This window comes from Seriola aureovittata, chromosome 12 (genome assembly GCF_021018895.1).
Source record: "Seriola aureovittata isolate HTS-2021-v1 ecotype China chromosome 12, ASM2101889v1, whole genome shotgun sequence".
Classification (NCBI taxonomy): Eukaryota; Metazoa; Chordata; class Actinopteri; order Carangiformes; family Carangidae; genus Seriola; species Seriola aureovittata.
In genome coordinates, this window is record NC_079375.1 from 113,920 (window position 1) to 234,695 (window position 120,776).

General features: G+C 41.0%; 1 protein-coding gene, 3 long non-coding RNA genes and 1 pseudogene across 5 annotated transcripts in view; 2 read left to right on the forward strand and 3 right to left on the reverse strand.

The window, feature by feature from the left end:
- Window positions 1-811, forward strand: part of LOC130179083 (uncharacterized) — a 1,686-nt gene extending 875 nt beyond the window's left edge. The window contains exons 2-3 of the long non-coding RNA XR_008829232.1: window positions 106-211; window positions 683-811. This is a non-coding gene — a long non-coding RNA (uncharacterized LOC130179083). The remainder of the gene's footprint in view (window positions 1-105; window positions 212-682) is intronic.
- A 559-nt stretch (window positions 812-1,370) lies between these two features.
- Window positions 1,371-2,681, reverse strand: LOC130179081 (uncharacterized). The gene is made up of 3 exons (XR_008829231.1): window positions 2,295-2,681; window positions 1,604-1,673; window positions 1,371-1,508 (listed from the first exon to the last, which is right to left on the reverse strand). It is a non-coding gene; the product is annotated as an uncharacterized LOC130179081 (long non-coding RNA).
- A 26,807-nt stretch (window positions 2,682-29,488) lies between these two features.
- On the reverse strand, window positions 29,489-32,431 carry LOC130178471 (uncharacterized; annotated as a pseudogene).
- Window positions 32,432-50,232: 17,801 nt separating this feature from the next.
- LOC130179349 (uncharacterized) lies at window positions 50,233-56,649 on the reverse strand. Its single transcript, XR_008829278.1, has 3 exons — window positions 56,505-56,649; window positions 51,027-51,275; window positions 50,233-50,938 (listed from the first exon to the last, which is right to left on the reverse strand). It is a non-coding gene; the product is annotated as an uncharacterized LOC130179349 (long non-coding RNA).
- On the forward strand, window positions 54,401-110,606 carry tox (thymocyte selection-associated high mobility group box). 2 transcript variants are annotated; one of them, XM_056392261.1, is made up of 10 exons: window positions 54,401-55,009; window positions 71,140-71,205; window positions 81,142-81,252; window positions 84,233-84,517; window positions 91,840-92,085; window positions 94,635-94,871; window positions 95,595-95,675; window positions 96,736-97,224; window positions 102,393-102,553; window positions 109,241-110,606. In XM_056392261.1, the coding sequence occupies exons 1-10, from the start codon at window positions 54,905-54,907 to the stop codon at window positions 109,275-109,277; spliced, it is 1,818 nt and encodes a 605-aa protein (XP_056248236.1). In that variant the 5' UTR covers window positions 54,401-54,904; the 3' UTR covers window positions 109,278-110,606. The 2 variants fall into 2 exon arrangements, with proteins under 2 accessions (XP_056248236.1, XP_056248237.1); XM_056392262.1 differs by lacking the exon at window positions 81,142-81,252.
- The last annotated feature ends 10,170 nt before the right edge of the window (window positions 110,607-120,776 follow it).

Sequence of the window (120,776 nt, forward strand, 5' to 3'; positions counted from 1 at the left end):
ACACATAATTGAGAGCATCTGTTATCATTCTTGCACTGTTTGCAGCTGTTGCCATAACTACACATTTGAGGAGATGTTGGTGTAACCTCTGTTTCCTCTGTTCAGGCCATCTATACAGCTTCCTGCAACAGGGGATGTTGCATGCCAGACTGACCCACTGCAGGCACACAGTTATCCTTGAAGAGTCTTCAGCCTCACATCAGAAGTACAGGTCTGTAGCCATCTGAAGTGCATCTACTTTTGATAAACCTAACAGTCATTTATCAGTCTTGGAATAATGTGCAGGTAAATGAAGCTGTGGTTACTTAGAACTTGTGAGAGTGTGTAGGCTAAGGTTTCTGTCATCATCTGTCACCTGGCTGCCATGTACTACAATGAAAATGCTGACCGACCACAAGCCCAAACAAAAGTTCAAGGTCCAATTTCCAAAGGCCATGAAGGGAGAATGCAGAGCTACACCAGTTAAGACTGAGGCGACATTCTATAAGTGTTATATTATTTTATTTTTCAACCAAAAAATGTTTTGTACACATTGTATTAAATATTGCACATATAATGTTATGACAGTTCCATCAACAACAAAATACAGTAAAGATGAATTTTTGAAACAGACTCAGTCATTGTTTTGTAAAAAAAAAAAAGTGAAAAATGTAAACAAAATCTTTTGTGTTTTATCAAACAGGGAATGTGGTGGACCTCATATTTGAAAAAGTCTTTGTGACCTGGGACCATACACAGAAGCTGCTTTGGCCATCCCCATCCCAGAGGACCTCACTGCACAGTTCGAGCGGCCTGAGAAGGAGGAGGTCATATCCAGCTCTGTGTCCCGGTTCTATCATGGGCCAGTCTAAAACCCACATACAGGCCTGTGGCGTCAGGAAACACGGCATGGATGCGTAGGACCACGCAGGCTGGAATGACGATCCAGATTCTGCAACCAAGGAAGCCCCAGCTCACAAAGCTCCTATAGGCTAGATACCTGTACTGACTAAAACAACTGGACAGGGCATTTAGTCTTGCAAACATATATCTATGTTGTGTCTCACAATTTTTTTTTATGGATCCAGTGAATCCTACAGTTTTTTTATCATCACTGATTATAAGTGCCTCATTTGATGTAAATAAATGCTTGATTGTTACTAAAGAAATGACTCCTCTGAATTCATATATTATATGCATACAATCTGCTGATAGAAGAACTTTACAAATCAAAGAGCAGCTAAACTAATTTATTTGAGGGTGTGTTACTCTATTTGTGGTGTGTTATTACCATTGTAAAATTATGTGCACTGAAGTAAAACAAGACTGTCTAACATCTTTTATTTAGATTGAAACTATGTTTTTTACAAAGAATCAAAACGTACTGGTGTATTCCTCTCAACCGTAAAGGACCATAGTCAGTGCGGTACATGTTGCAGGCAGAACACATTGAGGCAGAGCGGCTCCAACCCAGGACGGTCTACCATACATGGTAAATCTTCCACGATCTCCCTTAGCCATCTGGTAACCTACAGTTAATTGCAAATGGTAAATTCTATGGTTGATTATAAATGTAATGTAATCAAAACAAATTAGTGATTAGTTTGTCCAGTGAGAATGCTACCTGTGGTATCTCCTAGCAGCAGATGTTCTCAGCTTCTGTGGGCATGGTTGCACAGTTTCCACAGGAGCACCTGTCCAAAATATAGAGAAAAATGGTAACATTCACCAAAATATAAAGCTTATGAAATTCAAACACTGACAGACAGTGGAGCTAAGGTGGGTAAGAAGTAAGCTTGGCTACATATCAAGTGCATATAACAGAGGTAATTTATAACATGTCACTTATTGCATATAATGTGGAGCTTGACAACAGTGTAGTGTAGAAAACTGCACAGTTCAGTCTTTGACTAAAGTTTACTGTTGCTGTCAGACATGTTTATGCTGATTTACAGCTTTCATTGTAATACACAAAATAAATTTACTACATAAAGGAAGATGTCATGATGAGCATCACTGCAAGTAAAAAATTATTTACTTTGTCAGCACAAATATCTGACTAGTACTGACATTGAACACCTGTAGCAGTCTACATACAACAAACATTTTCAGACTGTAAAAGTATATCTAAGGAGTCATGACAGATAACTACATTACACTATTCACAATAGTGCTTATTTACCAAAAGAGCTCCCAGTAATGACGAGACAGTAACAGTTAGCATTAGCTACCTAGCTACATGTTAGTAACTGTGTGCCAGCTCTCATCAACAAACTCAAAATGTAATGTCAAAATACACAAAATTGGTTACCAACCATTCAGAAACGTCCTGCTGCAGTTGTAGAGTTTGAACTTCTTCAGCAGCCTCTCCCTCTGGCTCAGATTCTGGATAAAAGTCGTGTGGTTGAACCAAATCTCTACCGACGGCAGGTTGCCGGTCACGGTCACCGTAAACATTGGAGCACGGTGCTAGAAGCCCGAACGGCATCCCCTTCCGGAGAGGGGCGTGGTCAGGCACAGCTCATTGCATTTAAAGCTACAGACACAGAAACAGCCTGTTCTGAACAGGGCTGAAAAAGAGGGGTTTACAGGCATGCTGAAATATAGGATCGGAGTGGATTTTTTAGCAAAAAGCTTCAAATACATGCTTTGGGGACCTCTGAGACTTATTCAAACTTGTTGAAAAGGAGCATAATATGTCCCCTTTAATTCAGCTTTGTTGATATTATTCCTTTCCTTCCTCAGAGCATACACAGAGATTTTTTAAATCAATATTCAAGGGAATATAAATTAAAATTAAAAAATTTGATTTGATTTTACATGTGATTTTGCTACACATTGTAATGTCTGAAATGTAATGTTATGTGAGCAACAACTCACAAAATCAGTAAAAAATAGTAATTACAATATTGGGTTGAAACAATCTCATGATTCTGCTGAAATTGAGGCCTTGTTCGTCATCGATTACATGTTTCTCTGAATAATGATACAAGCTTGGATATGAAGCTTTAGTGGAAACTGTCTCATACATCATACATAACAGTCTATATCTCATCTCTGCCTCAAGCCTCCTGTTTTAATCCAGTGGCTACCGGTTGTTAATACGTGGTGTCAAAAAGCTGGGGCCTCCCCTGCAGGGAGTAGCTGATGATGATGAGAGGAAGAGAGGAAAAAGCATGCTGACCAGGGGTCCATGGCAGCTGGCAACTCAGGGGAGAAAATGGAAGAGCTCATCTGGTCTCGAGCAGCAGCTGGAACAAGACCTGTCCTGTGAAGAACACTGACAGATGAATATACAGCACCACTTGCAAGAGATACAGCTCCAGGTGAGTGACAACCATCTCAGAGAGAACCAGAACTCGTCTTTAAAGAAGCACTTAAAACTCAAAGGTTTCGGCTATGGACACCCAGAGCTTCAAGTGTGGATCAGTGATACAACCGTTAGATGGCAGAAAGCAGCTCAGGTGTGTCCAGTCATCATGGCAGATAGAAGACCACACATGACACCTTTGAGGCATCAAAGGCCTTAGGAGAGGATAAGCTGTTCGCCTGCAGCCGGAGGCTGAGGAGACCAGAGGAGATGATAGTCAGCAGATTGAGAGGGGGGAGACATGGTTGAAGAAATTAAGTTAATGTGAAGGGATTGTAAAATGAGTAACCACCACCAGTTATATGCATGACTTACCCTGTGGGTCATGAGACCTGAGAGATATTTGAACAGATTTCCTGCATTGGAACACTTAACCTGAAGGAGACATGAGTACAAACCTGAGTATAAGTGATTGCTTTGACCACATTTTTAAAAGCACTTGTTTTGGTTATCAGGACTTAGACGCGGGAAAACTTTAAAATTTTCTCAGAGAGGAGATGATGCGCTAGAGCTTCATCTTGCTTTAGAAAATTTTAATCTTGGAGTGAAGGACTGAGTGAAGACATGTTGTGGAGCTCCTCCACTGAACTTTAACATAATTTTCATATACATCGCAACTTAATTTTCAAAGTAATTCACATTGCTCCTGTCACTGATTACCAACTTAGTTTTAAAGTCTGGGAAGTACAAGCTCAATGGGGGAAAATGCAAGTCAACAAAAGCGACTGACAACTCCCCGCCAGCAAGCCAAACAACAGGTAAAATGGTGGAGCTAAACATAGAGGTGAAAGCTCTACTGGCGGAGTGTATGGCTGAATTCCACGCAACTGCTCTATGCGCAAAGAAGTAGTTAAAGAACTTTACTCCATGGTGACATTACAAACAACAGTGGCTGACCATGCAAATAAAATCGCTGCCCTGGATATCTCACAAAATTTAGTTACAGACAGGCTGGTGGACCTGGAGATTCATTGCGCTGCTCTAGCCACAAACAATGCCAAGCTCAAGGCCACAGTGGTTGACCTGGAAAATCGCTCCCATCGACAAAACATATATGTGATTGGCATACCTGAGGACGAAGAGGGCTCCAATCCAACTGCCTTTATAGGTCCCTTCTGTCACGACTGAGCAAGAACGTGAATCCAAACGCACGACTCAAGACAAAAAGTACAAAAAAATAAACAATCTTTATTGAAAAAAGTACCAACACAAAATCACTCACTAAGGAGGCATAAAACTACTTGATAAAGTATCAACACAAAATCACTCACTACGGAGGCATAAAACTACTAACAAAAAATCACTCTTGATAGAGGAAAACAAGTTCGTGAAATAAATAACAAGGATAGCACTAGAGTTCCTAGGAACCTGACGTGGCTTGGATATCGTGAGAAATGGCTTGGCTGTCTGAAATAAGCAAGACGAACTAGCACAGGACAAAGGAAGACACAGACTCTAAATAGACACAAGGTAAGGGGACACAGGTGGAGACAATCAGGGAGGGGCAGGCAATCAGACACACGGGGGAAGGAGCAAGTTATCTGACACGAGAGGGAAGTAAGATTTCAAAATAAAACAGGAAGTCACGTGACAGCATAAAGACAGGACAACACAAAAGTAACTTAACATAAATTCTTGGACATGACAGTACCCCCCCCTCTAGGGACGGCTCCTGACGGACCAGACAGATGAGGATGACGAGCATAAAAGTCAGTGACGAGATCAGGATCCACAATGAAACTAGCCGGAACCCAGGACCGCTCCTCCGGACCGTAACCCTCCCAATCCACCAAGACCTGCCGGCCCCGGCCCCTGTTGCGCACAGCCAGAAGCGCCTTAACGGTGTAGACTGGACCACCTTCAACCATCCGGGGGGGGGGGGGGGGAGCAGAGACAGGGACCATGGGACTGTCTTTGACCGGTTTCACTCGGCTGACATGGAAGGTAGGATGGACTCGCAGGGACCGGGGCAGGCGCAGACGGACGGAGGAGGGACCGATGATCTTGGACACTGGGTAGGGGCCCACGAACCGAGGAGCCAGTTTTCTGGAGGCGACATGGAGGGGTAAGTTCTTTGTAGAAAGCCATACCTTCTGGCCAGGCACGTACTCCGGAGCGGGTCGGCGCTTCCGGTCCGCAGCCGTCTTCATGCGGTTCGCACTGCGCAGGAGGACCTTGCAGGCAGCTGCCCAGATGCGCCGGCAACGCCGGACCATGGCGTGAGCAGATGGGACCGTGACCTCTCTCTCCGTCTCAGAAAAGACAGGGGGCTGGTAGCCGAAGACACACTGAAATGGAGACATGCCCGTGGCCGAGGTGGGGAGCGAGTTGTGGGCATATTCCACCCACACCAAATGCTTGCTCCAGGAAGCCTGGTTTTGAGACACCAGGCACCGAAGGCAGGTCTCCAGCTCCTGATTGAGGCGTTCCGTCTGGTCGTTCGACTCCGGATGATACCCCGAGGTGAGGTTGACGGAGGCTCCGATCAGCTTGCAGAACTCCTTCCAGAATCTGGAGACGAACTGGGGCCCCCGATCTGAAACAATGTCTTTGGGAAAACCATGGATGCGAAATATCTGCATCATCATGATGTCTGCAGTCTCTTTAGCCTGCCTCTTTAGCCACACGGTGCAGTGGTAGGATGGGCTCAGGCTCCTTGGCAACAGGCACGGGGTCGAACAGACGGGACAAGGCGTCGGGCTTAGTGTTCTGGGAGCCCGGTCTGTAAGACAAAACAAAGTTAAAACGACTAAAAAACAAAGTCCACCTGGCTTGACGTGAGCTCAGTCTTTTTGCTGTGCGAATGTACTCAAGGTTCTTATGGTCCGTCCATACAATGAAAGGGTGCTGTGCACCTTCCAACCAATGTCTCCATTCTTCCAGAGCTATTTTAACCGCCAACAATTCTCGGTTCCCAACGTCATAATTCCTCTCAGCTGATGAAAGCTTCCGTGACAGGAAGGCGCAAGGGTGGAGCTTGTTGTCCTTCTCGGAGTGCTGGGAGAGAACTGCACCCACCCCGTTATTGGAGGCGTCCACCTCCACCACGAATTGACGGCTGGGGTCAGGAACAGTGAGGATGGGGGCGGTGGTGAACCTGACTTTGAGCTGCTGGAAGGCCTCTTCAGCTTGAGAGGACAACTGGAACGGGGTCTGTGGAGTCGTGAGAGCATGGAGAGGTGCAGCTATGGCGCTGAAGTTTCTGATAAACCGTCTGTAAAAGTTAGCAAATCCTAAGAATTGCTGAACCTTTTTACGGCTATCAGGTGTAGGCCATTGTGCCACAGCGCAAACTTTAGCCGGGTCCATTTGCATCTTCCCAGGGGCTATGATGAAGCCAAGGAAAGACACAGTGTCGGCATGAAACATACTTTTCTCTGCTTTAACATACAGTTGGTTCTCCAGCAACCGCTGGAGAACTTGACGTACATGATGCACATGAGAGTCTGAGTCTGGAGAATAGATTAGAATGTCATCCAAATACACATAGACAAAGTGATTCAAAAAGTCTCTAAGCACATCATTAATCATATTTTGAAAGACAGCAGGAGCGTTAGTTAACCCAAAAGGCATCACCAAATATTCATAATGGCCACTGGGTGTGTTGAAGCCTGTTTTCCATTCATCCCCCTCTCGGATGCGAATCAGGTGATAGGCGTTTCTTAAGTCCAGTTTGGTGAATATGTGGGCCTGTTGAAGCTGATCGAACGCTGATGACATGAGTGGCAGAGGGTACCGATTCTTGATGGTAATGTCATTGAGTGGGCTATAGTCAATACATGGTCAAAGAGAGCCATCTTTCTTCCCCACAAAGAAGAACCTCGCCCCAGCCGGGGAAGAAGAGGGGCGAATGAGACCCGCTTTTAAGGAGGACTCAATATAGTCCGTCATGGCCTTCCTTTCAGGACCAGAAATGGAGTACAATCTCCCCTTAGGAATGGGGGCCCCTGGAATTAAATCAATAGGACAGTCATATGGTCTGTGGGGGGGAAGAGAAGTAGCCTTACTCTTGTTAAAGACCTCACTCAAATCATGATAACAGTGCGGCACCTGAACCAGGTCGGGAGTGTCAGAGTAAGTGTCACAATTAACAGAAACAGTATTAAACAAAGTCTTCACACTTGGGTCATGACATGACTTTAAACAATTGTCCATACAACTCTCGCCCCAGTTAACAACTCTCCCGGTTCCCCAGTCAATATGTGGGTTATGTTCATTTAACCATGGATAGCCCAAAATGAGAGAGCGCTGGGTGGAATGATACAAATGAAAACACATAAGTTCATGATGCTTATCAATTATAACAGTCAATGGCTCAGTCACATGAGTGACACGAAATAGCGGGCTCCCATCTAGGGCACTGGCCTCTATAGGTCGGGATAATGGCTCAGTCTTCAATTTCAGTTTAGTGGCCAGATTCCAATCCATGAGGCTCTCGTCTGCCCCTGAATCAATAAGTGCCCCTAGACAAACTGTATTTTCATGGTGCTTTACCTTGACTTCTGTCGGAACTCGTGGGGAAGGATCAGCGGAAGAAAAACGGCTCGCCAGAACCCTCCCCTCTACTGGCGAGCCTGCCCTTTTGCCGGACAAGCAGCTAGAAGGTGGCCCTGCTGCCCGCAATAGAAGCATCTGCCCTCCTGCAGCCGACGACAGCGCTCCTCGGGGGACAATTTGGCTCGCCCCAACTGCATGGGCTCCTCTCCTTCCTCGAAGGAAGCTTGTCTCCGTGGAGGCGGTGATGGGAGACGCGAGGAACTCCGTCCGCTGGATGTAGGAGGTGCAGCAGGTCCCTGACGACGTCCAGCCTGTGACGTCATTCGGTTACGGCTCCGTTGACGGTCCTGTAATCGATTGTCCGTTCTGATGGCCAGAAAGATTAGTGCATCCAAATCCTTTGGCAGGTCAATGGGCACTAACAAGTCCTGAATCTGGTCAGAGTCCCTTTAAAAAAATATCCACCCGCTGCCAATGGCGAGGGTGCGAAAGCGGATGGCATAGTCACTCACAGAGTCCATACCTTGCTTGATGCAGCTCAACTCCCGTGCCTTTTCTCGGTCAGACGACAGGGGATCAAAGGCCCTCCTGAGAGCCTGCTTGAATTCCTCGAGGGATCCACAGATTGAAGAGTCCCGAGACCACTCAGCCGTGGCCCACGCTCTCGCCCTTCCGGTGAGATGTGAAATCATGAATGCCACTTTGGATCGCTCTGTAGGGAAGGCTGATGGCGAGTATTCATAATGCATTTCACAGTCTACCAGAAATGGTTGGCATCCTCCAGATTCACCGGAAAACTGTTCAGGAGGGGCGAGGCGGGAAGCTGAGGCATGAGATATCGAGCCCGGCGGGACTCCAGCAGCCACCGGTGGTGATGAGGCAGTTGTATCAGGAGAGGAAGAGTCCTTCGTGAGGTGAGTGAGGACCTGATGAACCTGTGCTGCCAGGAGGTTTACCTGGGTAACAATAGCCGTCTTGAAGTCCTCTTGGCCGCTTGTCAACTCCTTCATCCTGCTATGCAGAAAGGACATCTGGTCCTCCTGCTGATTCAGGCGAACATTTTGGGAGCGAATGGCTGCCGTTAACTCGTCTGAGTCGGCTGGATTCATGCTGGCTAGTTCGTAATGTCACGACTGAGCAAGAACGTGAATCCAAACGCACGACTCAAGACAAAAAGTACAAAAAAATAAACAATCTTTATTGAAAAAAGTACCAACACAAAATCACTCACTAAGGAGGCATAAAACTACTTGATAAAGTATCAACACAAAATCACTCACTACGGAGGCATAAAACTACTAACAAAAAATCACTCTTGATAGAGGAAAACAAGTTCGTGAAATAAATAACAAGGATAGCACTAGAGTTCCTAGGAACCTGACGTGGCTTGGATATCGTGAGAAATGGCTTGGCTGTCTGAAATAAGCAAGACGAACTAGCACAGGACAAAGAAAGACACAGACTCTAAATAGACACAAGGTAAGGGGACACAGGTGGAGACAATCAGGGAGGGGCAGGCAATCAGACACACGGGGGAAGGAGCAAGTTATCTGACACGAGAGGGAAGTAAGATTTCAAAATAAAACAGGAAGTCACGACAGCATAAAGACAGGACAACACAAAAGTAACTTAACATAAATTCTTGGACATGACACCTTCCTGAAGAAAATCTTGGGTGGGAAAATACTTCAAGCAGAATGACCAGCAGACCATCTGTAAAGTTGCCCAAGTTGTACATCAACAAATATGGCGTAGATATATCGATGTGGCAAGAATTCTGGGACCAGTTTCAGACTGCGAGAATGGTGAGTTAAGCAAAACTGAAAAGCTCACTTACCTGAAGTCATATTTGGTGGGTCCAGCAGCCAGAGCCATCGCCGGGTTAAAGATAACGGAGAGCAACTACGACGCTGCAATAGACATGCTCAAAGAGAGATTTGGAAGAAAGGACCTGATCGTGAGTTCACATATGTCTAAACTGTTAAACTTAACACCAGTTAAAAGATCTTCAGACATTATTGCTCTCAGAAGACTTTATGATGAGTGTGAGGTCCAGATCAGAAGCTTGGAAGCAATGGGAGCAGTGTCAGACACATATGGAGGATTGCTGTGCCCCATATTACTGCAAATGATCCCAGACGACCTTGCTCTTGCTTACACATGTGAAGTAGGCTCAAACCATGAACTGCAGGTTCCAGAGCTCGTTGCCTTTCTACAGCAAGAAGTTGAAAGCAGAGAGCCTGCCATGCACCTGACCAAAGCAGGAAGCCACAACAAGGAATCGCAGTCCCCTAACCAGCACAGACACAAACCTGAATCAGCAAGTGGAAAGTTCAGGAAGCCAAGTCTGCCGTCAGCAGTTCACAGTCCCCTCCAGGTTGTATATTCTGTGACAGCACAAGTCATAAATCTGAACTGTGTACAGACAACACACTTAACCTGCGAAAAGAAAAGCTGAAGAAAATGGGACGGTGTTTCATATGTTTAGGACAGCTACACATGGTTAAATTCTGCAAAACAAAGGGAGTGACATGCAGTGTATGTGGACGGAGACACCACCCCACGATGTGTGAAAAAGCTGAAACGAGTGAAACCCAGAAGAGCGCTCCGGAAACAACTGAGGCTGTCATTTCATCCGTGGCCCCTCACACAGTCAAGACAAGCACAGCAAAGCAGAACACAGTTCTCCTGCACACAGTAACAGCATTGGCAGAGGGAATACGAGGAAAGAAGAAGGTGCATTGTCTGATGGACGGAGGAAGTCAACGGAGCTTTATCCTGGAGAAGCAGGCAAGGGCATTAGGATTACCTGTTATGAGAAAAGAGACTTTAAAGCTGCACACCTTTGGCAGTGACACAAAACCCTTGAGATTGAGGCTGTGGAGACGCCGCAAGTCAGCTCTGCCATCATGCAGGTTCCAGGAGAGCAAATCCAGCAGCAGCTGGAAAGAAGAGGACTGACATCAGCAGATGTCTCAGGCAACACTGACCAGGAGCTGGAACTGGCCGTCTTGATAGGTGCTGATGTCTACTGGAAGATGGTTTCTGGTAGAGTTGAAAGACTGTCAGACACCTTAGTTGCCATAGAGACTATGTTTGGCTGGACTGTGCAGGGCCCAGTGTCCATGTTGAGCATGAGTGAAACTTCATGCATGAAGATCTGCACTGAGGAGACCATGCAGGTTTCAAAACAGCTGCGAGCATTCTGGGAAATAGAGTCTCTGGGCATCTCCTGCAAAGGTGAAGAACGAGCAGCAGACGCTGAGGCTCAAGAGCACTTCAACAGGTCAGTCAGCTGCAAAGAAGGGCGATATGAAGTTAAGTTGCCATGGCATCAGGACACAACAGAGCTTCCAGACAACCTGAGAATTGCCCAGAAAAGATTTGAAGGTCTGAAAAGAAAACTGAAAGCTGATGTGACACTGTTCAAGAGATACAACGATGTGATAGATGACTATCTTCAACAAGGAATATGTGAGGACGTCCCAGAGACCAAAGACACAGCTGGAGCAGAAAATATCTACGTCCAGTACTACTTGCCTCACCATGCTGTGATAAAGAAGGACAAAGCAAGGACCAAGCTGAGGGTCGTCTTCGACGCTTCTGCACATGAGGAAGGCTGTCCATCTCTTAATGACTGTCTGCTTCCCGGACCAAACCTGAACCCAGACCTCCTCACCGTCCTTGTCAGGTTCAGGTTGCACCCTATTGCATTCATGTCAGACATCACAAAGGCTTTCCTACAGATATCTGTCGCAGAAGAGGAGAGAGATGTGTTGAGGTTCCTGTGGCTCACTGGACGCCCTGATGACAAGAACACAAACTTGTGCGTGCTAAGAATGGCTCGTGTGGTGATTGGTGTGACTTCAAGTCCGTTTTTGCTGGCAGCCACAATCAGGAAGCACCTAGAAAAATACCAGGACATGTGGCAAAGAGGCAACAGCTGGGACGAGGCGCTGCCAGACGATCTCTCACAAAGCTGGCAGCAGTGGTGTATGGAGCTCCTTCAGCTCCATCAGATCGTCATTCCCAGGTGGTATGGAACTGTCATGCTGCAAAACAGTCAAGCTCAAGTTCTTCATGTCTTCAGTGATGCAAGTGAGAAAGCGTATGTGGCAGCGGCTTATCTCCAAGGACAGACAGCTGAGGGCGAGTCCATGACAAGACTGGTCATGTCCAAGTCCAGAGTCGCACCTATTAAGAAACTCACACTGCCACACCTTGAATTAATGGGGGCTCTGATTGCTGCGAGAATGGGAAACAATCTGCTTCAAGCACTGAACATGCAGCCGAACCAAATCCGAATGTGGACGGACTCCATGATTGTGATTCACTGGATTTCCAGTTCACCGCACAGATGGAAACAGTTTGTTGCCAACAGAGTGATGGAGATTCAGACCCTGACCCCACCGGAAACCTGGTCCCATTGCAGTGGGCAACTCAACCCAGCCGATCTCACTACAAGGGGCCAGACAGTCACCAGGCTGAAGGAAGAGGAGCTTGGTGGTCAGGGCCACAGTTTCTGACCTCAGCAGCGCAGCATGAGTCTCCTGATGAAAGGCTCTGTGAAGAGGAAGTAAAGACTGAGCTCAGACCAAGTCATGTCACAGTCCAGCTCAACAACATGGAGCAAACATCTACAGATCCACTGTTACAACTGCAAAACTACAGTAAGTTGAGAACAGTTTTCAGAGTCACAGCATGGATTCAAAGATTCACGCACAACTTACGCTCACGTGAAAAGAGACAAGGAGAGCTGACAACTGAGGAGTTGGCTGAAGCTGAAAGATACTGGATTTTGCAGGCACAAAATCAAGGTTTCCAGAGAGAGAAAGGTGAATTAAAGGCAGGAAAAGACATTCACAGAGGCTCGAGAATTAGAGATCTGAAGCCATTTCTGAATGAGCACGGTTTGATCTGCCTCGGAGGAAGACTACAGCACTCAGACATGAGCTTCGGTGAGCAGCATCCATACATCCTGCCTTCAGACCATAGACTCTCTGAAATGCTGATCAGCTGCTGTCATGAACAAGTGATGCATTCAGGTATGAGAGACACTTTAATGCAACTAAGAGACAAATATTGGCTTCCACAAGCCCGACAAATGACAAAGACAATCATTGCAGCCTGCACTACATGCAAAAGATTCAGAGTAAAGGCAATGCAGCAGACGACAGCACCCTTGCCCAGAGATCCCATAACAGAAGCACCTCCGTTTGAGACTGTTGGAGTGGACTTTGCAGGCCCTCTGTTTGTCAGGGCTAAAAAGGACAAAGTGGAAAGGGCATATATAGCACTGTTCACCTGTGCTGTGACAAGAGCAGTCCACCTGGAGCTGGTCTCCGACATGTCAACAGAAACATTCCTCCTGGCATTCAAAAGGTTCATATCCAGACGAGGCCTGTGTAGGACAGTGTATTCAGATAATGCACGCACCTTCAAACGAGCAGATCAAGACATCAGAGAGCTCTGGAAGAGCATCAAGGAGCCTGAGCTCTTAAGGTATTTCACAGAAAAGGGCATCAAATGGAAGTACATCGCAGAGCAAGCCGCCTGGTGGGGGGGCTTTTGGGAAAGACTGGTGAGATCAGTTTAAACATGTTTAAAGAAAGTGATGGGAAGAGCTTCACTGAGCTTCGAGGAAATGACGTCTCTACTGGCAGAAGCAGAAGCAACAATAAACTCACGACCACTTACCTTTGTTTACAACGAACCTGAAGAGCCTCAGCCCCTCACTCCAGCTCACTTTCTCATTGGAAAGCGACTCAGCTCCCTGCCATCCAAACCCTTTCATGCTGCCAGTCACACCCCCAGCTCCAGCAAAGAGGAGCTGACACGGAGATGGAAATACCGCCAGCGTCTTCAAAATGACTTCTGGACTCGATGGAAAAGGGAGTAATTACTGGAGCTGGGATCTGCCCACACCACGAAGAATTCACATTCTACCCCTCTCAAGGAGGGAGATCTGGTGCTCATCGGGGAGGAGAGGACACTGCGCCAGATTTGGAAGACTGGGATCGTCCAACAGCTCTTTCCAGGAAGAGATGGGCTTGTGAGATCATGTGCTGTACGCACATCAGACAGGACAATATTAACAAGACCAGCTCAACTGCTGTACCCCCTGGAGCTTTAATTCCAAGAACTGTCTTCATGGGGGGGGGATGTTGTATCCTTAATTCAGTTCATTATTATTATTCAGAAATCCAAGTTTATTATTATTATTGAGAAAGTGTTCTTTATTTACTCATTAATTATATTTCATGATTAATGTTCAAATGGTATTAAAAATACAGTTAAAAGTAAGATTACATATATACAGGATTCAGTCATATTATATGTGGTATGTTACAGTATGAGACCACAAGGTGGCGCTTCATTCGTTTACATGTCAGTTTACAACAGGTCATAGTAAAAACCCGGGTGTGGTTCAGTAAAAACGTTAATAACAGACCTTCCCGAGCATTTAGTAGCCGATGTGATGTATTGTAAATGCATGTTTTCGTCAGTAAAACCATGGAACGACATCGAGGAGTCCTGCTTCATTGTTTAATAGAAGTTACAGTTAGATTAGATTAGATTAGATTAGATTAACTTTATTTATCCCACAACTGGGAAATTCATTTACCACAGCAGAAAATAAACATCTATAGAATAAACATCTATGGAAATATACAACAAAAATATACCAAATATACACTAATAAATACAATATACACAATACACACGATATGTACATGAAAAAGTGCAAGTTTGCACATAGTCAGGAAGAGCAGGAGTTGTGGAGTCTGACAGCTGCTGGAGTGAAGGACGTTGTGATCTGAGCGTCCCAGCGGGGGGAGGGGGGATGAGGTGTAGGCATTTCTGATATTAGCATACAACAAGTCCAAAGTTTTATTGTCCCTGGTGTGACAATCCACATACTGGGTGAAGGTAGGAAGAGCAGAGGACAGTTAACAGTTAAGTTCCCACATAGAGTGCATCGTACACTCTTAGCTGCTACTTCCAGATGAAGGAGCTGATTCTCTGTGCAACCCGCAAACATGGACAGCTGTCCTACATAGGCAAAAGGACCTCAATACACAGCTTTACCACGCCAGCATGAAGTTTGCCCTGGTCCACCCTGCCAAGTTCTGAAATACTTTCCAGGAATCTCTCCACACTTTTGATAAGCCCGCCGCAGCACTTCTTTGTTTCCAGACCTCATCTTACAACCGAATGACCATACAACAGTTAATACAGACCACCTTTGAAAGACATTTGAGCTGTTACTCCATATCCCTGATATCAGAGGTCAGTTTCCTCTACTAGTTCGGTCTTTGTTATCCCTAATTGGACATTTGATTGCAGTAGTTCAGCATTTGTCTGACTAGTTGAACAAAAACTCTAACTAGTCACTCTTTTTCAGTGGCACTTTTGTCAAACTATTTCCAACACAAACCTTGCTAGTGACACCAGGTGCACTAATAGCACCAAAATCCAAACTAATCAGCTTTTTGACGCAGCACTCCAGCAAGAATTCCACCCAGGTAAATTTAACCCTTTGAAGCCTGAGTAGCTTTAAATGATTATTAAACGCCAGATCCTTGCTTACTATCCATACAGAATAAAGCATGTAATTGCAAGTACTGTTTTTTTCTATGACGGACAAAAACAAAACAAAAGATATTAAATAGTTTTTCTGTTGTGAAAAGTGAGGGCTTTATTTTGCCTTTTGCCTTTTTAACAGTGAGACCCAAAGCTAATGCATGTATCATTATCTACTGTGAGTAAAACAGAAAAGCAGATTCCCTGCTTCTTTGCTTCTCTTTCCTTTCCACATGGTCACACGAATGTTTTATCAACAGAAATACCAGGAAAGGAATTTTCCACTCTCTAATTCAAAATAAAAGCCAAGTGGTGATGAACGTTTGTTGACAAGTATGAATAATATACTATATTAATCAGTGGCAATAACTCATCTAACATATAGACAATAGTGTTCATATATATGTGTATATATATAAATAATGTAGAGTATGTTACTCATTGTTTACAAACCACAAGTAACACCAATTAAGGTCTTTTGACTTTACTAGTTAACTAGTAGCGCTAGTTGCACAAAACCTTAATGAGGAGGTGGAAATAGATAGATAGATAAATAGATAAATAGATAGATAGATAGATAGATAGACAGATATTTTATTTATCCCCTAGGGGAAATTCATGTGTCCATTAGCTCATTGTTGATAATAATAATAATAATAATATTAAAAACAATTAATAACAAATGAACAATATTAATTAGATTTATCCACTTCCTTTGGCTGAGGTGTTGTATAGCCTGATGGCAGTTGGAACAAAGGATCTCCTGAACCTCTCTGTTCTGCAATGCAGTGTCACGAATTTGAGGTAAGTAGGGGTAAGGGGTGGACCCAAATGCGGAGAAGGTAGCAGTGTCAAAGAATTTATTCCAAAACAAACCAAAAGTCCAAACATGAGTCGCCGAAACACACATAAAACCTCACAACCAACAAACAATGATCCCACAAGGACAAGACAGTACAAAGGCTTCTTAAAGGAACAGAAACTGATTAGTGATGGAGAACAGGTGGGGAAGCAGACACATCAGGGAATAAACCAAAGGAAGCAAAACTAGAACTCGGACACTGGGGTGACACGACTATCAAAATAAAACAGGAACTGTCCAGGAAAACAGAACACAAGACAGGGGAGATTACATTAGACACTAGAAATACTCAAAACCTAGAACAGAAACACAAAACTAAATCAAGACAGTCCAAAAAACAAAACCCTGGAGCCTCCAGGCTGAGACCATGACAGTACCCCCCCTTTAAGGGACGGCTTCCAGACGTCCCCAGGGCGGGAGGAGGGGGTCCGGAGGAGGGACACAAGGGACATCCGAGGGCCGGCCACGAGGATTGACTGGGGCAACTCAGGTGGATGGCTCGGAGGCCTTATGGATAGGCTGGGCAGTTCAGTGGGACGACACGGAGGTCGGGCAAACGGACGGAGCCGTTCTGGAGGCCGACAGCAAGGACGGCGACGAAGTCATAGTCTCTCCGGAGGTCGAGCTGGAGGATGGCGTCACCCCTCTGGAGGGTGACCAGGAGCCGACTGGGTACCAGGGGCAGGAGTCAGCTGGACCGCCGTCAGGACACGAGGAACAGGGATCGGCCAGAACACTGGAGGCGGCACAGAGTCAGGGACCACCGGGGGCGGCACAGAGTCAGGGGCCACCGGGGGCGGCACAGAGTCAGGGGCCACCGGAGGCGGCACAGAGTCAGTGGCCACCGGAGGCAGCGCCCTGGCAGGAGTCAAGGACACTAAGAGCCATGTGGGCTGAGTCAGGGCAAGAATCAATGGGGGTTGCGCCCTGGCAGGAGCCACGAGCGGAGGTGACGTCACGGCTGGAGCCAGGGGAGAAGGTGATGCCACAGTCGGAACCATGGGAGAAGGTGGTGATGTCACACCAGGAACTGGGAGAGGCGGTGACGTCACACCAGGAACCAGGAGAGGCGGTGATGTCACACCAGGAGCCAGGAGAGGCGGTGACGTCACATCAGGAACCAGGAGAGGCGGTGACATCACTCCAGGAACCAGGAGAGGCCGGACGTCACACCAGGAGCAGTCGTCGACGCCGCTGGGGAACACGGAGCAGCGGCCGTTGACACCACAGGAGGGACAGGAACAGTTGTCAACGCCACTGGAGAACACGGAGCAGCGGCCGTTGACACTACAGGAAAGATGGGGACAGTCATCGAGGCCACCGGGGAACACGGAGCAGCGGCCGCTGACACCACAGGAGGGACAGGATTCGGCTGGACCGCCGACAGGAAACGAGGAGCAGGAGTTGGCCGGACCACTGACTGGGAATGTGCTGCAGGAGTGGGTGCAGCAGGGGCTGGACCACCAGCAGTGTCTAGTGTCTCTCCTACACTGCCGGGGCTTCCCACCCCACAGGGAAGGCGAAGCAGGCGAGGCAGGCAGATCTTCGCGGCTGGCCTGCTCATCGTGTTGAGCCGCCTGCCTACGAAAAAACTCGAAAAGAGTTATTACCTCCGCTGAGTCCTTTTGTCCTGGTGGGATCATTCTGTCACGAGTTTGAGGTAAGTAGGGGTAAGGGGTGGACCCAAATGCGGAGAAGGTAGCAGTATCAAAGAATTTATTCCAAAACAAACCAAAAGTCCAAACATGAGGTGCCGAAACACACATAAAACCTCACAACCAAAAAACAATGATCCCACAAGGACAAGACAGTACAAGGGCTTCTTAAAGGAACAGAAACTGATTAGTGATGGAGAACAGGTGGGGAAGCAGACACAGGTGGGACACATCAGGGAATAAACCAAAGGAAGCAAAACTAGAACTCGGACACTGGGGCGACACGACTATAAAAATAAAACAGGAAGTGTTCAGGAAAACAGAACACAAGACAGGGGAGATTACACTAGACACTAGAAATACTCAAAACCTAGAACAGAAACACAAAACTAAAACAAGACAGTCCAAAAAACAAAACCCTGGAGCCTCCAGGCTGAGACCATGACATGCAATGAGATGAGACGTTTTCTGCACCTGTAGCTTCATTTCTGTCCTGCCAGAATGTTGTGGAGAGGATGGTTGGTATTGTCCAAGATGGCCTCCATCTTACATTGCACGTCTCTCTCCACAACAGTCCTGAATGATTCCAGTATTCTGCCAAGCACAGACCCAGCCTCTTTTACCAGCTTATCCAGTCTCCTTGTGTTCATGTCAGACATGCTGTTGCCCCAGCAGACTGCAGCATAAAAGAGTACACTGGCCACCACTGACTGATAAAACGTGCAGCATTTCACTGCAAACGTCAAAGCATCTGAGCTTCCTGAGGAAAAAAAGCCGGCTCTGCCCCTTCCGGTAGATGGTATCTATTGGGTCTGAGCTCTACCTCATGAGCTGGATACCAAATATGTTGGATTTCGGTTGTTTATCAATTTATTGGCTATCATAAATTAAGAAAATATTAATATTAAAAATATTAATATTAAATAATAACTTCAAAATGAATTAAAGTTCACGGGGCACCAGCCTAAACTAATTGACAAAATAGCCAATATGGTTTTAGTCTCAATTTATTACCATTAATCTGGAACTCTGATTAACCATTAGCTTACTAACTATAACCAAATTACCATATCAACAGTAAGTTACGTTGGCAATATTCACGCTTGTGCAACATTAAACACACCAGTAGTTACTTAAAGACATTTATTTACAATGGAGCAGAGTAAAACACATGTCTAATCTAGTATATACAGGTGTGTGTGTATGTGTCTGTGGAGACACAGATAAAGGCAAGATGGCTGACTCAAAGTGGTCACTGTGACCACACTACCTGAACAAAGAAGACGACACAAGATGGCGGTAAACAAAGAATCTACTCAAAATGGCCGCTGAGACCACCTAGTGTGTGTGAGAGGGAAGGTGTGAGTTTCTTTGTTAGCCTAGCTCATGTAATCTAAAGGTACCAGATTAGAGGGAGGAGGTTAACTTCATCAAAAAAATGGAAAAATTAGTTAGCTTTTACATTAGGAAGTGGCTAGGTGTTCCTAGATGTTTAAGCACAGTGGCACTGTATGGGAAAGGCATACTTCAGCTCCCAGTAACCAGTCTAGTGGAGGAGTTTAAATGTACCAAGTTTAGGACAGAGCTCCTGTTATCTGGGAGCAAAGATGCGGTAGTTCGTAAGGTGGTTCCAAACCCAATCAAGGGGAGAAAGTGGAATCCAAGAATCGCAGTGCAGGAGGCAGAAGCAACGCTTAGGCATACAGAGATTGTGGGTAATGTCCAAATAGGCCGGGGAGGCTTGGGGCTTGGCCCAGGCAAACCGGTGTGGAGTAGAGCAGGTCCCAAGGAGAAGAGAAAGCTAGTCGTGGAGCAGGTTCGTAGACAGGAGGAATTATTAAGGGGTGCTAAGGCAGTGGCCCAGGCTAAGCAGGGACAGTGGGTGAATTGGGAAGGTGTAGATAAGTAAAAGCTTAGCTGGAAAGAACTCTGGAGCATGGAGGAAATTAGTATTAGATTCTGGATAGGGGCAACTTATAATGTACTGCCAACTCCCCAGAACCTAAAACTCTGGGTAAATGGAGACCCACTATGTTCATTGTGTTCAGGTACTGCAACTTTAAAGCACATTCTGTCAGGGTGTAAGGTTAGTCTGTCGCAAGGCAGGTATACGTGGCGACATAACCAGGTTCTAAAAAGCTTAGCTGCAGGAATTGAAGAGTTACGGAGGCAGGCAAATTTAGGAGGACCTAAAACAAAGAAAGGTGCAATCAAGTTTGTTCAAGAGGGAGAGAAAGTTGGTAAGACAACAATAAGGCAAGGCAGCTTAGAAGGTGCTTGTGATTGGGAAATGCAGGTAGATTTAGGTGGAAAGCTTCTTGTTCCCCAGGAAATAGCCATTACAAAGTTAAGGCCTGATATAGTCTTGTGGTCTAGGAGTAGAATGAAAGTATATTTCATAGAGCTGACTGTTCCGTGGGAGGCCTTAGTTGAGGAAGCATATGAAAGGAAAAAGCTCAGGTATGCAGAGTTAGGGGCAGAAGCAGAGCAGCGAGGATGGAAAGTTAGGATTTGTCCAGTGGAAGTAGGATGTAGAGGATTTGTAGCAAGGTCTGTTGTCTCTTTGGTAAGGGAGTTAGGAGCAAGTGGACAGAGTGTGAGGAAAATTGTAAAGGACACGTCAGATGAGGCAGCTAGATCCAGTCAGTGGATTTGGATGAGAAGGAGTAATGGTAGCTGGGGGCCCAGCAGGGGGAGCACTTAGGATAGACAGACTCTTAGGAGAAGCAAGGAAGAAATCCAGGAAGAGGAAGTGTTTTAAGTGGGGGTGTGGCCTGTGTGAGCCTCTTTGAGACCATGCGGTTAGTCCAGGTGAGGTGGCCTGTATTGTTTGCTTGTATCAAATTGGTTTGTAGTGTGTCTGCTGCTGTTTAGGTGAGTTTGTTTGTTTTAGGTGAGTTGCATGGTGTGGTGTTGGAGAGTATGGGGGGTGTAGAGCACAGCCTAATCCGGCGGGGGAGAGCCAGCCTAAAAAGGCCCCTCTCCCTGACTCTACATCCCTCATTGTCTTGGAGAGTGGGGGAGTGGGGGGGGGCAAGAGCACAGCCTAATCCGGCGGGGAGAGTTTAGCTCAAAAAGGCTTCTCTCCTTGACTCTGCCTCCTTCAAAATGGCCGCCACTTTCTCCAACTGTTTAGGGGAGTTTGTTTGCTGAATCTGCTAGTGTGTTTTGTCAGAGTTGATGATGGTGTTGTTTGTGGTAGCATAGGCAAGATAAAGAAAATGGTGGTGTGAGGAGCAGTGATGGCTGGCATTAGGGGAGTGACTCTGGGACGCCAGTGATCACTGTCTAGCCTCCTGGAGGTGTTGTGGGACCAACTAGACGAAACACTGGTGAAAGGAGGTTCCCACCTGATGACCCCAAAGACATGTTAGTTATCACTGCTCATTAGTCTGTACAGCTAAATTAATAGTTATCATAGGACATGTTAAGCTTAGGGAGCTATTCACTGAGTCTGGTCCATTTTCTGTAGCACAAGCTTTGTGTTTATCTTAAAATGCAGGTTCTAGAACTGAGACGTACTGCTATGTTTGTGAACATACGAGTACTCGATTAACTGTACGACTGACCACCACCTAAGCAAACATTACAACAACAAGGCATCAATCAACAAGTACATTAACAAAGTTAAGACTTCTGCTGCTTAGCTATGCTGTGCTATGCTGTGCTGGGAAAGGTTAGGCCCAGTCAGTTAACGTTACCCAGTCCTTGGAACAAGCAAAGAGGTCCTTTCCAGTGTTGTTGTAAAGTTCAGTGAGTTGGGAGGTTTCCTGGTGGAGTAAAGTCCTGTCTGGCTGTGTTGCTTGCTGTTATCTCCTTTGTTCTCCTCACAGAGTTAGCTGTTCCATGCTAACTCTGCTACGACTCCTGTTGCTTGGAAAATCAGCTAGCCTTGTGTCGTAGCTGCTGATTCTGAAGAGGATTTGATTCACTCACAGTTAATCATTAACTGACACTTATTAACTGACACCAGACAATGTTATAAAATTAAACAAATGTAGTTTACTTAAGGTTTTGCGGCAATACAAATATTTACCCTTTGAATTAAAATGTAACAAACAAACAAAATATATATCTAGTGTCTCCAAAACACACCTTATACCCCCCTTTAAAAGAAATAAATAATAACCTCTGGACTAACTCAAAAGTACTTTACTGAGCAATACTAAAAAATACCCCTCAATTGCTCATCACAAATGTATAACCAAATACCTTAATGGTTTAATACTCAATAACTGATACTCAATAACTGAAAATACTATACACTAACGTGGGCCCACACACGCACACTCACACACACACACACTCACGCTAACGCTAACAGAAACCCCTGTTGCAGGCCTGTTTGATGCTCGGGAGAGTTGCGGCCGATGAAAATTCTTTCTTCCCACGAGAGAAACCACACAGCAGGCTCACAGTTCAGACGAAGAATTCCTCTCTTCCCCGCGAAAACAGCGCAGGTAGTCCGACTCACAGCTCAGCTGACGAAATCCTCCACTCTTCCCGCAGAAGAACAGCCAGGCAAATTCACAGCTCAGCTGGAGAAATCCTATACTCCAGACCCCCAAAGTGCTGCCAGGCAAACTCACAGTTCAGCTTGAAAAATCTTCGGCGGGCACCAGACGACTGCAACGGCGAAGTCTTCCTCCTTACGTCCGACAAGTTGTCCTTTAACTTCATGTTGACCAAACACCCACACACACACACCAATACTAGCCTCAATAAACTCTCAGTTAATGAGGAACAGTGTGGTAGTGTTTATAATTTTTCTCAATACTTGAGATACATTACGCTGTGCTCTTCTCGGTGTTAGCTTAGCTGCTGCCTCCTGCTGTGTCCCCTTTTCCTCTTTTATTTTTTCTCCCTCCTTTTCCGCATTCTACTCCAATCATCACAGGTGAATCAAACAGACTACGTACCCAACCATTAAAACAATAGAACAAAGCCACATGAATTCTATAAAGGCAGAGCTCGCGATATTTAACTATTTATCTTCAAAATGAACTTAAAATGCACTCATTCTTTTTAACTGAAATCTCCATTAATTTATTAATATTCAGTGTCTCTATTAATTATTGTGAAAACAACCATATTACGTTTTCTGAAAACTACCTTATTAAGTGTTATGAAAATAATCTTAATTCCACTTAATTTCTTATATTATTAGGTCTTTCCTCTTTCATAAAGTACCTTTATATAACCCCCCATTTTCTCACAGGGGCTACATGAGTATTTCTGGATGTGACAGGACTCAGAGTTACATTTAAAGTTCGTCGTATACTAGGTGAACGGGAACAGAGCCAGAACAGTACCCTCTGGATCCCCAGTGCTGCTCATCACTGTCCCTGAGACACAGTTACCCAGCCTGACGCACTGTGGTCAGGTAATCCACAATCCAGGATGTGAAGCAGGGATCCACCCCCAAATAAGAATGGGCCTGGTGGAGCATGTAAAGGACAGCGTCATCCACTCCAATATGTTCTTTGTAGGCAAACTGCAGGGGGTCTAGTGCATGTTCAACTTGTGGCTTCAGAAGGTGGAGAAGCAGCCGCTCGAGGGTCTTCATGATGTGTGATGCGAGGGCCACCTGTCTGTAGTCATTTGTCTCAGCCAATCATTCTACTTTAGGTAACGGAACAAGACAGGACCGGAACCCTCCCGGTTTGAAGACTTAAGTTAAAGATCCTCTGGAGAGGCTCAGCCAGCTGGGCTGCACAGTCCTTTAACAGCCTCGGACACACACCATCCAGGCCTGTTGCCTTTCCAGGGCGTAGCCTCTTGAGCTCCGCCCTCACCTCCTCCGTTGTAAAGGACAGGAAACTTGACCCCAGTGTGGAGGGAGTTGCAGCTGCAGTGTCAGGTTGTGGAGGAGATGTCATAGGAGAGGCTGCAGCTGAAGTACTGGGAGAGAGAACAGGTGAGGCTGTGTCAAACCTGTTGTAGGTTGAACTCATTGGCCTTGTCCACATCACCTGATGTTGCCTGGCTGTTCTTCTCTTTATAGCCAGTGATGTTCCTTATCCCCTTCCACACCTCTCTGGTGTTGTTGTTGTTGTTGTTGTATAGGGGTGTACAAAGAAGGTGACTTTTAATATAATTTGTTGAAGTTTTGGCCAATGGAGTTCATCTGCTCAGTTGTTACAGAAGTATTTCACAGAGGATCAAATGCAAACATAGCAGACCCCGCCCTGAGACGTATTAGAAGACAATGTTCTGCAGTTGAACGAGCATATAATAAGGCTCTGCAGGTCAATGAGAAGTTCATGCTATTGATATTATTTCACTGTTTCAGTTTGTCAGACGAACTTCTCTGATTTAGTAGAAAGGGACAAATGGACACTGATTTTGTCTGTTGTGAATTCCCTTAAGCAGATCATCAACCTGTGAAAGTTGGTGCCTATCCACTTGAGTTGTTTGTTGTATCAACCAGATGTTAATGAAGTTTACATCTTTTTAATTCGGCATTTTATATATTTAAGACTTTCATTTTGTGACCCAGTTGTTCTCATTTTTAAAGTGTATTGGGTAAAGACTCTAATATACAAAGGTTTATTGCTCAAGAAAGTTTCCAGGATAATTCCTATTAATAAAACTATCACAAATGAGTTGCGGTCCATGTACTTGACATACTTAACAAAGAAGTAAAATAACCACATTAAAAAAACAAAAAAACAAACAAAAATAAAACAAAAAAAACAATTAGAAAAAAATACATATTGACATGCTCAGCAACAGAGCTATTTCAAAATAACTTTGCTCCTTGACGGCCAAGGAATTCCACTAAAAGTTTCCACACTGTTTCAAATTCTCTTACACAATGAAAAAGCGTGCCCCTTTCCTCTAAAAATTTGATGCAAGTGTCAGGGACGCTAGGGGACCATCGGTTAAGTTTGGCTAGCGTAATGTAAGTCCTCATCAACCACTTGTATTGTAATAGCTTCACTCTCGTATTGGCTAGTGGGAAAAGGCATGCTTAAAAGCCTCAAAGCACTCAGTCTCTTCTATGCTCATCCAATCAATCCAATCGCCATGCTTCTAACCTGTGACATTAAGGCTGTATAGAATAAAGAAATCTGTTTCCTCCCATTTTTATTGAGAACTGAGACATTTTTAATTTGAAATATTTGAAAAAGTGCTTTTTAGGAATACAGTACATCTGGCATAGCTGATTAATTGTAAGAAGATTACCATCCATATATAGGTCCTCTATTTTTTGCAAACCTTGGGAGTGGGATCGATTGGATGAGGTATAAAAATGTTGGTATATTGTCATCCATCAATCTAATGTCTCCCTCACTTCATCCACCAGTGGGTCTTAGTTTATTGGGATGATTGTTTTAACTGCGGGGGTAATTTTGACACCAAGGTAAGTAAATCTCTCCTTTGCATTAATAAATGGGGTATCTATAATTGGTGTCAATCTTTCTTCCTCGTTTAAAAATAGTATTGATGATTTTAAATTGTTAAGGTTGTAACCGAAGAATTGTCCAAAGAGTTCAATCTGTCGAGTTAAATTGGGGATACTGACAGCAATCACATCATGAGCATATAAAGATATCCATGCTCCTGTTCTCAGAGCTGGATGCCTGACAGGCCTGTTTGTGTTCTTATTGCCATAGCCAGGGGCTCTATATATAATATGAATAACATTGGCTATAAGGGACATCCCAGGCTACTGCTACACTGTTTGTTATAACACTGGCTGTTGGGTTTGTATATAAAATCTGAATCCATTTAAGGAAGTTTTTTCTAAATCCAAATCTAGGTAAGACATTAAATAAATACAGCCATTCTAATTTATCAAAGGCCTGCCGGGCATCCAGGGATAATACTGCTGTATTTTTGGCATCAGATTTTTCATGAATTACATTAAGAACTCTTCTAATATTATGCAGTCCTTGGCATTTCTGCACAAAACCATTCTGGTCGTTATGGACTGTGTTGGATATGCGTATCTAACCTTCTTGCTAGGGCTTTACAAAGTATTTTCGTGTCAGCTACAATCAGACTAACTGGTCTAAATGAAGAACACTGCGTAGAAGGTTTTCCTGGTTTCAAAATCAGTGTTATCATTGCTACCCTTAATGTGGGTGGAAGAGTTATATTTTGATTGGTAGGCCATCAGGCCCTGGCGCTTTACCACTATTTATATTTTGTATAGACTGTGATATCTCTTCAATTGTTAAATCATTATCTAACTCCTTTCTGGCCTCATCTGTCAAAGTCTGGAATCGAAATTGATCAAGAAATGCGTTCTGTTCTTCTGAGGATAGGTGGCTTTCCAATTTGTATAAATGTTCATATAATTCTCTGAAACTGTTATTAATTTGTAATGGGTCAACTGTCAGGTTTCCAGTGAAAGTCACTATATTAATTGTTCTTTCAGACTGTAATTTTTTAATTCTCCATGCCAGGATTTCCCCTGCTTTTCACCTTGAACGTAATAATGCTACTTCAGCCACATTAAACTTTTGGAGGCCTTATAGCAGATAATTTATTATATTTAGCTCTCAAACGAAGCAAATCTCTTCGTTTTGTTGGATCGTCACTTTCATTTATATGTATTTCCAATGATTTTATTTGTTTTACATATTTTCCATTTTCTATTTTTTCTTGTTTGCCTGTAGAGATTGTATAGCTGATAATTTCTCCTCTGATGTAGGCCCTAAAGGCCTCCCACCTCATGCTGGCACTGGTTTGATCTGTATTCAAATCCAAATAGTTATCAATTTTAGTATTTTTTAATAAAGTCTGGTTTCTGTAGTCCCCTGTAATCTCCAGTTAGGAGGACTCTGAATTAATTTCTCTATATGAATATTTAATGAAATAGCAGCAAGGTCACTTATTACTATGCTATCGTACCAGCAACTTTAAGTCTTTGATAAGAGTTCCTTCAAAACGAGAACACAAGAACAAGATTGAAATGCACTTGAATGACAGGAGTATTCTATTCTATCAGGTTTATGTTCCCTCCATACTTCTACAAAATTTATATCCACAATGTATTGTTTTAGCAATTTTCTACTTTGTGCTTAGTGGTATCACAGCCAGTAGAGCGATCCTTTGCTCGGTTCAAAGTGCAATTAAAGTCTCCTCTAATTATATAAAAGTCCTCAAAAAAAATTTAGGTTCGTCCACGTTTGGGCTGTATATATTGACCAGATTTAATGAGTGAGAAAGGAGGTTACCTTGGGTGATAACATATCTTCCAGCTGGGTCTTGGATTGGTTTAGCAGCTTGGAATGGTATCATTCTGTGAATGATTACACCTCTAGCATAGTTTGTATGTTGCATTCATAACTTGACCAGGTAATCTATTCCGAACTAGTTTAATATCTGAGATTGTCAGGTGACTTTCTTGAACAAAGCTTTTAAATGATTTTTCTGCTTCTCCTTATGGAGCAGCTGAACTATGCCAACCTAACTACAAAGGCAACTGGCAACCTTATTGTATGTTTGGACCTTATTTTTGGACCTTTGGACCCGTTCAAGATAAGAATGAAATCTAGCCAACAACTAAGTTGCCCCATCTCAGTATAGATAAGGTTTCAGAGCATGAGAGTTAATGAAAATAATATATATATATATATGTAAAATAAAATAATAAAATTCCTTTCTTTCTTTCTTTCTGCATCTCTTTAAATGGAATATCTTTTAGCACTGGCAGTCTGGTGACAGCAAATGGTAGTATCTAATAATTACACACCTTATGTTAACTTTTAACTTTGTCCAACAATACTGTCCATTCAGGTCCTGAGAGTTCCTTCTCCATGGAAGTAAAAATAATTCTAAATAAATAAACAAACCAAAAAAACAATGAAGGTATCATGGCAGTTGAAGCAACTCCTAAACAAAAAGCCTTTAAAGACTAAAGTGAGGTTAAGGCGGCAGTTCTGGTGTCCAGTAACCACACACCTTATAGTACTTTCAAATATTGATCATTATATATGTTAAGTCAAGTCCATGGAGTCCCATCTCAATACAAGTAGAGTTTAAGAAAAAAAAGGTTAGCAATGCCACATAAACAAAATGAAGCTATTGTGGCCCCATAAGAGGCCTCTGAAATGCAGTACTCTTTGAGGGATTACAAAGAGATTAAGGTGGCAATTTTTAATGAATGGTACTCAGTGTGAGCTGATTCTTCTTACCCAAGTCCACGATGGAAATCCTCTGCCTCTTTGATGATGAAAACAGGTGAATCTTCTCATTGTGGAGGACCCTCATCCTACATGAATTATGCTGAAATCTGAAGAAAGTTCTTTTTTCCACAAACAATCTTCTGACTGCATTGAACTCATTCCACTGTGCATGGTCTCAGCTGAGAGTCCTGGTTGAAGAAAAGTTTATTTTCCTTGAGCTATGTTAAGCTGTTTAGTGGAGCATTAGACAAATTCCCGGTCCTGAAATTTCAGAAACCAATCAAGGTGTTCTTCCGCAGACATTATCCAGTTTTCAGGTTCTCCCATTCGTGCGGCAATGGAAGTTTGTAAATTTCTGATATGTTGTTTTCCTAAACTGCAACTAAGCTGGTAATTGTCCTGAGGCAGTCATCTATACTGTCCAGTTTGGATCCAAATCCCCTGAACTCAGAGCAAAGTGACTTTAGATCAGTTAGCACGGTCGTTAGGTCCGCCATGCTGTTAGAATTAGCTTCCTTCTCTTGGTCTGTCAGTGCAATGTTGACTTACGGCTTTTAGGGACGTCTCCTGGTGAAAATATCAGTCTTAGGTTGTAGTCGTTTCTGTCATAGTCCCAATTTAGTTGGCATGGATAACTTTGGGTTTTGAAGGTATTTGCATACAGTGCTCTACGGAGCTTACACATTATCTTGGTTCCCCCAGAATCTTCATCTTAAAAGTAATTAGTAACTAACTAACCAACTGTTAAATAAATTTAGTGGAGTAGAAAGTACATTATAGTCCTCTGAACTGTAGGAGTGGAAGTATAAAGTATCATAAAATTGAAATACTCAGGTAAAGTACAAGAACCTCTAAATTGTTAGTACAGTACTCGAGTAAATGTACTTAGTTACTTTTCACCACTGGGCAGAGGAGGGTGGTATGGAAACCAATTGTTTTTCTTTGTGCTTATAGGCTTTATGACATGTTTAATGTGATTATCCTATTATTGTTAATGTCCATGTATTGATACTCCATAACTTTTATTTTCATAATTTAGGAAGACAAGGGAGACCTGCACTTGACATAACAAGGGAGAGAATCGAGCTGCTCCTCACTCAATGCTTCACAGTGAGAGCCATGGCAAGGATGTTGGGCTGTTCTTCCTCATATCTGCATAAAAAAAGATTTCAGCAAGAAAAAGATACACTCCCATTAGTGATGCTAACTTACAGGACCATGTCAGGAGACTCCACAACCAGTTTCCAAGATCAGGCTCAGAAGTAAGCATACTACAAAATATTCCCTTGTAGGTTTATGTACAGTATATCCTTTTTATATTAGTACTATAATACACCTCGAGGTGCAACCTGGACACATCATCAGTGACGCTCCCGGGATCATAGGGTGTTTCGGGTCTTAGTCAGACACCCTCACCCGGGCGACCCAGCCGGGGATGATCAATCCCCCGACTTGTGTCCAGGTAGCGCACTACGCCACGCCTCCCCCCTCTTCAACCAGAGCCAACGTGAAGCTTTTTCAGACGCTTCCAGGATGTTTTTGATGGCTCTTCGCCTGTGCAGTCCACAAATCCCAAGGAGCCCCAGAACCCTATGTAAGGACTTGCCTGCAAAACCCCTGCAGCCCACCTCAATAGGCTCGCAGCGGGCCTTCCACCCATTCCTCCGGCACTCGGCCACAAGATCTGTATACTTTTCCTCTCCTGAGCTTCTTCCATTCTGTCCTTCCAGGGGACAGTTAGCTCAAGGAGCACCACCTGCTTGCTGGCTCCAGACATCAAGACCATGTCTGGTCGGAGTGTCGTGGCTGCGATGATGTCTGGGAATCGCAACTGCCTCCCTAGGTCAACCAGGAGCTGCCAGTCCCTTGCTGTTGTGAGCAGGCCCCCCTGAGTCTTCTTGGAGGGTTGAGGTTTCTCCCCTGCTCGGACAAAGGCAATCGTGCTCTTGGTTGGGTGTTGCCGCCTGCTGGTGTTAATGCCAGTGCAGATGGTGTCTGCTATTGCCCGCAGGACCTGGTCGTGGCGCCAACGATACCTGCCATCTCCCAAGGCCTTTGAGCAACAGCTGAGGATGTGTTCTAGTGATCCTCTTTTCTGACAAAGCTGGCACACAGGTGAGTCTATCAGGCCCCAGGTGAACAGGATAGCAGGGCTTGGGAGGACATCGTAGACTGATTGGACCAAGAACTTAAACTGGTGTGGCTCCACCTTCCAGAGTTCGGTCCAAGTGATCTTGCGACCAGCTATGTGCTCCCACTTGGTCCAGGCCCCCTGCTTGCTCATGCCCACCACTCTACTAAAGCGAGCCTCCTCCACCTCGGCACGCACCTCCTCCTGGATAAGCTTTCGCCTTTCCTTTCCTCTGGCTCTGCTGTAGCTTGGTTTTGGGTTGCTACCCAGCCCAGCCCGACCAGTAGCCACGGTACCCACCAGGGTGCTGTGCCGCAGCCTCGCCTCTGCTCGCTCTACTGCATCCTGGGCACGCCACTTCCTTCCTGTTCTGACCTCCACACCTGCTGAAGATACTTTACCGTCAGTAGAATCTCTGTAGAGCAGGACTTCTCTGGCCCGGGAAACCTTGAACTCCTCTGCCAGACTGCTGAAAGGGAGCTGCAGCTTGGTGTTGTGCCCAAACAAAGCAATGTTGCTTAGGCTTCGTGGCAGGCCCAGCCACCTGCGCAGGGATGAGCTGATCTTCCTCTTAAAACCCTCCACCATGGTCATTGGGAATTCGTACATCAGCAGCGGCCAGAGGAGACGAGGCAGGATGCCATGCTGATAGATCCAGGCCTTAAACTTCCCAGGAAGTCCTGACTTGTCCACAGCTGAGAGTCACGTGTTGAGGTTATCGCTGGTAGCTTGACGTGCAGCGGTATCCTTTAGATCGCTGATGAAGAGCTTGCCCAGGCTCTTCACTGGCTTTTCTGACACAGATGGAATTTTGGAGTCTCCCAGGCTGAAGCGGAAGCGGTCGGTTACCTTCCCTTTCCTCAGGACTAAGGACCTGGACTTAGCGGGTTTGAAACTCATTCTTGCCCAACTAATGAGTCGATCAAGGCCTTGAAGGAGCCATCTGCATCCAGGCACTGATGTTGTGGTTACCGTGAGATCATCCATGAATGCTCTAATCGGGGGTTGCCGGGTGCCAGATCTGGACAAAGGGCCTCTGCACTCTACTTCTGCAGACTTCACAAGCATATTCATGGCCAGTGCAAACAGGGACACAGAGATTGTGCAGCCTGTAATGATGCCTTTCTCCAGACGATGCCAATCTGATGTTGAAGTGCCAGAAGATACCCTCAGACTAAAGTTGTTATAATAGTCGAGGACGGGGTTGCAGACCTTCTCTGGAACATGGTATCTGCTCAGGGACAGTTCCACCAGCTTATGTGGAATCGATCCATAAGCATTGGCGAGGTCCAGCCACAGTACTGCCAAATCGCCTCTGCTCTCTCGCGCCTCGCGGATCAGCTGTGTTACCACGCCTGTATGTTCGATACACCCTGGAACTCCTGGGACACCTCCTTTCTGCACCGAGGTGTCAATATAGGTGTTCTTCAGGAGGAATCCCATGAGGCGATTGGAAACGATCTTGAAGAAGGTCTTGCACTCAACACTAAGGAGGGAGATTGTCCTGAACTGCTCGATGTTACTTGCGTTCTACTCCTTGGGAATCCATACTCCCTCTGCGTACTTCCACTGCTGAGGTACCTTCCCTTTTTTCCAGATCACTCTGAAGATCTTCCAAAGACGCTCCAACAGGCGGGGACACTGTTTGAAGACCTTGTAAGGGACTCCACTTGGGCCTGGTGCTGATGCTGCTCGGGCAGATTTGATGACCTCTTTAACTTCTTTCAGGGTGGGTTCACTGATGTTAAATGGGGTGCAGGGTTCTGGTGGGCATATGAGGGCTGCACAGTGGCTGAGATCTTGCTCTCTCATGCCGTCGCTGTAGGTGTTCCTAATGTGGCGGTTGATGTCCTCTTCCGGACATGAGAGCTGACCACTGCGTTTCTCTCCCAGCAGCTTCTTTGTGAATCCAAATGGATTTGCAATGAAGACACTGCGCCTGCGGGCCCTTTCCCTGCCTCTCTTCCTGTGCCACTCGGCACGTCGAAGGGTGAGTAGTTTTTCCCTCACCACACCCCTCAGTTCTGCCAAGGCTGCCTTCTCATCATCGCTCGCCTTCCTGTACTGGCTCCTGAGTACTCTCAGCTCTTGTCTGAGTTGGGAAATCTTGATCTCTCGCCGGTTTAGAATTGGAGCTGCAGTTGTAGTTCTGGTGGAGTGCTGTTCCTTGATGCCAAACCTGTCTGATGCAATACTTATTATGAACATGCTCATTGTCTTGAGCCTCTGGTCCACATCACCCTTAGCTGTTGCTTCCAGGGCCGTATCCACATCTTCATCAAACTGTAGCCACTCTGACTCCTTGTTGGCAGCGGGCCACAATATCCGACGATGCTCTGACGGTCTGCTTAGGGGTTGCGCCTGTGGTGCTTGGAGGTTCTGGGCACTGTGGGGAGCGTCCGGGCCTGGATCCTCCTCCGTCTCATCAGGTGCCGTACAAGGTACTGGCACTGTGCGTTGCACCACGGGTTTCCCTAGGCAGCCCATCTTGGTCTGATGTATCTTTAGACCCGTCGGATTTTTGCAGAATAAACATAATATAACATAATTGTCGTAAATTATGAACTCCTTTCAAATGACGAGAGCGTATCTGCATGCCAACAGGATTGTAGTACCAAGAAAAGTTCGGTGACCCTGAACCACATAGATCCAGCCATGGCAGGCCAGAGATGGAGCCAGACAGTTGCTAGGGAAACATACTATGTACCATTTCCTAATAGTTTGTGACACATTGCAATATGCAATATGTGTCTTATTTGGTCAGCTCTTCTATGTACTATGGGTAGTGCAGCATCAAATTGACTGTGCATGTTTTTTTTTAACATAATACAACCTCTTCCAAATCCAGCCTCATTCTTCATCATCTTCCTCTTCCACCTCTCAAAAAAAATCATTTTCTTATCCAAAATATTTATATTAACTATGAATCTGGTGCAAATGTATTAGAATTTTCTATAAGGGTTTACATGAAATGAAGTAATCCATTATTCTACATGTTTTACAGGTTGTCCTTGTCACACATTCTGGTATTGCTGTGAACTCCAGACTAATAACTTACATTAACTGCAGCACAGACAACTCAGCTTTGACAGTGCTGACTTATTTTGTTCGAGCCACCTGTCTGCACAGGTAACCCTCCAGGGTCCGATTGGACCATGGAAGGGAGATAACTCTGGTTGCTCTTTTTTTTAAGTATATTTTTCAGGCTTTTATTCGACAGTACAGCAGAGAGACAGGAAATGGGGAGGCAGAGAGAGGGGGAAGGACACGCAGCAAAGGCCGTCCGATGCGGGACCCGAACCGGGGCCAAGTGCAGCGAGGACTGCAGCCTCCACACATGGGGCGCCCGCCCAGACCACCACACCACACGACACCCCTGGTTGCTCTTTTAATGAACCTTCTGCAGGATCAAGGAAATGCAAGGCACATTACAGGCCTGTCTGTACAGAACCAAAGAATTGAACATCTTTGGATAGATGTTTTCATGCAGGCTGTGCACTTCTTCTACAGGCTTTGTTATTCATTCAAAGATGAACAAATACTCAACCCCAAAGTAGTTTATAAGTCAGAAAGCCAAAAACAACTGCATTTAATCAGACTTGGAACAACCAAGGAATCAGGTTGGCTAACAACTGTACACAGACACAAATTTGGATGGAGGGCATGCTAACTAACAGTGAGCAGGAGTCAACAGCTCTCAACAATGTCTTTGGAGAGGACCCTTACAGCTAAGAAAATCTGGAAGCTGGATTAACAAGACATGGTATACAGCTCACCTAGTTACAAGCAAACAATGAAGACCTTGAATGAGCAGTGATTGTGTCACAACCACTCAAACTCTGAACAACAGCAGCTTCTTCAAAATGCAATGGATGAAACAACAGTCAGGTCCCCTGCAGTCTTGCACTGTAGGATCGTAGAGAGAAATGAGTGAGAACAATGTAGATGTAACCATTTTTGTTTGTTTCAAATCACAATAAATATTAACATGAAAATTATAAAGTACCCTTTTGACTTTGCTTTGCACATCTGGGTCAGGCAGCACATGCCAGTCAAACTGCTCCAGTGGTGGCTCCAGGCCACACATCAACTGGAAGAGGCTGGGAAATTAATGCCCTTAATTACAAAATATGCAGAATAAATCATTCTTAAATGGTCAGCTCCCAGGAACACTATCTCAAGCTTCTATCTTACTGTTGCTTAAGAAAGATAAGGACCTGCTTCTTTGTAGTAATTGGAGACTAATCTCACCTCTAAATGTGGACCAAAAGATTTTAACCAATGTCGTCTCCGATGTGTGGCTCCAGTTCCAGAGGAAATGATAGTGCAGCAGTCAGGTTCAGCAGGAGCAGGCAGCAGAACTGGAGCAGGCATAAACTGAATGCAGAGAAAGACACTGGTGAGGAATAATCCAAGACAATGAAAAGTAATAAATCACAATTCACACTGAAATGTTTTCGTGGCCTGGAGTGTTACCATGTAGAGAGCGGAACAATGTGGTTAAAAGTGAGTGGAGAACCGGGTTTCTACTGAGCTTGATGAGTAATGAGAAACAGGTCAGCCAGGTAGCCAGTGCTGCGCCAAGCCCTTGCTGAGAAGCACACACATACACACACACTAAAAAAGGGGAGGAGACACAGGGGAAGACAGACAGGGAAAACCGCAAGAAACAGTGGGAGACATCTCCTCCTGCAGTCACAGAGGGGCTATGACATTCATAACACCAATGGTAGACTAGCAAAGATATTGTCTGGCACAAGTGACACATATAACCATTGTAGAAAATCACCTGCTGACCTGCTCCACGTGTTCTGGTCCAGCCCTTGTCTGCTTAAATTCTGGACAGACATTTTTAAATCCTTCAGGGATATCTGGCGTGGATGTCCTGCCTGATCCTTTTACACCTCTGTTTGGTGTTTGCCCGAGATCTAATACTCCCTTGTATCTGAACAGAATATCTATTTTACCTCCCTCTTAGCTAGATGTGCTATACTTCTTAAATGGACACGTGTGCCCCCCATAACAGATGGATGAAGGACGTGTTATATCACATTACCTAGCCCTTTCATGCATGAATAATGATATCCTCAGTCACTTCAGTTTGACTGACTGGTACATCGCTTCACCAAGTCTATCTGCTATGAAAATTGGCAAAGCACCCAGGGCACAAAGCCACTAGACAGTGCATGCAGATGTACTTGGTTTTCCGTGTGCAGGCGGCATCATGGCATCTGTTTGCATTTTTTGCTTCTGTGAGCAGAGGCCAGTGGCTTCCAGGGCCAAACCTGATCTCAGGGGTCGGCTTGGACACTGCTCTGCGCTTCAAAGGAGGTGGGGTGGTACTGGGTCTTCCTCTTCTCTGTGTCTGGATGGAACCTGCATTTATCAGCGCACAAGCTACAGATGCCTTGAAATGCAGAAGATTCTTGTTTTCCAATCCAGACATTCTGTAGAGGTGCCAGGCATTCACAGTGGTTACATCCAAGAAGTGAAAGAACACTCTCATGTACCACCGTTTGTTTTTGCGTCGGTGGGGGTACATTGCGACAAGTTGATCCATGAGATCTACTCCTCCCATGTGCTGATTGTACAGCTTCACGGCAAAAGGCCTTGGGACGTTAAGCATCCCTTTTTCTTTCTTGCTCCATCTCTGGGCCAAATCTGATGGGGACTGGCCAGCGCAGGAAGAGGCCATGTGGATCACTGAACTGTCTAACCAACGTGTGACAGTGATGTTTTCAGCATTGGTGACAACAGACCAAGCTCCTCTTCCTTCTGTTCGGAGTTGCTTTTCATCCTTTAGTTTCAGCTGTGCTCCCTGGAGCCTGTTCTTTCTGCATGTGCCAGTGCCATAGGTGCCCTGTTGTTGCAATGCCTGAATGAGGGGAATGGTGCAAAATAAGTTGTCAAAAAACACCTTATGATTCTTCTGCTGTATGTCATCACAGAGGCGCATGACTCCATCTTGAGCCATTCCCAATGCACTGACCGGACCACGTCCAGCTACCCCCTGATACACTTCAAATCTGTACACATATCCAGAGGACCCTGCTCTCACCCATACTTTCACACCCCAGGGTTTGTTTTTTTTTGGGATGTACTGCTTGAGAGACAAGCGGCCCTTGAAGGGAATCATTTGCTCGTCAATCGATTGCATTTCTTCAGGATTGACTGCTGAAAGGAAGGTTTTCTGAAGTGCATTTAACACTGGTCGGATTTTGAAGATCATATCAGCATTTCCTGGCTCCTGTGAGGAATTATCAACAAAGTGAATGAACCTCAGAATCTGCTCAAATCTGTTCACTGGCATGGCATTTGCTATCAAATCAAGACGAAGCCCTTCCTCTGATGACCAGTACATTCTTGATCTTGGGTATCTGATGTATGACATGGCCATATTCATCCCTAGAAATGTCTTCATTTCTTTTGTTGTCAAGGCCAGATTTGATTTTCCGTTTTGGAATGCATACAGGTTTGAATTTTGTACTATGTCATCGATCAGATCTTCGGGAAATAGATGCATAAAGAAATCTATTGCTTCTGTTCCCTCAACATTCAGTTTCCACTCTCCTAAAAAAGGAGGCAGGTCTCCCTCAAACTGGTTGTCTTTCATTTTCCAGATGTTTCTGCTTTTTTTCTGTACTTGAACTCTGACAGGTGGCTCAACCTCAGCATCCTCATCTCCCTCTGTATCCTCATCTCCCTCTGCATCCTCATCTCCACTGTCACTAATCCTAGCATTTGCTGATGCTTTGTCTGGCAGCCATTCATTATCACTGTCACTAGCATCTTCCTCACTTGACTCAGATGGTATTTGCTCCACTGTCCTGTAGGCCTTTCTAGCACTCTCTGCACAGCTCTACAACACATAAAGACACTAACTGTTACTCGCATAATGGGACAATCTGCAAAAAACATTATTTTTGATTATTTATTTTTTTAATACTTCAAGTTGCATTCTTATTACTTAAATCAAGTGATTTACAACCAAAAAGTTAAAGCAGATGAAGCTTTTTCAAGCACAACAAAGCTGCAGTAACAGGAATGAATTGCAGTTGAAATATAGCCAGCATTGCATGATGTCCAATTTAGTGGACGAGTGATTAAACGTAATTTCCGCCCAATGTAAAATCAATCATTGGAAATTTTAACAATTATGTTACTCCTAAGATGTTACTTGATGTTGTCATATTTTTTTTACCTGTCAGGGTCTCCTACTGTAGAAGCTTTTAGTGGATATTCCTGACCTGCTTGACGTTCCTGCTACTTCGTCGGCCATCTTGGTTTTGACAAAAAAATGTTGCACTAAACACGGTTGGCCAATGGGTGGCAGTGTATGGGATGACTCACAAGAGTCCACTGTAGTGACTGATATGCAACCTGGCGATCTAAACCCATGCATATTCAAGAAAACAGCTTTTGAATAGCTGTCCACTGTAGTGACCACTATGCGTGAAAGGGCTAGAGAAGATCAGATTTTCCCTGATGGGTTCACTGAGGAACTTTGTAAAAACATGAACACCTTTTCTGGACCATGTAATGACTAACATCGCTTGGCACACGTGGGTTTTTCACCTGCACACACACTGAGTTGTTTTTTTTTCCTATTTCCTTTTTCTTTATTCTTTATTCAATGGATTATATTTATTTATTAAATAGAAAGGGGACTTTTTAAAATATTTTATTAAATATATGGTACTTTCCATTTTACATTATTGTAATAAGAAATGAAACCACAGTTAAAAATGAAACACTGACCAGAGGTCATCAGATGTACTTTGAGTCTCAGTCATGGTTAAAATCTATTAGGATATTATTGAGACTAGTCTATATGGCTTTGCTGCCACCATTTGGACGTTTGCGGTACAACAGTTTGATGAGTAAAGTTCCGAGTCTCCACGCACAGTTCGGTCTCTGTCTGTTTTTTGATTCCCACACCAAGACATTACAATTTGGCAACGAGGATGGGATGCAAAGGAAGAAATGAGGACAATGCTTTCCTATAGACATGAGATATAAAGTTTGTAGCTGGCAGATCACACGGAAGGAAGTTTGTAGCCCTACAAAAGTGGCTTACAAAACAAGTTAATAAGCTCTAAGATGACCTATAGACTAGCAACAGTGTGATGGCAACAATGGCGTTCCAGATCGGCAGTATATCTGAATACAAGGAGGGGTAATGAAGATTTTGAATCTTACTACAGAGGCTGGAATAATGGATGATTGCCAATAATGTGGAGACAGGAAAAAAGTCTCAGTTATTGGAGGAGATGCCTACAGACTTTTGGAAAATAAAGTCATGCCAGCTAAACTGAGTCAGAAAAGTTATAATGACCTGACCAAGGCACTATGGCACTGTGACCACTACAAGCCCAAACCACTTGTCATTGTGGAGAGATTTATATTTCAAAAGAGAAATCAACAAGAGGGCAAATTTGTATCGGACTTTATAGTTGCACTGAAACAACTCTCAGTGGCGCCAGAAGCCGTAATCCTGTACGCACTGGGCATACTTTTTTTTTTCTGAGATATTCAATATACTATATAATATTATATTGTAGCCTGTTTAGCTGCTCTTGTTGATTTTCAGGCCTGATGGTTGGTCTTTGAATGCTTGTGGTAGGCTAATCAGAGTTTTATTGTGGTGTTGTGTCTTAACTTTAGCACTAAAATACTCGATCTCTCTCCCTCTCTCTCTCTTGCTCTTTTACTCGTGCGATGAGTGTGTGTGGGAAAACTAAAGGTAGCGGACAGGCAGTTCTTGTGTATACTATGAAATGCAATCATCCTCCGGTAACTACTCTATATACTCACCGTTCACTCCACATTCCACATTCCACTCTGTTTATGGAAGCCAGTCATATTCACTCACAACCCAGTGACTTGGATCCTGATCGTTTGCTGACTGGACTGGACCGACTGACTGGCTGACTTCTATGAAAGGTGAAAAGGTGCAGTGTGGAACATCTGGCCAGAAAAAACTAACACTATCAACAGTGTGTGATGCAGCCACAGTGATAATACCATGACAAAGATCTCCACAAAGATCTTCATCGATATCTACTGCAATTAACATGCTAACCAGCTAGCTCCATGTTGTAATACCACTTTCTCACACTAGATGCGGTGTGAGTCAGTGTAGCGCCTAGTCTACCCTCAGTTCTACAAAAAAGGACGGCTTCCTCCAGAGCTTGAAGCTAGCTACAGCTCCCAACTTGCATCACAGAAACACAGAGATAGCTGAAACTCCTAGAAAGTGACCTTTATCTTAATCCCAAAGCTCCCAACAACAAACCACGTCCAGTGGCAAAGGAAAGAAGCAAAACATTATTATATCTTGGTGTGGCCTTCCACTGCTGAAGACAGCTCTCGGTGAGTAAAGAGATGTGGTTTGATGTCAAGCTCACATCTTTTCTTTTAGACTGGTGAGTAACATCTAATGTTGGCTCTTTAGTGAAAAGTATCATGCTAGTTGTTACCCAGCTAATTACAGCAGTAACTTGAGACTTATTTTACAATGACTGGACATTGAGATTGTATGGATCCAAGTGAATACATGTAGATCAGTTCACCATATTGTAACCACTTTACATTACTGTTACAAGATCTGGCAGGATTGGCAGTTCAGAGGGCCTTTACATTTCTGAGATTTCAGAAAACCTCTGTCTTTATCAGGACTCGAGCCAGTACAGACACCGCTTCCACCTGTCCCACCAACACCAACGGCAGAGAGTGTACAGACACAAGTGAGGAGGGTCTAGGTCAGTATAAATCTGTAACCATCATTCACTTTTACAAGTGTGACAAGGACTGTTTGCAGCTGGAATCTTTGTTCCATAACCAGCGGGTTCAGGATCTGCTTCTTTCCCCCAGCTGTCACCATGCTCCACTCTGCACCACTTGTCTATACCACTGTGATTATATCAGACCTACAGTGTTTCATGTCTATACTGCTGATTCATAATAATGAATATACCACAGTTATACCACTGCCTATATTGGTTATGTATTTGTAAAGTATATCCATATTTGTACTACTCTCTATTGTTTATTGGTTATATAGTGTGTTCATTGAATTCTTATTCTACCTCTAGTTGTTTACTCTTCATTTCCTTGAAATTACATTTCATAATATTCATACTGTTGTTAGTGTTCACATTGTGCATATCTCAGCATATTCATGCCAATATTGATACTGTATTTATTTTAGCATATTCATATGCATCCATACTATTTATTTTACACACACAACAGAACTACCAGGGGTAGGTGGAAAATTATTGAAGCTGCAGGTGAAGGCAGAGCAGTCCATGAACTGGAGGCACTTGTGAAGAACCAGCAAGCGTATCGTGAGTGTAGTCTCATGTGTTTCACAGAGACCTGGTTAAATGACAACACTCCCGACCGTTGTGTGGATTTACCCGGCTTCACTGCAGTATGAGCGGACGGAGACGCCAGAGCAAGTGAGAAGAATAAAGGTGGAGGACTGGTTCTGCTTGTGAACAATAGATTGCGCAACCCTGGTCATATCACAGTGAAGGAGATCTGCTGTTGGGATATTGAACTGTTGGCAGTTGGTCTTAGACCGTTCAATGTACTGAGGGAGTTCTCACACATCATTGCCATTGTTGTTTACATTCAACCACGAGCAGAGCCTGCAGTCGCATATGACGTCAGTCACGAGACTGTTACGAGAGTACAGACCCAGCACCCTGATGCATTCATTGCAATATCGGCCTACACTGCTTCAGCTCTACCACCACTTGGCAGATCAGATCATAATCTGTTTTTTCTTCAGCCTTCCTACAAGCCCTGTGTACTGAGGCAGGCTGCAACCACCCGCTCATTCAGGAACTGGACCCTGGAGGCCAGTGAGTGTCTAAAAGATTGTTTTGAGACAATCGATCTCCATCTTAGCAGCAACAGTTACCCGCAGAATCACTCCTTCTTAGCGATTTTGCCTAGAAAAGAAAAAGCGATGATGTGTGATATGAAAAAATAACACGTGTTCAGTGAATCAGTCAGTCAAACGTTTAATATGTGACTGCGGGAGGTTACAAACATCCGAAAGAAGCGTCAAAGCAGTGAAAAGAAAGGAATCTCAAGATCCGGCCTGGACTTTCAGAATAAAATCAGAGCAGAAACTGAATGAAAATGATGAGCAAGATTACATTATCATATGATCTTTTTTACCAGATCACCACCCCTATCTGTGACTGTGGGGGCCACAGCGCCACATATGTGAACCAGTAACAACGTACATTCCTTTTGCATTTGTTTATCAATATCTTAAATTAGATTTTGCTTATGTTCTATGTAGGCCTATATATATATATATATAATCTTAGGGCAGGCTAATTGTTAGCTTCATCCACATTTCCTTTGAAATGTCACGCTGATCTTTTTTGACGTAAATTGTAAAACATAAACTGTAAACTGGCGAAGATTGCGGACAAAGCCTTTCCCACTCTTTGAGAAAGACTGTCCTACCTAAAGAAAACTTCCCCTACCCAAAGATGCTGCATCATTTAACAACAACTTTAGGAGACTTTTGCAGACTTGGGAAGGCATTCATAGTGTTACACTTTACACTATGGTTGTTCACATGAAAAGTGACAGAAATATTTATCTAACTAATTAAAAAAGGGAGATCTAGCGAGAGGGCAGCAGGGTGGTGCATTGGTTAGCAATGTCACCTCACAGCAAAAAGGTTCTGGGTTTGAACCTGCCGGCCAGGCTTTTCTGTGCGTTTGCATGTTCTCCCTGTGCCATTGTGGGTTCTCTCCAAGTACTCTGGCTTCCTTCCAATGGTTGTTTGTCTCTATGTGTCAGTCCTATTATAGGCTTGCAACTTTTCCAGGGTATACACCGCCATGACTGCCATGTACAAGAAAAAGTGCAGGTACCGATGGACAATGTTTTGACTGGTTATTTTTTAGTCCACGAATTACTGAAGCCAGTTCCACACACAAGTGTCAAGGAAGTGCTGAACAGTGTTTACAAGCTGCTTATTGATCAGAGGAGTAATGCAGACATAGAAGGGACAGGTGTTTGAGTACCTTTGTCTCCTTGTAGACTCTCAGAACTCAAGGTCAACACACATAAATAAGATTAATAGAACACAGACATCAACTGTTTAATTGCCTTTAAAGGTCCCACAACACACGACAAACAGGGTAGACAACAAGGAACTACAGCCCAAATCAACCTGTTTACTGCTAGCACTGCTATTTCAGTCTCTAGTTGAGAGGAACAGCAGCGAGTGGTGGTGGACTGCAGAGATTCATGGACATAGTGTACTTCACCAACTGCAATCGTTATTCACTATCCAAACTACAAATTTTTGTTACACCTAAGCTTAAATTTGAGAACATTGTTGGAAGCATTAGGTGGTCTATTTGGAGCCTCTGTTCATGAATGAGTTAGCTATCCATTCCTACAGGACACAACATTGAGAAACTACACCTTGAAAGACAGATCGGTCTTCAGCTTTCTCTCCAGTGGTCTGTACTACCTTCAGCTCACAAAAACTAAAAACAGTGGAAATCTTTGGAGAAGGCTGGAAGGGGCTGGAGGACTGTTGATCATTTCTCCAATGTCACAACCCAAACCAGTTTCAGCTCAGAGAGAGTGAGAGAGGGAGCACAAAGCCCTTCATTGCCAACTGGAGAACATAGAGAAGAGTCCCCTCATCCACCTGATCCTGAGGTTCAGCTCCTCCAACAGCACCAGGGGCCTGTTGCACAAAGCACCTTGAGTTAAGATTTTTCTAAGTCTGAGTTAAGGTTTTAAGAAAATAAAAACAGTTGCACAAAAACCCTCCTTAAGTCTCCTCCTTAAGGTTTCCTTAAAATCCTTATCTTAACCTTATTCTTAAGGAATCACTTAAAGTCATTTGTTGCACAAAAGACCTCAGCGACCAAACTAAAACTAAACCAAAAACCAAAAGGTTCCTCTGACTGTATCTGTAGCTGGCCCTTGGTACCAGTAACTGAGGCGGAGAGTTTCATACAGGTGCATATATTTTATTCACGTCGAGCACCGTGAAAACTACAAATAAGAAATACAAAAGAAAAAATAAGGAACATTAGTCAAAATACACAAGCAAAAATTCATTAATACATTTACAATGTTGATCACAATCAAAAGAAACTTCGCAGCACAAATTACCAAATACTATAAAGGTGCAATTAACTAAATTAATAAAAAAAAAGAAAAATACATTCATTAGACAAAAGGTGATAATTAAAAATTCGCACGAATAATTACAGCAGCACCATCGCTCAGAAACATCACTCAAATTAAACAACCACCGGATTAATAATCACAACAATTCAAATCTACATACCTCGTTCCACAACCAAGGGGGTTAAAATATTAGGGGAACATCAAGGTACGCATCTTCTAAAGGATCGTCTGTTTCCTAACAACCCAATAGTAAAAACTTAACATTAACAGCAAAGACAAGATAATTAGGATGGAACCAGTGCGTCATCAAACAACAAACTTACTCCGAGTACATCATGGACATCTTCAACAAAGAGAAGGTGAGCAGCACGCCACACCGCAGCGGACAACAGGTGAGCAGTACCAGCAGTGACAGGAAAGCACGGGTGGATCATGTCGTCTAATTAATCACTTCCTCCCCTTCCTGCCACCGCATTTCCTCTGGTGCTACACAACAGTGACCCGTCCCCAGGCAGCAGCACGAACCAACCCGCTGTCATTCACACTCCCACCAATCATGTTATGATGGATCTATGATCACATGAATCATACATGATTTTTAAACAAAAAAGCAAACTGCACAGTTAGAAAGGCTTAAGTTCTTAATACCTTTAAACCCATTGTATTGAATCATTAATGAGTATTAAGTCGTTAATGTTGGCCTAATAATTACAAACAACAAGTCACTCATTCTCGAGAAGGAGCACCAGCTTCTGGATGGGCCTTTCAAGGATAGAGCGTTTGGGGGAGGAAACTGCTTTCCCTGATGGCTTCCGATCTCCGACTTGTACTTTAACTGTACGAACTAGATCATCACTTCCTCGAATGGTTTCGACAACTCGTCCCAACTGCCACTGGCTTCTGGGAAGGATGTCGTCCTTGATGATAACAATGTCATTTACTTTAAGATTGCGCCGAGGCACATGCCACTTCTGCCGTGTAGAAAGATTCAAGAGGTATTCCCTTTTCCAACGACTCCAAAACTGTTCAATCAAATATTGCACTCGTCACCACCGTTTTGTTGCATACATATCTTCCTTTACAAATTTCCCAGGAGGTGGAAGAGCAACCTTAGATTTCATCAGAATAAGATGGTTGGGTGTCAAAGGCTCTAGTGATTTGGGATCGTTGATTCCATCTGTATTCAACGGACGACTATTAACGATGGCCATAGCCTCATAGAACAAAGTTCGAAGTGAAGCATCATCAAGTCTACCCGGACAGAGAGAGAGAGTGGCATTCAACACATTTCGCACAGTCCGGATTTGGCGTTCCCATACACCACCGGCATGACTTGCTGCAGGGGCATTGAAGATGAACTCACATTGGTTATCAGACAGGTAAACCTCAAGGCGGTTGGTATCACACTGCTTAAGTGCCTCTCTAAGCTCGTTTCTGGCTCCCACAAAGTTTGTACCCTGATCACAATGCAATTGACGTACGGCTCCTCTGAGGCTAATGAAGCATCTTAATGCATTGATGAATGTGTCTGTTGACAGATCTTCAAGCATTTCAATGTGCACAGCTCGGGAAGAGAAACAAGTCAAGATCAATCCATATCTCTTATATTCTTTGCGTGCCTTTCTGATGATAAACGGGCCAAACACATCCATACCACAGTATGTGAATGGAGATGAGGCCTCCACTCGTTCCTTTGGGAGCTCAGCCATTCTTTGCTCTTCTAATGGGCGTCGGAGTTTCCTACACCTCACACAATTGTATATCAGCTTGGCAACAGATTTACTCCCACCAATGAGCCAAAACCCATTGGCTCTAAGCTCCATTTGGGTTTGACTCCGGCCTTGATGACAAATTTTGTCATGGTAATGGGACAAAATGAGCTTAGTAATGTGAGAGTTCTTTGGAAGAATGACCGGATGTTTTAATTCTCGGCTGAGGGATGCTTGCTTTAGCCTCCCACCAATTCGAAGGAGTCCCTTATCCACAATGGGGTCAAGGCGGAAAAGAGGACTGGAACGAGGAAGACTGCCTCCTCTTTCAAGCGTTTTCATCTCTCGGGAAAAGGCTTCTTGCTGGGCGAGTTTAATGACCACCTCAGCTGAACTCTCTCGTTCTTCTATGGTCACATGATTACTGCGGTGCTTTTGCTTTGATGCCAGCCTCTTGATTTTCGCAACAACCTTGAGGAGCCTTATCCAAGATGAAAATCGACTCAGACTGCTAAGCATGTTGATAGAACCGCTGCTGGTGGTGGTGGTGATGGTATTCACTTGAACTGCTCTCACTTCAGGGTCACCAACCAGCAGTTCAGTAGAGAAGGTAGGTCTAGATTTCACCTCTCGCTCCCACAGGAACTTGGGTCCTGACATCCAACTTGTTGAAGAAATGTCAGAGGCACGAAGGCCTCTGGAGGCATAATCGGCTGGATTATCTGATGTATCAACATAATGCCACCGAGCGGGATCTGTTTTTTCCTTTATCACTTGAAGCCGATTTGCAACAAATACATGGAACCTTCTTGCATCATTGTTGATGTATGCCAACACCACTTGAGAGTCTGTCCAAAAGAACTCTTCATCAATTTGCATTTCCAATTCAGTCTTCAACATGACACTTGTTCTGGCAGAGACTACAGCAGCAGAAAGCTCCAGTCTTGGAATGGTCATGATTTTTGTGGGCGCTACTCTTGCCTTGGCCATCACAAGGCTGCAGTGGACTTCATCGCTGTCGTTAATGTACCTTAGATAAGAACATGTACCATAACCAACATTACTGGCATCCGAGAAGTGGTGCAATTCTGTTTTAATGATATTTCCAAAGTTGTGTGGGTGATAGCATCTTGGTACTGTGACTTCTTTCAGTTCTCGTAGACCACTCTTCCATTCCTCCCACCGTGAGTATACATCCTCTGGAAGGGTCTCATCCCATCCAATACCCATACGACACAGTTCCTGTAAGATGCACTTTCCAAGCAAGGTGAATGGGGAGACAAAACCAAGAGGATCGTAGAGAGAAGCAATGACTGAAAGTATACCACGGCGAGTGGTAGGTTGGTTCTTGAAATTGACATTGAAACTGAAGGTATCCTCTTCTATTGACCACTGAATACCAAGTGCACACCCTACAGATGTCGCATCTAGACCGAGATCAAGAGGTTTAGTGGTTGTCGCCTGTTCTGATGAATTAACACAGCTGAGAGCATCTTGCTTGTTTGAGTTGAATTTATGCAGACGCAGACCTCCCCTTTTGCACAATGTTTGTGCTTCAACAATCAAGTCCTTAGCTTCTTTAACTGAAGGGACACTGGTTAGGCCATCATCGACATAAAAGTTCTTCTCAACGAAGACTGAGGCTGAAGGATACTCAGATTTGTGTTGCTGTGCCAGGTACTTAAGGCCAAAATTGGCACATCCAGGGGATGAGGCAGCACCAAAAAGATGAACTGCCATCCGATATTCTTGTGGTTCCGTTTCCAAATCTGCACAATCCCACCAAAGAAACCGCAAATAGTTGCGTACTCTGGAAGAAACAAGGAACTGGTGAAACATCCTTTCAATGTCACAAACCACAGCCACAGCTTCCTTTCGGAAACGACAGAGAACTCCCACCAGTGAGTTAGTTAAGTCAGGGCCCGTCAGGAGAGCATCATTTAAAGAGACGCCATGGAATTTTGCTGAACAATCAAAAACCACCCTTAGCTTGTCTGGTTTGTGCGGGTGGTATACACCATGGTGAGGTATATACCACACAGTCTCTCCCTTGGATATTGCGGGCGCTGGCTCTGCATCACCTCTTTTGATAGTTTCCTCCATAAAGGCCTTATAGTGGTCGTAATACTGTTTATTGGCCTTCAATTTCCTTTTCAGATGTTGCAGGCGAACAACGGCCAGTTTTTTGTTATTTGGTAATGAGGGCAGAGTGCTACTCTTGAAGGGAAGAGGGAGCTCATAATGTCCATCTTCTCTCTGCTTTATGTTGTCACTAAGAATTTGGATAAAGCGAACATCATCTTGAGACACATACTTATCTTCATAACCCCTCTCGTTAAAATCTGACTCGAGGATTTTAAGAATGTCAGCAGCTACTGGTGCTGGCATTTCCTTCACTGCAACTCTGTGAACAAAGCTGTGGCTTCCCAGTCTGTCAAGATGGGGATTAGATGATCCTGTTATACTCCATCCAAGCTCAGTTCTTTGTGCAAAGGGTTCATTTCCATCACCTCTAATGACCTCCAGAGGTGCAAGCGCTGATGGACAATCATATCCAATCAACAGTCCCACTTCACAGTCTTGCAGTGGTGATAATTTGTCAGCCAGATGTCTCAAATGTGGCCACTGCAGTGCTGTCTTATTAGTTGGAATATGAGATCTGTCGATTGGGATAAAATCTCTAGAGTAAGCCTTATGCAGGTGAATGTAGGTTTCAGAATGAATTCCTCTAATTTGAAGGCCACATGCAATCTTGCTTGCTACGATAGCATTGACAGCTGTCATTGTGCTCAGCTTCAATTGCACAGATGGCGCATTCAATTTCAGCTCTTTGAGCAAATCTTCCAAAATAAAGGTTGAGTCACTCTGCGTATCGAGTAGAGCATAGGTGAGCACCTCTCTGTGTGGCTCTTCCACTGATGACAAAAGTACTGGAACAATATTAGAGGTGGAAGAGAGGTTTTGAGTCACAGCGTGGGACAATACATTGTGGACTTCCTGACTTGTTCCATCTTCAGAGGAAGTGGAATTCTGCTCCAATACTGCCACAGGTGAGTTTCTCTCTTCATGCAGGCAAGTTGGATGACGCCGGCCACATGTAGTACAGGTGTGCCGCCTTTTGCAATCCTTTGCGACATGTCCTTTCCACAGGCAGCCAAAACAAAGTCGGTTTTCTCGAATGAACGCCCTTTTGTCTTCCATTTCTGCAAAGATGGGGCACTTAGCTATGTCATGCATTTCATCCTTACAGACTAGGCAAGATGATTTTGACCTAAAATAAGTTGTTCTATGCATCTCAGCAGAAGAATTGTTAAACTGAGTACTTGTATTCAGAGCATTAGCTCTTTTAGGTAATCTGTCATCCATGGCTTTGGGATTCAACAGAAATGGAGAGGCAATGGGATTGCATGCTATTCGGGCTTCCTTCTGTATGAAATGTGTAAAATGTGAAAAGCTTGGGTAGTCACCAGATGCATCCAGCTCATCGACAACAATTCTGCCCCATTGGCGTACAATCGAGTCAGGTAATTTCTTAAGTAATTTATGATTTTCTTCACAGTCATTTAAAATGGCTAACCCTTTAACATGGGGCATAGCCTCAGCACAGCCTCTCAGGAAGTCTGCAAATTCTCTGAGGGCAAGAGGGTCACTTCCACTGATCTTGGGCCATTTCATAAGTCTATCTCGAAAGGCCTTTTGAACAATAAATGGATTTCCATATCTTTCCTGCAACAATGCCCAAGCGCTGTCATAAGCATCTTCAGAATTCCTGTAAAAGAACCCCTCCACAGCCTTGCGCGCTTCTCCTGTAAGATAGTGTTTAAGGTAGAGCATCTTTTCACAAGCTGGGAGGGGCTTCTGGTCAATGAGGGCCATGAAGGAGATCTTCCAGTCGATAAATTTTAAAGGGTCACCGGAAAATGTTATCGGTTCAGGGGAAAACAGCCGACTTACACTTAAGGAGCTTGCAATGGCTTGAGCTAGGCTGACTGTGTCTTGGCTTGTTATTTCTGGAAGTGTCTGAGGCTGGAATGGAACAGCCTTTGGGTTCAGTGCATTTCTGAATTCCATGCTTCGGTGAACAGAGTGAATTTCAGCAGACACACTTTCTCCATGATTCTCCATGCCACTTTCAAAATTTTTATAAGCCCTCGCTCGGGCTGCTGCTACTTCCACCTCATTTTCTGCTTCTAGCTGTTTTAACCTCAACTCCTCTTCCTTTATTTCTGACAACATTTTTGCTTCACTCAATTTCCATTCACTTTCCAGTTTGCGCACTTTTGTTTGTTGAGCTTGGATTTTCCGTATCGCCTTTGCTTGTTCCAATTTTACTGCGAGTTCTGCTTCGGCGTCAGCTCGTTTGCTGGAGACCAAGGAGTGGGTTGAAAGTGCCTCTGACATTACTGTCTCTGTATTGGTGTGTCCAAAAATTGAGCCATGATCCTTTTTATTTAGTGTCATTCTCACCCTCTCCTTCTCCAGTTCATCATTAAATGTCTCTTCAATAGTTCCTCTTCTTTTATCCACAAGTTCACAGATCTCAGCCGTGAGAGTGACGCAGGCATCCATTTTCCTGGTGATTTCTGGGGTGGAAGTACAGTTGCGTCTGATAGGCTCATAAAGTTCACACACTGTGTGTCATGTTTGCTTTTCATGTTTTGTTGAATTTTGTCAAGGTCATCCAGTGCACAAAATGCCTTCAGTTTTGTTCTGGAGTCCCTTGCCGTTTGTTTCCAATCGTTATATGCCTTACTGAAGGCTTTCTCATGTCGTTTAGCCTTCTCTGCACGCAGCTCCTGACCCTTTTCTGTTAAAACTCTTTCCCGGGAGCTGGGCCTGGGTGGTTGGTCCTTAACACTATCCACCTTTTGTGATTTAAGTGACATTTTGGTTGCTTGTTTTACTCTAAATGGTTTATAATCTTTATATTTCTTTAATTCACCAAATGATTAACACATTTGCAAATTCTTGAACATTAAAATTCAGCATAAATTGTCAACAAATAAACAAGTGCTTATGAGCACAAATGGTTATATTGCACTTTACTCTTTAAACCTTTTCATTTAAGAAACATTGTAAATGTATCATTCAATAATAATAAAAGACCTTTTATAAACCTCAAAACCCTTGATGCCTTTAAACATTTCAAGTTTGTTTATTGACATTCAATTTAGCAACATGCAGTGCACTGCTCCACCTGCTGCCCCTCCACTATTTCAGTCCAATGTCTCTCATTTGGCTGTACCTCCAAAGGTTAAACACCTTCCACCAGTAGAGGGCAATTAGTCCCGTTTGCGTGCGGCGGTGCCGGCTGCCGACATCAGACGACAATGTGAGATGGTCCAGACGTGATGGTAGAGTTTTCACTGTAGCTGGCCCTTGGTACCAGTAACTGAGGCGGAGAGTTTCATACAGGTGCGTATATTTTATTCACGTCGAGCACCGTGAAAACTACAAATAAGAAATACAAAAGAAAAAATAAGGAACATTAGTCAAAATACACAAGCAAAAATTCATTAATACATTTACAATGTTGATCACAATCAAAAGAAACTTCGCAGCACAAATTACCAAATACTATAAAGGTGCAATTAACTAAATTAATAAAAAAAAAGAAAAATACATTCATTAGACAAAAGGTGATAATTAAAAATTCGCACGAATAATTACAGCAGCACCATCGCTCAGAAACATCACTCAAATTAAACAACCACCGGATTAATAATCACAACAATTCAAATCTACATACCTCGTTCCACAACCAAGGGGGTTAAAATATTAGGGGAACATCAAGGTACGCATCTTCTAAAGGATCGTCTGTTTCCTAACAACCCAATAGTAAAAACTTAACATTAACAGCAAAGACAAGATAATTAGGATGGAACCAGTGCGTCATCAAACAACAAACTTACTCCGAGTACATCATGGACATCTTCAACAAAGAGAAGGTGAGCAGCACGCCACACCGCAGCGGACAACAGGTGAGCAGTACCAGCAGTGACAGGAAAGCACGGGTGGATCATGTCGTCTAATTAATCACTTCCTCCCCTTCCTGCCACCGCATTTCCTCTGGTGCTACACAACAGTGACCCGTCCCCAGGCAGCAGCACGAACCAACCCGCTGTCATTCACAGTATCTTAACTGCAACATCGGGGATTTCCTGTCAAAACAACATGAGGATGAGATAGTGGTGCACTTCTTTAATGTTCCACAAGTGATAACAGGTATCACAAGTGCTTTATGCAGCAAATCAACCATCTCCATGGATTGTAAAACACCACTGTAAAACTGTCACTGCTGCAAATGCCCTAACTTTTTCTGTGCAACAACTTGCTCCCTCAACTTAAAACTTAAGTTGCGTACTTACAGGTGAATCCAGGTGTGTTTTTCCCCTGCTGGAGACAGCTCCGGGTGAGTAAAGAGCTGTGGTTTGCTGCCAAGCTGCATCTTTTCTTTTAGACTGGTGAGTAACATATAATGTTGGTCTGTAGCGAAACGTATCATTAGTGCAAATGACAAACTATACCGACGAACACTTGAAGTGGCATAAATGTATGATTGATGATGTCAACAGACGTTTTAGTGATGTAGTAGTATATAGTCTGTTCCTGTTGTCCAGCTCGATGCGTCAGTATCTTTTCTTTAACAAGTAAGACAAAGAGACTGTTTGATCCAGAACCAGTGGGTTCAGGATCCACTGCATAATACTGTATTTATTTTAGCATATTCATATCTATCCTCATTATTTATTATACACACACAACAGACCTAATATGTTTGAATATAAAGAACTTGTATGATCTAAACTAATTGTCCTATCACATGTTTGTCTGTATTGGGACCAGAATTCTAGTCTGGTCATCCCCAGTGATGGACCAGCACCAGCCTTTTCTTTTGCGTCTGGCCTCATCAATCATCAACAACCACATTACAGTAACACCTCAGAGTATTATCCCTGCACATAACAGATATTGTCTATACTGTGATCTGTTGCTCAGCAGGAGTTTTGTCAATACTTTTGCACATAGTTTTTTCAGTTTTATTTTTTTTAATATGTGTATGTATGTATATTTATATTTATCTTTTTGACTTTTTATTGTTATTTCCTGATAATATATTTATTGTATACTGCACCAAACACCATATTGTAAGTAAAAACCTACTTGGCAATAAACCTTATTTTCTAATTCTGCCTTAGTGATGATGCCATCATCCCTTCCTCATGCAGCTGTAGCCTGACACCCATGTGTCATGCAGTATCCCCTTGCCTTCATATTTTTATAGGTATATAAAAACTTACTGTTTGTATTACAAGTACGCATAATTTGTTTCAGTGCTATCAACAATTTTAATTATCAACAATAAATGCACATATAAATAATACATTATAAGGAACATGGGGAAAACAACAACATGATTAACTGGACAGGGGTGAAGTGGTGAAATGCTGCCCCGTATGGAGGTGGAGCAAGTAGCACGATCTTACACATTATTACTAACGAAAACTTGTTTTGTGCAACTGGCCCCAGGCCTCAGCACTCACACCTCACACTATCTGGACTAACCAAACTCAACAAAAAGACAAGTACATTAACTACTGGACATGTACCACAAAAACACAACATAAACTTCAATGTTATTTAGCTGTAAACACAGTGCACAGCTGCAGACTGTCTGACCACCATGAGGGATCAGACACTGAGAACATCAGCACTACAACACATGACAGCTGTAGTCACTTACACATATTGAATCGAATTGCATTGAGAGGGAGAGAGAGCAAGGGAGAAAGAGAGACTATGAGAGACAGACTTGATTTTTGAACTTGAACACATATTTATCAGTAAACAGGAAAAAACTCACAGGATGTAGGTACCAGATCATTAAAGTTCTGTTTCAACAACACAGAAAATTTGGCTCAAGTGAAACTCCATTGATAAATAAACTCATCAACATTGTTCATCAGAGTGAAACTTGAAGTCCTGAAGTCCACTCTAACTCTAGCCTTTACCAGAGACACAAATATGGGGAGCAGCTCCTCGCCTGGAAGAAAGTTCAACAACTGCCACTTTTTCACATTTTCTTTTTCTTTACCAAGCACTAAAAATAAAAGCAATGCCAGGCCATTTTTCACTGAAAACCATGAACAACTTTTTTTAACAGTTGAGTCTTTGACACTCTGAAAACTTGACAGTAAGTGTCCCTGCAGCAGAACTTTCCACTGCAGATCGCATGCCCTTTTATTTAATGCTGCTTTATAAAGAGCCATCCACACTACTTTACAATTATCATCCACATTCAGCCTCTCCCTCCACAAAGTGTCCTGTCTCCTGCTCAGTTGTCTCTTGTTCATAGTAACACACTCTATCTGCACTGGCAGTAGTTTTCACATTTCACTAATGGACCATGGACCAGATGGACCATGGACCAAAACACGAAGCTATAGAATCCACTCTCTTAAAAAGGTTCCACGCTCGGACAAGTTTCGGATAAAAAGAGGACAAATCACACACATGTATAAAAACACAGTCCAAATGCAGACCCACTTTGGTTGATATTGTATTTTACTACTAGCAAGTTCAAATGACCAAAGACACACTGTGGACTTGGGGTTTAGTGAGCAGGTTGTGCTCACTAAAGTGCAGCTGGCATCAATAATGAACTTAAAAAAATAAAATTACTATCTTTGTTTTTATACTACTGTTGAATGTTGACTTTTGATGATTCATATAAAACATAGGTTCATCTCTGACAAAGAAAAAAAAATCATATTGTACAAGATAGCCAAAATTGACAACTTATTCAGATTCAAATTTAACAAATAAACACAAACGTTAATACACAAAACACTGTACAGGAAAATGCTTTCTGAACAATAGATAATAACAATCAAATATAAAGAAAGAAAAGTGTGAAAGGTTATACATTTGAACGAGTATGTAAGTGAAACGCACAAACCACGTTCATGTAGGCTACAGACACACCTGACTGGATCTCTAGATAGAGCACATTCTGCCGATAAGCCCCTCCGGATCCTTGTCAAGGTAGAAATAAATTGACTACTGTCAAAATACAGTACGGCTTCCTGCAACAATAATCTTTTAAACAATACACTGCTATGTAATGTATTTATTACATAAAGGTTTGGATAAGTTGTGTCTGATTTATTCTTTACAAGCTTGACAGAATCTGAGCTTTTATTTTGTGAGAAGATGTAGTTCCGGGTTCGTTATTAACTGTTGCGGGCTTGATGACGGAGCTCTTTGTATGCGTGGTCTAGAGGAACCGCAGCGCCGAGCACACGCGCGGCAGCAGCAGCAACAGTGGAGGATCATTTATCACAGGGTTCCAGCCACAGACAGATAGGGTACAACAACGGACCGCTACTGGATAAAGACAACGTTAACAGGGAAACCGATGATATTTAAAGTGCACCGTTGTCTTTTAACGTCAGGTATCAAAGAAGTGCTTTTACCGGGAAGTTTGCTACTCAGAGCAGCGACCACTGGAGCATGAAAGCAGATGTGGAGAGAAGAGCATCGACCTAAACTTCACTGATTCTTTACACCGGGTTTATGCTCACTTCACCGACTTATATGCTTCAAACCTGTATCTGTTTTCCTAAAAAAGCTTGTTTTATTGGATCGTAGTTGTTTCTCCGCTCAGGGACTCACTAAATCTCACAACTTTGTAAAGACGAAAGCGGGTTATTTTAGTTGTTTCCAACATACACAGAGGGCAGAGAAGACAGAAACTCGGACGATAGGAAAAGTGGATGTATTTTCAGCCATGGATGTAACAGTTTACCCACCTCCTCCTCAGCCTCTGGCCGTGTCAAACCACACCAGGTTAGGGCAGCCCTCCTACCCTGATCCGGCCTTTGGGCCCAACAAGGTAAGGAAGGAAAGAAAGAAACCTACACAAGCTACGTCTGTTTCCCATTGTCTAGACATGAAAGTCACCTTTGTGTTACCTGAACAATCGCATCTCACTGTGTATTCATCTTTATTGCCCTGCCAATTAAGTGCCATTTAATTGCTTTAGTAGGCTACAGCTAATATACTGAATTTGAAAATGAAATTAAGTTAATTAACTGAAGGTAACCATATCCCCTCAGTAGCTGTTCCTCATTTCTTTTGATCATATCCACTTACTAAATAATATACAGGTTGTAATTTAATTCTGAGTTTGTTGTCATGATTTAAAAACACCTTTAACTAAAACTACTGGTTACTGCTGGTAACTAAAAGGTAGTTACGTTTAAATATGCTCCACATTATAAGTACAAGAAGTGGAGAAGAACATGCACAACTGTGTTCGAATGCTCAAAATATTTGAACTTTACTGGAATTGTTTCTGTTTTGTGATAGTTAATTGTTGTCTGAGAAGCTCTGATGTCTTTCTCCGTTGAGAGCAAGATCAGGGTCAGATTCACTACAGAGTGTCTTGCTGTAAGAAACTTCTTCCATATCTATCTATCTATCTATCTATCTATCTATCTATCTATCTATCTATTTATTAATAGTGATGAATTGCTTAATTATTTAAGTGCAGCAGATGAGTGAATGTAGTATAAGATTATTAACCTCTCTTATACCATAGTTCAGTAAAACTGAACATATACATTATTCCCATGTCACATTTTTTTCAAAATGTATTATTTTCACTTTAAAATAATATCAAAATACACCTAACTAACCTCAATTAAACATTTTTTGCTGTCAAATTGTGGCGAGCTGCAGTCATGCACTTCTGTCTCAGTTCAGACACAGTAGGTTATAGATATCTTCACAGTTTTTCCCACACAATCTGGTTGTATTTGTGGTGGTAGTTGATCGGCATTCTTACTTTGTGACAAATAAGTGACTGAACAATATATACAGCTCACACACACAGTCTGTCATTTAGGCGCACAGATCACTCTCCCTTCTGAGGGAAGCTGTCACAGGACCACACAGACAATTGTGCAGGACAAAGACTTTAAAGGTGTTTATCAGGGCTTATATATGCCACTCTGCAGAGCAGAATTTTTCCATGACAGTATTGAAATGGACAATATTGCCATTTTCAAACACCCAGGGACCATGTATTACTGTGTTTCCACCCAAACGTAGGACGTAGAGTGATATTGCAATTATTTTGACAGATATTGTGATTATATGAGCCATGATTTTAGTTGGAAGTTCTTAAACTTGAATTTCACTGAAAAACAAGACTAGGCCAAAACCTTGTGAAAATGAAGATGTAGTTGAAAACTCTTGTGAATCATATTTGCATTCCGCCTAGTGTCAGCCAGTTTTAGCCCTTTATCTCTTTGCTTCTCTTTTGAACACAAAACACAAAACTCTGCCAGTAACAAGACTGCTTATCTGATCTTTTAAATACGAACCATCTCCAAATAGATGTTTTCCTTTTTACAAACCAGGTCTTCAGTGTTTCCCACAGGTTGAGAATTTACTTGTGGTGGTCTGTGGCACGGCGTGTTACCCACTCAGTTACTGCAGGACATGCTGGTTCTTTTTCGGCATCATAGACCGGTGCTGTGTCTCCCGCCATGTTTTAGTAGAACTTGTGAACAGACGAGGAGTGGGGGCAGGGTTGCACAGAGAGTTTGAGAGTGGCTGGCACAGCTTTACGGAAGAAACAAGTGATGTAATGCAGCATCAGAATAAATTGATATAAATTGTATTGTCTCATCCCACATCTAGTTTGAAAATATACCAATAGCACTGGTTAGGTTGGTTGGTTAGGTTGGTTGTCTGAGTCTTCCCTAGACCATGGCGATAAGATGATAGGGATATGTACCAGTGACAGACGCTTCATCAATAGCAAAAAGAAGATTGTTCACTAGAACGTCCGATAGTTTCTCTGGTGCACAAACACCAAGCTTGCTCCCTCCCTGGCTCATAAACAGCCTATCATATCCCCTGGTAAAGGAGTGTGCTACAAGTGACATGCAAACAGCTAATCATTTATAGGGGTGTAAGAAAAGATCAATACACTAAAATATTGCGATTTTTCATGACGTGATACAATATCGATATTTTGATGCGCTTTATCGATATTTTATCAATAGTTTACATGGTGACAGTGGTTTTGTGACGGTGGTTTTGTGTTGTATACGAGCCTCCGTTGGCAGCAGGCATTCAGCCATTTGGCTCTCCCCCTCCTTCCACTCCTCTCACTAGACGATGAGATCTCGCGAGCAAACAGGCTTCAGGTGCAGCACCAACACCATATGACAAAACATCCAAACGGTACAAGGACATAACTCACACAGTAGCATACTACTTTTCACCTGGTCTTTATTAAATATAGGTCATTAAAAATGATCAATAATTATTGATATCAACTGATAGGAATATTTTTATCATGATAACATTTTTTGTCGTATCGCCCAGCCCTACTGCCTGCTCACACAACAATGGTTTCTTCACAGAACCACTGACAGGCTGGTTTTCTTATGTTTAACTTCCCAGCAACAGCGTGTTGTTGTGGTTACAAATAACTTTACCCAAATACCCGGGGTTCAAACCCTCAGCTAGCAGGTGTCTTCCTAATGGCCAACACTGTATGGACTTTTGCATTGTCCAGCTACGTTCTAGTTTTAAGCAGGTTTTGGGTACGTTGATTGTTTTCAGCTTCCTGTTGTTGAAAAGTATTGTTTTGTCTGTATACCTCCTTGAGGTGTCACTGCTGAATAAAGAAAAGTCTAAAACTCTATGTTCAACAATGCAGGGTTCAAAGGAAACAGAAATACTACAGCAAAACTAGTAGGAACATTTAATTGGCAGTGTCAGTCCAGAGATACAGTTTGATAAAAATGTGACAGTGCACAAATGTTGATTTTGTGTATATTATTTCCAAAAACAGACTTAGTTAGACAGTTATTATATAGTGATTACTGTGTACAGGTAGTATAGTTTGGAATTGGGACACAGAAGGTCATTACTTATAAGTTCTGAAGCTGTCTGACATCTGACCACAGTACATGCTGACTGAGCATGAATGGAATATCACATTAATGTCTTCATCAGATATATTATAGTTATGTACTACGTCCTGTGTACATGGTAAATGGGTGAACTAACTGTACTGTATACAACCTGCTTCTTAATCTCAGAATCTAACATGTTCTGTACACAGCAAAGCACTGTGTTCTCAGTGAGCATATTTGTTTCAGAAAGAGAGGCATGGGATGTAGATAGAGAGCTGTGTGGTTGGGGGTAGGGACTGGTGAGAGGTAGTAGGAGGGTTGTTGGGGGTAGGGATGATGTAGATGAGAGAGAGAGAGAGACAGAAATAAAGAGGCATAGTGCAGTGGGGGTGGGGCCGGGGCCACTAAGGTTTGTGCTACATTTCTCTGTCTGTGTCTTTTTATTCACAGCTCTTTCAGCCTGATAGAAGAGATCATATTACTGTGTTGGAGAACAGCAAGGGTGTGTGTGGAGAAATTACAGTGTCTAAGTATTCTGATTCCTTCAGTTTTTGCTAAGGATGCCCCGATTGAGCGCCCGCCGATCATGATCAACTGATTTTCATTAAAAATACGTGATCAGAAGATTGGGATTAATGCTTTTAGTCTCTCATCCACATAAAACAGATGACCTGTGGTTAATGTTCTGGTGTCTGCGGCTGAGAGAAGCACTGTGTTCTGTGTAGTGTAGTCCCACCTCCCATCTTGTTCAATGAGTCGGCGTGCGACAGGCTACCAAAACAAGACAACATATCAACCGTGTGGAACTATTACAAAGTGTTTGAGACTGATATAATGTATGCCATCTGCAATGCAATGCCAAAAATTGTTGGTGTCAGCTGTAGATCAGCTGATCTCACTTATAGATGATCGTTATTGGTATTGGTGGCAAAAAATGTCACTGCTCTATTGTGGCAGTTGGTTATTTAAAACAGGCTGTTCATATAGCATTTTGTTCCAGCATTTTTTTTCAATTATTCCTAATGAGGAGAGACCGTACGCAGCTGCATGTGGCTGCCTGGAGTAAAAATCCTGCACCCAGTGTTTTTTTCAGAGCACCCCGCCTTTTTTGGGTTGCTACTCCAAGTGATTAGAGATGAAAGTCTCTTAAAGAAAGGTGTTTGTGATGTCACTGTAGCGCCTTTTCAGGCAACCAATCAGATTAGTTGGGACTCGTCCCCCTGATAACCAAGAAAGTAAAGGAGAAGCTTGTTTTGGCTGTTTGATATGTCAGACAGAAACTATCACAACAAAGACAGAAAAGCCTATTTGTAGCAGCAGATTAGCTGGAGACTGAATGTTGCTGGTGAATATCATGCTTTTATCACCATACGCATTTTAAGCTTGATGTTAGTTGTGTAGTCAACCCTCTGTTAACGTAGCGTTAAGTTAGCTACCTAGCTAATGTCAGTCTGTTTCTGTTTTCATGGTGGAAAGCAATATCGAACAAATAGTAATAAAACGCAAAGTGTATTATACAATGGCGGTGATATGTTGTCAATATATTGTTGTCATGGAAATGAAATCCAGCTGTTTTTGAAATGCTGTGCTTCCCAGCATTCTACCAGTGCTTTTCTGCCAAAGAAAAACACTATATGGACACATGCCCATATATGGTATATATTCGTTTCAGTAAATCTTTTTTGACCCAATAGATCACTCTGTGATCTTTTAAGATTTATGGAATCTTAAAATGTCCCACTTCAACCTTTGTGTTATTTATAACAGGATTTGACATCAGCTGGATTGTGCCCTAAATAACAGATGGCTGTGCATATTTTTATTGCTACAATGATGCATGAACTGCAACACAGTTTTTCTCTTTCTGTGTGTCTTTTCTTTTTTTACTACAATTGTTAACAAAGCACCTTGTCATAATCAAAGTGTCAGACTTGGTGTTTCTGTGGCCGGCAGCTGCCTCAGTGTCTCTGTTTGTCATACTTGTGCACAGTTTAGTGACATGAAGGGCCGGATGGATGTACAGAGGTGAATGAGCCATGCTGAGCTCTGATGGGGTAACTTTGCCCATGAGCATCCACAGACATGAATATGAGTAATTATTTTCAAATAGAAGAGAATAAGTTGTAACATGGAATATTAAATAGAGGAGTACAAGAGAGGAGGGGTTGGGTGCAAGAGGGACAGGGAGAGGGAGAGAGGGCCTAATGTAAACATGATGATTGTGAAAGCTGGGTGAGGTATTTCTAAAGCAAATAGAGGGAAGGGGAGGAAGAGAGAAAAGGGAAGAGGGAAGTTGGCCTTAGCAAAGAACAAGAGAACAGAGTGAAGGAGAGCAACAATGAAATTGCACAGGGGACTGGATTAGATTTAAAAAATGTAGAGAAGCAGAGATAGTAACACACCTACACTTTTCCTACTACAACAAGTCAACATGTCTGCTGTGAAAAAAGGCTTATTGTAGTGGGATTCCTATTAGGTGGGATCTGAGCCTCCAAAATTACAGATAAAAACAAAAGTGTGGCTTGTCACAAATTCATGTACATTTTTTGAGACAGTCTTTGGATGCTTACATACTAGGGCTGCCTCCTAATAGTCAAACTCAAAGGGAACTGGCAACGCAGAGCATCAGGGGTTCACCTAACTGAGCATATTTACCAATAAGATAATTAGCTGGACTTAAGAACATAATACAATGAACAGCAATGTCTTTATTTTTACTACTTAAATCAAATCTCGTCAAATATCGAAACAACCTGTGTCAGGCAGGAATTGTGGGATTATTTTTGAGAGGCTGAATGATGACCCCATTTAAGGTGACATGCAAACTCTGCAGGCAAAGATCCACCTGTCATTCGTTGACCTCAAACATCGCTTTCATTTGTAACTAGGAAGTAGCTTAATGGCCGCTCACTAGGGTTGTGCTGATGGACGATGATATCGGTGATCAACAATCATTAGAACAATCGCTAATTGCTCATGCCTTTGCAAATGTCAAGATGAATTTGATTTGTTTTTCCATTAATGTAGTACCTTATTGTTTGTAGTATTAAATTAATATTAAATTTAATTTGCCCTGCCACAGTTTAACGTATATAATCGCATATAACCATGCTTGCAGGTGCCGTGCTTGTGATTTAAGAGCGAAGGAGATCAACAGACCGACAGAACATGTCATTGTGTTTGGTTTCTCAGTCGAGGAGAGAGATGCATTATTTGTGAGGATGATTTTGTTTTAACATAGCCATAAAATGTATTTGTATTCTAACGGTCATAACTCAGGTTATAGAGAGAGAGAGAGGCGAGCAAAACGGGACACACTCGCTTTTTTGGCTTAGGGGATAAATAAAGTATGTCTGTCTGTCTGTCTGTCTGTCCATTCTGTCTGTTTTTAAACTATGAAGAACAATTGGCTAAATGCAGAAGCAAGTTCCAGAGGACAAATGTATGCCTACTATACCCATGCATGATGTACTCACTGCAACATTTAGCCAACACAACCTTTACAGGAAGATGTTCTATTGACGCCTCTTCTCATTCTTTTGCTCTGCTGTGCTGCTGCTACACAGGAAACTGCTGCAACCACTGCTACTGGGCAGAGAGCATTTCATAAACCCCACATCCACCCCAGAATTCACCAATAGGCTGTGATTCTTAATCACCTTGGGGCACATTTTATTATCGTCACACCCTACTTTCCTCTGTGCTGGGCTTTGTGTTTATGTGCGAGGTACATACTCTTATGTTCTTGTAATATTAAATCTGCTCCACATGAGTTGGCTGAGTTAACCTATTGTGATCACTCAGTGTTTCCAACAGAATTAGATTCTATTTGTGGCGGTGTGTATATAAGGTGCTCCACTGCGTATATTATAATTGCCATGTACTTTGTGACATAATATAATAAATAACTGAAGAATATATGCAGCTCCATTGCTTCAGGTTGTGTCAGCCAAAATAACAACCCTCACAGATTGGGTCAGAATTACAGAAGTTAATAAGAATTGGTTTTCAGACGTATTTTGGTTATTCAGTCACAGCTATTTAAAAAGATATACAGCATGTCTAGTAATCTTATTATCATATCCTTTGGCCCCTTTCCAGTGTTTTTTTTTTTCAGTAACACATACTGCTATTGTCTCCTCGTACTGTTTTCTAACAACCCAAAGTGTCGGCATCACATCTAATTATCTTTCAGAATACAACCAATCAATCTGTGTGTCCGTCTGTCCTTGTTGGCTGTCATTCCTGCTACAGAACATCCTGCCAGACTAATCTCAGCCCCCATCCACCCCTGATAGTCCCTGATGTTTGGGTGTTTTATAGCACTGTTGCTTGTGCAGCGATGTGGCTGAAGGTGTTTCAGTTGGTTGAATCATGGGGACGGAGCGACGAGGGACTCGTGGTTGGTGGAGGGATGCCAAATGGAACAGATGGATGGAAATAGAACACTGCCAGAAGAGACTAATTATCAGAATTTTGTTTCCAAAGCAAGCATATTGCAATAATATCACATAATGCAATCATTGCTGCATTGTTTTGTGTGTATGTGTGTGCGCTTTATTAGTTAGAATGGCTTAGATCAATTAACTTGTGGTGGAAGAGATTGGATCGGTTCCTGAGAGTTGTTACAGTCAGCTTTTGTTCCTCATCATACAGTCATAAATGTTGTAGTAAAGTCCTAATTACTGTGGGTAGATTGAAATAAATCTGTCACATTTGAAGTGTGGATTTATGTTGGTTTACACTTTTTCCTTCTGCCATCATAAACTATCTTTGACTTTAAAAATGTTTGCTGCTAACCTGTGATTTATCTGCTCCTTCTGTTCAGTATAAACAGTGGGAATTGTCAGTCTTGGATTTTAACTGCTCTCATATGCTACAAAGCAGGGGCTTCGAATCCAACAAACTTTAAAATTGCTTGTTTCAGCCTGATTAAATCCATCTGTTTATTTGGAGGTGTGCATTTATGATCACTGGTATAACTGATTCCCCCAAATCAGTCGGGGGGCCAAATCGGCCCTGAAAAAACCATATCAGTTGATCCCGAGTAGTTGAACTCTGTGTGTGAGCTCTGGGCTGCAGCATACAAAACACAACTGATGCAACGATGGATGAACTGTGAACTAGTCTGCCAAAAACCGTACATTTCTTAGTCTGTATGTGACAGACTTTGACTGGATGTTTCCAGAGATGACTCGTGTTTCCACTCTTATGAGCAAAAGACTTCCCCACACTTCCAAACATTTAACTCTCTCTGCCATAGACACTAAGAGTAGGGTCTGTGTGTGTGTGCTGCACAGTGCTCCAGCGTATGACACATAGCTGTCCCCGCCCCTCACACACACACAAGCTCAGAGAGAGAGAGAGAGACAGGCCTCTCCTCTGGGTGGGGAACAGGGAAATGCATCATTCATAGACAAATGTCTCAATCAGAAATGAAATTGGTGAGATAAAATGTGCGGGAGAACTTTTATGTCGCCATAATAAACAGGAAATCTATTTTCTTAATTTTTCATGTACAAAAAGGAGAACCGCTAACATCGGAGCTTATCCATACTGTGGTCTTTATTTAGCCCTGGGTCTTTGTTTATATTATTTTCACAATGACAGACATAATGTGAATCTCTCTCTCTCTCTCTCTGTCATTAACATTAAGTGGGCATCAACAAGTTTTCATCAGTAAGAATAGAATTTGTTAATGTCATTGTAGTGGTGTATACATCATGTTTGCATCTGTAACATATGTTTTGGTTCAGGAGGAAGCTGAAACAAACACTTGGGGAAGTCTGCATGATCCTTCCAATTTAAAGAGGAAATTGGCTGACGTTCAGCCGATTTGCTCCTATCACATGACGCTTTTCTGGAAGAAAACAAACAGCATCAGCCTTGTCTACCAGTGTTGAATTCAACATGGATAACAGATTACAAGCGCTGCTGGCCTTGTGTTTTCTAGCAGTTCTTTGTGAAGTTAAATTCTGCATTTTATAATACTAAGGAATCTCTGGTCTTTTGCCTTTGCTGTTTCTCATTCATAGTATTTTCTGCAACCAAGCAACTGACTGCAGTTCAGAGACTGCTGACTGGACAATCTGCCTCCTGTTAACACCGGTATGCACATGCCCAGTGTACATAAATGGTCATGTACTATGTGTTTTCAGGTGTTTCAGGTATGGATGGAGATTATTTCAGTTAAGGAGCTGGACAGAGATGGTTGACTGGTAGATCTGAACACAAGACCCATGTTGAGATGCATTTTAATACTAGGTATGAACTGACTTTGAGCTGTCCACTTGAGATCAGATCAGCTGAGACACATATTAAAGCCAAGTCTGAACAGAGCCCAAGAGAGGAAGCATATGGTGTTAAAACACCATACACCCAAAACTATTCACAAACAAATGTCAAGCTCTGCAACTCATAAAACACAATGTACAAATGAATGCAGAGTGATTTGTATCTGTAAATGTGTGTCTGTGCCTCTTAATTTACGACTCATATATCGTCATTTGTATGTCAACATAGCATTTTTAATGTAACCTTGTCTGTGATTCTCTACTTATTCATGTGGTTCCCTTTGAGACTGCTTTGCTGTTTCACACAAAATTCACAAATGCAGAGAGCCTGTGACATGTTAAATGTCAAACGACTCATGTCTTGTAAAACACAATCCACAAATAAATTCAGAGTGATTTGTATTTGTAAATCTGTATGTGCCCCCAATTTATAACTTGTATATCAGAATTTGTGTGTGAATTGAGAATTTTTCATTAGAAATATATTTGTGAATTGAATGAGAGCATTGATGAATCATTGACCTCAACTGGCTACCCACGGCCACCCGAATCAGATTCAGTAACTAATAGTGCCTTCAGAGTGGGCCTGCTCCATCTACTTGAACTCAATCATTCAGCCTTATGTTCCTTCTCAGCCACTGTGTTCGTCCAAGGAGTGTGGTCTGTCAACACCATCCCCTCTGTCTGATGGTGCAACAAGCTAATAATGCTATCAGAGCAGGAATGTCTCTCTATATCTTCAAGAATTTCTTGAAGAATCATCTAACTCCCTACCATCCCTAACTAGCTCGTACTATACTCTTTTGTGCACCTCTTTATCTGATATCTTTGCACTTCACCATATTGAACTGATTTAGTACTTCTTACACCAAGGTCTCCTACTGCAATGAAGCTTTAGTGATGTTGGTCACAAGTCGCTTTGGATAAAAGCGTTTGCCACATGAGCAAATGAATAGCTGTGTCATCTGAGTATTTCTGGATGTGGCAGGACTCAGAGTTGTATTCAAAGTCTGCCGTATACAGGGTGAACAGGAATGGAGCCAGAACAGTCCCCTGTGGAGCCCCAGTGCCGCTCATCACTGTCCCTGAGACACAGTTACCCAGCCTGACGTACTGTGGTCGTCTTGTCAGCTAATCCACGATCCAAGACATGAAGCAGGGATCCACCCCCATCCCTTCCAGCTTGTCTTTAAGAATGGGGGGTTGGATGGAGTGTTTTTAATTCAAAATAATTTGATAAATGGTTTGTGAATCAAAGTGATAGTGATTGATTTTTAACTTTTACCATTCACGTAACTCCAAATTGTTATTTTCAGGAGTTTGAAGAATACATGCCCAGGTCCCACCTAAATTGGTCCGTTGCAGGTGAGTTCCATATTGGCAAATGGCAGTTAAACACAAGCACTTGATGGATAATAGGTATGAGTGAAATCACTATCCATCCAGTTACTGCTGTTATTTTGTCATGTGTGGGACTGTTCCATGTAAAGCATTTCAAATGAGCTATTAATTCTATAAGTCAGTGAACTGTGTGTGTGTGTGTGTGTGTGTGTGTGTGTGTGTGTGTGTATGTCTGTTTTGGCTTTCTGTTGACTCGGTAAACCTACACCTTATTTGCATAAAACCCAACAGCTGGTGAATGGACAGGGTAGTTACACCTGTCTGTCCACCTGTGCACCTGTGTGTAATTGAGTGTGCGAGGTTGTGTGTATGTGTACATGAGATGGTGCTTTACTTCTACCCACCTGTTCAAACATTCTTGTGTGTGTGTTTGTCAACCAAGTTTGTGTATGATTATGCACCCAGGACACCATTGTTACTAAATATGTTTTATGGATTCAAATCTTTTGTTTTCCTAGTGGGGGTTTAGAGTTTGGTCAGTAATGGTAACAGCAGCTGACATTACTGTTTTAGATTGAATCGAGCAATACCAGTGCCAGCATTCAATACCTTTAATTTTAATACTGCTATAACAGTTAATGGAATAATTGATCGGTCAATAATTTTGATCCGGATAAATAACCGATAAATATTAATCAAGTAAAAATACCAAACATGCTGGTCTGGATTAGGATTCTCCCATCTTTTTAAATATGATTCTTTGACTTTGGGGGTTGGGGAAAGATGGTGATTTTGTTTAAATGTGTTGTGTCACTGTGAACCTTTTCTTTATTAAACCAGACCATGATCTTTCACTAACGTTAACCAAGTGCTTAACCTTTTTATTGTTACATTCAGTGTCATATTTGTGACTGGCCAGATACATTAATACAACATATCCTTATTGTGTTCATTGGAAACGTAATCCGATCACAGTGACATTTCCTACAAAACATATATGCTTTTCCAACTTAGTTGTATATCAACAACATTTCTTGGAGAAAGGGTTGGACCATTTGGCAAGCACTTGAATGTACTGGCCCTTAAAGGGTAATGTAGAAGGGGTTATGATGTAATCTGAAGGAAAAAAAAGTGTAGAACTGCAATAGACAGCTGATGAATGATGTTTTTTATCTGGTTGTTTCTCTTGTCAGAAGAGCTCTGTTTAGTCAGCATTACATTCTAATGTATGGATATACTGTTGGTCTCATGTACACCCTTCATGTTCAATATTGTGTTGAACAGATTGCAACAAAAAAGCATGAGCAAATCTTATTTCATGCAGTATACACTGAAATATGCATTGACCTTATATCCAAATGGGTCAGAACGAAATTAATTAAATGATGCTAATGTATTCATTTAATTAACCGACCTACAGACATAGAGACATAGAGAGAGAGAGAGAGGGGAAGAAAAAAGAGAGAGAATGTAGATGGACAGACAGAGAGGTGAAACTGAAACTTTTATGGTAAACCATTTGATGTAATTCAAATGGTTTGGTACTGCGTAGACCTGCATAGAATTGCATCATACATGGGACTGATGTCTGAAAGTGGTACAGTGAAAAGAGAAAACAGAAACAGAAGTCGGTTAATAAGTCGAGTTTATAAAGCATACTTTTTATTTTGTGATATGACATCACATACATACTGTCCCTGTAGTGATTGTGCTCCAGACCCTTGGGAGAAGGCTGGCCACCAGGTGACAAGACTCTGTCTCTCAATCTTAACCACCCCAGACATTTAAGGAGGGAGCTCATTGTTTGTGGGGTCTTTTCTGCCCTTTTTCTTGGATTTTTAAAGTAATCTCTGCCGTGATTCTATAGTAGTCTGCAGTAGTGTGGCAATGACTGGGGGCTGGGGATGGACAGGCAGGAGGAGGTTCTTCTGAAAAAGAACAGTAGCTCATAAAAAAAATACAGAAGAAATAAATATGAACTAGATCATTTTTTGGGACTGTGAACTTCAGAATTGGGAACTATGAATGTGAACTAGGGTTGCAAAGGGGGGGAAAATTTCCGGTAATTTTCCGTGGGAAGTTAAGCTTGGGAATTTTGGAAATATTACATATTGGAAACTTTCCATGGGAATTATGGGAATTAATGGGAATTTAGGGGAACTAACTAGGAATATATTATATCCAAGCATAAATATAAACAGAAGTCATAAGAAAACATCCATACAAAATGTTTTCAACAGATATTTCAACAGTTTTATTTGTAAGTAGAACAGAACACATTTTAATTACTTGTTTCATGGATGAACAAAAACAGGAATGTTGGGTTCAATATTACCCATCTCCCTGGTAGCTAGCATCTGCCTTATGTTATGCTAGCTATGGCTTATTTAGCATCTAACTTATCAGATTGCTAGCTACTAGATGAATACATTTGTATGTTATATTTGCTATTTAAACATTTAATAAATATAGTTCCCCATAATATCATCAAAACTTACTTCACTTTGTTTAGTCCACAGGCTCAAATGTGTGTCTTCAATAGTCTTTGTGCTTCAGGCTAAAAAGTGTGCTCTGTGCATGTGATTGAGGAATGGCATGGATATTCAAGTGTATTTGAATGGCATCTGTTTGTTTTAGTCAAGATTATGCTAAAATATACTTTCCTCAACTATATTTAAGTTCCTTATGAAGAGCTAACCTTCAATTTTGAAAATTCCCAGTTTATTCCCAGTTATTCCCATAAATTCCCTTAAATTCCCATGGAAAGTTTCCTTTTTTTTTTTAAATTCCCGGAATTTTGCAACCCTAATGTGAACTGAATTCTTGTGATCTCTTGTGTGTGATTTGTTATTGAATTGTCTGACGTCCTATGTAGACAATGCAACACGGTGAGGTTCTCTCTGTGATTCCAGCTGGAATTTGTTTTACTCCACAATATCGAGGGCTGAGCAGTGTATTTTGATTTTTTGAGGTAGAACAATACCGTTTACCTTTCCCCTCTCGCACTCTCCGCACAGCCCTGCCCCCACTTTCCCTCTGTCAGCCCCACTTGCTCAAATGTTCTGCAACATGGAGGGAGACACAGCGCCAGTTCACACTGCTGAAGAAAACCCAGTGTTTCCTAAGGACAGGCCACACACCTGTCTGAGTTGCGTGCTCTGCAGTAACTGAGTGGGGACTAGAGCCTTCTCAATGCACAGCTGCTTAGCTAACATCTGCCAAAAGCCTGTATTTGAGGAATTTGGAGAACATTGGTAAATTGTAGCTACAAAAAATAAGATGGGTTACACTTTTCTGTTCTAAACTGCACATCAGTCTCACGCCACAAACCACCACAAGTGAATTTTCAATCTGTGAAAAAAACGCTGAAGATCTGAGGCCAGATGCATAAATGATATGTACACACAAAAACCATGTGTCTGCCATTCCCTTGACATAAATTGGTATTTATAAACACAGAATTTGTCACCTCATACATTCCTGTGACCATGCGTGTGCACAGTTTTCCAGAGTGATCCAAGTTACTGTGAAGTGAAAATACAAAATAAGCCAAGACACATAAAAGGGCTGGGCAATTAACTGAATTTTACTTTCGATTATGATTTTGGCCTCCAACGATTATAGAAACAAGATAATCGAGAGAAAACGATTATTGTGCCACATTCTGTTTCACAACAAATTTCATCCTCGCTACAAAAACCATCCGATGTTATCGGTTCCACTCTCGTTACTGACGAAATTAGGAAAATAGATTTCGTATTTGTTATAGCAACAGTTCTCTTGCACATTCACAAAATCCGTTTCTGATGATGATGCATTTTTGCTATTTCCTACGCAGAAGTTCATCTGTATCTCTCTCTCTGACCCTTTGTGTGAGGGGCGGGGTAGCACTCTCACACACCTTGGAGCACCATGCAACACACACACAGACCCTGCTCTTATTGTCTTTGGAGACAACTAATCGTTTTGAAGTGTGGTTCCGTCTTTTTGATGAAAGGACAGAAACACAGTTGATCTCAGGTATCTCAGATATCTTTAACTTATATTGTGTATAACAGGACAAACTACATCGCTTTTTGTTTTGAAATCACTTTTTTCCAAAGTCAATGAGAAGTCGTGTTGAATCATCGTGATCTCAATATTGATCAAAATAATCGTGATTATGATTTTTGCCATAATCGAGCAGCCCTCACACATAATTTAACATAAAATAAAATAACCAACTTCACAGAGCTTCATTAATTATCATCATTATAAGTTTTTCCATTTACAGAGCAATGACAATTTTACAATTCATAAACAGAGATATTGTGTTTGAGCTTGTAGGACCAAGCAGAGACACAGATCTTTGGAAAATTGATATTGATATTTTTTTTTTTTTACAAAAAGGAAAAGCAATGACAAAAAATGCTTCAAAACTATAATTCTGGGCCCATAAAAACGTCAATGCAACCGAACCAAACCGAAATACTAACTGAAGCGAACTAAAAGCACAAAACTGACCTGCTGACTGAAACAAAGGGGAGAACATATATAGTGGCTGATCAGGCCATTCAGATACACGCAGGGATAGGCCAAAACATAACCTTTTAAAAAACTACAATAATGACAAAACATGTCAGCATAGTGCTATACCATATCAACTGAGGAAAAATACTAAACAAATTAAAGCTGCAAGCAGCGTAGATCAGGCACTTGCACTCCTGCAGAACTCGAGGGGGCACGCAGCATGCCACATTGTAACGACCACCGGACACTGCGCTCACGCTGTTACTGAAGGAGCATTCTTAGAGATAGGTCTATTTTTATTTAATATAGCTGTATATTTCCAAACAGGGAAGGAAACACTGTCTTCGCATTTTATCAGCTTGTTTTAATAAAAGTGCTTGTGTGGCTTTAACCAACATCTGAACAATTAGGCCACTTCAGAGAAACTTCAGAGAAAGAAGATACAGAGATATCTATAGCTTATTGCCATTCAGCCTCAATATTTAAAAAATAATACAGTTATTAATTAGTTATGGTCCCCATACAATACTAGTCCCACTGTAAGTGAAACACAGAAATACCTGACTACTTAACAACATTAGATGCGTTTGTGTATGTATTGTGTTATAGATTTAATGTAAAATTTGTATCAGTCTACACTCAATAACCCATTATGACAAAGGGAAAGCATTTTGGAAATGTTTGCCAATTTATGGAAATATCTCATTTAAAAAAGTAGTAAGACCTTTGCTGTGGCACTGTAAGTCTGATCACAACCTTTCCCACTGACTCAGGCCAGTGGTAGAATTTTCAATGTCTGAAGGAGATGGCACACAGAGAGTGGACTGGCTGCTACCCAATAATCTATTGCCTCCATCTCCACTTATTGTGTCCTTACTGACTGTTCTGTGTTGGCTGCGTTACAGATTATTGACATTGTTGCTGTTGCCTTTTGTTTCCTCCAGCTGGATGGGGACGCCATGTTCAGGAGTATGCCAGAAGCAGGTCTTGACTTCCCCTCAACCAATCAGGTAGTGTGTGTGTGTGAGTGTGCACGCACGTGTGCATGTGTGTGTGAGGTACTGAGTGCGTGAAGGTGTCGCTCTGACATTTCCTTGTTTTTAAATTGCATCCATTCTAAATGGAACAAATGTCTTGTGGTTCTGCTGTAATATTGGATATTCTACATCCTGTTAAAGAACTCTTCAAACATTTACCTATTAATGTGAAACAATTTGATGCAAGTATACACTTGTGTGCAAAAAAAAATCATCACTTTTATGCACGCATTTCAAATCCATTATTCATGCTCAAGATTTTAGCAGGAAATTCCTTTATATTGTCTTATCGCTATTATGCTTACAGAAGTGTAGAAGAACCAAAATGTTATATTTACTATCGGATTATTATTGATGTAAAATCAATTATTATAGAGAATTATGCATGGATAGTGGTTTCTTTATTTAGGATGATGATTTAGAAACAGAAACATTCATTAAACTAATAATATATTTTCAATCAATCCACTATTTATTTTTAAAGCCTTTAAAGTGGAAATAATCAATTCATGTTCTTGTGAGAAACCTCCCACCTGAAGTGGTCAGGCGCCAAGCTGCGTTCACATCAGCCAGGAGCTACGCGACACATATACTTCTATATCCAACCAAGCTAAGAGTGTCATACAAGCATGAAGGAGGACTCTAACAATATCCTCCAGCAGGTCACCATGAAAGAATAGCCCGGGCCGTAGGTTATTACCTATGTTAAAATTTGAATGGCATATTCTGTAATTATTATTGTTTTCACAATGGGTTATGACTTATTAGGCTGAGCGGGTCTGAACTTTTTGAGCCTACCAACAGTATATGGTTATACATTTTCCAAAGTATTAGTATTCTTGATAAGGGGTCAAGGGCTTAGTATATTGAGCTGGCCTAAATTTAACATTCATTCATTCATTTTCTACCGCTTATCCTCTAGTAGGGTCGCGGGGGGGCTGGAGCCTATCCCAGCATCTTCTCGGGCGAGAGGCGGGGTACACCCTGGACAGGTCGCCAGTCCATCGCTGGTCAATTTAGATTATCCAATTAGACTAGTCCCCATTTTGCATGTCTTTGGATTGTGGGAGGAAGCCGGAGTACCCGGAGAGAACCCACACTGGCACGGGGAGAACATGAAAACTCCACACTCCCGCGTCCGAGCCGGGACTCGAACCCGGCACCTTCTTGCTGTGAGGCAACAGCGCTAACCACTGCACCACCGCGCCGCTTAAATTCAACATACATACACTTAACCTACCTACGTGGGGGCCTATTTTAATTTAACCATTGTTTAACTACACTTAATTCTTATTTAGTTATATTGCCTCATAGCGAAGTGCAGAAATAATATATTACACAAGCCTATACCTCAAATCTGATAATGAGAGGCTGTTAAAGACACACAAGAGCAAAGGACAGTCAGGGAGGAATTTTGAGTTAAATGACTGACCTTTAATTTATAATTTTTTTTTGTCTATTGACTTTTACACAAACAATGTGTAAGTTTATAAAAAAACAAAACAAAACAAAAAAAAAAGACTTGACTATTTTTAGATCAGTTAAATTACACTGATTGTGGTTTTGGGTTCAGCATAAGAGTGTGGAGCTACCATGACAGGTTTTTAGGACAGTGACCGAGGAAGAGTCAATGAATAGCTGGGGGAAAGCAGAGGCCTCTGTGAAAGAGGTTAGGAGGAGTACTATTTAGGTGGGAGCTTTTAAGCACTGGGTGTCAATGCACCAGGAAATGTTTCAGGAAAATCTGTCCTTATGACTACTGAAACAGGTAATATGGGAGGAGTAGGAGGAAATGTGACTTTCTGATCATGGAGTGTGAAAGGAATTAACAAGCCAGCAAAAGAAGGCAAAGTACTGTCTCACCTGAATGAATTTAAGGCAGATATGATTTTCTTACAAGAGACACACTTGAAAAACAAAGCACATGGTAAAATTAGAGCCAGATGGATTGTCAAATTTATCACATCAGGTTTGCGAAGAAGGCTAGGGGAGTACCTATGACATTTCGCAGAAATGTCTCATTTATACATCAGTTTAAAATTGCAGATAAAGAGGAGAGGTATATTCTGATCTCAAGCAAGATATAGTCCATACCATTTCTACTATTAAACATTTATGGCCAAGAATTTTTAGGAAAATATTCAGCCTTACTCTGGATTCTCTCCTACAAACTTGATAATTGGAGCTGACTTTAATGGTGTCATAAGTTGCATTTCGACCAAAAAAAAAAATCGAAGAAAAGATTTTTCTTCAGGAACTAAAGGGTTCCTGTGGCCCATTGTTGTCTGTGTTTCCAACGCGGCCTAAAGTCCCAGGAAGATTATGCAAAGTTATTAGACATTACATTATTCACAGCATTTTGAGGACATAACATGAACAAAAATACAGGACAAATTGCATCCTGTATATATTCAATACAGGACTAGGGATGGGAATTGATAAGATTTTATTGATACCAATGCTATTGTCGATTCTGCTTATCGATCCGATTCTTTATCGATTCCTGTCTCTGAACACTGAACAAGATAGATAACTGCTCTGTAGTTGTTCAATCCCTCGAGGAGGAGGTGCTGCCTCCTTAGGTCTGCCTTGCATTAATTTACAAAAAAAGAAAAAAAAATCTTCCACAGCTCCCATCTTTCACTTAAAAGAGCCGGCTCGTTCATAACTTACACATCACTAATACGTACCTTCACTGCTCTGCTGAGACTGGGAAGCGCTCGAGCGCAAACACATGGCAATCCTGATAATTAATGCCCTGCTGCGTCGACAAATGTGCTGGTGTTTCCACCATTGTTTGAAATCTGAGTGCCGCAGACATTGCACATTGCGCTGTTAGCGTCATTTTGTGTGAAATTAAGCCACACTTCCTCGACTCATTCATTGTCGTTCGTGCTGACTGCCTCTCGCGAAAGCGCGACGTCATTGTATTGCTAGGCACCTGGAACTAATAGGAAGGCATCAATAAGGGAATCGTTAAGCATAAAAGCAAATGATGTCGAAGTTGGAACTGGTTCTCAGCTGGAACCGGTTCTCGATTCCCATCCCTATACAGGACTCAGCATTTTATTTTCAAATAAGGGACGATCCTGTATTATGTGCGACGGGTGGCAACCCTAGCCACTCCGGTGGTTGTGGTCCTTTATTTTTTTGTTTCAGTTTTTTTCACTCGCTGCAGACCTTTAAACATCGCGGGTGAAATAAAATGCAGCGAGTACTCGACCAGTCAAAAATGTTCCACACTGGAGACCACATCCCCAAAGTTCCTGAACCTTTGGAAAGTACTATCCCCCCCAATAGGTACCTTTTTGGGGTCGATTAATTACCCTGGAACTAAATTTAGACCCTGGTTTCTGCGGTCGAAACGCGCTCTTTCCTGGGGAAAGTTCCTGTGGTGGAAACGTGGCTCTAGATACTTATCTGGACAGATCATCTAGCCAACTAGCAGCACCATCTAATGTGTCTATATTTTTTAAAATTCATATATTAATAACACAATGATGTATGGAGAATCCTAAATGCAGCACATAGAGAGTACTCGTTTCTCTTTCTGGTTCACAATGTTTATACTAGCATAGATTATTTTGTACTTGATGGCAAACTTTTCCAGGTGTGCGTAACGTTAAATATCATGATATTATCATATCTGATCACTATCCTGTTTCTGGTTCACTGTAGCTGCTTGAGACAACAAATACTCTTAGACCCTGGAGGTTTGATCCTCACTCACACACAAAAAAACAGTTCTGTGGATACTTGGAGACGCAGATGAAGCAGTTTTTCAAAACGAATGATATAGATGATGTTTCACTGATGCTGTTATAGGAGACACTCTAACATACGTTAGAGGATGCGCCATTTCCTTTCAGGCTGCGCCAAAGAAATGCAATACCTCAGAACTATCACAGCTAGAGGAGCAAATAAGGAAACACGATGCCAAATATGCTGCTCAACCACCCAGTAAGACACATAATAAAATTTCAGCACTTAAATAATAATAATCAATTACTCTTAGATAATATTTCTAGAGCTTTTATATTTACTAAACAGATCACTTTGAATTTGGGAATAAACCACATAAAGTGCTGGCAGGACAACTACAGAAAAGAGAAAATGATAATAATGAAAACTAGAAAATTCCAGGGAAATTTTGAGTGCCACGGGGGCTACTGCCGGGATGAGTACATGATTTATTTCCAGTGTTCAAAAGTCACCCTGATCATATTCTGGTTTTGAGAAATGTCTTGATATAAAAGACTCTGATATAAAACAATGTCACATCCCTCAATCATGTATTATGTGGGAAATATCTCATATTCTGTCTTGTTTTTTTTAAATAAAACAAGAGGCAACATGTCTTCAAACTGGCATTTAAAGGGTTAAAATCCTGAAAACTAATAATCATTTGGTAGGTTTGAGCAGAACTGAAGTGGTTTAAGAGATTTATGCAAAAAAAGCAGAAAAAAATATTGATATATGATAATTTTATAGCATTTTCTTTGTGTGTCCTTTTTTGGACGCGAGGAACCCCAGAGGGTACAAAATGTGTTACCAGTGTATAATAGACCTGTAACGGTAACTGACATTAGATTTTAAAAATATGTAAAAAAAGACACTTTCTTGCAGAAATCCATACCTTCAGCTGTAACACAGCCAAAATGATCAGCAAATCAAAAAAAAAAGTAAAGAAAATGTCCAAAAAAGGACAGAGGGACCCCTGAGGGTTAATAAATCCCACGAACCGCTATTTAAATTACCACTATTATGTTTTTTCCTGTGCTAAATTTAACATTACTGGGGAGGAGAGCAACGCGACTAGAAGTGACAGCGAGAGAGGGCTAGTAGCTTCTCCTCTCCTCTGTCTCAGCGGAGACCGTCACAATTTCATTCACTCTTTTAACAAAACAAAAAAAAAAGCAACGAAGGAAGCAGTAAATGGACTTACATATTTAAGACCTAACTAAATGTCTATTAAGACCTAACATGCGGCTAATGTAAAGCTAGCAGAGCTTGGAGAGTTGGTTATCTGGTTGCTAGGCGCACGCAGGCACACACACAGGTCAGGAGCTGCCGTTGCCATGGCAATGTGAAAATCTGCCCAGAATTTGGCTTCTACATGGCTTCAAAACAACTGCAAATTATGAGAAAACCGTTACTTCTTTTCATAAACCGAAAAGACCGTGCCAGACACTGAAGCCAGAAGTTTCTACAGTCTCTATTTTATTCAGATATTCCTTAAAAAGAGTGCGTAAGCTCAGTGCGAAGACAAAGAGAGATTCTTTTGAAAAAAAAAGACGATTGCATTAGGTGTCAATGAGAGTGAGACAGGTATTGCTGCCGGACTCGGCACCCCCGTTTAAATTTTGTGCAGACCATGCCTGTCAAAGTTACATTTTATGAATCCCAACAACTATTTCTACATTTTCAGAAAGAATTATTTGTCTCCTTTTTACGGTTTGGCCGCGAGCTCGAGTTAAAAATAAAAATAAAGGTTATTTTTTACTGCTTCACGCACTCTAGCCAACTGACGCTTTCACTCTAACTTTGAAGAAAAAGTGATTTGCACTCCTCCTTTGAGTGCTCACAGTTTGAAAAGTTTACATGTTATGTAAAAACAGTTCCTATCTTTTTGAGAGAGCAGAAGTTTTCCTCCGTTTTACAGTTTGAATCACATTTCTACGTGCAGGTATGAGAGAGCTGGGTGACTCAGAAAAAAGGTGCAATTTTGTCGAAAAAAGGTGGGTTTCTAAAGAAAATTCCAATGCATTTCTAATGCATTATTTATTCCCAGTTTTTTGGGAATAACTTTGGGAAAAATTGGAATTTTAACACCAAAAGTCATAGCACCCCTTGCGGGATCAAGACGCACGTTTTGATGTATATATTACCAGGGTTTTCTCAAAGCTGCGGGACGAGTTACGCGCCGAAATTTGGCGGAAGAATAATAAACCCGAAACAGAAGATTAATAGAGGCACTCCTCTCAGCTATTCTAGCTGTAGAGGAGTGCCTCGGAGCTGAGCACCCGTGGCACTAATGATATATGACCATTCCTATAATAAAATCTGGATCTGGCACTATTACCAATTTATTTCAACAATATTAAGAGAACTTGTACACCTCTCAAACTCAAGCTTCATCCGAAGTCATGAAGCGGTTTCTGGACACATTTGATCCGCCCACACTAGATCAGAGGGATTGGAGCTTCTTGGATTCAGAAATCACATGTGAGGAAATAAAGCAAAAAATTAATTCCTTGAAAAATGACAAGAACCCCTGACCAGACAGGATTTGCAATTAGTTCTATAAAAAGTTAAATAAATTAATATACCCAGCCCTGCAGAGGATGTACAAAAAGGCATTTATGATCCCAACTACTTTGAATGAGGCCACTATAACACTTATTCCTAAGAAAGGGAGGGGCTTGAAACAGGCAGGCTCATATAGGCCACTGTCATTACTAAACACAGATCAGAAAATCTTGGCCAAGTCCTGAGCAAGAAGACTCAGCCTCCACATAGCTATATTGATACACCCAGATTAAACTGGGTTTATCTCAGACAGAAGTTCATTTCATAACTTCAGACACCTTTTCAATATTATGTATTCTCCAAGACACCCTTAGGAAGATTTGTTTATCCTGAATTTGGACACAGAAAAAGCCTTTGATTGTGTATAGTGGTCATATTCAACTGTACGTGGTATTAGATAAATTTGATTATGGGGATGGATTTATATTCTGGGCCAAGTTGCTATACAGCAGTCCTAATACTAGAATTCTCACCAACTGGAGCCATTCAACCTACACAGGGGCACTAGGCAAGGGTGTCCCTTACTGTTTGCACTTGCATTGAAGCCCGTTGCAGAAGCAATTTGGTCACACATGGAAATGCAGAGTTATAATACAGAATATTCATCAAACAAAATTTAATTATGTGCAGATTATATTTTTCTTGACGTAACAAGCCCACAGACCTCCATCCCTACACTACTGGAGACAACTGAGTTATATAGCTTTTTTTCGGTATACAAGATAAACTGGAATAAAAGTGAACTAATGCTACACATCACAGTGACCGAGAAGTCCTCAAGCAGATTCACTTCAAAGTGAAAACAGAGAAATTTACATATTTAGGGGTTGAGGTTAAAAAAAAGTATAACTCTCTACTTGAAGCTAATTTCATATCGATATTGGACTAAATTCAAAGACTAAATTTGAGTTTTGGAGAACATTTCCAGTTTCCTTAATAGGTAAATTGAATGCTCAAGATGATTTACCTCCCTCAATTATCTCTTTCAATATCTGCCTATATACCTTACTCGGTCATTTAAAAAAAAAAAAAAGCATTTTCTGATTCTTTTATTTATAAGACGCACAAAATTTGGAACGGTCACCTGTGCAAACATAAGACACGGGGGGCTGGTGCTACCAGATTTCATGTGCTATTATATGGCGGCCAATATTCATTGTATGTCCTACTGGCTGAATGAGACGATTTTGCTCACCAGCTGGCTGGAAATGGAGTGAGAGGACTGCCTACCATATTCAATTGGTGCTATTGTAATGTCTCCCAGGCGACTTAATAAAGCATGCTGTAGTTACAACACCGTTATTCAAAGAACTATCCAGATTTGGACACAAATAGCAAAGCAATTTAAACTCAGAGCTATATCCTTCATGACACCAATAGCAGCAAACCCATCTGTTACACCCTTGATTATGGATGGATCCTTCGACCATTTGAGAGAACTGGGGCTATATAGCTTTGGAGATCTAAAACATACAAGGTAGATTTGTGCTATTTCAGCAGTTTCTTGAGTAGTATGGGCTACCAAAAACTGATTCTTACCTTAGGTGAGATACTTTGTGAAGACTTATATTCACAATTTCGAGACTGCGGCACCTGATAAATTAGACTGGATCGTCTGAAGGACTGTATAGTGGAAGGACATGCAATTTAATTTATATATGATATATTGCATGAATTTGGACAAGCAAAAATGGACGGTATAAACAAGGGCTCCGTGAAAGAACTGGGGACAGAAATAGCAGATGACATCTGGAGCAAGGGGTTGAGCTTTGTTAATGCAAAGCTATCTGTGCAAGGCACTATCTGATTCAGTTTAAAGATCTACACAGACTGCATATATGTGACAAATGTGGGCAAGCAGAGGCCTATACAATTCATAGCTATGCTGTATGCCCTAAACTACACAAGGCTACAAAAACATTTCTGCTGCACTGAAGGGTCCCTTCAGTTTGCCTATTTGGGTTCAATGAAGTTGATGCAGTGCCCTCTTGGTGCTCATTCTGTGTTGTGTTTAACCAGCGTAACATATTTGTGAGGTCTTGCGAACAAGCCATGACTGAGGGGAAAGATGGACTGGAACACATTTTCTATTGTCCCCGGGATGACAGGAAACCCTTAGTCTTGAGATGCATTTGTTAGTAGAGCATTACCTCACCCCCAAACAAAGACCATATTAATGAGAAACACCACTAAAGATACATTATTCATAGAGTACGATATAGACAATATTGTGTGGCATAGAAATCTTTGATTTGATGTTTTATTCATAGTGTTGTGCTATAAGAAGATGGGGAGTAGTGTGTGGAATAAGAAATTATGACTTAGTACCACAGCTTCCATAAAGTCAAGATTCAGGTTCATTTATTCATTCATTAATTTAGGTCAGAGGTTGTTGTGAATTAATAAGTTTTAGTTCAGTCTTTCTCAGATTTCTCCTGGAGTGTAGCTAGATGCTTCTGTCAAGCTCAGCAGGAGGTGCAGGGCTGGAAAGCCAGGTTTCATCTACAATGAATAACTGCTTTTTGAAATGGTTCAAATCCACAGCCATGATAGTGGCTCTGACAAGCTGTACTTCAGCAAACTGGCATATGAAGATGTCTACAGTGACACTTTGTGATGGATAATCTCTTAAAGCAGTTATTTGCAAGTTATACTATGGCGACTCACTATAGCCTTAAATCTATTCTGAAGAGTGCTGCTCAGAGGGTGCGCTCTTGTCTTGTAAATGCATCAATAGCCGGAGCAAGCAACATTTACCACCGCTCAGTCCCAGCAATAAACGGCATTTGGGAGGAAACAAAAAAGACAAATAGCTCTTTTAACAGGATAAAAACCCAAAGTAATGTATAGAAATAAAAGGCAGATAATCGTTAAGTTTAAGCAATTATTGTTTGTTTTTTTAAACCACATAATCTCAATGCTCATCATTGTAATGACTGTCGGCTATTGGAAATTGACGTTGATATCATCCACTGGCCCAAGCCTAGTACTAGATCCAGAGCACACTGGAGAGATTACATATCTCATCTGGCCTGAGAATACCTCGGGGTCCCCAAGGTGGAAATGGAAAGCGTTGCTGGGGAGAGGGACATCTGGGCTAAATTGCTTAACCTGCTTTCACTGCGACCCTACTCCAGATAATGGAGTAAAATATCAAGCCAACGGAACCAGCCCAACAGCTTAGGCTAAGCATATACAATGTAAATATAAGGCTGGGTCAAGCTGCCGAATATCTGCTCTTTGCTTGGGTGAGAGCTGGAGTTAAAAGCGACTTAGAGGTATGTTAGGTCAATTTAAAAACACTTTAAGTCAAGGCTCGTGAATGGTGTTGTCATGGGGCCCAAGAGATTTATGACGGCACAGTCTGACACCCACTGCAGGGTGGTCAAAATATCAATTAACATGAATGCTAGGTGTCTATAGGAATGCTCACCAAACTTTATTTAACTGTGTATTGATAACTGTCAAATGTGTGTCTGCGTGTGTGAGCAAGGGCCTAAGAATTTTTCCTCTCTCTCCCTCCCTTTTGTTTTGTCCATGCTCCTCTTCATGACCTTTGTATTTGACCTCTGACCTTTGTCTTAATGATTCTTCCATCAGTTTCGTCTGCCACAGCCCCCTCACGCTCTCTACAAGGTGACGTCACCAAACCAATCCTCACAGCACTGGAGGAGGGACACACACATGACTGACACACACCGTCTGCCTTGGGTGAATGCACAAACACACACATGCACATACATGCATGCACACACGTACAGTTCGTTGGCTTATAGAATTAATAGCTCATTTGAAATGCTCTACATGGAACAGTCCCACACATGACAAAATAACAGCAGTAACAGGATGGATAGTGATTTCACTCATACTTATTATCCATCAAGGGCTTGTGTTTAACTGCCATTTGCCAATATGGAACTGACCTGCAACGGACCAATTTAGGTGGGACCTGGGCATGTATTGTTCAAATTAGGTGAACGGTAAAAGTTAAAAATCAATCACTATTACTCAGACTCACAAACCATTTATCAAATTATTCTGAATTAAAGATACTCCAGAGGTACAGCACAGATTTTGAGTTGTGGTCCAGGGAGCGATTCCAGACAGCATGGTTACATTTACATTTACTCATGTGGCAGACGCTTTTATCAAAAGCGACTTGTGAGCAACATCACTAAAGCTTCAATGCAGTAGGAGACCTTGGTGTAGGAAGTACTAAATCAGTTCAATAAGGCAAAGTGCAAAGATATCAGATAAAGAGGTGCACGAAAGAGCATAGTAAGAGCTAGTTAGGCATGGTAGGGAGTTAGAGGTGTTAGGAGAGAAGGTGCTCTCTGAGGAACCAAGACTCTTGACTTAGCCATATTTCTAACATGCAATGAAACGTCCCCATCAACAGTCCAGGTATTTGAGGTGTTCTCTCTCAAGCGTACCTGATGCAACTAATGACGCCCTTGATTGGTTGTGCCTTAGACCACACCTGATTTGCAAATGTGTGCTCTTATGAGGAATTCTATTCAGGGGGTTGAATATTTTTGAGACTCCAGTAGTCATTGAAAGTAGGATTTAGTGTTGAATTTGGATAAAATCCTTGTAATATTAGTTTTATTTAACTATTTAAACTGTTCTCCTGTAATTTGTTTATTGCACACACCTGAAAAATTAGAAATTTTGCGAATAAACCTAAAATGCAATGGGGGTTGAATAATTTTTGATTGAAACTCTACATAAAATGCTGCCTATATAATTTGACTTGACCCAATCATTTCTGCTGCATTACTTGCTTGTTACTATTGCTTGTTGATAAAAGTATTCATATCAGTGTATATCGGAGAATATATGCGCTGATACCAATATATCTGTGATAGGCCAGTATCAGCCGACTGATAAATCCGTCAGGCTCTAGAACAGGTTATTGTACTGACATGAATCGATGCCCAAAGAGAGAGGGAGAGAGAAATGAGTAATTTATGTAGAAGTTGTAGAAATGATAGAGAGAGTAGATGAGGAAGGGAGAGAGAGAGAGAGAGAGAGAGGCAGACAGAAATAGACAGGCATCGTAATTTATGCAGAGCTCTGTGCTTCAACAGGACCATGAAACAGACTGTTGGAGGGGGTTTGAAGGGACGTGAAAAACATAGTGTAGTGATTATGATGTTGGGTACACGAGACTGTACTGACTGAAATCACGTAGGAGGAAAGAAGGGTCAAACACCAAGAATGAACTTTTTGTGACCACATGACCTGATGGATAAAATACACCTTTCTGTCCAAAGAAGAAGAAAGTTGTGTTGTGGCTTTCTGGGCTTACTATGGCAATAATTTTGATGAACACAGTTAGCTGTTTGAGGCTCATGCTAATGCTAAACTAGAATGCATTATGTTTGACATTATGGATGAACTTGGCGTAACAGTATATGTGCATCCAAAGACATATTTCTAATCTGAGCAGGTGTTTCCAGCAGCTATACCAATGTTGGCTACAATGAATAATGCCTAATACCTGTTAAATTAAGAGTGAAAAGGCAGATAATTTGAGTGTTTATTTGATTATATTTTGCCTTTATGTATATTTGGGAGATGAAAAGTAAATGGAGGGAGGATGAAATGAGTTTTATCATTTTCTGTACCTCTTATCGCACATTTATGTTTTTTCTCTTTCCCACATTGTATTTTAAAGTGGTGAAACTATTAACTGAATTTGTGGTGTACCACAATGGCTGTTCATTACATAGTGAGCGTATACATCATATAACTCAACTCATAGCTCATCACTCAGCTCGCAAGTCATGCAACTCATAACACTAAACTGTATGTGGGTTTGAGATAAATCAGGAAAGAGTGAGAGAGAATGAAAGAGTGAGGGAGATGAAAGAGAAATTGAGGGGTAGAGGAAGAAGGCTGGTGCGAAATGAAGAGCAAAAGAGTGCGGCTAGCCAAGCAGAAAAGGCTGTCAGTCTCTATAAAAGATCTCCTCTGTCAGATTAGTATGAGAGGGCTTCTCTCTCACTTTTCGTCCCTTGTGTCTAGGACTTTTCTCTTGCATGATTCACTCCCTCCATTTGCCACTGCATATCTTTCTCTCATTTGTCTTTGCTTTCAGAGTAATTCATTATCAGATAAGGGACTGCTCCTGGTTTTCTTTTTGCATGTCAAATTAGCAATGATGTATTTCTATACACAAAGAGCTGTGTGTATTCTCTCAAGCAAATGGGAGTTGTACATATATTACTGTGTTGCTCCCCTGCTTAATGAGTGAGTGCTTGTTAACAATGCTTTCCTTAGGGCAGGGAACATCATTAGTGATAATTAGTCTGTGATAGGAGCTCAGGCTAAGAATGACAACATGACACAACACAGAGCTGTAGTTCAGAGTGGATTCAACATTCTGAGGTGATGGTGGTGATGGTCAGTTTTATCTCTGATAGGAATATTTCATGACACTTTGAGTCCCCTATGTAGTTCTTTTTAAATTTCTCCAAGTTTTCATGCTGCTCATCCAGCCTAGCTCTAAGTGTTGTATACCACAATACGTAAACTTCACCAAACTTGACTCTCATATGTGTGATACACTATGTGTCCCATACTGTGTCAGTAAAGAGTCAATAAGGAAAACAACAATGTTGTGAGTAGTTATACATACATATGGTTTTGTATGTGTCTTTAATTGTGTCTTTCTGTTTCTCTTTAGACGTACTCAGTGGGTGGTTTGGGTGATGAGGACTTCAACATCCCACCTATTACTCCCCCCAACCTGCCAGACCACATGCTGCCCCCCCATCTCCATCAGGATTCCCCCTCTGGACCGTACCCACCTCTGGACGCTCCTCCTAGCTCAGCTCCACACCACCTCTACCAGCTGCAGGGCATGGATCTGCCTAGTGTGCGTGGTAGCCAAGATGGAGCTGCTATATTGAACCAAGATGGTGGCACGTTCAGCCCAGATGGTGGCCCAATGACCAGTACACTATCTGTGGTGAGTAGTCATAAATAAATCACACATATTAATGGTAATGGTAAGTGGTGACATGTAAATTGAAGCAAGATGGTATGTGATTTAAAAGATGGATTTATACACATGACAATAGCAAATATGACCTTTAGTTTGCTAAACCACTACATTAGTGAGGGCAGGGTTGTAAAGATTTACACCCCCTTCACACTCTCATAGATGTTTTTGGTAATATAAGTGGATGAGACGACGAGTGGAGTAAGATATTTCATCACTAAAAATCTTTCACAGTTGAAATCACTGACACTGAGTAGAACTTCAGCTGAACCAACTGCTGCTCCCCATCAGTGAGGAAACGACATACTTTATAAAGCCAACTTGAATTGACCATAGTACTCAAAAGGTTTATTTTAGGATGGACTAATATTTTTTGTCTCACTAAAACATACTTTTGAAAATTTAGGACCTTGGTGAGTCTTAAGATTTGAACTGACAGCCAGCAGTTATATTTTAACTATACTCTTTAATGTTTTATTCAGTTTCACTTTGTGAAATGGGATATTGCCTGGGGCAGTGTTATTTGAAAGCCAATCATGGCGTATGGTCGATGTGACATTTGCCTTATATTTTCATTTCACAGAAAAGTGAAACTCTTGCTTTGAGTTGTGACATTTAGATGTGGCAGACTGTGTCATATAAAGAATGTAATGTAAAGAAATAGGAGCTAGACCAGAGACTTGCAGATACTTCAACTGTCATAGAAACTTGCTATTCAGTGGGGTGAGGTGTGTGTCAGTATCTGTAAAAAAGGTTTCTCCCATTTTATTAAGAATAGAACTTTTCCCCCTCCCACTCGGACTTAGTCTCTGGCAGTCCTACCTGCTCAGTTGAAAACCTCATGATAACCTCTTAGCCCTGTTTGTAGTTGAAGTTTAGTTGAGTTTATTATGATGCTATTAAATGTCATAATACAGACTGTTGTTTAATAATTTTGAATTAAATTGTGATTTTCTTCCTTTGATTGTGACTAACCTGTCTATGAAGTATGTAACAGTGGAGAGATAAGGGTCACCTCAGTGGCTCACCTGGTAGAGTGCATACCACGTGGGCTTAGTCCTAACTGCAGTAACCATGGTTTCAAGACCAACCCACGTCCCTTTGCTGCATGTCATCCCTGACTTTCCTGTCTCTTTCTCTCACTCTACTATTGGCATAAAGGCAAAAGATGGCCAAAAAATAAATTAAAAAACAAACAGTGGAGATGATGATTAGAAGGTCTTATTTTCCATCTTTGTCTGTATCCGCCTTTCCTCTCTCTCTCTCCTTCTCTCTAGCTTACTTTTTTATTCTCATACTAACATACATTTACTGCTAGTCCATGAATTATGATTGCCTAGCAACCATCCTGGCTCAGCCTTAACAGGGTGAGTGAGGGGCTATGAAGTGTGTGTGTGTGTGTGTGTGTGTGTGTGTGTGTGTGTGTGTGTGTGTGTGTGTATAATTCTTAAAGGAGGCAACTACTCAGGTGCAGATGATATTCGTTGGTCTGATTGAAGGCTGATGGACTCAAATTATCAACAATCCCTTTAATATCTTGTTTAATTAGCCCATTGTTGGCAATATTGCAGATTAATGAACATAGTTTCTTTATGAATATATTGGATTTACAAGACTTTTGTGTCAATGTGAAGGACCTTGATATTAAATGTTTCATATAATATATCAGCCAAAAACAGAGATTACCACCTCAGTTTTTTAATTACATTTCCAGAAAATGTACTTAAGGTGTTGTGTACTGTGACATGAAATTTCATCCAATATGACACAGACTATCCATATTGCAAACATGTACATTAAAGCAGTGTACACAGAGTGATTTCTCATTTTAAAATTTCTGTCAGATTAGTCAATCACAATAGGACTACTCAACTTTATAATAACAGTCAACTTGCCAATACTGGCATGCTTTTACTGTCATTTAGATGAAAGATTTGTGATTTGGTTAGCATATTGTATGTTCTTTTGCAACAACAAACATAAATAAATAAAATTGCGAGCTCTGATTGCTAAAAGCAAGAACAGATTGGGATTTTTTTGCTGTACTTTTCAAATTGAAATCCTGTCAGTTACCACATGTATGTGGAGCTTGATGTGATTGATTAAGCTGACGGCAATACTCCTTCCCCTCTCGTGACATGAGTCAGTCATTACTCAGCCATCCGGGGTTCCCCCTCTATTACTCTCTTAGGCCATCTACACAAATGTTTTTCTGACCTACAGAAGGAAAATCCGATTGATATTTTTTCCATTGTTAATGTGTTTAGTTCCGAAAGTATGTTTCAATTGCTATAACATTATGTGTGTGACCTTGTGATCTCTTTTTCCTGTAAACTGACGTTACCACCCAAACCACTAAGATTAGAGCTGAAATACCTCCTTGCCTTGAATTTTCCTTTTGATTTTAATTAATAACATTTTTAGTAAATTTTTTTGTTATTCAAAGTTTCAATCTGTCATTCTGAGCCAGGCAGTTTAATTCTATAATAAAGAGTTATGATAATAATGTAACATACAGTATAATGTAATCATATGACATTCAATTCAGTCCGCACAAACATATTTCCAAAACTTTTTTTCAGTAAAAAGTTTTGATTAGTTCATTTAAATCCATGTATTTTTTTATTTAATAGCTCAGCAATGTTGTCAGGTTGTGAAACAACTCTTTTTAAATGGTTTTATGTATGTGAAATGAGCGAGTAAAAGCTTTCTAGAGGATTATGACAGTTCATATTTTGACTGTTTACTGTTATGACATTTATTGAGGTCCCAACCGAACAAATGCCAAACCACAGCTACTATTTTTCAGCATGTCGACCAGGATGAACTTCAATCTAAAACCTCTTCCCATGTTAGAGAAATGTCACTCTGTGTTCCATCTAGATACCACAGCAGCATTGAGAGTCTGCTGCCAGTAACTGAGTTCAGGTAATGTGTTCCAGGAGGGGCAGAGTGTACCAGACCACATCCGTTATTATTCAATGTGTACTAAAACGAAACTCTAAATACACGCTTTCAACCCAGTCCCGTCTTCATATTAGCACTGATAGGTGTCAAAGTTCCCATGCTGCGAGTGTTAGCAATGATAACTTTTGTTTTCCTGAAAAATAGACAGACTAACAAAGATGACTAGCTCATTATGAGATTGCTCACATTTTGGCAATGCCAATCGACTGAACTACACTACACAGTGGGTGACAGACAGGGCTTCTGAATAATGAGGAGCACACACCGAGATTTGCCATGGAATAACATTTTCCCATTTGCTTCTTGCTTCTTGGCATTGAAGCTGCAGTTTTTATTAAGATGTCTTAAAGTGACATTTAAATGTCAGTATTAAGGAAAAAATATGTAAGATGCACTTGATTTGAATGTACATAGATAGACTCAGGCATGTTGATGTATTATATGAGCTCTATTTAAGATTCCCTCTGTTGTGGGACATTTGTTTTGAAAGAAAACAATACACATAAAACGTTATGCATTCATTAGGGTTTTCCCTTGGTTGCTGGAGGGCTTATAGACACTGTGGTGATGTGGAGCTGTGTGATTGTCCCATCCTCAACTATAAGGTGACCCCAACTTTTTTTAAACTAATTTCCAGAAAAAAAAAATTATACTTATATTTGGGCCAATACATCATCTTTTCTCTCCAGAGTAGTAGAGAACTTTCTACATTATTTTTTCAATTCAATTAGATTAGATGTTACAGAGAAATGTGCCGTGCATAAGTCTTATAATGTTTGGTAAAACTCTGTTCATGACACTGTAAAGCTGTGGACCAACTGTCTGGTCACTTTATATCTTGAAGCAAACAGACCTGGGAATAAACCAGTGCTTCTAGTATAATTTTACATGTGTACACCAAAACATTTTCTCCAGATAAAGTTCTTTAGCGGCTTCTCTGGAATGTAGCAAATAAAGTATAAAATCTCTTGTGATGTATTTACATGAGTTGGAATTGACAGTTTAAATGACATCTGATTCTGTCTTATCCCTGACCTGTATTGCCTGTTGCCATGGCTACTATCAGATTTCATTATTAGTGAATCCTGGACTGCTGCACACTGTACAAATCCTATCATGCAAAGGCAGACTCTGTTTCAAAGTCCAAGTAGGTCTGTTACATGAACAAAATTATGTAGCTCAGATATTGTTTCAGTGCACCGTCTGTTCGGTCCAGCATGGAGGCTAAGATACCACCCTGATTTGAAAGCAAACTATGGCCCGACTCAATTACATTTTAAAGCATGAATTGACTTGTCACCTTATAAGGTTATGCTGCATAAACTTGTTAGCATAAACATGTTATTTTTAATTAGTAGTCATGTTCATGTTTCGTCACCTGATGAATTGAAGTCATATAAACTCTGTTTTTATGGTTATTTTGCCCTCCAGTAATTCCCATGGAAAATTCCTGGCTCTTTAGCTGCTTAATGCTCCACTATGTTCTGATTAAGTTATAGTAGTGAACATGTTAGCAAACAGTTACCTGTTGACACGGCACATCATTCAAGCATTAATTTAGAGTCATGTTTCAACATCTCCTCTTCTTGTAGCTCTCCTCAGATGCTCTTTCACTGCTGAAGTTAAAGAGTCAGCTATTTTCTAACTTTGTCTGTCTGCTGTTTTTGCTGGACAAATAACATATACAGTGCTTTATCTGAGCTGTTTTGCCAGCTGATCACCAGTCAGGTGATAATTCAGGTAGCTAGGCAGATGTTTTGAAACATTTTGGCTAACAGGGTACAAATATACTAAAAGAGATGTAACATTTCCAGATGCAGAAATACAAAACAGTACTTGATTTTCACTATATATTACTTAATGATGTGGTTAGTCGTAAAAGACCAGGACTACCTTCAATTTAAGCAATAGTTTCATTTTTTTTAAGTCTTATAGTTTGAAGACTGCCTTATTGCCTTCGTTACAAAATAATTGTGTTTTTAATATGCATTTAAAAGTATCCACTGGTTTAGGAACTCAAAACCAAACAGGTAAGTATGGCACACAAAAGTAAAATAATTAATGCTGCAAATATAGCAGAACAATACTTATACAGTATATGCACCTGACAAATGCTATGTGCTGCATAACATTATTAAAACGATGCATAGAGACCAATATGTAGAAAACAACACACACTGATGTTTTCATTGGCCTACAGTTATTCTACAATATTGACAGAATCAGTCTGAAGGATCAAGGTAAATATTGTACAAGCAAGGGGTTTACATGCAATTTCTGTGTCATTTAAACTTAGTGAAGGACTTGATAATCAGAAGTAATGGCAAAAACAACAATATAGCTGCGCTTAGCTGCAATTATCGGGGTCCTAGCAGCTTGAAAGCATTTGAATACCATATGTATGAATTTCTATTGAATTTTTGATGAAGCAGGACTGAAGCAGGACTTAGGCCATCTGTGGTTTCGAACCCCTGACCTTGGTATCCCTAGAGAATGTGACTTACTGGTTGTGTCACTGGTTAACCATGTGTTGCACACGCCTTAACACAAGTTGAGTAAATTATATCACATGTGCAAAACAGGAGTATTTTTGCTTGTTTCACTTTAAAACACTTAAAATGGTCAAAATGTTGGTGTGACAGTCAAAACAAAAAATTTAACACATAATGTTACTGGTTCCAGGAGAATCATCAAATATTTTGGTGACTTTGAATCCAACACTGAGCAAAAAGAAAATATTGCGCATTAAGTAAATATTATAGCAAGATAATTAATATCACTGAGGACTCACTGTTTGTCCGATCCATTTGAAACACTTGATATCTACTATCTAGAGAATGTCTTTATCAATTTTGGTGACATTTGAATGAAGACTAGTGGAGATATACATGTTAATTGATTTTATATATTTTAAGAAAATATAGAGTAAACGACTTCTGAATTGACCATAGGTTACAGTGAAGCAAACTTTCATCACCATTCAGTGGATGTGCTGAAAAAAATCTCAGCTCTGTTGGACATACAAGTCCAACAGATCCCTATTGTGATTATTTGAAGTTTGTAAGGTGGAATTATTAGAAATGTATATTTCTTGTAATTAGTCACGGCTACTTTAATCAATCATTACAACAAATTAACGAATTTCATATGAATCTATGCAGCAAAATCAAAGATACAATTTTTGTGTTTGTAGTGCCCCCTAGAGGCAGAATATCCCAGGAGTCTATAACAATGGTAGGACTTTGGAAGGTGTGTGGTTCCAATAGCAGTAGCCAATTTTGTTTTATGAGCGTTGGTGTAAAATTGATTTTAATGACGATTTCAAAATGGATTGACGAACTGAAATTCTTTCAATAAAATTTCATCAGCATTGTCTGTTGATGATGTAGACTGAGTTTCATGAGAATCAGATAAACAGCCTCGGACTGGTTTGTTTTGGGTTTACATTTGATTATGTGAAAATGGATGAAAAATTTTACATTTTTAGAGCTGAATATCATTCGGGTAAAGATGCAGAAGATTCCAGAGATCAAATTTGCAAAATAACTTTGACTGTAGCCCAAGCCGTTTTCGAGAACATTTCACATATGGATATTGCAATGTATACTTCATTATTATAGCGCCACCTATCGGACAATTACTTTTATTTATTGTGCCTGAGTAGTGGGCGAAATTTGCATTCAATATGTCAATTTTAAGGAGTTTTTCTCCAGTAGTTTTTAAGCTTAGAAAAATAAGACAGAATAATAATGAGAACGAAAACAATAGGGATCCAGCAGCATTCAATGCTTGGACCCTTAATAATAATAACGACAACAAAAACAATAGGGTTCCCAGCAGCATTCACTGCTGAGAAGCTAAATTTGAGTGAGGCAGGGTCGTCAGAATCAGGGGAGAATCTTGCTGTGATACAAATCATCAAGAAGAACGACATATGTTCAGCGCCGAGTCTCATCTCCTAGTGGGAAGCTTTAGAGTGTACCAAGAAGAGGCCCAGAAGACTTTCTGTTTTATTTTACATCATTGTCTCTTTGGAGGAGAAATTATAGGAGATTAAAGCTTTTATTTAAAATTGTTCTCAGTTTCTTTTATAACTTTACATCTCATCTTTTATGAATGTGATCTCAAAACATTAGAAAAAATGTCTGTGCAGGTTGTTTTATGATAATCTACAAGAATTAATGGCAACAAACAGAAAGAATAGAAAGAAATGTGTTATACTGATATAATTCGCAGACAGACAGGTATATTGTGTAGATGTTGGTTGAACACCATCAAGTCATCAAAGTCATTCATTGTCATCACATCTTGTCTTTGCACAGATGCAGCAGATGGTTAACTCGGATTCTCGGTTTACCAGCAGCCAACAGCCAATTGAAGCAGCTCTGGGACCCAGGAGCCAATCAGGCATGATTCAACAAAGTCAGTTGTCCACCATCAAGCAATCTCAGCTGGGGCTGAGTGGGAACTCCATTACCCATAATTCTCCTTCACCCCCTGAAAGTAAATCCGCCACACCATCTCCCTCCAGTTCAGCACATGAGGATGAGAATGATGATGGACTCAGGGTAAAACACACACACACACAAACACACACACACACACACACACACACACACACACACACACACACACACACACACTATCTCCTGTTTCTATGAGTTACTGAGTCATATATTGCTAAGCTGTAACAGCCATTTGTGGTCTTCTCTGTTGTGTATGTATGTGTGTGTGTGTGTGTGTGTGTGTGTGTGTGTGTGTGTGTGTGTGTGTGTGTGTGTGTCTAGACAGTGAAGAGTTGTTATGTTAATGCTATGTGTCATAATACACCCATTCTCCCTGCATATCAACTAGATGGAAATCACTGTTTGGTGTCTCACACTGAAACAAGCACTCTGCACCAAACTGACTGATCATATTCTGGGGAAATGAAACCACTATTGTGCTGCTGAATGATACACAGTTTAGTAGGAATACCGATCTAAAACTAATGCAGTCCAATACAACAGTCCTACAATAACTCTACTTGTCATGAAGGTTTCAATGTTGAGTTTTTGTTGAAACTGGTAAGAATGTGTAGATTCAACTGTGAGATAATTTTGGAGGATGTAGTCTGTGGTGATGTTGAACTGCACCGTATTATATTGAAAGGGTATTCCTATTATTTTTTCAATTCCATCTAAATTAATGAGGGTAGGCTTAACAACAGACACACATCTTTGCACAATGCAGCATAGTTCAACAGCAGCACAAATTGCAGCCTAGAAAATCACAATACTTTTAGAGGACATTAGTTTTAGCTAGGTGTTCCCAATAAACTGACAACTGAGTATATTTACCAGCTCTATCATCTCATTGACTATGTATAGAACAGTGCGTTGTAGATGGGCAACATTTTAAGCCAGTATACAAGTAATACTAGCATCAGTAGGAAAGAAAATTAAGATTGGTTTTACCTTTACAACACATCCCTAAACAAACAGTGGCTGTTTTTGCAAAGTTACACATCATGTAGTATTCGCTAAGTTATACTAGCCAATAGCCTTTAGTATTCATAAGAAAATGATACATGTACATATATTAGGCAAGGCTGGTTTATTTGTATAGCTCCTTTAAAACCTTGGTTAATCTAAAGGGTCAGCACCAGGCAAAGAAATGCATAAGACCAACATTTAAGAACACAATGAAGGGGGAAAAAAATGTATGTCGTGATTATGAAAAGAAATGAAATACAAAAAGACAAATAAAATAGAAGGGAAATACAGTTTCAGTGCAGTAATAAGTTTCCGCAAATTTAATAAAGGAAAAAATTAATCAATCAAGCTGTGACTCATTTAAAAGCCCACAAACCATATTTCATCACATTTAATCAGTCGTTTCAATTTAATCATCATCTTCTTCCTGTAAGTGATGTGTTCCTACAGGAACATACAATTTTCTGCTAAAGTTAGAACAGTTTTGGTTATTTAACATGAGATTCATGCACTTTTGTTCTTCTCTGTGTTCTTGTCACTGGCTGGTTAATTATGTCACATACTTTTCAATCAAATCCAAGGGCAGTTGTGGGGCTGTTGCGTATTAGAGGATACCCACCCCCAGCCTGCTGTGCCCCGACAGGTCAGGGTCACCTTGGCCTTTTGTTGTCACTGACATCAGCGGTGCAATCTAACAAGGTCTAGTTGCCCACATTGAAACTCCATGTTGCTGTTGGGGGGCAACTGGATAACATTCCTTTTTAAAGTCTAGTAGCAGAGCTGTCGCGCTGCATGTGTTACATAGCTGTTAAAACATGAGTGGGTGGTAGTTGGCAACAGGGATACACAGTATATTCAAGATATATTATTCCTGTGACTAAAAGATGAAAGTAAAGGTGAAAGTCACGAGAATGTGCGCGGGATGCATTTCAGCAGCACATTTCATTGCCCATTTGACAAAACAAATGTTTTTAAATTATTTGGTTTTAATCAATATAAATGTTGGTAATGCTTTCTTTTACAGGTCCTAATCATATCGTGAAAGTTTCCTGTTAAGAAAAACAAAGTATTACCAGATGTGTGTACTGCCTCTGATGTGCTACTTTTGCTGTGGTGTCCTAGAGTCAGTGTTCGTGTATGGTGTGGATAATTTTTAACCACTCTCTGAAAGGCTTCAGTTCTGCTGACTGGTGGGGAATTTCCCCATGGTTCATCTCTGACTTGTACAATAGCTTGACATCAAACAAGAACAATGAGGTCACATGGTGGTGATGAGAGAGTCATCAAAGACACAAACAGACCTGTTAAAATGCCAGGTCGAAGACAAAAGAAGACAAAAGAAAGTACTCCTAAAATAATCGTCCAGTCTTTATGCTTCCAGCTGGGGGCGTTGTGTTTTCAAGTCTCTTTCATTCTTGTGACTGCAATATCTCAGTAACACTTTGATGGAGTTTCTTCAAACTTACAACAACAAGCGTTCACTTGGATTTAAGGAGTTTAAAGGTCAAATTTCAAGTCCACTATCATCGCACAAGACACATTTTTGGCTTTGTGAACACGATATCTCAGTAACGCATTGAGGGTATTTCTTCAAATTTAGCTATTGTCCTACATTCCTTTCAACCACCTTCTTCTCTTTGTAGCATGGTGGTGGAGCAGAGAAGCGGCCGGCAGCAGTAGATATCTCCAAGAAACCGAAAACACCAAAGAAGAAGAAGCGAAAGGACCCCAATGAGCCGGTGAAACCAGTGTCTGCCTATGCCTTGTTTTTCAGAGACACCCAAGCCAACATCAAGGCCCAGAACCCCAACGCCACTTTTGGGGAGGTGTCAAAGATTGTGGCGTCCATGTGGGATGGCTTGGGAGAGGAACAGAAACAGGTAGATTCGTCTATACCTTTCTGCTAGCTTATCACCGTTGTTGATCATATTAGCTTAAAAAAATATAATTATGGCTTCTTTATACTAATTAAAGTTGAAAAATAAATAGTTATGAAATTAAATCCATAATTAATATCATAGTAATCAAACTGACAGGTTGATTGTAACTGCAGCTGATAATTTAGCAGAGAAGTGATGTGATGTAAATGTGTGCATAATGTGTATATAAATGCGATTTTCTTGCACATCTTTACAGTAATTATGCAGCTGTATCAACATTAATGTGGTGATAACTTAGATTTTCAAATGTGATACATAAAAACATAAAAAGAGTGTTTGTTAAATAAATAAAAAAATTCAGAAGTTAGATTTTTTATCCACACTAGGATGGCAGTATCAGTCAGACCAATACTTTGATTCAGACTAAAGTATCTTGACAACTATACTGGATGCAGTTCCACAAAATGTTTGGAGAGACATTCATGTCCAGAGGATACATTTTAACGACCTTTGTGATCCTTTGAGTTGAGTCAAGTTTTTGCATGATGGTTGTACCTGATATACTGAAGATTTTTTCACTATAATAAAAACTGTAATTAATAGGCAAGTAATACTTCGATAATTATAGTTTTTTACAGTTTCGTAATGCTCATTAAATAAATTTGTACAAGTTATTTTTTCAAACTCAGGGTTTTGTAGAGAAGTAAAATGTTTGTTTTTCAGGTATACAAGAAGAAGACAGAGACAGCTAAAAAGGAGTATTTGAAACAACTGGCTGCCTACAGAGCCAGCCTAGTCTCACAGGTACAACACACACACACTGATAAATAGGGATCCAAGCCTGAGGGGGCTTGGGACCACACATGCAAGGCAGCATGGTCCCTAGTTCCAGCAGAGCTGAGAACCCTATTGTTTCTATTTGGATTTTCATTATTATTAGGGGTCCAAACTGAGGGGGCAGGGGCCCAGGCATGCAAGGCAGCATGGTTCCCATTTCCCAGTAGCTAGCGGTCAAAACAGGACGTCTTTCATATCTTTGTCAAAATAATGTAACTTTAGTCACCAGTTCCAGATATCACTGTGAGGGTAGCTACGAAATTTGGTGCTAATCCCCAATAAGGGGGCACCACAAAGGTGAAAAGTTTTTATCTCGTAATTGGCTGTATGGATTTGTACGTAATTTGGTGTGTATGATTAATCATCATTCCTGAGTCCATGCCTAAGTTTTGGTAATGATTAATTAAAGTGAGGGTGGCCTATCACAGAAAATCAAAATTCCCCATGTTTCACCGTTCAAATTTCAAAAATTCATAATAAATCACCCATAGGTTCCACAGAGCTGAACTTTGTTCTGGTTATTCACTGAATTCTGAGAAATGTTTGCCTAACTGCAACCTATGGTCAATTATCAATCCGTCACTCCATATTTATCACAATATTCAACTGAATTAACATGAAGACTTTGTTTTAAATGCTGTGATGTTTGGCCTCTAACTCCCATATAATATGACACACATTCAGAAACCTTACATTATCTTGTTCACTGAAAGTAGCTGAATCTAATGATATAGTCCACGCCCATTTTCTCCTATCATATTGTTTCACAAAATCGTGAAATATGTCAAACCTACTTCCTCAAACTCCTCCTAGGCATTGAGTCCGATCTGCACAAAACTCTGCAGATAGAATCTAGACAAGATTTTGATCAAAGGTTCTATAAAGATTTGCATTGCTCTAAAATCCTAACTCTAATCCGTTCATACCTGTTTGAAGGTCTAGTTCAACTTACTGCTATTAAACTGTTTAGGAGTAAACGGGTCACTCTGCAAATTGATTTTCTGTTCTGCTTTTCCTTGTTCTCCAGAGTTACAGTGATCCATCTGAAATGAAGCTGCCCCACTCCTCCTCCTCGTCATCCTCTTCTTCCTCTCCCTCAATGTTTACACCCAAACCCTCAGTCTACCCTGGTCACCCAGGCCATCACCCTTCCTCCAGCTCACTTGCCCACCCACTCCCTCTTGCTCCCCCTCAGCACCCGGGCATGTACATGTTGTACCCTCACCCATCCCATCCTTCCCATGCCTCGAGCCCTGGTCTTGGCCCCCACCTGTCTCCTCCTCACACCCAGATCCATCCCCAGCTCCAGGGTCTGTCCTCCAGAGGGACCATGCCACGGCCCAACATCCCCCACCAGGGAGCTCTATCCCTCAGCAGTGTGGTGGGGACATCCACCCCTCCTCTCCAGGTCACCTCTCCCCTCCATAGCCAGGGAGGACTGCACAGTCCACACCATCAGCACCAGCAGCTCAGTGGACACTCACTGGGAATGGCACACTCCCCTGCCATTACACAGGTGAGTCACTGTGTGACTCTGTTTTTTACTTGTTTGTCAATCAATAGTGCAAGTTGAACTTGTGTCAGTCAAGCTCTCCCTATTCAGCAAACAAAAAGAATTATGACATATTTTAGAGCATTTTGAGTTTCTGCCATGATATTTTAGTTGACTATCTTCAGGTAAAGCGAGAACAAAAGCCATCAATTGGTCAGGGGTAAGCCAAACTATTTTTACCTCACAGGGTCTTCATCAGGGCAAATATAAGGAAAAAGTGTTTGGTGACCTTTATGAGCACCTTTAGGTCGCTTGGATTGACTACTTGGAATTTGAACTACCTTACATTTATCATGCGCTCATGGTTTGCATTTGGTGGCTTCTTGATTGAGAATTCACGTCATGGCATTTAGAGCAAAGGCCTAATTGGCTGATATGGTGATTGCATCACAACTGGGGAAGAAAATTTTTACTTTGTCTTAATTTAATACTACATGGAATGTATACCGTGCACAATGTTCTGATCTTTATTCTATACTGCTTTTGCAATTGGTAATGAATACACTACCACTTCATAAAAAACAAGTACTGATACATTGCACCTTCAGATGTCAGACAAACTGTAAAAAAAAGATTTGTATATGTTTTCAGTTTTTCGGTACTGTCTTTTGCAATTAAGTATTTTAATTTTTTACAGTTAGCATTAGCATTTCCATCTCCTTGTACAATTCATTGTGGGATAGATACTTAAATATTACCTTTTTTTCCCATATACCGATCAGCCATAACATTATGACCAAGTGAATAACATTGATTATCTCGTTACAATGGCACCTGTCAGCCGGTGGGATATATTAGGCAGCAAGTGAACATTTAGTCCTCAAATTTGATGTGTTGGAAGCAGCAAAATGGGCAAGTATAAGGATCTGAGCGACTTTGACAAGGGTCAAATTGTGATGGCTAGAGGTCTGGGTCCAAGCAGCTCCAAAACTGCAGGTCTTGTTGGGTACTCCCGGTCTGCAGTGGTTAGTACCTATCAAAAGTGGTCTACGGAAGGACAACAGGTGAACCGGCAAAAGGGTCATGGGCGCCCAAGGCTCAAAGCGTTTTCTCTAAAGTTACATAACTACTCCAATGTTGTACCGCCCCTGTTACTGAATGCACTCTGGATTTAAAATGTGCTGTACACACCTCAAAAGACCTGATTTGGGACAGGTCGAGTCATGTGTCCAAAGATGGCTGTGCAGTGATTTGTTTGACACAGTACAACAGGATTGATGTATTTTTCATTGCTGGCTTTCAGTGACAATGCTCTCGTCTCAACAACAGTTCACCTGGGATTAAGCATGCAACAAGGGGGCGGGGTTATGCAAATCTTTATTTTGAAGACTATTGGTTATCCATTCAATGTAGAAACTGGATTGGATTCTTAGTGGTTTGCAAAGCATCTTCTTGTCAGGGATTTAGGGGGATGGCAGTAGTAAGCGACTTGATATTTTCACAGCTCTTACTTTATACCTCAGAGTTTATAAAAAAACTAGTCTAACTCACTGAATGTAGGCTGTGGGTGTAAACTTGCCAATGGGCACCTATTTCAGGCAGCATTCTCCTCCCTTTCTGCTTCCCCTTTGCTACGGGAAACAACACAACCTCCAAGTTGCAACCTACACATTGAAAATGGCAGGTTTTGAAGAAGATTTGGATTTTGCAATCACACAGTTGACATGCATCTTTGCGATGAATTAGCCATTTTAAAGATAGTGCTTGCTTGACCAAATGCAAATGTTCCACCAAGACAAATCCCCCACAACACTATTTTGCAGGGTCACCGTCGCTGCATCCTGGTTTCAGCACTGCCCACCATTTTTCCCCCAATAGCAGCATGACAATAGATGCAGCCAGACCATGCTCCAGCACTAACACAACATTGTCAACTCTCTAGACTCATAAAAAACACAGTCTTAACCCATTTTCACAATGTGTGACAGAAGAAGAGGTGGATGGACAGGCTGAAGAGGTAAAACACACACACGCAAACAGTGGAGATGAGATGGATGCTGGACACACATCCGCATTTCCTTGTGGACCTGAGTACTTAATAAGATAGAACTGTATTGAATTAAGTTAAATAAAGTTTACGTTGTTGGAAATAAATCCAGCCTACCCTAATTATTAATCATGGTTATTAAGCGTGGTTGATGATGGAATAGTTGACTTAGAAATGGATGATACAGATATGTTGAAATACTGTAGAAGTAAAAAAAAATGTTTGTAATAGTCAAGTTTTGGAAACATCCTATGTAAAATCTATTTTTAATGGCAGACATCAATTTTTGATTGGATATTAGTCAGACTTTTGGTGTATTTTGTCAACTTCTGTCTGACATTATCACATTAGAGACAGATAGACAGAGACAGTCAGCCCCTTTGCCCCTTCACTGTCCTCTTGTCAGTTAGTCTGTTGACAGTTAATCAACAGAGGAGGAAGAGGAAGACAAGTGAAAGGATTATGAACATGAACTTGTGGTCAGTCCAGTGTGAGATAGTGTGATGGTGCGAGTGTTTCCTCTAAATTGTTAAAGAAATGGGGGGATGGACTTCCACTGGGTCTCTCTTCCCATTTTATCTCCCTTTTTATAGTGGACTTTTAAATCTCACACTCCCATAATCCCCTTTCTCTCTCCTCCATTTTCCATATTCCTAGCAAAAAAGTGAAAGAGACAACCCAAAAAAGTGAAGGAAAAAAGAGAGAGGACACAGTGACAGAGGTCTGAACTTTTTCTTATAGTGAAGAGTGAGAAATAGTGGGGGAAGGGAGAGAGAGGAGAGAGAGGGAGAGAGACAAAAGAGGCAGATGGGGTCTTTGTCAAGAGAGAGAGAGAGAAGAATTTGCTAAACAATGGATGAATAGGTGAGGGGGGTGGGGGTGGGGGTGGGGGGGACCAACCACCTGCTGTCCTCTTTCAGTCACAACACTCAGATTAACTCACCCCACCTCTCTCTCTTTCTCACTCACTCTCTCCTCACTCTATCGCTCTCCCTTTCTGTCTCGTCTCTCTCTCTCTCTCTCTGTCAGTCTTTCTACCTCTCTGCCCCCCCGACACACACACAGACACACACTCTGGCACTTTTATTCACTACACTCACTCCTTTTTCCCTTCTTCCATCTCTTAAGGTTTGAGATGCTCACCTACTTTTCCCTCTCCTCCTCCTGTTCCACTGCTTCCTCCTCTTATCTTACCTTTTCATCTTCACTTCTGCACAGCTTTCCTACTCCCTCCTGGCAATTACTCTGTAATTACCGCTGGTGAACCTGCAACTGCTCTGTTTCCTTTCCACTTGAGCTGGATACATGACTTCATCCATATTCCGTAAATCAGAAACCATTTTGCTAAAGAAGTGCTTCGCAAAAACCATCAGCTGCCTATAGACTAATCCACTTTGTAGGATGAGGAATATTAACCACCATTACTGTAAAAACATCTTACAATTAAGCCCATGCAATAACACTGTGATGTGTGTTTCTCACTTCTTACTTTCAAAATCTCACACATTTTGGCATAGTGTCATGATTAATATGCCAAATTAGCTGTCCTTGTTCAACAGTTATTGTTTGCAAAGGATATACAGATTATCCAATTCAATTCAAATCAATTCAATTCAATTTGTTTCAATTCAAATGGCTTTATTGGCATGAACAAAAACATGTTGCCAAAGCAGTTTACAAAATCTTGAAATACATTAATTATCATCAATGTGTCATATACTGATCAGTCCATTGTTTGATTTTCATATAATTCATACAATAATTCAATACAATATAAAACAATTGTATACAGTATAATAAACATCATACAGATGTGTAGTGTGGATGTTGTTGTGATTCCCTCAGGCTGTGGCAGGCAGAGGAGCTGCCTTTGTCATTTGAAAAAATCACCAAACATAAATTAAACACAAAAACTGTGCTGTGATTTCAGATATATTTACTTATCAAATGATCACAGAAAGTTAGAGGTGGCAGAATATCTTTCTTATTTACCAGGCTCTGTCGGACGTTCATGATTGTAGAGCTGACCCTGCTGTTGTGGTCCAACCAAATATGTCTTTGTGTTTAGATTTGACTCAATAATGAATCTAAGCTCCAATCCTTCAACCATTACTTACTGTTGATATGGTAATTTGGTTATAGTTATTAAGTTAATTATTAATCAGAGGTCCAGATAAATAGTAATAATTTGGGACTCAACCGATATGGGCTATTTTGTCAATGTTTTTAGGCTGATGCCCCTGAGGACTTTAATACATTATAAAGTTATTAATTAACATTCATATTTTTTAATATTTTCTTAATTTATGATAGCCAATAAATTGATAGACAGTCGTAGGTCCAACATTATGGTGTCCCACTCGTGAAGCAGAGCTCAGACCCAAAGACATTAAAACTTCCACAGCGAAGAAAGAGAGCTAGAAAGTACACTGCCTGGCTCCTCTCTCACGTCTGCACAGCTGGTCAGTCAGCGCATGAAGTGAGTGTAATTGTCTGATCATCTGACACGTATCAGACATCGACAAGGTGTGGGGAGAGGGGGTATCTGACACTATCTGACTATCTGACATGCAGTTCAGCAGGGCAATAAATCCCACTTAACTGTTGAGAGTGTGGAAGTAAATCAGTGAGCTAAACTACAAAAAGTAACTTCAGGTTATTTTACAACACCATCAGGCACCTGTCCCCTGGAGATGTGTGACTCACAGTCTGAGAACCTTAGATCTAAATCAAAACTTTGTCTGGTTTTAAGAGACATCAAGGCTTTTTTGCCAGCAACCAAATTCACACTTTTCTTGGATGTGTTGTCATCAGATGCTCTCAACTTCAACTTTCAGTTGAGTCAGAAAGTAAAATCCACCAACTTTCATGAAATGAATTTCACTTTGCTTCCAGCACCACCAATACTGCAAGAACACTTAAATGCATCTTGCTATGCCACTGAAGTAGCGTTGCTCCTCTGGTATCACACATCACTGTGTATCAGCAGCTGGAATATTGTTTGTTTGGATTTTCACAGCTCATGTCAGGAGAGTACACATCTGTATATGACCAGCCACCCTTTCTTCTTATTTCTTCTTTTTTCAGTGTGTTGACACAGTCTGCATATAAACTGTCTACATAAATAGATGTGTTTTAATTCCAGGGCTACCTCCCCTCCATCCAGTCTGACTACCAGCCAATAGGAGGAGGTATGCTTAATGGTGGAGCAGTGATGTCATCATCAGTGGACTACCATCAGATGGGGCGACACACACCAAATAACAACCCCTCTCTGGACTGGAGCACTGATTACCATGGCAACGGGTAGGTATTAGTCTTTGATTATTAAATTTTTTTTTTCTAATTAAATTTTTAATTAAAGCTGCAAGCAGCTTTGAGCAGGCCCTCGCACTCCTGCGGACACCGGGGATTCTGGTGGGAGGCCGGTCACGGTTGCCCTGCATTGTCACAACCACACAACACCGTGCTCATGAGCAAGATTTCCTACATGGACTGTATGGCGGAGGAGAAGGCGTATTGCACGAAAGATGCACCAAACACGCATTATCTTGCAGACAAGACCATGAAAATCTCATGAGAAAATCTAAGAGTTATGTCCTAGTCTTTTCATTAGGTGGCGATGTGACTGTAGTGTAATGTTAGTATGCATATGTCTTCAGTGTGACACTGTCATCAAACGTGAAATTTGGGGAATATTGGACAAATTATCATAGAGTTATAACCGCTTCCTATATTTCCATTAGGTGGCGCTATCAGTATTACTAAATTTGAGCATGTAGATGTGTTCAGGGTGGGAGTCTTATCATACCTATAAAGTTTCGGCCTGTTTTGACAATGCATAATGGAGTTTTTGAACATGGGGAAGGCTTCAAAAAGGCGATTTCTCTTCCGGTCGGAATAATAATAATCAATACAGTTTCAATAGGGTCCTCGCACCCTTCGGTGTGCTCAGGCCCTAAAAACATAATGTAATGTTACAGGACTTGTCTATAAATGAGAAAAGAAAAAGGCACAGCACATACATAATAAGGGAAACAATGTTGAACATACAAAGTTGAATGATGAATTGTGATGTGTACACAGATCAGATTTGTACAATGTTCCCAAATCAGGAGTTTTTCCTGATTTAAGCCAAAATGTATTGGATTGCCAGAGATTCCAAAGGTTTCTTCCATTTCTGCAGAAAACGATCAGTTCTTCCATTGATGTAATGTCCTATTTTTTCCGCAGTCACAACCTCAGAGATCAGGTAAAAAATTTAGATATGAAACATTTCAGCTCCCCGTGGTTCAGTCATTTGAAATTACAGCTAGTTGGCTTTCTTATATACATAATGTCTGAGCTGTATGTATTTTCAAAAATCCTTATTTGATATGTGGTACTGATCCTTCAATGATTCAGATGCTTTAAATTTCCTGTTCTCATAGAGATCGTAGACTCTAGTAATGCCTGCTCTTTTCGCAGTTCATTTAACTGTTTATCCAGCAAGTTCACAGGAGAAAATGGTTTACGTATAACTGACTCCAAGTCGAACCAAGCAGAATCTGAATGCTTTTTCACCCAGGAAGATATGATTCTGGCTTGTATAGACAATATGTAGTATTGTGTGTTAGATAAGCTCCAGCCACCTTGTTCGTTTGGCAGCTGTAATGTCTCTAATTTCACGTTAGGCCCAAATAAAGTCTGCCATTACTTTATTAATATCTTTAATATCACTAGACTTTAAAACCAAAAAACATAGATGTACAATATAATATTTTTGGAAGGATTGTCATCTTGATCAGGTTCATATTACCAAGAAATCATATTGGGAGATTCCTCCATCATGTTTAATGTCTTTGAGATTCATCAATTTAAACGTAGCAGATAACAGACCGTTTGTCAAAACCAAGGCCATAGGTGCTTTATATAAGAGCTTAATCCACCCAAGAAAAATATGATCCAAATTTCTTCATTACTTCAAACATATATTCCCATTCAATTTTATCGAATGCCTTTTACCCGCCCATAGAAATAACAGCACCCGGTAACAAAGGTTAAGGTAATGAATAACACTGAATAGGCGTCTTGTGTTATAATAAGAGTTCCGACCCTTAATCAAACCTGTCTGGTCCGCATCCATAATGGACAGTAAAACCTGCCATGTCCCCTGTTCTGTCACTGTCCACTGAAGCTAAGAGCAAGTTATCACTTAAAACATCACTGAATACAACTGCAGTCACTGCTTTGAACTGCAGCCGGTAGGAAAGAGACTTTGGGTCTTTTGAGTAAAACAAGTTAACAGCTGACATTAGAATGAGAGTTAAATAGACGTTATATCTCAGCATTAAAACATCTGAAAATGACTGAGGGTATGTCCACACTACTACGTTTTCATTTTCAAACTAAAACAATCTCCATCCACACTATCACACATACATACATGACCAATCACATACACTAGCCACACAAAATACTAGGAATGAGGAACAGCAAAGACAGCTGCAGTGTTAAAATGCGGAATTTAACTAAACAGCAGCTGCTTGCAAAGACAACAAGGTCAGTAACATTTCATTATCCATGTTTGTAAAACGGGGCCAGCAGAGTTTCTGAAAGTCCTTTTTAGGTGCTCCAAAACTCCGGAGTAGCGTGGACAGGAGGAGGAAATGTAGCCTGAAATGCACCAGCTCAGACAGGGAAGAGATGGACTACTGCAGTGGGAGTGTCAAGTTATAACAGTGTTAAATTGCCCTCCAAAAGCTCGCTAGACTGTAGATTTCAATATTTGGTATTTTTACAACTATTTTTACAACAACTTTACAACATCTGAGGTCTGTTTGGTTAGAACAGTGAAGTCCAGTGTCCTGTTCTTGTTAAATTAAGCAATATCAGAACTGATGTTGTACAGAATATCAGCAGGGCTGTGATTCGGGGTAGGTCCTGTTGCCTCGTACCTAGGACTGAATCACAACCGATATCACAACCTCAAGTGTGACATTGCTTTTATACACAGGGTTCCCACGGTCATGAAATTCCTGGAAAAGTTATAAAATTAGAAAAACAGTTTTCCAGGCCTGGAAATGGTTTGGAATTAATTGAATACACACACGAATACACGCCGTTTTAGCCTATTGTCCAAAATATGTTAATCAGTCCCTTCAGAAAGTTGCAATGTTGCGATCGCAATAAATAAAGCAAATTCAACCAATCCCTGTGAATTCTGTGCAACCTTGCATTCTTGTCCAATCACCGCAAGCCTTCTGATCAAAAATCATCATAGTTTCCTGCAAGTTGAACCAATCACCACTCCCTCTGCTAAACTTTGATGTACATCGCCAAACTCACGTCTTTCTTTTGAAGCATGCTGTGAAGCTGCAGATATGTGTGACACGAATGGCTCACATATACGAACAAAAATTACTGTTAAAGACTGTAAAGCATTTCCCGATGTCTTGATGGAAACGGGGTTAGATTGTTTTATAACGTAGGTGTAGTGCTGCTGGAGCCATCGTAATGACGTTCTGCTACTTTTTTTCTCCAGATGAAATAAAATATCTACAGTTCACATTATCCGGTTGATATTTATTCACATTTTAAGCGGTTGAATACCGATCATCACTAAAGATTCTGTGATGTAGAGAGCTGATAAAAACAAATGGTCAAAGTTCATCAGTCATATTGGCATTTAAGGTATATTGATTGATTTCCAAACATCAATCACCCATCAAGCAACACTCAAGAAAACCTTAAAAGATGCCAGTAGCTGCTGATAGCCTGTGAGCTACTCAGTGAATTACATTGTTGATCAGTAAAGATGAAAAGAAAAAATTCTTTCAATCATCTTCCACTCGTGATTATACTGTTTCATAGGCAGAAATCTCACTGGTACAAGTTGCCTTCAAATTTTCATTATTATTATTATTATTATTATTATTATTATTATTAAAGAAGATGGCAACAATTTTTATTTTCTCCTGCAGTTTCATTGAAAAAAAACCCACCTAAAAACATCACAACATTCATTGCAACTTTTAAGGAAAGCTGCTGCGAAATCAGGTATTTTAGCCAGCAACAATTCCAAAAAAAGACAGCGAAATCCTGGAGAGATTGGTTAATAAAATTTACATAACATGTCTTACGCTATGAAATACATTCCTGGTATTGAAATTAACTTTTAGATATGCAAGCCAAAAAACCCTGTAATTTAAATCTTCTATGCATTATTATTTTAAAATTGATAAATGAGGCAAAACCTGAGATTCACTTAAGCCAATGCATGATTAGTGAAGCATATGGGTGGGTGCAATAATGAGGCTGGTACTGGACTAAGCAACACATAAACATTTTCCTGACCAGATCGATATCATATGAGTGCACCTGGAGGTGTGCACTGAAGTATCCAGGCCTCTTCCATTCACCCTCTTCTGACGACCATACATTATTTAGTTAAGGCCTGAGCACCGAGCTTGCAAAGACCCTATTGAAACCTCGCTGTTTATTAGGGCCTGAGCACTTTTTGCCTTCTTTGAGGCCTTTCCCATTCTCAAAAAGTCATGAAACTTTGCACACACATCTGGCCTCGTGAAGATTTACATCTGGTATGGGTCGCACTAATAGGCGTGACAATATGGCTTGACAGTGCCCCCTACAAAATTTAAATGAGGCCCTTCCTATACCCGCATTTTGACCTACAAGTGCGAAAATTGGTAGGCACATGTATTAGCCACGACTTGCAAAAAAGCCTCTTGCGCCCAAACCCTAAACCCAACAGGAAGTCAGCCATTTTAAATTAAATTTGCAATTTTGGCGATTTAAGGGTCACATACTTTAACAAACTCCTCCTAGGGAATTCAAGATCGACAGGATCTTTGGTCAGACTTATCTTAAGACCTTTGCGACATTAAATTCTAAAGCTTTTGAGTTTTCGTTGGACCTGCCTGTGGTGGTGCAGCGAATTTCAATGATTCGCCATGAAAATTCAACTTGCTCTCATTGCAACTCAAATTGTCCAAACTGCCCCAATCTTTCTGTGTGTGATAAGAGTCCTGCCTAAAACACATTCATATGCTCATATTCAGTGATACTCTTAGTGATTCAGTGATAACTTGTTGCAACAGGAAATGTCATGTCATATTCAGGAAATGTCATGTTTACACTTTGATATACTGCTCCTAGAAGGTTAACCACATCCACCTTAAACTTGGTCATGAAATGCTTAAGACCTTGATGATGCCTTGTCGTGAAAACCTGTGAGTTTTTGTGGAACAGCCTGCCTGTGGGGGAACAGTGAATTTCGATCCTTCGATCCAACTCGCTATAACTCCAGCATGCATTGTCCAAACTACCTCAAACTTTATATGTTTGAGAGGAATCCCAGCCTGAACACATCTATATGTTCATATTTAGTAATACTCATAGCGCCACCTCATGGACACATGTAATATTATATTTTACTTTTTCATTTTTTATTCCTAGCAGGTTAATTTGACCCTTGAAACAAGAGTCAGAAAATGTATTCTACAACCTGATGATGCTTTATTGTGAAAATATGAACCAGGAAGTGGCTGTAATTGCGCAGCAAATTCTCAACAGAAAGTAGCTCTAAATCCATTATACAAAGTCTGATGTGCCTCAGTCTTTTGTCACAAAATCCTTCCTGATGGAAGATTGTGAAAATTATGAGTTTTTACTTAAGGGTGTGGTTTCTGCAGTGCACTGAATTCTGAAACAGGAAGTGGTTAGAACTCTATTATACTTTGTCTAATCTACCCCAAATTTCACGTTTCATTACAGTCTCACACTGAAGACATCTGCATATGAATATTGCACCATAATCACAGCGCCACCTACTGAAAATAGGACATAACTCTTATGTGAGTGACATTACATTTTCATTGTGTGGTCTGATACAGAGCCTCGTTTGAGCCTCTTGCGTGATCTCTGGCTCCACCTGGTGGACCTAACTAAGAATGACAGCAAACATACATTATCTTCAGTAAGTTTAAATCTATTGTGTATTGTCCAGTCCCTCCCAAATTTCATATGTTTGATGACAGTCTCACACTGTAGACAGCTGCATAGTAATATTAGGTCATAGTCACAGCACCACCTCCTGAAACAGGAATTAACTCTTGTGTGACAATCATTTAATTTACATGACATTTTCATTGTAAGGTTTGATACAGAGCCTCATGTGTGCCTATTGTGTGGTCTTTTGCTCCACCTAGTGGTCACAGTAAAGAATGCAAATAAAAATGCTATACATCTTTTCTGCTGCCACACAGTCTGTCCAATAAATATTAACCTGTGAGCCAAGGTGTGAAGGAGTGCAAAGGCCCAATCAATGCTGCTTGCAGCTATTATTCAAATGTTATTTATCTTTTTCTTCATCATCTACAAAGTCTGTTACAATCTAACATAACGATAATGACTGTTAGTGTAACGTAATTAACAGTTAATACAACACCTGTAAAATGGAGTGATACATGTAATTAAAAGTCCCAGTGCTGTTGTGCTCTATATCAGCACTCCTGGAATAGTCCAATCAAATTACTTGATCGAAACTAACTGTTGTATAATTGGATTTAATTCAAGTTTACATTGGCTTGTCAGCAAATAAAATATTTGTTTCTTACAAAATATGTATGATTTTGTGTTAGGTATGTTGTAAATGCCACCAGGGCACCCAGACCCCATCTTTAGCTTTACCCTTGATTGTGTGGAAATTGGTCAAAATGTGTCTTTCAGCTCAGTAACTAGCTGATACTCTAAGTTGATACTGTTAGCTGATACTAACTGATACTAACTAGCTGATAATGTTAGTGTACTAATGCTGTTAGTGCAGTATTTACCAAGCCTACTGTGTGATGTGCAAGCTGCAAGAGGTATCACCCATCATCTCAACATTCATCTCAGACCCATGTATTAAAACAATGGGACAGTAAATATCCACTGTATTGATTACCGATTGTTTTTCCATCCTCACTTTGTGTTTCTCCTCTCCTCTTCCAGAGGTGTTCAGAGAGACAAATCTCTGTATCTGAGCTAATCTCAGGACAAATCTCAACCAGGGCCTTGAACTGCCACATCATTGAAACCTCCAGCCTCACCTCTACACGAAAACAGGCCAGTTTAGTCCAACCTTAACCCAAGGAGGACTCCACCAACCAAGAGACCACCTAAACCTGAACTAAACTTGAGTTCAACAACTCCAAACAAACAAAATGCTAAGCAGCTGAAAGATGGAATATTATGTGCACTCTCCACAGTGCTATTACATCTATTACTGGTTTTATCTTTTTCTCCTGATCATTTACTATCATTTAATTTAAATTGAAAATGTGTACACCAGCTAGGAGCGGTGGGCAGGCACTGTGCTGTGAACCATGCTGAAAGATGTATGTACCCCAAAAGGTAATTTCCAGAAAGCCCTGAAAAAGTTTCGAATTTAGTAAAAATGGTGTTTACAATAATTTCCAAAAAAAGGCTCTGAAGAGCAAGTGTAAATTCCTGTAACATAAAACTGTTTATTTCTCTTGACATCATAATTACTATATCCTTCTCCAACCAAAGTCAGAGGTTCACATCACACAAACGAAGGGTTAAAAACCAAATACAACAGATCCTCACAAAATGTTTCCCCAAATTATATGAAACGAAGCCTTTGATTTGATGCAGTACTGACTTAGGTACAACACAGTTTGTGTAGAGACAACAAACATGATGATTCTGACTGTGATAATAAGTGAATTCACAGTGCTTTATTCAGCTAAAGAAAGCCTCTTTGACTGTGCAATGGCTGAATAATTGTGTATGATTTAAGAACTCTGATTGTTATCTCACAGTGAGGCTCAGATCTGCAGGATACAAATGTATTTTAATCCTTGAAATAATGAAATATCAAACATTCTTTGTTAAATAAAAAGAAACACAAATACTCCTTTGTAGAATGACAGCTCCTCCTCCTGGCATATGTCTGTTGATAATAATAATAATTTGGATCCAAACTGTGTGTGAGTGTGTGAAGTGTTAATGAGAGAGTGGTGGACTGGGTTGCATGGTCTCTTTTGTCTCTGTTTCTCTGTGTTGAGAAGCTATTTAAGAAACTATAACTATTGGTGGGTTGGCTATGTTTTAATGTTGTTTTTTTAATCAGTTCAAGTTTTGTTTTAGTGTCGTTGATGATGATGATGATGATGATGATGATGATGATGAGAAACATATCTCTTGCTCTCTATGTCTTTGTATTACTGTGTTTTTTGGCAGATGAAAGGACTCTGGGCATCAACGACCATGAAGATTTTTTTATTTTTAGATTCTAATAATGTGTTCGAGAATAAAGTCAGTGCTGCATTGATATGCAGTCATTACTCAAAAACCTGCTTCTTTTATGTTGTTTATTTTGGAACTGTTTGTGATGCTGCTTTAATTAACTGCACATGATAATACACATTGCTGTAACTCAGTTCACCTTATGTCTGTATCTTGGCCTTTGCATTTATGCAGAGAAGGTGAGCTGTAAAAACAGAAGGCTTTGAAGTCTTGGAAAATATGTATTTTAACACACATTTCAGCCATGGGAGCCATGTGGCTTTAGTAGAGATGGAAATGAGAGTCAGTCATTCCACCACTTGGTTCCAAACTGAAATACCATTGGATTGAATACATTTTTGTATCAATATATGGACTCCAGATAAAGAATCTGACTTAAGTAATGTTTGATGATTGAAATTTGGCAGCAGCAATGATGTTCCGATCATCATTGTTTCTGCTGCTAATTATTGCTAATAGTAAGATTAAGAGACATTGAGAAGCATGTTGTATTGAAACAGAAGGACCTTGCAGTTATCCTCATCATGATAGTTATAGTTCTGACAGACATGAGCATGATGGGGCTACTAATAGTTTATGTTCATTTTCAGTCTTCAGTAGGAACAAGCATACAGTGGTGTGGAGGTGAGTGAGAGCCCACCAGGCATTTCTTCTCTTGTATTCAACATTTGCATTTTACACACACACACACACACACACACACACACACACACACACACACACACACACACACACACACATTTCTGAGGACAGTTACATTAGTGCAAAACATACAAGGTGTTGGTGGTGTCTCCAGGTGTCAGTATAGGCTGGCATTTAGAGAGATCATTAGTCGTATTCTCTTTGTTTTTAACATTGCTTATACATCTTTAACAAGAAACAATTCTTATAGATTCTATAGTTTTCTTAGTGGATCTAATTCCTTGTAATTATCACCACTATCCTGAAGTGTTCATAAAAACCTCAATTTCCACAAGGTTTTCTGTGACAGCTTTATACATTTCATATTTTGAAAATCCAGTAATACGCAAGTGGTTGGATTGTGTTTTATCAACAAATTTATCATTATTGAGTTCATCTGTGAAAAAAAGAAATGAGGATTTTGAGGCAGCTCATGTATTTCTCCTCTTTAATTACATTTTACCTCCACAAAGAGCTCTCATCATTTTTATCACTGCCATAAATCCACAGCTGCTTTTCTCTGTGTCATCAGGTACACACTGCCCCCTGATGACAACAATAGGGAACTGCACTTCCTTCTTATTTTTTTGTTCACTTAAAAGGTGCAATCTTAAAATTCAGCTCACCGTTAATCAGTAGAAATCCACCACAGTTCACAATAGATCTTCAGGGGAACAGTAAGCTGGGATTTTGTGGTTCTGTAGGATATTATTTATTTTGAAAATCAAACTATGTTAGCAACTCTTAGTGAACACATATGTTTAGAGTAAGCCTCCACACAAGCTCACAATGGAATACTGGGAGAATAAGCAACTAGAGGGGAAATAAGAGACAGTAAGCATAAGTTTAACTTTCTGGGTCCCTGGAAATTGAGATCAAAGGCTTTAAAGCTGCAATAATCAATATTGAAAATGTGTAAGGGAAAGAAGATGGTTATATGTAGGAAAGTAAGCCACCCAATAATATTTTATATCATTATTATACTTTATTTCATTATAATGTTCAGGTTATTAAAATGTCTTGTTTTCTGTAGTTGTCACAAGACGCTCTAGTCTCACATAAGAAGACATAGTACTTTAAGAGAAGCTGTTCCTCTGTTCCACCACTAGAGAGAGTCCCCTAGCAGGGGTAAACACGGCCAGGCCACTAATGCAGTGCGCCAAAGCGAAAAACAAAAGACTGTATACAAAACGTGTAACGATGTACCGTCTATATTTTGCAGGTGAGCAAGTATAAAACGGCTAATAACTTGACACTGTTGTAGTATTAAGTCCGCAAGGTTGTAGAGAATGTGGGAAAATTGACCGTTCATCCCCATTGTGTAAGTTTATGGTGTATTTGTTGTTATCTGTGTAGATTAGCCATGAAGCTAATTGTAAGCAGCTAAAGCTAATTTACCGGTCCATGTAGAGACCTCATGGTGCTGCATTTAGGTGTTTTTATACCTGTGCCCAACGGTTATCACAATGATACTAGACAGGAGTCACAGTAATATTTTTGACGTTGTTTGTTGTTTTGAGTTTGCATGAAGGCAATAACTCATTGTAATGCAGTGCGCCGAGCAAAAAAACAAAAGACTGTTTACAAAACGTGTAACAATGTACTATGTCTATATTTTGCAGACTGTTCCAGTACACGATAAACTCAAAAGCCACACTGGTTTTGATTCATTTTAATTCAAGTGTGCAACTAATGGAAAAAAAATGACTGTTACAAAGACTGCTTGTAGTGAGGAACCCACAGAGAATAGTCACCTGACTGCGGTTCCTTTCATCTCTGTGTAGAATTTTAGCTTCTTTCAGCACATTGTTTTTGTTTTACAGGGTGCATCTTTACTGTTTGGATTCAACCTGATTTCTAGTAATATTAGCAGATGTCTTCAGGAAAACGTTCTTAACCCATTGTGCACCACCTGCCTAGCATCATACAGCTGACCGACAAAGTTAGCAACTATCTATTGAATGTAATCAGCATTTAACTGCTAGCCAGCTATTTCTTCAGGAGTTTAACTTTCTGGGTCCCTGGAAATTTTTATCAAAATTGTGTTGATTGTTTATTGCAACAGTTAAAATAATAACAGTTATAGCCATAGGTAATGCTGTTATAGTATCTGCGTTCAATTGTTAATTGTTATAGTGGAAATATTCATATAAAAACTATATTGTTATCAATAATACTAATAAATAATAATAATAAGTAGAAAATTCCTGGATAAATTCTGAATGTGCCTGCTGCTTGGTACTTCATTCCTCTAGTTTCATTCTGTACAAAGGACATTACTTTCAGTTTCATTCATGTTTTAAAGACTTATCCTGACCTCAGTCGCTGCAGGTGTCCCTCAAAAAGCGTTTTGAAGCTGTCACAACTGGCCAAAATAACCTCACAATGATAGTTGAAGCTGAAGCAACTACTGAAGCAATGCTGAAGTAGCTGAAGCAATAGCTGAAGTAGCTGAAGCAATAGCTGAAGTAGTTGAATAAATAGCTGAAAAGCAGAATTGGAGTTTGAATGTCCTGAAATGGTTGAAAAGGTCTGAATAGTTGATGTAAGGTGTAATAAACAGCACAAAACTGTACAAAATATACAAAATGTAAAAAACTGGTTAGTTGAAAGCTTAATGGCCCAAATTGGTTGAAAAATAAAAACCAAAGAAAGAAGAAATCAAAACTTGTAATGCTAATATAGTTGAAAAAGCAGCTCATATTAACTGATGAACAGTGCTTTGAAAAGTTAGATGCCAAAATGTTTACTGGAGAAGCTGAAGTAATTTATCTGCAAAGGCTTAGAACTGAAAAATGTTGAAACAGTTGAAAGCCAAATTATTTACTGCCAAAGGTGGAAGTAGGAATAAAATGCCTTAAAAACGTGAAGTAATGATGATAAAAAATGAACTGCATCCTAAACAGTAGAAACTTCAAATTAAATTAACTTTAATCAATAAGCTAAATAATCTCATAATAGCTGGAAGTGTTGTGAACAGTTTAAAGTTCGAACAAAGTTTGTAGCTGAAAGTATGCTTAAGTAGTTGAATTTCAAAAATGTTGAAGTTTTGAAGCATTTGAACATCGTCTCCATTCACTAAAAATGTAAAAAATTGCAGAAAAAGATTATTATTTCAAAAATGATGAATATTATCAAAAGTTCAAAGAAAGGATAAATCTCCTGAAGAAACTGAATGTTTTGATAGTTGAACAGTTTATGTAGCAAAAAGTATGCAGGTGTAGCGTTAACGCTATATTTAATGATTTACTCTCGTTGAAATGGGGCACCAGTCCTCTAGGAGGACAACAATGAATTACTTCATTGCCAAATTTATCAATCTCATATCGGAAGCCATGACTTCTTGATTCAATGGATCTCCAGTTTCTACGTCAAAAGAATACAACAGGACAACAACTGGGTGTAAATAAAGGAGTTTATTAACTAAAGTACTATCTACAGAGTAAATGCAAGGTGTAATAATCATAAAGATGAAAATAATAATGAAATGAGCAGTGTGATGAGTTGGCAATGGTGGGAGAGAATATGTTATGGCTATACACTATGACTATACAGCTAATGATGCTACATCTACGAATTAGGTTTGATGATTAAATATTGCTATATTTCGACATCAACCCAGTCATGAGCAGAGTGTTAAGACCGGCCTACTGTGAGTTGCGCTGTAGCTGAAGACCCTCGGCTGGAACCCAGGTGGCTGTGGTTGCCGTGGTAACCCCGGAGACACGGGATCTAGGTGGATTCTCCTGGAGGCCGTGTCCCGTTATCACGATGACGGATTCTGCCGGTGTCTCAGCGGTTCAGCTCTGGTGGAGTTTGCCAGGAGACTTTCTGTCTCGGGAACTCTTGATTTCTGCTCGGCTTCTCTGCAGGCGGTCATGCAGATGTTATCTGCTGGCGTCTCTTGTGGGTTGATGCGAAATAAACTCTAATGCTCTTCACTTTGGTTGGATAACTTTAGAGGAGACTGGCGTTGACCAGATGACTCTAAAGTTGTCAAAATCTTCAAAAAGGAAAACTTGATGATGATTAAAAGTTACAAAATTACTCTGAGGCACTTCTGTTGCTTTGGTTCAGTTGGTTTTGACTTGGCTTATAAAAATAAAAGATTGTGCATGTAGACAAAAACCATGTTACTTGGAGCTTGTGGCAAAGAAAAATAAAAGACGCGAAAAGTGCAAAAATGACTAAGAGTCATGAGTTTGTGGCGAGCAGCTTAGAGCTAAGAGTTTACATGGCTACAGAGCCGGGCTTTGAACCGGGACTCTGAGCTTTGAGAAAAGTTCTCAGCCTCTAGTTTCTCGCTTCTCGCATCTTCTTGTCATCCTGATTTAGGCTTAGGCCTGGTTTTGGCTTCTGAACAGGCTTAGGATAGGCAATATGCTAGGAAAATAGGCTATAGGCTTTTTTTTGGCAATGTGTGAATTGTTCACGACTGTTTTATCCCCTGGGGGCTGGCACATGTTTCAGGGGCGTCACCCATCTTCTCCTGTGTTTCCACTTGGAGAAGAGAGTAATTTTCTACTGAACTTTAGAATAGTTTAAATCTACAGTTTACTTATAAACTTGCACATCCTTCTTCCACCATGACCACAAAACATTAAATGGAATAACATAAAACTACTTGCACTAATAATAGCAGAGAGGAGTAATAGGAGTGTTGATTTCATATTACATCCTTCAAACCTGGAATTAATCATGATACAAGTGGTTAATTGATCAAACAACAATATAAACATTTCCAAAAGCTAATAATCGATACATATGGATTACACAGCTGTTCTTTGACTGTAATAATAATAATATGCACATTCTGGATGTCATGTAGTGTGTTACCTTGTGTGAAGGATGCTGACAGTATGGTCAAATGAAGCACATTGTCTTAAAAATCTACATGTTACATTTCAAACATTCTATGGGATAAAAGTTTGGGTTAAACTATTGCATTGGAACATCTCATGAGTTAGAGAACAGTTAGATATTTAATTTTACATTCATTCTTTGATCTGTGTCTGTGAAGAGTGTTCTGCTGGTCACTACCCAGGATTGGAATGTGGGTTGTAGTTTATGACTCTTATCTAGAGGGACAGAGGAAGGGAGGTTGGTGTGTGTGTGTGTGTGCGTGTGTTCATGCATGGCACAGACAGGCCAGGATTCACACCTTAGTGTTAATCAGTCCTTTTTGTTGTTACTTGTCCTATACAAGAAACAATCAAATATCACTTCTCCAGTTGTCTGATGTCCATAGGTTGATCCTCTGGAGCTGACCTTTTGAACTTTGGTCTGGTTCTGTGTCGTTCGGCCATGCTAACAGCATGGTCTGTTTGTGGAAGAGGGGTCCTTTGTCTCTGTTTCCTATCAATCTGATAGTTTGATGGTGGAAAGAGTCGCAAAGTGTCAATTGGGGGTCCGTAACTCTGCATGTCCTTATAACGAACTTCCTTAATGGCTTTTGACTGATGCCAGGCCAGGTATGTACGCTACACAGGAGTAGTTAACAACTGAAGGAAAGTAAAAGAAGGCTCTACAACACCGGTTGAGCTGATTAAACTCAATATGTCTGCTGCTGTATTTACTGTTGTTCTGCCCAGTCTGAACCGTCATCTCGCTCTATGAGTACTAACTTGTAAACAGCTTTCTCTGTGTGTGTGTGTGTGTCTGTGTGTGTCTGTCCTCAACATTCCTAGCCAAGCATTCCTAGCCCTCAACATTCCGTGCAATACACACCCATTATAAACTCAAAAATGATCTGAAATTGTGATAAATTCAAAAACTGTACAAGATATCAAAAAGTTGAATACAAGTTTAATAACTGAAAGCTTGAATGAAGTCTGTAGCTGAAAGTATGCTGAAGTAGCTGAAGCTCAAAAAGGCTTAAGCTTTAAAGGATTTGAACAGTCTCTCCATTCATTTGATGGCAAAAAAATTGCAGAAAAAGCTTAATATTTAAAAAAAAAATAGTAGAAAAAAGTTGTATACATCCTATCGGATGTACAGAACAAGCTGAACGTTTTGAAAGTTGAATGGTTTCTGTACAAAAAAGTAGAGAAGTTCAAGATTGTGTAAAGGCAGAAGAAGTAAGAATAATAAAATACTAGAAAATTCCAGGGAAATTTTGAGTGCCACGGGGGCTACTGCCGGGATGAGTACATGATTTATTTCCAGTGTTCAAAAGTCACCCTGATCATACTCTGGTTTTGAGAAATGTCTTGATATAAAAGACTCTGATATAAAACAATGTCACATCCCTCAATCATGTATTAGGAAATATCTCATATTCTGTCTTGTTTTTTTTTTTTAATAAAACAAGAGGCAACATGTCTTCAAACTGGCATTTAAAGGGTTAAAATCCTGAAAACTAATAAACATTTGGTAGGTTTGAGCAGAACTGAAGTGGTTAAAAAAGACACTTTCTTGCAGAAATCCATACCTTCAGCTGTAACACAGCCAAAATGATCAGCAAATCAAAAAAGTAAAGTGAAGAAAATGTCCAAAAAAGGACAGAGGGACCCCTGAGGGTTAATAAATCCCATGAACCGCTATTTAAATTACCACTATTATGTTTTTTCCTGTGCTAAATTTAACATTACTGGGGAGGAGAGCAACGCGGCTAGAAGTGACAGCGAGAGAGGGCTAGTAGCTTCTCCTCTCCTCTGTCTCAGCGGAGACCGTCACAACTTCATTCACTCTTTTAACAAAACAAAACAAAAAAGCAACAAAGGAAGCAGTAAATGGACTTACATATTTAAGATCTAACTAAATGTCATTTAAGACCTAACATGCGGCTAATTTAAATCTAGCGGAGCTTGGAGAGTTGGTTATCTGGTTGCTAGGCGCACGCACGCACGCACACAGGTCAGGAGCTGCCGTTGCCATATTCAGATATTCCTTAAAATGAGTGAGTAAGCTCAGTGCGAAGACAGAGTGAGATTCTTATGAAAAAAAAAGACGATTACATTAGGTGTCAATGAGAGTGAGACAGGTATTGCTGCCGGACTCGGCACCCCCGTCTACATTTTGAGAAAGAATTATTTGTCTCCTTTTTACGGTTTGGCCATGAGCTCGAGTTTTTTTACTTTTTTACTATTTTTTACTGCTTCACGCACTCTAGCCAACTGACTGTCACTCTAACTTTGTTACTAACTTTGTTTGTTGCTAGTTGTTGTGTTTTGGAGAGAGCAGAAGTTTTCCTCCGTTTTATAGTTTGAATCACATTTCTACGTGGAGGTATGAGAGAGCTGGGTGACTCAGAAAAAAGGTGAAATTTTGTAGAAAAAAGGTGAAATTTTGTGGGTTTTTAAAGAAAATTCCAATGCATTCCTAATGCATTATTTATTCCCAGTATTTTGGGAATAACTTTGGGAAAAATTGGAATTTTAACACCAAAAGTCATAGCACCTCTTTCGGGATCAAGACACACGTTTTGATGTATATATTACCGGGGTTTTCTCAAAGCTGCGGGACAAGTTACGCGCCAAAATTTGGTGGAAGCATAATAACTAGAAAAAAATTCCAGGGAAATTTTGAGTGCCACAGGGGCTACTGCCGGGATAGGGTTAGGGTAAAAAATCTTCTCTGTGTCACTGTAGCGATGACATCACGCAGCCCTTGGCTGTCAGAGGTCAGGTCAGGAGCGGCCGTTGCCATGGCATTGTGAAAATCTGCCCAGAATTTGGCTACTACATGGCTTCAAACAGTTGCAAATTATGAGAAAACCGTTACTTCTTTTCAAAAACCGAAAACACCGTGACAGACACTGAAGCCAGAAGTTTCTTACAGTCTCTATTTTATTCAGATATTCCTTAAAATGAGTGAGTAAGCTCAGTGCGAAGACAGAGTGAGATTCTTTTGAAAAAAAAAAGACAATTACATTAGGTGTCAATGAGAGTGAGACAGGTATTGCTGCCGGACTCGGCACCCCTGTTTAAATTTTGTGCAGACCCTGCCTGTCAAAGTTACATTTTATGAATCCCGACAACTATGTCTACATTTTGAGAAAGAATTATTTGTCTCCTTTTTACGGTTTGGCCATGAGCTCGAGTTAAAAATAAAAATAAAGGTTATTTTTTACCGCTTCACGCACTCTAACTTTGAAGAAAAGGTGATTTCCACTCCTCCTTTGAGTGCTCATAGTTTGAAAAGTTTACATGTTGTGTAAAAACAGTTGTTGTGTTTTGGAGAGAGCAGAAGTTTTCCTCCGTTTTATAGTTTGAATCACATATCTACGTGCAGGTATGAGAGAGCTGGGTGACTCAGAAAAAAGGTGAAATTTTGTAGAAAAAAGGTGAAATTTTGTGGGTTTCTAAAGAAAATTCCAATGCATTCCTAATACATTATTTATTCCCAGTATTTTGGGAATAACTTTGGGAAAAATTGGAATTTTAACACCAAAAGCATAGCACCTTTTTCAGGATCAAGATGCACGTTTTGATGTATATATTACCGGGGTTTTCTCAAAGCTGCGGGACGAGTTACGCGCCAAAATTTGGCAGAAGAATAATAATAAGCCCGAAGGAATAATAGAGGAGTGCCTCGAGGCTCTCCTCTCAGCTACTCTAGCTGTAGAGGAGTGCCTCGGAGCTGAGCACCCGTGGCACTAATAAAGTGTATTACCTGGTAGAAAACAGCAAAAGCTGCGGCGAAGCGCATTCACTGCAAGACTAATGAAACATATGGTCCGTTTTTTTATTATCAAAACAAAAAACAGGAAACGGTGGTTTTCCATTATTTCATTCCCTATTTCTATATTTACATTTCAAATTACAAATTCGTTGTCTGCACAATACACAGACCAGGTCGCTACTGTCATTGTATTTCAAAATAAAAGCATGCCTTTTACAATAACACCAACAGAACAAACAAAAACCATAAGCTTCAACCGAATCACCTTCCATTTCAACTGAAATGCCTTCCGTTTCAACTGAAATTCTCTTGCTTGAACACAATATTATAAAGGAGCATTTCAGCTGTGTATATGAGAGCATTTTTCTAGTATGTGTTCAAGCATTACATGTGTGTGTGTGTGTGTGTATGAGTTTTCAATTGTGTGTGTGAGTGTTTCAGGTGTGTGTATGGGAGAGTTTCAGTTGTGTGTGTGAGCGTTTCAGTTGTGTGTATGAGAGTGTTTCAGTTGTATATGTAAAAGGTTTCACTACTTCTTGTTTTCAGTTTTGTATGTGGGCGCATATTTTTCAGTTGTTTGTGTGAGAGGATTTCAGCAATATGTGTAAAAGGTTTCACAAGTATATATGAGATCTTTTGAGTTGTATGTGAGCATAATTTTTCAGTTGTGTGTGTGTGAGAGGGTTTCAGTAGTGTGTGTAAAACCTTTTAACTTGTATGTGTGTGAGGTTTTCAGTATAGTACGTGAAAGAGTATTGTTTCATGTGTGTATATGCATGGTAATTCTGGATAATGTCCCTGATGGCCCCTCATAGTGGCAGGTTTCTTCTTTAGGGGGTGAAAATGTGCCAAATTAGCTGGAGTAGTCTGATGTGGAGGCACAGGTGACACCGCCATTTTGCCTGAGATGGAG

Bases quoted from the DNA above. Each gene is read 5' to 3' on its own strand.
- tox (XM_056392261.1), top strand. From the start codon at position 54,905: ATGGATGTAACAGTTTACCCACCTCCTCCTCAGCCTCTGGCCGTGTCA. The intron at 71,206-81,141 runs GTAGTGTGTGTG...TTCTTCCATCAG, and splicing joins ACTTCCCCTCAACCAATCAG to TTTCGTCTGCCACAGCCCCC. The intron at 94,872-95,594 runs GTAGATTCGTCT...TTTGTTTTTCAG, and splicing joins TGGGAGAGGAACAGAAACAG to GTATACAAGAAGAAGACAGA.